The sequence below is a fragment of the Lonchura striata genome, chromosome 9, assembly GCF_046129695.1.
Source record: "Lonchura striata isolate bLonStr1 chromosome 9, bLonStr1.mat, whole genome shotgun sequence".
Lineage (NCBI taxonomy): Eukaryota > Metazoa > Chordata > Aves > Passeriformes > Estrildidae > Lonchura > Lonchura striata.
This window is the reverse complement of record NC_134611.1, coordinates 4,016,141-4,160,319: the sequence shown is the minus strand read 5'-3', so window position 1 is coordinate 4,160,319 and position 144,179 is coordinate 4,016,141. Positions and strand designations below refer to the sequence as shown.

At 40.1% G+C, this 144,179-nt stretch overlaps 4 protein-coding genes and 1 non-coding gene across 8 annotated transcripts; 4 read left to right on the top strand and 1 right to left on the bottom strand.

Moving 5' to 3' along the window:
- The first annotated feature begins 23,257 nt into the window (after positions 1–23,257).
- On the top strand, positions 23,258–34,131 carry LHX8 (LIM homeobox 8). Of its 2 annotated transcripts, none has more exons than XM_021542575.3 (8): positions 23,258–23,424; positions 23,648–23,806; positions 26,499–26,620; positions 28,143–28,363; positions 28,892–28,995; positions 31,481–31,576; positions 32,627–32,810; positions 33,531–34,131. In XM_021542575.3, exons 1-8 carry the CDS (start codon positions 23,344–23,346, stop codon positions 33,605–33,607), a joined length of 1,044 nt encoding a protein of 347 aa, XP_021398250.1. In that variant the 5' UTR covers positions 23,258–23,343; the 3' UTR covers positions 33,608–34,131. The 2 variants fall into 2 exon arrangements, with proteins under 2 accessions (XP_021398250.1, XP_021398251.1); XM_021542576.3 differs by having other exon boundaries at positions 23,260–23,323.
- A 5,502-nt stretch (positions 34,132–39,633) lies between these two features.
- Positions 39,634–106,953, bottom strand: SLC44A5 (solute carrier family 44 member 5). 3 transcript variants are annotated; one of them, XM_021542586.3, is made up of 22 exons: positions 106,726–106,953; positions 78,285–78,333; positions 76,764–76,837; positions 74,865–74,949; positions 70,818–70,902; positions 68,335–68,463; positions 67,460–67,520; positions 65,725–65,848; positions 64,757–64,840; positions 62,084–62,196; positions 61,526–61,657; positions 58,672–58,771; positions 55,813–55,905; positions 54,784–54,871; positions 52,912–53,174; positions 51,738–51,832; positions 51,252–51,355; positions 49,947–50,020; positions 48,031–48,101; positions 46,855–46,943; positions 46,188–46,272; positions 39,634–44,615 (listed from the first exon to the last, which is right to left on the bottom strand). In XM_021542586.3, exons 1-22 carry the CDS (start codon positions 106,760–106,762, stop codon positions 44,503–44,505), a joined length of 2,148 nt encoding a protein of 715 aa, XP_021398261.1. In that variant the 5' UTR covers positions 106,763–106,953; the 3' UTR covers positions 39,634–44,502. The 3 variants fall into 3 exon arrangements, with proteins under 3 accessions (XP_021398261.1, XP_021398263.1, XP_021398262.1); XM_021542588.3 differs by having other exon boundaries at positions 52,912–53,069; XM_021542587.3 differs by lacking the exon at positions 106,726–106,953 and adding an exon at positions 82,603–82,713.
- A 7,007-nt stretch (positions 106,954–113,960) lies between these two features.
- On the top strand, positions 113,961–128,218 carry ACADM (acyl-CoA dehydrogenase medium chain). The gene is made up of 12 exons (XM_021542585.3): positions 113,961–114,251; positions 116,759–116,858; positions 117,633–117,730; positions 117,852–117,921; positions 119,852–119,952; positions 120,042–120,122; positions 120,932–121,062; positions 122,151–122,259; positions 123,053–123,193; positions 123,279–123,374; positions 124,082–124,330; positions 127,926–128,218. Exons 1-12 carry the CDS (start codon positions 114,228–114,230, stop codon positions 127,995–127,997), a joined length of 1,272 nt encoding a protein of 423 aa, XP_021398260.1. The 5' UTR covers positions 113,961–114,227; the 3' UTR covers positions 127,998–128,218.
- Positions 128,219–130,272: 2,054 nt separating this feature from the next.
- RABGGTB (Rab geranylgeranyltransferase subunit beta) lies at positions 130,273–142,416 on the top strand. Its single transcript, XM_021542584.3, has 9 exons — positions 130,273–130,357; positions 130,811–130,918; positions 131,916–132,113; positions 134,369–134,474; positions 135,876–135,928; positions 136,056–136,166; positions 139,212–139,337; positions 140,134–140,283; positions 142,168–142,416. Exons 1-9 carry the CDS (start codon positions 130,355–130,357, stop codon positions 142,306–142,308), a joined length of 996 nt encoding a protein of 331 aa, XP_021398259.1. The 5' UTR covers positions 130,273–130,354; the 3' UTR covers positions 142,309–142,416.
- LOC116183929 (small nucleolar RNA SNORD45) lies at positions 131,085–131,160 on the top strand. Its single transcript, XR_004148640.2, has one exon. It is a non-coding gene; the product is annotated as a small nucleolar RNA SNORD45 (small nucleolar RNA).
- Positions 142,417–144,179: the final 1,763 nt, after the last annotated feature.

The following is a 144,179-nucleotide window of genomic DNA, read 5'->3' as shown; positions in this document are numbered from 1 at the left end:
TTATTAAAGGATGTCACTTTAGCCAGCTATCAGGCCACACTTCCATAGTCACACTTAACCACATATATTGCACATACTCATTTTCTCCTGAGCTTTAAGGAAGTACACAGCATGTGTGTGTGGATACTCTCACTTTGAGTGAAACCACGTTATTTATACAGACCCTCAAATGCTAAGCTTAAATGTTGGCATTCACAAAGTTCTACTGTGAACCCAATTTAAACAAAACAGATTTACAATGTATGCTCTACAAGAAAGAATTTTTCTAGCAAATTCTGGGATTAGTCTAAAGGAAGTGTGAGACAATAAGTTTTACCACTTTAATAAACATGTTATTCCCTGGAGAAATAAAAAAAAAAAAAAAAAAAAAAAAAAGAAAAAAAGAGAGGTGTCATTGTGGTCTGCATGCCAGATTGTTTCTGTGCTTCTGCCCTGTTACTCCATCTCGCTGTTGCCACTGTGTTTACTGCAATAAATGAGCAGCTCTTCTGCCCCTCTCTGCAGCCGAATGCTGTCTCCCGCTGGTTTCAGCAGGTCCCACAGGGGCAGCAGCCACAGGATCGCCCGGGAGAACAGCAGGTGCTGCTTGGCAGGGACAGCTGACCCGAGGGGCTGCCCATAGGGTGCCCCACACGCAGCCAGCACAGCCCAGGACACACGGAGCAGCGAGCGGCCCAGCCCTCCCGCTGGCACTGCCAATGCCAGGGCCAGCTCGGGCAGCTGCCCCTGCCGTGTGCCATGGCTCAGCAGGGCGCTGGGCCAGGGCTCAGAGCCAGGATGGGCTCCCAGCACCCCTGCACACCAGACAGGGCTTGACAGCAGCGCAGGAACAGCTGCCACAGACAGAGCCCCCAAGCCCTGCACATTCCTGCCTCTCCTCACCTGCTTCCCTTTGATACAAGTGCATGCAGGCTGGTTCCCTTGGAGTCAGGTAGAAGCTCAAGAATTCTTTCTTTCCCTCTGTAATTTCACCCACAGTTACCCAGGGATTCAAGCTGTATAAATATTGACAAAGAAATATACATAACAAAAATATTTGTAATTTCTGTTTCACTCAGCACTGAAATTTTGCTTCAGGACACGAGGTCCCTGTTTCAGTGAATCTGCTCATTAGTAGACAAAACAAACAAGGATTAGAAGATCTGTTTTTTAAACAGGATCAGTGATGCACGCCCTGATTTAGAAACCGTCCCACTGACACCAAGGCCCAAGGAGTCCATTAGCAGAGCACAGTCCCTGCCCTGGGGGAGCAGCCAGTGCCCAGCTCCCTGCTCTAGACAGCACTGCACTGGAGGAACTGATGGCTCTGCTGACTGTATGAAGCTTGGTGGGAGCTTATTGCGGCAGATGCAGGGTAATAAAGGCCTTCCTAAGTATGTTATTCTGACTCTATTTAAGCAAAAAGCCATTTTTCCTGGCCTGTCCTTCCTAGGAGATTCTACACAGACTGGAGTATGAGTAAATATTGAAATGCACACCGGGATTCTCAGCACAACACCAGAGCAGCACCATTCCCAACCCAGCCAGAGGAATTTCACTGCTAACAGTACAACATATCGAAGAAGCACAGCGCCCAAGTCAGAGTAACTGGAGCCCTAAGCAAGATGACAGTCTCAGCCCACAACGGGCAGCAGCCAAAACGAGAGCAGGTACAGCCAAAGAGCTGTGATCCCCAGTGCCTGCCACTCCTTTCCCATCAATGCCATTCCAGTTCACCAGGAACCTGGTGGGCAAAGCTGGCAGCAGACTGAGGCTCCTATTCTTAACAGCCTCAAACAGCATTTTGGTTTACTGAGTCAGTTCTGTACCATAAAGAAAATAAGGGAAGACATGCTGTATTTGTATGAGTGGCTCAATTCCTATGCCATCCAGGCAAAAGAGGAGCCCATGTTATTTCTGTCATTAGTTATAATTAGAGAACTCTAATCAACCCCCTGCCTGCCTCAGTACTCAAGTGCTTGAATCTGCAATTTTACTTGTGTTCTTCATTAAGCAGAGGGAAAAAGGAAAAGAAATTCATTCATGAAATTTCCATCCATATCAAAGTCTTTTATTTTAGGATTTACTTCTAACTTATGTATCTTTAGACCTTTTAAACAGGAATACAGTCTCTTCCTCTACCATTCTCTTTCATGTAATATCTTTGTAATGTCTGTTAAAGAGCAGAGAATTCTCATTCCTCTGTAGAATGTAGGAGTTTGATGAAGAGATGAAGAAGAAGTATTAAGAGAACATAAAGATCCTTAGGACAACAGATGTATTTATTGCACATACTTTCTGGTGCAGAATGGCAAAATTACTTTAAAATCTTCAGCATCTTAATTCTCAGCTATTTCCAATAGATGGAGCTGATGACATAATTACTAGTGATTAAATTTCAACATTTATTAGTGAAGGATTTTAAAAGGCACAGGTTAGCAACATTAAGCCCAGAGTGAAATCTTCACCAGGACTGCCAAGATGCCATGACACCAAATTTCATTTCCACCTACTCCACTGTTTTGACACTGGGTGTCATAGATTTCACATGTTCCTGGATTTCAGAGATTCCTAAAGAGATTTATCACCAAAGACAGAGTGAAAAATAATCATCCTTTTACTCCATCATATGCTTGCTGAAAAAATACCATCTATGTGAGCTACATCAATCAAGGCTTCATTTAAGCCATGTCTTTCTCTTTTTTCACAAACAGAATCACATGCTACTAAGAGAGAGTCAAGGAGACCAAGCCACCTGAGCCTGACACATGAACATTTGCAGGACATTGAGACAAAAGACTTACACAGCAGATTTCAGACACCAAACTGATCAAGGTATGTAAAAGTAGATGAAAAACTACACAAAACTTCTGCTTTAGAAAGGACCACTCAGCTGCTGACTGCAAGAGTCACCGATCTGTAGCAAGACCTGCTAGCCAAATATCTGAGGGGAATACTTTTTTCCCCAGAAACCCAGGACAGTTTACTCAGAATTTGGCCTCAGACACAGCTAATTTCCTATATACTTTAAGAAAGTAGTAAAATTTAATTAAAATTTCATGCTGCCTTCTGGAGAAGAAAAGTCGTCTGAACCTAGAGTAGGCAGAAACTCAGAGTAGAGCATGTCCTAATAAATACCCATGTACAAAACATGTGGCCAAACTGCCAGCCCTGAAATCCCCTCAGCATGCTATGAACTCCAGCAGTCATCAGGCCAAGACTTACTGGGCACTTGGATTCAAGGAGCTCAGTGTTACCAAGGATGCAATCAAGAACCTTTCCATAGTCTTTCCGGACTGGAATCAGAAAGGGTGACACCACATATCAGCAACAGCCTCACCCTCTTTCTGGAAAAAAAATCTGCTGTGTTCACATCTAGCTTGGGTCTGCACTTCCCTTACCTGAAGTTGCATGGTTTTGCTTAGCTATAGCCAAAGCCCTGATTCTTCCTCAAAATTTCCAAAAGCCTGTTCCATTTGATGGGAAAGTGTCTAGGTATCAAGCAGGTACAAATGTATGACCAATGGTATGTTTTTCAAAAGGCACCTGGTAGAACCTGAAACAGCAGGCAAAGAAAAATGTTTTTAGCATTGGCCATCTCCTGAATTTCACCCACATATGAAATGGAAAATGTTCTCTCTGCAAAGCTAGTCAGGAAAAAACAAACCCAGATTTCGGCTCTGTTTTTTAACAAATCAGGTTAAACCTCTGGGAAATCCAAACCTCCTATAAGGACAAGGACAGTTTTACACAGTACTTACATTTGTCAGAAATGCTGAAAGTCTTAAGTTTAGCCTTAAGGATAGACATTTTATTTTATTCACACTGAAACAAAGGGATGATAAGAAGTACCACCCAAGTCAGGAATAAACACAAGCACACAAAGTCAGGATTATCTGAGAATCTTTAAAATGCAGATGGAGCTTGGAGACAGCCCACTTCAGAGACTAAATTTTAAACTTCTAATAAGTTAAAAAAAATGTTGTATGTTAGTGTTCAAATTTAAAATGAATGGGTGCATACTGGTGTTTATGAGGATGCAATAAAGAAATGGTAGATTAGAGAAAAGGTTAATAAGGAATTATCTGATTACAAATGTAACTAATGTAAAGAGTACATCAAAAGAAAACAGGAAACAATTCCAGTCTGTGACACATTTTGATTTAAAAACAGCTGATTCCAGAAAAAACTCAACCTGATTCAGTTAATTACCAAAGGAGGAAAGAAAAGTTGTCTTTTCAGGAAATCCTTAGCATTACTTTACTGAAACTTGACAAAGGACTGACAATGAAACATTTGATGAAGATGTTGTGGTGGGAGATTCAGCAGAGTTCAAGCCTCAGTAGTCTGGAATTAAGATCAAAAGTCTGCCTCCAAATACTGCTACTATCCTCAGTTTCATAAAACCTGTGGAATTTATCATGGCCTTAGATGCAGCAATGGAAAGAATATTTTCCTGTGTAAACATATTTGGACAGAGTTCAGAAAACTGCCAAACACAGGTTTTTCTGGGACTGGGCTTAAGGTTAAAACCAAAGTCAAAAAATGTACTAAAAAACTTCCTTGTTTAATTCAAAACAGCCATGACATGTGAGAGCAGAAAGCAGTAGTCCAAACAACATTATTAATGAAACAGAGTTGTATATCTGAAGACAGTGAAAATATGGGGAAAATACATGTCACAACAGGGAGCTGCTGCTTCCCTAAAACACTCCTTCAGAGAATTTCCCCTTGCTTTTCAGGCAGTCCGTTTCTTTCATGCAAGAAAGAGACAAGCTCGCCAAGTGTCAGAGCAGGCAGCGCTGTTCTGGACACACAGCATGGCCTGGGCAAAATATCGCAGGAAGGGAGTGTGGGAGCGCATGGAACTTCAGGCTGGAAATGCTGGAGGGCAGAGAGAGGGCTGCTGGCACGTGCTTCCAAACTCCTCCTAGCCTGCTACTTCCAACAGCTGTCCAGAGAAGCCATTTTCTGTAGCAAGGAAACACTACTGACCAAGTAGAAACACCACTTACCCATTCAGGGGAAAACAATCTGCCCTTTTGTTGGGAACCATAAAAATAAGTGCAATGAGAACAAAGAAGGCAGTCACACATCATGTCTGACACAAAGCCCTAATCCATCACCATCACTTGGGGTTTGTCTGTCTCCAACCTGCAGCCACTTCTCAGCGTGGCATCTTGGCCTCCCACAGGCAGCATGGGTAGCCAATGCCTTTCTGCAGGGTGTACAGGTGCCAGGAGGTGCTCTGAGAATGCCACCCGTGCCAGGAGGTGCTGGGAGCTGAAGCTGGGACTTGCAGGCTGTTGGTGACCCTGCGCTGCAGGGCGCGGCTCCTCCCAGGCCATGCGGGGACCGGGGGCAGCTGCATTGCCCCACGGACAGGAGTCCACCCTTGCCCCAGCGGTACCCCCCCATGACTGCGCCTGCTGCAGAGAGTGGGATGTGCCTACCACACAGGGAAGGGATGAAGTTTTAGCTTTGGGTCAGAGGAAGCCTTTGCCACCTCCAGTTAGCCCCACACTCCCAATTGCTCCTGTGCTCCTCAACGCTCGGACTGGCCAGATGATCGTGTCATGCGAGCAGCAGACTGCACAGATGTCAGATGTCACGCTCTATCTGATGAAGAGGTCTCTGCCTCAGGCTGTTTATATATAACCTACCAGAATTTCCTGCTGCATGATGAAATAATTAGGGGGCCCTCATGCAGGGAACAATGTTGTAAGTAGGTTGCAGAGGCATTACACATACAAAAAGAAAATTCTAAGCATTTTCTTTATCTGTGATACAATCTTCTAGGACTCCTTATATACCAGCTTGTATAATTCAACTTGTTTGTAATATTTCTTTTAATGTTCTTCATACAGATGCTAAATGAAGGCTTCAAAAAGTTCAGCAGCAGTCTTTCCTTTATGCTCAGATTACACAGTGGGATTAACAGCATGAGAAAACCAGAAAAAAAAAGAGATTTATTTGTTTGTTTTAAAGCAAGATTGCTTTTTGCATCTTAGGTTGGTGAATTCTAAACTGCAGATAGCTTAATAGAAGCTGATCCTGTCATCAGACTCTCATTTTGTGGCTCTCTATTTTTTCTAATCAGTTCTCTATTTTTTCTAATCAGTTTTAATTTACAACTGGTTTTATCCATAAAGAGATCACCTATATGCCCATCAACGCTCCATGTTCTGATTCATCTCAGCTCAGTTGCCTCCCAGCTCACTACACTGCAAAACCAGCTGGATCATATCCTCAGCTGCAGTCTGGACCAGCTTCCTTCTGATTGTCAAACTTTCAAGTAAAACTTAGGAACCTGAGGTTTTAAACCTCCCATGTCCTAAACACATCCAAGACTGGGCAATTCTGCTGGCTGGCAGCAGAGGAGAAGCCAGCCCAGGAGGGAGGTTGGCACAAAGGTCTGTCCAGAAGCACCCCCAAAGTGGAGACCCCTGCAGCCACTCAGCCCTGCCAGGGCTGTGCCAGAGCCCTCGCCCTCTGCTCTGTGGTCCAGAGCTGAGATCGCCAGGAACTGCTGGCAGTGAACGTGGCCAGCTGGACACACTGGGTCCTCTAAAACCTCCTGGGATCTCACAAAGCCAGTTTTAATGAGGTCAGCACATTTGAGGGAAAGCTGGAAGTCATCTTAGGGGAGAAAGTTTGTTGAATATTTGGCATTGGGGTAGGCTGCCCAGAGAGACTGTGAAGATACTCATTGTCATTTGTTTTGAGAGGACAAAAATATTAAATAGATCTCATGGTTCAGATTAAGAAAAGTAATTAATATCCATTTTCAGATTGGGTGTGTAACTCATAGCCAGCCACCTAGCCTGGATTTTAACTCTCTCATCTGGGGGAAGCATGAATAAGTAATAAACGTGTCATTAAATTATCAAAAAATATGTCCAGAGAGTTAATCAAAATGGGGTATTCTCAGAGAAGTGCAGTAGGAAACAAGGATATGTTGAATAAATACGTATACATGATAAATGAGTAAGTCAGATTTTCTTGTAAATTCCTCATATCACAAGTCATTAAATAATTTTGATTGGAAGGAACCTTAGAAGATGATCTCTGGACTTCAGTGCAGGGACACTTTGAAAGCAGATCAGGTTTGAATGTCTCCAAAGATGGCAGCAGCCACTACACTATTTACCTTCACTGCTCAGTCTTTCCAACAGAGCACCTGTGTCAACCTCTGTGACCCACAGTTAGAGGAAACGTCAGCAATAAACCAAACAAGAGGTAAACACACATCCTCATTAACAACCATCATAAGCTGCTGAGCAGCCAGCCCCTGTGTGAGGGAACCAGAGGGGCACACTGAGAGCACCTCAGCCTCTCAGCAAGTGGCTCTGGGGGACTTGGCTGCTACCACAGCAACCATGCTGGACCCCAGTGTAGAACAAACCAGGATGAGCCATGTCACCTTTCTACTTCTTACACACCCTCAAACAATGCATCAAGACATACCAAAAATCTTTTCAGAGTTCAGAATCAACCTATCTCCCAAACTGCTCAAACAGTTGCCATAAGTCTATCACATTTACTTTGCTTAATTCAAATGACCCCAAATAATCGGAAATAAGATAACAGGTAACCAAAACATGTAGAAGAGTTTTCAATGTGGTGATCATCTATATTTTCATGGTTAAGAAAACTAGATCCATGTTTTTATTAGAACACAGTATAGAAAAGAAAATGACATTTCCCAAATATCAAAAAGTATATATGTCATTGTTCTACAGATATATAATATAATTCAATTTATAAATTATCATTGCCTTCCTATGACTACTTAGCACTTCAGCTGTCTTCCTTTACCCATCTACCTCTCCAAATGAATTCTGTCTTTCACTAAGCAACAGTTCAGGCACAATAAACCGATATTTGTTTGAGTGTGCTATCCCTACAGGTATCAGTTCACATTAACACTTCTGAAGTTAGGTTTGTATATAGCACAGTTTACAGCACTACCAAGGTAATCAATTTTAAATGTTGAAATAAAACAACATTTTTTAAATCTTAGTTCTCCATTCAGCTCAGTAATTAATAGCTTCATTAACTATATCAAGACACTCATTTTTTCACCACCATTAAAATCATACAAGTCCTGAACATCAGTGGAGGCTCTGGGTGGGGGCACATGGGAGGTAGGAATGCATCTCATACCAAGAGCAGCAGCATTCTTCCTCCTCTGGACCAGACAGCAATGTATTCCACTGTGCTGCTATTCAGCCACTGCCAGCTCATTTTAAGTTCCTTATTCTCAGTGCATATTCAAGAAAGAATAAAAAGGCCATAAGAGAAGGAAATTTTTGCTGCTCATGTATTTGAAGACTACAACCATAACAGACATCAAGCCACCTATCATCAAGGCCAGGACACCCTCGACAGTAGTCATTCCTCTCTGTAAGGAAAAATCAGCAATGATATGTGATGATGGAAGGCATTGCCTTCCTCAAGGGCCAATTTAGCACAGCGGGAGAAAAGTAGCTCAGGCAATATGCATCTCAAAGCAGAAAGAAAAATTAAGGCAGGAAGAGGAAGACTGGCTCTTTGGAAAGAAGAGTAAAGGATGAAAGCAGTAGCACTAACTGTGGGAAGGATAACCACGAAAAGGGCAGCAGATAAAGTGGAGAAAATTTAGTCCTTGGAGATTTTCAGTGTATAGGATACCTGGACTGAGAAAACTGGGGCATCACAAGCAGGGTTGGAGCTTAGACAAGTGCAAGTTTACAAGAACAGCTGTTTCTTTGTTCAGCTGCTTTCTACCAAAAAGTAAAAATCCTTTTAGAAGCCAATACCTGCATGTCAGGTATATTGCAGCAGACTTGCAGAGCTGTGGCTCTCACTGAGCACTGACTTTATCACTCAAATGTGAATGCCTTGCTAGGGTGAATAAACAGGAGCTGCTTCTGGCCCAGCATGTTTGTCCCCAAACCCAGCCCAGATGAGGCTGTCTCCCTGGTTGTCCATCCACCCTTCTGACCCGTGTTTGGTGCAACCTCTTCCACACAGGGCAACCTCTTTCTTGCCAAGGCAGAGTTCTGAAGGTGGTGCCCAGCTAACAAGAGCATGCTCACACCACAGCACCCGTGTGTATCCACAGCACCACGTGCTGCTGGGGTGGCACCGTGCTAGCAGACCCCAATCCTCTAGGACCCCAGGCAAGTCATTAATCTCCCTACACCTCTGTTTCTACCTCTATTAAATTTTACTGACTTACCTTACATAGATGAGAAGAATTATTAAAATAGCATATTAAAAGTTGTGTCCCTTCACTGCTGTCTGCTGCCAAACCCATGGAACTGTATCATAAACAATTTACAAGCCATATTAGTGCCTGTTATTTGAATAAAGTATTTGTTGAATGAGCATTATCTTTTGACCTCTAATTTGTAACATCAAGTTACAACTTCTGCTTAAATGTGCATCGTAAACAAAAACTCAGTAGTGGTAGGGTAAAGGAGCAACAAAGCCTTGTACAAATTAAATATGATCATTTGAAGTTGATGTATGTAACACAAAATTTTTCACCTATTGTGATCTCTCCTTCAACCAAAAAATTTCATAAACTGAAAGTTTTTCCAAGTTTCTGTGGATTTAGGCGGTCCATTTGAAAATGGACTTCCACCTGTCCTGTAGGCAAAGGACACAGAACAGAGACAAGTCCATTTTTCCAGTCTCACAGGAAATTTTGTCTTGGTGGTCCACTAAATTCCATATATTGAGGGACAATACTGAAATATTTTCAGTGTGAAGAGTACTCTAGTCTAGGGCAAACATTAACTCCCTTGCTGTCTGTCCCCATGATTTTTGTGATCAATTATATATATCCTCATCTTAGTTTTAAGCTATTCTTAGTTTATTTCATTTGCGACATTTCTAAGCCCTTTTCTGATAATCATTTTATTCCCGTCTTCATTTTGTTTGGCAACAGCTGAACTGGCAGCAAGCCCAAAGCCTGGTAAATGACAAATCACTACCAGATGAAACTGTGAGTTTTACACAGAGCATGTCCTCTAGCCATGGAATACTTTTGAGGCCTAATAAAAATTACCAAACTGACTGAGAAGCCAAGTTCAAGCTTTACATGAAGGCCTGCCACTAACAAAAAAACAGAATAATTCTCCAAGCAGTGAAACTAGTGATTGGGCTAATGAAGCCCCTGCAAAGCTGAAGAACCAGAAGCAGAGATAGAAATGCAAATCCTTAGCAGGGCCCCCAGGCAGGGTTTTTCACTTGCTGCCTCACATGAGAAGGAAAGACCCTCTGTTCCCCGAGAAAGAAGGCAGTCACAAACCAAAATGATCCACAAGAAGCTCTAATCCCCCTCCCACCCTCCATGTCTGAGTTGCAGCTCTGTGCCAGGTTACCTCCCTGCGGAGCAGCTCAGCACTGAGCCAACACGGGCACAGAGAGATCCCCAGCAATCCAGCACTTGGGCCAGAGAGGAAAGCAACACTGGACAGAATTACTGCTGTTAATGTATGACAAATCCTTCCCTGCAGACTGTATCCCCTCAGAGAGTCAGCAAAGTGGACTGAAGTTAGGATTGGGAAACAGGATGTTTCTCCTGGGTACCCTTCAAGCAGGCCAATACTGTCTTTTTCCCAGGAGTCCTCCCTGCAGTCTTGCAAACCCAGCACTGAAGCCACAAGGCACAGAATGTGAATGCTTTCCTCAACCTCATTTCATCCTTCCCAGGTTGACACCACAGGACATCACCTTTTGTTACCCAAAATTACCAGACAAGAACTGAGGAAAGCCACCTTGAAAAAATGTTTCCCTGTCTTTTGCTGGGTAGATGTTTTTAGTCAAGGGTTTGGCACTCACGGTACCCTTACAGGTCATGTAGAGGGGATCACTGCTTACTCTAGTTGTATAGACACAGAGGCCTGAATTTCTGTCAGTAGTAATTTTGCAGTAGATATAGAATGGTACAGTGGATGTAAACAACACTGTTCTGAGTCACATAACATAGACTGGATAGCACCTGGCTGTAGACATAGCCAAAAGATGCAAAGTGAAGCCAAGTCCTGAACACCCCTGAGGTGCACCCTTCCCAAATTGTCATAATGGATGATATATCCATGCAATTAATGTTGCAAAGTAACATCAGAGGGGAGGGAAAACACTCAGTAAAAAGCGTTGTTTGGCTATAATCCTGTGTACCTGGATGTCACACGACAACACAAATTCCCCATAGCCTCTCCCCTGGGCTCCCATGGAAAAGGCCCCTGCTGCACCCAGCTGTAAAACCTTGGCAGTACCCACGGCCCCCAAGAACACAGGCCAGGGGACCCCAGCACTGCCGCTGCAGAAAGCTGGAAGGTGAAGGTGAGAGGAGCCTCAAAGGGTTAAGTCCAGACAATACTTTCCTGTCCTGGGGGCATCAGACACAGTCTGGGAGAGGCCTGTCAGCCTTCATTGGCCACAGGTAATGGTATAGGGTAATTTCTCCTGATAATGTCACTGGAAGAGGAAATCCTGCAGACTAAACTCATTAAAGTCTGAGGGGAGCACTGTGAGGGGCTCTTTCTGCAGGAAGAAGCACTGTAGCCTGGGTTTGTCTGAATGGGAGAGCATCTCTTTCAGCGTATGGTTGGAAAGCTCTCAGGGATTTCAAATACCCTTCTTTGGCTATGTCAGTCTTAAAGTCCAAGTTTCCACTTTGAAGTCAAAACACATCCTTCCTTTCAAAATGCAGCCCCCCAGGGGGAAACAAAAATACCAAAGGGAGATGGTAGATTGGTGTCAAGAGCCAGTAATTTAGAGACATTTGCATGACTGTCATTCATTTGCACTCTTATATCAAGCAAGCAAATAAATAAGATACTGTATTGCTGTGAGTACTTGTTCCAGAGGCTGTTAAGGCTTTGAATCAAGACTGATAATGCCTTGAGCTGCTGAAGAGCAGCATCATCTGCCAAAAAAAAGCACTGTTATCCCTGCAAGGCACCTGAGGTATACACAGGATTCAGCACCTATCTCTCCCCTCCTCTGTGCTTCCTCAGGTCTGTACCAAATCCCTTGTGGAACAGGCAGGAGGGGGCACCATGACACAGGGCTGTCCATGGGGTGAGAAGCCAGTGCCCACAGGGAACCCATGGCATGGGCAGCCCTGCCAGCCCTGCAGCCACCAGCTGTTTTGACCCCAACAGACTGCACACACTGGGTGTTCAACACTTTGGCCCACACCTGCTCTCTTACCTTGACGTGTTGACCTCCACATTGGCAACAGATTTGAGAAAATGTGAATTTCCTTCTCTTCTGAGAAGCACAGTGGGACAACTTATCTACTCAGCTCAAGAGAAAACTGCCCTTGACTTCAGAAGCAAGGCAGCCTGATCCCTGATCTTTTGTAGGAGAATATTTTGACAGTAACAGATGAAATTATCTAAAGCTAGAATGATACTGTTGGTATCTTAATCTGATAATCCCTCCAGAAGCAATTACCCTGAAAATATCTGATAAAATTTCTCACTGTGTGTCTCCACTGTGGCAGTGCAGGCACAGCCCAGCTGGCAGGCAGCTCTGACCTGGCCGTGCGCCGAGGCAGTGATGCCTGGGGACAGTGTCCTGCTCACAATCCTCTCCTGCATCGGCACAGCCATCCCACCCCTTCCTCCACAGCACAACTGGTTTCCACACCTCTTGAGAAACATGGGACTTGATACAGGCAAAATTCAGTTAACCGGTTGGAGAATTTCAGCTTCATCTCAACACAGAAAAAATAATTGTGACTTTCACCAGCACCAGTCAGAAAGTTTCTGATGGACAAGTACCTTAAAAATCAGATTGCCACAAGTGAAACAATTTAGGGAAGCAATCACTTTTACAGAATGTTAAGCTTCCTCCAGTATCCCATTTGTAGAGGAAGATATTATACCCCAAACTGCATCTATGATTCTTCCAATGCTTTCCTAAAATAATTGTTTTTATTTGGGAACTTAAATGGAAGGAGGCATACATATGCACTGCAAAATATATTTGAATCATCACTTCTATGCACTAAGCTGGTCTAATTCTGTTTCTTTCTTCATTCCTGACCATGGACTTGAAAGCCTTTTGCATCAGATCCAAGAGCTTGTACTTTCACCCAGATATTACCTCACACCTAAAATGAGAGAAAGAGCATTGTAAACAGACAAATCCTGCACCAATGTGACCCATGAGCACTCAGTATAGAAGGACAGTCCTTCAGGTGATCCTAAAGGAGGTGAGAGCTGTTCTCTCTGCTGGACCAAGCTGGAAGGAGACTCCTGGCACACCATGAGGTGTACCTGGCTAAAGACTGACACAAATCCCAAAGAATGCATTTTGTGGGAGCAGATGACCTCAACAGAGCTTCAAAATTATGAACTTTTTGTTGGCAGAAGGTGTTGAACTGTTCTCTGAAAGTAAGGCAGAAGGAATATCTTGCCTCATCCCCTGTGAGAAAATGAGAGATGTTGTGGCCAATGAAACCCCAAAGAGGCACTTGAAGAGCAAGCTGCCCTATCTTTACTACTCTTGGTATCAAAAGGCAACTGGCGCTTACACACAGTGAGTAAAAGCAAGTTCATTTGTCAAATCAAACTGGGGAAAACATACCTGGTTCTTAATTTTCTCTTACAGTAAAACCAGAGTTTCTACAAACCCTGAAAGACAGCAGATGTAGAAAGAAGGGATGCTTCAGCTGCACCAAGGAGAACTCTTTAGTGATATGAACTTCAGAGAAATGAGGACCCAGGAATGTACTTAATATGATTTATTAAAATTGACCTTGAAAATAAATTATATTTCTCTTATATACCTTATTTAAAACATGGGGTTTTTTCTACTCAAATAAAACTGTTTCTGTATTTGAGGTCTTAATTATATAATTAGTAACAACAACAAATTAAAAGGAATTAATCCCATTCTGATTTATTTTCCTTGCAGTGTTAAATAAGAGATACACAAAACACAATTAAGTAATTTTAAGTCTTCTCTTTAAATCCTAATCAGAAATTGCCACATCTAGATAAAGACAAACTGAAACAACAGCTCATTTGTTATGAGCTGAGAAGTGTGTAAGTGCACAGTCCCCACTGACTCCAAGATAAATACTTCCACTGCTCCTTAGTGTTTCTGGCTAAAAAGTTGCTCAACAATTTCAGTGCAAAAATTACTACACAGAATCTACTGCTTGGAATAATTAGTGCAAAAAAACCTTTAACTACAGTGTACAATATGCAGACAGATATTAGCCTGAGGATGGGGAAGGTCTGACACTTGCTAAAATAAAGACAGGAATGGTTTGTAGACTTGCTTTGATATCTCCCTTATGTTATGTACTGACATTTCTGCACACACCTCGCCCCCAGGCAGCCTGCTTTGTTCTTTTTTAAGCATCCAGATAGAACCCAGACTTATGTCTCTAGCTAAGGCTCACACACGGCCAGGGAAAGTTCAGACACGAGGCCCACAGACTCCATTTGAGGGTCCAAGCACTCTCTCAGCTGACAGCAGGCACAGAGATGTGAGCTGTGGTGAGCAGAGGCTGCGCAGCGGGGCTGGGGCACGGTGCCCGGCCCTGCCACAGCCAGGGCTGCTGGCTGCGCTCGCACGGGCACTGCCACAGCGCTGCAGCACCAGCAGGAACACGCGAAAGGTGTGTGCGCACGTCCCCGGTGCACTGGTGACACCTGAGCTGCTGGCAATGTCACTGCACCAGAGGATAGACCCTCGCATTTCTTCCCCACCCATATACCATATCACGGGCATGTGACAAGTAGAGGGCCAAGAGTTAATGGCCCTTTTTGGGTGTTCTAAATTAGCCCCCCTGTGCACACACAGAGACGCTAACTACCTGCCCACGGATGTACACATGTCCCATAAATGCCCATTGACATTCATGGGGTAAGTCCTCGCACAGAAGTTGGTAACCCTGGCACAAATCAGAAAATAAATACAACATGAAGCAGATGATTTGTTGGATGGTTCAGTTGCTCTCCCACCATTTTAATGCAGTTTGTGGGTCCTCTGTCTCATCTCATTTTTCTCCAAGTGGTGCCCAGACTTCTCCCCTGCATGGGTGGATGAACCTCTCCCCTGAAGATGGCAAATGTGACCCTGCACTCTTGGGCTGCTCCTAAAATCTGATGAGAGCCAGGGTTTGCAAGTGTGTGCAGCACAAATGAGAAGTTCAAGAAAGGAAATCAACATAGCTGTTGATTTTCAGGTAGCCTGAGCACCAGAGAGAAAGTTTGTTCCCCTGGAATGCACCAAAGATACAATACTAACCACAAATTCTCCACATGGCAAAAAACAGCATAAATTAAACACTGCAGACATAGCTCTTAACTATTCCCAGGGCAGCAGGCAATGAGGAAGGTACCTCATCTGTCAGTTTGGCAAGCATATCAGTGAACTGTTTCCCTCAAGAAGTGTTATCATAGACCACACCAATTACCCTCTTACTGCAGGGATGAGCCCTAACTAGTGCCTCTGTCTGCTCCAGTAAATGTATTTGTGGTTAGACAGGCACTGCACATTTGACATTTTCATTTCTCTGCTGCACCAATCAACAATCTTAACCTACATTCACTATTCATTCAATATGGGAAGGAGTCCTTCACTACACCAACACCTTCTCTGGTCTTTAGATGTAATTGCTGTCTGGTCAGACTCCATTCTTCTTGTATATATCATCTAGTCATACATACCATAGCTGAATAGGACATTCATGGCCTCTAGCACTGAATAGAATCCATATGTTCTCCTCTTGTATCCCTGCAGTGATTTAGCATTCTGAAATACTTCCTATAGGATCATTCATATCCCATTTTACACCAACATTCAGACATAAAGCAGCATCATGAGAACATAGGGAACAATCAAACACTAGTATGAAAATCCCTCAAAACACTGGTATGAACTGCAATGAAGACAGGATAAATGTAATTTCCATTTCTGAACTACGATTTTGTCTCACCAGAAAGTGCATGTTTCTGCAGTAAAAGTAGAAATATAGCAAGAAACATTGTAGAATATAAATAGTAAACAAGGAAGATAGGGGCCATGTCCCCCACTCTGCTTGCAGCCCCCCAGGAGGCAAAACCAGACAGACCCTGATGACCTTTGTCACAGCTGCTGCTCTGACAAGCACAAAGCTGGCAAGCATTCATGGGAGTTGTCTTTCCACTTGCCCTGGGCTCCATACACTGGGAGACTTTCAGTGGACAAGAGCATGGCAATGTAAGGGCTTCACTTTTGTGGAAGTGACAAAAAACGCTGAGCATGGACCCATTGCATACTTTGGTTTGTAAATCTGCCTCTCAGTGTCACCAGGGGCTGATTGAAGGGGATGTGTTTGGATATTTACAATAGACCAGTAGACTCTCTATTATAGCCTGTATAACCCTGATGGCAAGTAATTGTTTCACTGAATTCTAAGTTTTCTTTCATCCATCAAACTTTCTTTCCCTGAGACTTGATGAAATAATTCTTCTCCTGCTCAAGCACCAGCATTAGGATTGGTACCAAGGAATAGCAAAACATCAAACAATGTAGTGCTACTGCATACAAGCCTTTTTTTTAGGTAATCAGCCAGAGGTAACTCGTCTCAACAAGTGTTCCTTGTATATATCAAAACAAACAGTTGCTTTCAAAATTAGTGGTTCCTTCTGTCACTCTCTTGTCCTTCTACAATCTCAAGCTAAAGCAACAAACAGAAGATTATCTTAGATGACCAGTAAAAAACTCATTTTCTGTCAACTTTTGTTGTGGATTATAGAGTATCTAGAGTGCATAATGAGAGCACAGCATCTCCTGGGCCCCAAAAATGTGATGAGTAGTTTTGTGTAGACCAGTGGGGTGAACAAGACTGTGTTGTTAACATGCTGCTTAAGTAATCAGCCTCTTCAGTTACACCTTTTTTTTTATTTATTTATTTTTTTACATATGCTCAGTACAACTTATCCTTGATGTGCTTCAAAAGCAAAGATATGATAGCTGGGGTGCTGCTGACTGCAGCAGGAATAGGGCTGGATCCAGATTTCCATAATTATAACCAAGGTACCACAAAACAATGATTTTTTGCACAGCCACCATGTGCTCATAGATGAAAGATGTATTTAAAACCCTGACCAGTGTCTTTTTCTGTGTGAACAGGTTAATTAAACTCAGAAAACAGCTCAAACCAAGCAGGTTAACAGATGTAGTTGTGTTAAACTTAACACGACATTTTCCCCATTTTGTCACCTGCCCAAAAGCACTGGAATTCTTTCAGGCACTAAACTGAATAAAAGATATCTGAGCAAAAACATAAACTGTTCAGGTACTTCATTCTCCTGCAGATCAACATCACTCTGGCACCAGCTAAAATTTCCCCACTCAGTTCTGTGTCAGTCAAGAGTTAATGTTGTCATACCAGTTTAAAAATTATAAGCACCAAGAATAATAATGTTCCTCATTTCTACTTAGAACACCGCACTTCTTGCTACTTAAAACCTGCAGTCTCTGCACTTTCCAAATAAATGTATTTTATTTCAGAGTACTAAAGTAGCACTTTGTAAACAGCAGTTACATAACTGTAAATCTTGATTTACTTGTAGGCACATGCAAACATTTCATCAATTGCAGCCTGTGGCCAGCAAACAAGAATCTCGTTTCTGGAGGCTCTCTGTGGTTTTCAGACCTGGTATGAATGAATCACCTTTCTTTCGTTATCTCCCTTTCCAATTTGCCCATTTACTAAACAAAAGAGCTTAGCTCGCTAGTCCCAAATGTGCTCGATTTTTAACAGATATTTTCACTTTAATACAGACACAATACTGTATAAAGACGCAGTCACAAATTGGCTGGGGAAGAATTTGAAAGATGGATCTACCCTGAAACTCTGTTTTTTTCTCTGAAAAGCATTTGCTGTTCTGTGGGGAAGGAAGCTGTAATTCCTCACAATGGTGGCTGCCTGTGCCCCCTCGGCGGGGGCTGACACCCAGCAGCGTGCCTCGGAGCCCAAGGCAGCCTCCTCCGAGGCGACTTGCAGCCGGCGCTGCCCGGCTACCCCTCGTCTTTGCCAAATCCAGGGCCGGCTCGAGTCCCTCCTCTCGGGGACAATCGCCAGTGGGGCCAGGAGCAGGCTGCGGCCGGGTTTGTCCTCCCGGGCGCCGCGGCTGCCCGCCCGCTCTGCCCGGCACAGCCCAGGTGCGCATCGAGCCGCTCCCGCAACCGCGGCAGGTCCCGCACGCCGCGGAGATCGCGCTCAGCTGGACACACGGAGCGCGCCGCCGTCGGGCGCGACTCCGGACCCACCGGGAAAGGGTTCCGCAGGGAGGCTGGGAGAGTACAGGGCTTCCACAACACCTGCGCCGGCCCCGGAGCAGCCTCCCCCCCTTCCCCGGGCCGCGCGGTGTCCTGCGGGTCAAGCTGCAGAACGGGCAGACGGGTGGCACTGACCCCAGCCGGGTGCGGCTCCGGCGGAGGGACCCTCGGAACAGCTGGACAGCCTGCGAGGAGCAGAGATAACTCCTAGGGAAGCTCTCCTACTGCCGCACCCCTCGGGTGTTTCCCAAAGGCCGTCCGGGGAGGGCCTTCCGTACGGAGGACAGCCGAAGGAGCCGAAAACCTTCCGAGCCTACTGCGGCGCCCGGGCCCCGGCCTCCCTCGCACGGGCTATCCCTCCTGGCGGCCCGGGTCTCCTCCAGAGAGTGATTATTCATCGCATGAACAGAAGCGAAAGGAATAAGGCAGGCACACCCGATGTCTTTCGGGCCCTCACCGATACCCGGACGTCCTTACAATGTTGTGCCTGTGTATATATAAACAACCCGCCATGGTTTCCAGTTTGTCTTTGCCTTCCATTATGTTAGGGGCAAAATGCTTTTTCATAATCTGATCGCTGGCCTAATTTCCTCTGTCCCCAGCACTTTCCCTGAGTGACAGCATGACACAATTAGCATAGAGGCTTAAAAAGTCAACTTGTACATCAAGTGTTCACCGCGATTTCAGGAATGCAGGGATGCAACACTTGATTTGAACAGGCATGGCTTTCATCCAGATAGTATGTCCAGAGTGCAGCGACCAAGAGTTGAAATAAAAGAAGATCCACACTGGTATGTTGAAACTACTCCCTGCACTTCTGGTCGCAGTCAAGGGCCAGCGCTCTAAAAACATGCAGGGCTGCATCTCACTGATTCCTTTCTTGCTATCTGTCTCCCTGCCCCAGACCCCTCTTGAAGGGAAGGAAAAAAAAAAGTTTTAAAAAAATTTGGAAATTGCATCATGTTCTTGGTCTTGGTAGGGGAACCCCAGACTCAGGAATACAGTTTCCTTTTCTTGATCTTGCCACTCACGACTAAGCAACAGAGAACTCTAGGCTAGAAGAGCCGTGAACAAAAGCTACTGTCTGCAGCCCTGAAAGATCCTAGACCCGCAAACCGGAGACAGACAGCCCGACCCAAGGAAAGTGCATTGTATTGATTTGGTAAACGAGTGACTGGTAAGAGACTGGGTTCGTTTCCTTCCCGTTAAATCAGCCCAGAGTCAATTATTCAGGGCTAGTCCAAACCCTGCATCTTTTACCACTGGCTGGGATCAGTGGGAGTGCAAACTCACAGAGCAAGCCTGAGGGCGCTGGCTCGGTTCTTTCTTCCACAGCCCACAGAGGCTCCACAGCCCAAGACACGGTGATCTACAGATGAAAAACCTCTGGATACTTGCAGGTGTACAAACACCCAAGTAGTGCAAAGAGATGTTTGAGACAACAGAGGGGAGCTTCCGGGGAAGAGTCTTGTCCCGAGGGTTTCGGGCTTCCCTCTCTGAGCCGTCCCGCCTCTCCGAGTTCTCCTGCCAGCAGCTTCTGGGGGGACATGGGGCGGCGCTCCGCTCAGAGAACGGTGCTTCCCCACGGTCCCCCCAGTCCTGCGACGCGCCCGTCCCGCCGGCAGCGCGGAGGGACCCGCCGGGCGGGCGCTGGGATGCATGGCTCGGGCACCGACAGCGCCATGCCCAGCGGGACCGGCCGGGGCTGGGCACCCGGTTTACCGTGGCCCTGGCCTCGGTGCCCGTTTTTTGTAAGCTGACCACAGTGGCGGTATTAATTTCTTACAGAACTTGTTTTAACGGGAGAACCGATGTCGCTGAAGAAGACTCCAGGGAGAAGCACCCAGCTGCATGCACTTGCAGCACGGTGCAGTCTCTGATGAAGGAGTCCATGTGCCAACACCTCTCGTTAAAACAGCCCTAATTCTCCGCGTTCAGTATTTTCTTCGTGCTGTAGCGTATCGTCAAATATTTAAGAGATCTTTCCTATGTGCTATGTGGTCAGCGCAACCACTTACAAAGGACCTGGTATAACTCCTGAGAGAGGGGAAGCAGAACCAGATACAGACCCCGTCGGAGGGTTCCGCTGGAGTCCCTCGCTCTTCTCCACTCTCAGCCTCAGCAGGATCAGACCAGGGCCACCCTGCCCACCGCCGGCAGTTTCCCCTTCCCTCCCGTCTCTGCCGAGCCCGCGACGACCCGCCGAGGGGTCCTACCCGGCGCCCCAAAGGGGGACACATCCTCCGATGTGCACAGAGATGGTAGTGAAAGACCAGGGTGCGCAATAGTCGGGAATTCTCTAGAGCCTGCGGGTCTGCCCGTTTCCATCTCTTCAGAAAACGATACAGGAAATATTCACTAAAATACCGAGGGCGTGTAATTTAAGCTATGAAGTTTAGACTGGACTTCGGAGAGATGAGTGATAAAGGTGCACGGCCCAAAGTGTACCCCGGATAACCAAGCCCATATACTTCCCACGTCCTCCCCGTACACGTTATCGCGTTTCTGACCGCTTCTCAGAAATAACGCCTCGTTCCAATTAGCTCGGCAAAACCGCTCACCTCTTGAGAAGCCACTCCGGCCATAACAATAGCCCAGATCTGCTGACGGACTGTTCTCTGGGCGTGTTTTCCTCCTGACTCCCCGAACCTCCCGCGCCCCGGGCTGGCCGACCCAGTCTGCGACTCCGCGCAGCCATCGTAGAGGGCCCTGGGTGAGCCCCGCCAAGCACCGCACCCCGCAGCGCGTCCCCTGCCCCGCCTCTGCTGAGACCCTCGCGCTGCGCGGAGCTGCCCCGAAGCCTCGGGGCGGGCGGAGAGCCCGGGCGGCCAGTGCAGCCGCGCCCGCTCGTCACCTGGCGGAGCCGGCTCCGGACACGGTACGAAACATGGAGATCTCTCTCACGCTGGTTTTCCTCCGAACATCGCAGTATGAATTACCGCTGCTTGTAATCGCCGATCGCTGCGGGAAACAACGCGCAGACTGACTTTGTTGACTCCTACCGCTGTATTTCCAGAGAGAAAAGGCGCATAGGAAGGGGCTTGTTCCATAGAAATCTAACCTGCAGCCCTTCTCGGAGCGCGCACCAACCACATTAATTATCTCGTTGAAGGCGCAGGAAAAGCAAAGACGATCAACAGCCCTGACACTGCTCCCGGCCGTGCCCGATCCGCCGCGCCCGAGCTCACCACGGGCTCTCATCACGGTGGCCTGGCCCCGCCGCAACGCAGCCCTCGGAGCCCCCCGCCAGGTGCTCATTTTCTGTCGTGCTACCTGAGACAGACAACAGTTGTGCTGTCGTGCTTCTGTCGGTCACGGATGGGGAGATCCGCGTGGGGGGCAGGATGGGGGCTCGGCAGGATCCGCGCTGGTCCTGCTCCGAGCCGAACGCTCCGCTCCACCCCGCCGCGACCCGCGGGGCCGCCCGAGCACTCGGCCGCTGGCACCCCGACCTGCACTGCTGCGGACAGGGAGCAGAGCCCAAGGGGGACCCTGCTGCAGGGGCCTCTAGAGCGCGAGGTGCTGTTACCGGACGCTCTGTGGGGCCGCAGCCCGTCGCCTGCGGGGCGGGTGCTCGGGCTGGATCGGGGGCTGCATTTGGGTCGGAGTTTGAGCGAGCACACCCCGGGTCCTCGGGGGAGACGCCAGAAAGCCGACTCCGGGTCAGCACAGGTGTTGGTCAGGGCTGGGCCAGGGGCCGGCATTGTCCGTGGTCCCTGCCTGCGCCCGGTGCTCTGGACGCCGGGCCGGGCGTCAGTCGCGCTGCGCCGAGCCACGTCACGGCCATCGCAAACCCCAAAGCCCTGCTTGCCTCGCTGAGGCAGTGGTGTCAGGGACAGCGAACTGGATGTCAACGAGATTCTGCCCACGGTTAGATCGATTAAAACCGCTGGACGAACGAATAATTGATGGGACGTCCCGGCTGTACCGGGATTCGGCACAGCCGAGTTACGGTTCCGCAAGATCGGGTCCCAGAATTTGAAACAACGATCATCTTTTTTAGAGGGAGAACAGTACGGGGCTTATCCCTCCACACAGCTCCTCAAACGCAGAATTCCCTTTTATCAAATCCATCATGTTTATAAAAGTAGGGGCAATTCTCTCAGGTCACTTTACTGAGGCTCAACAGTACGTCCTGCATCCGTGGTGAGGCGAGGCTGAACCACAGAGGTGAGGGGAAATATGGAAACTAAACAACGAGTTTAATTAAAAGCAGCTGACTGGTTAAACATGTGGCTAGAAGCAAATACACGGTTATTTATCTCACCTGCAAAGGACAAGCTACTGCTTTATTCTCCTCTAATATTCCGAGAGCACCCCGATGGTTCTTGGTGTGAGGGAACTCTGCGGACAAAACTTGTGATCGTGGAGAAAGGGTGCCCGTAACCCACAACCTCTCTAAGGAGAGATGACGTCTGGTTCTGCAGGTAGTGAGGGCCAGTCGGCCTCCGCACCCTCTGTTCGCGGTGCCACCGGGACACCGGTGTTAATCAGCAGCAGCTGTGGGAGCTTGGAGCCGGAGGAGTGCTTCTACTGCTCAGGTCTTTCTATTTTAGCCAAATGAGAAAGGTTTTATTATGGGAGGTGCAAGCAGGAGGTGAGGTAGTGAGACAGATGGAGGAGCTGTGAGTTTAAACTACCGGATTCGCTTGGGGTTTGGGATTTAGGTGTGTGGGAAAATAGCTCACACTGGCTCTTGCTTTCCTCCGTGTTTGTTTTCTTCGCTGATAGGGAGATGTAACTGGAACGTGCGCTTAGACTGGGGTGGTGGGGGGAAGCTGTGGCAAAAGATTAAGAGAAGTGAGGGGGTTCTCAGGGGGGTTGTTTTTTCTTGTTGTTGATGTTAGGGGGGTTCCGTTCCTCCTCCCCTCACTAAATCCGCACGGGCTCGCTAGTGGAGATTACGGCCCCGCCGCGCTGGAAGGCGGGTTCTGTGCAGGAGGTGAGGCCAGCGGGGCAGGTCCACCCACTTGAAAACAAAACTTTTTCCTGCAGGCGCTGAGAGCAGAGACCGGCGCGGGGTCCCCGGAGCCGGCTCGCCGCCCGCCGGGGGCTGGTATGTGGTAGGGCAGGGCCATGTATTGGAAGAGTGACACGATGTTCGTCTGCAGGCTGGAGGACAAGGACTTGCCCGCGCTCGGGGGCCCGGCCGAGAAGGTGCGCGGGCGGGGGGGCGGCGCGGCTCGGGCGCCCGGCGCAGCCCGGCGGGTCTGGTGGCCTCGGCCGTGGCGCTCCCGCCGCGTCTCGCGGACACCGCGGCCGCCACCAGAGTCCTGGTGAGAGCTGGCGGGACCCACGGGCGTCGGTGGGCCAGACCGGGCCGGCGCGGAGCTCCTGAGCGTGGCGGGGTGCTGACCGTAGTCTCCCCGCGCTCCCGCAGGCCAGCCCCGCAGCAGCTGACGAAGACTCCTGCTCTTCCTCCGCTGCCCTGTCGCCCTCCTCATCGCCGCGGTCCATGGCCTCAGGCTCGGGCTGCGCCCCCGGCAAGTGCGTGTGCAGCAGCTGCGGCCTGGAGATTGTGGACAAGTACCTGCTCAAGGTAAGGGCGCCCGAGCCGGAGCCCACTTCGTCTGGTGACTTCCCCTGCCGCTGAAGCCGGGGGGCGGCCCGCTTAGGCAGAGCCTACCCGGGTCGCCGGTAGTGTTCGGAGAGCTTCGGGGAACCGGGCCCCGTGGGCTCCGAGGGTACAGCCCTACGGGTCGTCCTATCGCTACGGTTCAACCCTCCCCGGACAACGCGGAGCTGCCACGGACAAGGGAGTGCCGAGTCCCAGTGTGCTTGTTCGCGGTGTTGGGGCCAGAGAGGGGACCCTAGCTGCTGTCGGTGTTTCGGGTGACGCTGTTCGTGCTGAGCTGCGTGCTCCTGACGCACCGGGAGAAGCGGGAAAGAGAATGGAACGAGGGGTCCCGGCGGCGGCGCGACCAGCATTTTACTGAAGTAGGTCTGGGGGGAACGTCGTGAGTCTCAAAGCCAAAATTGCCTCTTGAGAAATGGCATAAGTTATTCCTGCAAAAGGTGATTAACGTATTTGAAGAAAACTAGCTGCGTGCGTGCAGAGCTGTTCTCTTGTCTTAGAAATCAGAACCGAGTAAGATAATTTAAAAACAAACAAAACCAAGTGGCTTTAAACATGAAGTGTTATTGCGGGGGGAGGGGTGAGGGGAAAGTTTGTTTGCCTTTTGTATTATAGCCGTTAAAATTATTCTAGGTCAGATTTTTGCCGACTTTCCTTTCAAATGTGAGAATTACGATCACTGCAGAAGACGGTTGATTCCATCAACTTTAAACAAAGTTGTATAGTTGCGAAGTGATAGCGGGTGACACCCCTGGAAGCACATATGTGGTGTTAATAAATCATCCGGTTAAGATCTTGGTTGAGCTGAGGAGGTTTAACGAAATTGCCTGTAGGGGCTAGTGTTCCCTTAAAATGGGGCTGGTGCAGGACCTGCCGCGCATCCCTGGTTCGGATGACCCCGTCCCCCTTGCAGTAGCCTGGGCTGGCGCAGAACAGGCGGGTGGACAAGGAACAAAACTGACTTGAACTCGATTTCAGTTCTGTTAGCTCCCGTGACGTTTTGGCAACTCATGTATAGTTTACTGATCACTGCTGACTCCTATCTGAACAGGATAACGGGACTTGGAGCAAAAGACCTCTAAATTATTTAGCCTTGAGTTTAAATTAGCTGTTACTGCTTCTTTTATAAGCAGAGAGGAATCGATGCCGATATGCTACTGTACAACAGCAGCACACCTTTCAACTTTATCCCTGTCAATTGACAAGTAAGAACACGGACAAATGACATTAAATGGGACAACCACGGAAGCTGCTGAGTCCCGTTCTTCAGAAGAGCATTGATCTCTGAAGAAGAGGTAGCTGGCTCTGAGTGGCTGGGATGTCAGCTCACGTTGCGCAGAGCTGCGTGCTGGGGCTTGGTGCGGACCTAGAGATGCCCAGGGAGCCTTGGCACAGCAGCACTGGCTGCAGGGCAGGCTCAGTCTGGCTCAGCGCTGCCCCTCCACTCTGCGGCCTTTCTGACAGATGGCTGCAGGGTGAGTTTGGTGACAGCTATTAACTACTATCAACAGCTTCGTATATTGGGGTGTCAACTTGTCAGCACGTGGGAAGGTGGCTGCCAACAAGGATAAGGGTTAGGAAAGCATTGGGCAAACTGCAATATTACAGCCTGAAGAATGACTGAAATGGGTGATCCCAGCGTGGGTGTCGGTGTCCATGCCTTGCCTCCTCTGAGGTTTGTCTGGCCATGCTCTGATGAAAGGCATATTCCAGATTACCTCAAATCTGCTTTTCCATAGGGAATATATGGGCTGATGAGAAATTGGCTCAGTGGGAAAAAAAAATCTAAACTTAAGCATTCTTTGGTTTTCAGAATTCCTCCTATACAGTATAGGATTATCTGGAGGGTTATTATTTAATTTTTGTGGTCACTGGGAGTATTTGGTTATCAAATGATTAATTTAGGTGATGCACAATGTCTGTGTAATTAATACTTCCTTTTATAGGAAATCAGAAATGAAAATAATTGCTCTCATTTTATTTATTTTATATGCCCCAAAATTATATGTACGTTTTCAAAAATGCTGATTTCTACCTCATTCCATTACTATGTTTAGTTCTGCTATGGACATATTAAAGAAATATTGAACTTGCTATTAAAACACCTGCTGCTGTTTTGAAACTCAGATGCCATTCACCAATTCTGCTTTAACAGAAATGTGACAAATGGAGGAGTGGTTCATGGTGTGTTTCTGTTTGACAGACCATTTTCCCCTTCAATACTCATGTTTTAAAATTTGAAAAATCTTGACAACATTCGGTTTTTGTTAGGAATTTATGAAGACTAGGAAATAGAAGTGTGTAAGTTAGTTGCTTCCCAAGGTCACAAAAGGCCAAAACTTGCTCTCTTAGTCTAGTGCTATGAGAAGAGAACTGGGCATGAAACACCTGCATAGAACTTGTATCTCTTGCTTCTGCTTCTACTGCTTTTAATTACAAACCCATGAAAGTTTATTCTGAAGACTCAAATCAAACTAGTTTACCTTCAATATACATGTAATTCTGTAGGGAAAATGTCTTTCATTCAAGATAATTCTTCTGTGAATCACGGTGCATAAAACTTTTGATCAATTCTGAAGAAAAAAAATTTGTATATATAAAATGCAATATTGGTAGTACAGGTATTGAGGGGTGGTTTTTTGTTGGGTTTTTGCAGGTAAATGACCTCTGCTGGCATGTGCGTTGCCTCTCATGCAGCGTTTGCAGAACATCCCTGGGAAGGCACACCAGCTGCTACATCAAAGATAAAGATATCTTCTGCAAACTTGATTATTTCAGGTATATCATCCAAGAATGTAATTTATCAGATAACTTTTTATACTTGCTTGTTGCTTTTCACTTCAGCCACAACTGAAATCCACTTGAGGCTCTTTCTTTTTCATTTACTAGGTTTATTTTTGGCAGTTTAAACTCTGACTTTTCTTGAGGAGAGACTTGGAGAACCCTATATATGTGTAATGTGACTGCTGCTCTCCAACCTGCCCTTCCCCTGTTGCACATAGCTGCTGTATTTATACCATCATTTACATTACATGCACCGAGGGGAAAAAATGTCAAGAGTCCCTACCACAGTGTGGTTGTAAAGCCATTGTACATGTAAAGAACCATCCTTGGATAATGCTGAGTGAGAATGCAATGTAAAATTGAAATTATCTGTTTGGAGTAGCGCTTCACTGGTGTGGGGCTTAAGGCATCACAAGGAGCTACATAATCAACCCAGAATAAATCTCATTATATTTAAAATAAGCTTTCAGCAGTTATACCTTTCTGAGATCAGTTTGATTTAGAATGTGACGGTTTCAAAATTATAGGCTAATCTTGCAAGGGAGAGAATATTATTTATGTTGGCAATGTAGTATCCAGGATGCAAAGTCCCTGATCCAGAAAGCAGCAAAAATTGCTGCTGTTAATTTTGATGCAATTGCTAGTACTTCTCTAGTTGATTGCTAGACCAAACTATTTCTGGGATTCTCAGCTGTGCAGTGAATAGATTGCACCCAGCTAGTCAAGTTTGACACAGAGTGGGAGGGGGCAAGCTGAATGCTGTAAACTTCTGAAAAAAACTAAATTTTGTGGACTTGAAAAAAATTTTGGTCTGCAAAGATCTTCGGGACAAATTCTTACCTAAATAATAAACATATTTTGGTGGCTACTTTCCTCTTCAAATATAAATTTTCTAGTGTAATAATGCAGACTTTTTAGTTTATTTAAAAATCATAATGTTATGTGAATTGAGGAAATAACTATGAAGATGCAGGTTTTCCCCTGTCTGCTGAAGATGCTGAAAGATTAGTAAAGGGATAATCTAGTTAAATATGTTAGTTCAGACTACCACTAGAGTAATGTGAAATGCATTTTAAAAATTGGAAGAATTTTGAACAGTCCACTATTTCCATCTTTCAGCTTTTGAAAAATAGAATTTTTAACAGTATGCTGTTTCCATCTTTCAGCTTTTAAGAGTAAAAATCTTTATAAAAGGAATGATGAGAAGCTATGAATTCATGTAGCAGTCAAAATGCTTCAGTTTTGCTCTTTGCCTTCTGAAAATACTAACCTCTGTATTTCAGTAGTGTCTTGCCTTAAGGTATTATATAGAAAATTGCTGGGGATTTTCTTTGGGGTAATTGGGGATTTTTTGGTTTTTTGTTGTTTTTGTTTGGTTTGGGTTTTTTTGCAGTGCCAATGCAGTCATGCCGTGGGCTCTAGCTGCGCTGCCACAACCCGCTCAGCTCTAATCCTGCCGGAGCTTGGCTTTGCCCGGGTGGGTGTCTCAGTCTCCCCGCTGCCGTTCTCGTTGCAGGCGCTACGGCACCCGCTGCTCCCGCTGCGGGCGGCACATCCACTCCACCGACTGGGTGCGGCGGGCTAAAGGGAACGTGTACCACCTGGCCTGCTTCGCGTGCTTCTCCTGCAAGAGACAGCTCTCCACTGGAGAGGAGTTTGCTTTGGTCGAGGAGAAAGTCCTTTGCAGAGTCCATTACGACTGCATGTTGGACAATTTGAAAAGAGAAGTTGAAAATGGTACCATGCTGCTTGCATTAAGATCTATGTTTGTGGTTCAGATTTAATTAAATTATTGGGGTTTACTTCATTTTCCATACTGGGAGATAATTGGCTGGTTTTACTAAGACTGGAAGTACAGGTACTTGAGTCAAAGTAATGGTAAATTATTTCACATTCAGGGGATTTTTGGTTTTGCTGCTTTGGATTAGGTTGGTGGGGTTGGTTTGTTTGTTTTTGGGGATTATTTATTTGGTTGTTGTTTTTTTAGTCTGCAGAACTTGTTTTGTATCTTAAAGAAAAGAAAGTAACAGCATATCCTGTTGATAAAATATCATGTTAGATTTATTTCTTCCCTTACTTGCAAGGGAACTGTTTCGGGCATAATGTTTTATGATGCTAGATCAATGGAGTTTTGAATAGATTTGGGTTTTTTTAAGCTGAAATTCAGTTGATCAACTGCTGCTCATTATTGCTGGAGAACAGTCTGACTTAAAACATCATTGTGAATGTTTAGAAGGCAGTGTTGTTTTCTTTTTAATGTTTCAGGAAATGGGATTAGTGTGGAAGGAGCATTACTAACAGAACAAGATGTTAATCATCCAAAACCAGCAAAAAGAGCTCGGACCAGCTTCACAGCAGATCAACTCCAGGTAGAGAATGTGCTAAAAAAGTGTGTAGCTCAGGGTAATGCAGGGTATGGATGCTGAACCAATATAAAATTTTATGCATACAGGGAGAAAGTTTATTAAATAGTTTAAAGCATTCAAGCTTTTCTATCAAGACACAGCATGTTTCTGGAAGTTTAACATGAAATAATACGCTTCAAGCTCTTTATTTCTCTGGAGGAAGGTCGGAATTCTGAAGAGTGTAAACAAAAGAGGTGGTTCTATTTTGATTGATGAAATCTATTTGATCAGGCATTTACACCACTAAGCATAATAAAAACAAAATCTTTTTTAGATTATGTAATGTGAAAAGTTGTACTAAAGATAGATACTCTGTGTGACTTCAAGACACTAATAGTATGGAAGTTGGAATTGTTGTAGTGCCAGTATCTCCCCCGCTTTCCGGGTTTCTTGTCTTTTTGTTGCCTTGACAAGAGTTTAACTCCTACTGAGACAGTCCAGAGCTATTTCAAAGTCTAGATAACCACTTAAATTGGCTTTCTAGGGAAAAACTCTAAGATAGGACCCCTGCCCCCAGTGAAAGAGGGGATCGTGAGACAAGATTTAGAGGTCTTAACCTGTAGTGAGAAGGAAGCTGTGACTTTCTACCTAATCCTGGCTGTACATTCTTGCCTTCAGTTTAACAGGTCTGTTAAATTTCTGGTCAAAATGTGGGTTTTGTTGGCCTGTCCTCTTATAGTCAAAGCAGTTGAGAAACTAATCTTGAGGTGTAATAACATGTGAAGTGTTAAAATGGTACTATAAAAACGGGCATGGAGCGGTTCAAAGATTGGGTTCCTATTAGAGTCATGACTGGAGCCAAGAAGTGGTGTTAACACAAAACAAGCACATAAGCAATAATCTAAACAGGTGCACAGGGCAAGGGCTCTAGACACTGAGCTTGAACTTCAGCAAAAGGGAACCACCCCCCCCTTCCCCCCCCCCCCCCCGTCAGAAACTGAAAGGGAGATAAGATCAGCCATTAAGATGAGAACTGTATTCAGGACTTCTTCCCAGCTGCAGTCATTGAAACTCCCATGTCCCTTCTTTTCCTGTTTGAAGTAGATTGTAACATTTTAAAGTAGATTGTAGCATATTTTAGCAAGTGTTTGAGGTGTTATGGCGTCTTGTTATTCAATGATACTTTCTATCTGCTTGCTGCACCTTTGCACCTATCCCTCGCGGCTGCTATAAGACCTTACTTCCAACACGAGAAGCAGTGGGATAAGTGCACTGTCAGAGTGGCAGCACGTAATTACCTCACAAAGTACTTGTAGAAAAGAATGTCCACACTTTTTTAATTGTTTTGTTCTTTAGCACCTTCCAGGACCTAAAAGGGCTCCAAGAGAGCTGGAGAGGCAGTTTGGACAAGGGCCTGGAGGGACAGGACAAGGAGGAATGACTTCCACTGCCAGAAGGCAGGGCTGGATGGGATATTGGGCAGGAATTGTTCCCTGGTAGGGTGGTCAGCCCTGGCACAGGTGTTCAGAGCAGCTGTGGCTGCCCCTGGATCCCTGGCAGTGCCCAAGACCAGGATGGACATTGGGGCTGGAGCAGCCTGGGACAGTGGGAGGTGTTCCTGCCATGGCATAGGGTTAGAACAAGGTGAGCTCTTAAGGTTCCTTCCAACCCAAACCAGTCTGTGATTCTATGAAAAATTGCAAAAGCAAAGCGTTTCTGAATGTGGAACGTAGTAGTCTGAATCTTCAAAGATGAAGCCAAGCAAAATTTGATGGGTCAAAATCCAAAAAAAACCAAAATAATGCTTTGAAATTACTAAAGATACCCTGCAGAAATCCATGAAGCCCTACTTTCATAAACAGGGCAAATCCTTAAAACCTATGAAAGTCTTCAGGATGCAGGCCAAATTGACATTTACTTCAGCAAAAAAAAAGGTGTAATTTATATCCTTAAGACAAGTGATGACTTCAATTTTCTGTCAAAAGATGAGTAACCAAGCTACCAGAATGGTTAGGTCAGCCACAATGGAGCCTCTGTTTCTGGGGTTGGTGAAAAGCAAAGGAAACACAGAAGATCAATTACTCCATATAACATAGGATGCTGATAGTGATTGACAAGTTCAGAGTGGTGGATCATGCTCTTTTTATGCTGTGGTCTGCTGCTATAGGTGTTTGTTGAGCATATTTGAGTTGCTTTGCAGTGAATTTTCTCCTACAGTTCTTTTAATGCAATCTTACAGAGGACTTCTTCCAGTTTTTACTACTGCCAAGCAGGATGGATTTCTCTAATTTCTGGTAAATGTCACAGCTCATTCAAGCATAGCATGGACTTGTACTTTGGCTTTGGGATTTTTTTTTAAATTTATTGGTTACTCTCTAAAGACTAGTGAGCACAAAAAAAAAAAAAAAAATCCTGAAGACAGGCAAGGAGTAGTACCTTAGTCTAAGAAGACTGTCTAATGTGGCTTTCAACACAAATGCTCCTGCAATCTCATATCTTGCCTTTTCAGGTTATGCAAGCACAGTTTGCTCAGGACAACAATCCAGATGCACAAACACTTCAGAAACTGGCAGAAAGAACAGGCTTGAGTAGGCGGGTTATACAGGTAACAGTGTGAAGTTTGACTCACAGTCTGGTACTCATCCATTGGAAATGCTCAAGTGCAATTTTCTTTGAGGTTATTCTAACATGGAAAAAGGTCCTAATCTCTTTTAACTTTGAACAACATCCTTAGTCAGGAATAGGTCTAGAACAAGCATCATAATGTGGAAAACTTGCTGTATTCCTCTTGCACTTTGTGTGGAGGGATTAAGTCTTCTAAGAAGAAACTTCTCAGCCTAAACAGTATAGAAATTGGCATTAAGTTATTCCAAATACATATTAGACTGTAGTAGTCTGTTCTTAAGACCCGCACTCTTTTTGAAAGCATCTGTGGTATGACATTAGGACAAGTGTATATCTAGTCATTTGTTCTAGAGAGCAGAGTTAAAATATATACCTATTCCAACAAAAACTGAAGCACAAACTTGGAATCCTTGCTCAAAGATGTGTCTCAGCAAGCACGTGGATGCATTTTTATATGTAAATGTGATTTTAAAAATATAATAAAAAATATATTTATATGTTAATATAAATAAAAATAAATTTTGAGCTGCCTTGGCTCATTCTAGTCTGGAAGATTGACAGAGTGCTTTTATAGAAATGAGGAATCCGGCTGCTGCAATCCTTAAAAAAAAAAAAAAAAAAAGGAATCTTGTGTTCTTTTCCATGTGGAAAGGCCAAGTGGGTATTGTATGTGAAAGATGCTTTGCTGTCAGTAGTTCTAGGCAGGGAGAAGACTCTGTCTGGGATATGCTGGGTGGTGTGGTCCTAGTAGAGTGGGGCTGCAGGTGATGTTGCTTGGCCTGGGGGGACACCAGCCCTGGGAGATCCCAGCCCCTTACTGTGCCAGTCCCTGTCCTTGGTGGCCTGCTGGGTACTGAAGACGCATTCCTGACTTGACCACACGTGTAGGTATTTCTCCATTTGGACTGTCAGCATCGTATCAAAGGCCAAATTAACTATGCAAACTCAGCTTAAGATAAGCTCCAAGGTTGTTGTTGTGCTAGTGTTGAATGCAATCTGTCAATGTGATGTATGTTTCCCTCTTTTTCAGGTGTGGTTTCAGAATTGCAGAGCACGCCATAAGAAACATGTTAGTCCTAATCATTCATCTACTGCTCCTGTCACAGCAGTTCAGCCCTCCAGGTTGTCTCCACCCATGTTAGAAGAAATGGCATACTCTGCATATGTACCCCAGGATGGGACTATGCTCACTGCTCTGCACAGCTACATGGATGGTAGGTATAACAGCTTTGCTGTTTTTCTCCTCATAAAAACATTATCAGCTGTAGCAAGAACTGTTCACCAAGTTCTGATTAAAGAAATCTAATGGATATATCAGTACTGTATTTGCTATCTACACCTTATTAAGAAAGAAGTAGTCCTTCACTGCAGTAGCATGGCTGAAGATCTGAGTATGAAGACCACTATTCGTGCTTCTTCTAGACTATTAAAACAAGAATAAGAAATTAAATACTATTTAAACATCTACTTCACATATTTTAATAATACTTAATTGTAATGAAAACTGTTTGCCACCTGCTCCCTGGCTTTTGTCCCATGGACTTGTGAGTATGCTCAATCCAGCAAATTTTCTGAGAGCTTAAGAGTAACACACAATGGGAGGGAGGGGGAGAGCCTGGTGGTCAAAAATGTTTCAGTTTTTGTTTGTCTTATGACCCAGCAAGTCAACAACTTTGGCTCCTATTTGTGATTAGGAGGGACTGTGAAGGTTTTGGGAGAACCAGGCTGAGCCGCATTTGTGGCCTGAGCTTGTTTTCCTCCAGCAGTGATGTTAAGGGTGGCCTGTGGGTGGAGGAATGCAGATGCTGGGTTAGAAAAAACACAACATGCTGCAGGGTTGGGACAATGAATTGTTACTACCCAGTGGATTTACTGACTTTTAATCTTTTGCTACTTTCAATGAAGTTGACTGGTAAATGTTTCTGTTTTTGTAGCTCATTCACCTACAGCTCTTGGACTTCAGCCTTTGCTACCCCATTCAATGACACAACTGCCACTAAGTCACACCTAATTCCTTTCCGTCAGGGATCTAAACTATTAAAGATGTAACCTTAAGTCATAGTGTATTGAAAATATCATTGGAAAGATATTAATGTTAAGTTTTTATTTAACACGCCAAGCATTTTCAAGAAAATTTTTGCCCAGGTATGTACGTCTATTTAGCCTGCAAGACACTTTTATGGATTCTGCATAAGTAACTATTACATTGTTTACAAGCCTTATTAAACACCTGTTTGTATTGTCTGGAAGTAGTCTGCTCTAGTTATGTGTGTGTTAATTTATTTGTCATCAAAAGAGCACTTTGCCTAAAAGAAAGGACTGACAATTGTGCAAAATGTTTACAATTCTTTGTGAAATTGTAGTTTATCATTAGTTTGTATTTGTAAGTTATTGGTAAAAGTATTACCTGTATTTGAGTTGTATACAACCTATATGTTAAAGCTTATTTCTGTGAGTTTACAAAAATAAATTTTAGTTGCAAATATTTTCAAAAAGAACTGAATAAAGTTTCTGCTGTAGCATGCCAAGCAAAAATGTTGCTGTGTCTATGGCTCAACTGTGATCATTTGTCAAGTGCTTAAATTGAATCTTCAATTTTAAGAGAAGGTCCCTGGTATACTGAGGAACATTACACTGAAGTCCTTCAGGAGGGCTCATATCTATTTCCAGTGATAGTAAAAATCATTTAATGGACTTCTATGGGTCTTGAAACACTCCAAATATATGCTATACAAGTGGGTACATGCAAAGCAGTGCTTTTCTGAGGATGCACACTTTGGGGGAAGGAAACTGGGGATGTGTAGGACAGATTTTAAACTGTGACTTGGCAAGTGGAGAACCTGAAGTTACATCTGCTTTAATGTTTTGAATCTTTCTTACTTCAGCTTTTGTTTTCTTCCATGTTTTTATCTTGTTATTTTTTTACACAGGACAACAAATAAGAGGCAATACTTGAACAGTCTGCTTTTTAAAAGTAAAATCTAGTTTGGCATTTTAACTGACCAATATCCAACTGCATATGAACAATGACTGGAATTCAGTCAAATGCACTACAGTCTGTGTTTAGAACTGTTAATGTACTAAGACTTACTAGCAGAGCATGTCTTGATACACTAATTTGATGCACAAAGGTTGCTACAAATTCAACAGATTTTTATCTTCAAAGACTAGTTTCCTTCAATGATTAAGACAGATCCCCCTTGCTCACTTAAACTTTATTTGCATCAGAAGGGTGTATGTGTCCATCTCCCTTTTTTTTCCTCTCCCAACTATGCATTAGTGTCTACTCTGTGAAATTCCTTAATGGTGCTGGTCAAACCATTTCAGTTAGGAAAAAGTAATGTTCTCTGCTGATGAGTTTTGTGAGCAGAACTTTGACAAGCTCTGAATTAATAAAGTTCTGTAAGTGACATGCTGGCAGTACTTTAAGTGCTACTCAAGATGTCTGAGTTAATCTAAGTAGCCAAAGCAATCTCCAGCGGTTTAAGGCTTTTATTATCCTGCCTTTTTAAAATCTTTTTTTCACAAAACACTCAAGATGGGGTCTGTAGTGGAACTTGACTGACCTTACATTTTATTTGAGCATGCATAACCTCTAATTTAAATGCCCTAGGTAGAATACTGAATTCCAGGTGCCATTTCCAATATCTAAGCTATTTCCATATATCTGCATGCTACCAAAGTACATGTATAGCAGTATACAAACTACTTTTTGTTCATTTGTCCAATATGCTGAAGTTTTACCAGTTAAATGCTAAATAATGTTAACATAAATTGTTAATAGATTAATATTATTAGGTTAATAATAGATGTTAACATAAATTGTTAATTTGAAATGCAACTTGGGCACTTGCACTGAGCCCCTTTAAGGAAAAGTAATTATTCTGTTTTATTTGAAGACTAGAGTAGCTTCAGGTTGCCTGAAACAAAAGCAAGTTTAAGCTTATTTATGAAACACCTCTTTCTGTTCAGTTCCAAAGTCAGAACATGATTCAAATACATGCGGGAGCAATTTTCCTGTTTCCCTATGAAAATGGGAAGCAGGAGCATTGATCTTTTGCTACTGTTGAGTGCATAAGCAGATATTTGTTTATTAAAAACCATGAGAGATATTTGTGGTTGGGGCAATGCAGAATGCATTGAAAATAGGAGACTGGGTTTTATGTCTTCCTTTGCCAGTGCCAGAGCTGTCAGCAGCTGGTGTTGGGCTGACAGTTTTTTTAAAACTGCCATACTGCAACCAATCCCCTTTCTGAATGATGTAACAGCTGCCATCACAAACTGCACCAATGTTATTTCCCAAATTAATCTCATGGGAGAAAGATGTCTCCTGCTCCAAGTCTCCCAAAACCAAAGGTTATTACCAAAATAAGGAAAACATAGGACAAGTAACAGTATACTAGAATATAAAAAATTACACATTTTCTTAGTTTAAAATTAGGCCATTACATGTTTAAGATAGCTACTCCATTAAAAAAAAATCACACAGGGAAGAGTTTGAGTTTTCTTTAATATAAGTTAGCAGGTCATTCAAGTAAATTAATCATAAAAATATAATTTAAATACTATGTAAGCTGCAATATGCTGAACACAGGAATCAGTAACAGCCACTTTTTTTTTACTATTTTGAGATAAAATCAGCAGAAATACTAGCACTCCTATAATATGGATACATTCAGCCAAAAGATGATATTAAGGTCAAAGAAGTGTATGTCTATGTTATGCATAGTTAAATGCATAAAAACATTACCTTTCAACATGCACTTTGATCTTCAGTGTCTCTGCAGGAATTTGTACAGGTGACTGGGTGGGCTGGGATGCTCAGACATGCACTCTGCTGATACAGTCAAATATGCCAGCACAGATTTATCACAACACCAGTTCAGAAAGAGTTGTCCCTGCAATACAAGGGCCACTAATATAAAACTCACAAAGAGTTTAACAACAATTTTTTTAAGCTCTGGTGACCCAGAACCACTACAGCTGACTGTTATACTTTGATTTGTTAATCTGTTTTGGGCCATTGTTAGTGTTATCAAAAAAGCAGCCCACTTGTGAGTTTAAACATACCAATGTCATGATTGTTCAAATTGTCAGTATTTCCGTAAGAAAGTTGAACTTTGTAAACTAAAACAAACAAACAAAAAATAAAATAAAAACTACAAAACCCTTATGACATTATCATTCGAAGGAAAATAAGTACAGACCCTTCTCCTGGGAGGACTGTCTTTTCCAAACTTAGCCTCTTTCATTAACAGGCTAAAATTAACTCTAAAATTAAAACAGATTGGCCAGAGAGCCCAGCCAAACCAACAGAAATGAGAACCTGGGACTTAATGAAATGAAAGTTGATTCAAGACAGGAAATTGAGTTGGTTAGATGTGTTGAAAATGATGGCAACCAGAAACTATGTTATGAAGCTCTGTATGAAACAATCCTTCCCTTCTTTAAACCATCTGCAGGTGCGTGGATTTGCAAAGGAACCTGCCAGGTTACTGCAGAAAATGCACCAAAAGCAACATTCATCTGCAAAGTCAAACCACAAAGATGGTACACATCAGACGCTGGCTGAGACAAAACCAGAAATATTTTCATCCCGTATTTATGACCGGGTCTGTTTGATTGTAACAGGCCAGTTACGTTCCCATTTCCTTCTTTACCAGAAATTTCAGTCAGACCATACTACTGCTGCACTGTTGCTGTGGCCCAGAGTAACTGCAGCACAATGACAGCTTGTGGTGCCAGAGCAGAGTGGGGCAGCCTCTTTTCCCCTCTTCCTGAGCAGCTGGCACCAGTGCCAGAGAAAGCACCTCCATGAGCAAGGTGCTCAGAACATAGGTGCTTCCCAAAAGAAGCCTACTGACTGAAAACGAGTAGCCGTGCTGCATTCCGTCAAGTGGTGACACGGGTCACTGGTCCACGTTCCAGGCCTGGGGAGACTTGCACCATATGACATTCCTCTGGGCTAACCAAAAAGAACAAACTGTGTAAAAGTAGGACCCTAGAAAAGACTAGAGAGCAGACTGCTGGTGCATGAGTAAAAGCTCCAGGTAGGCTTTGACTTAATCTGAATGTAGATTAAATTTCTATGGCATGTGGCCAACATTAGATTTATATGTAATGTGAATAGCAAGAGAACCATGTGAGATTAAAAAAACCCATCAGTCTGAAAACAAAGTTTAAAAGAGGCAAGAAAGCAATTTTGTTAGTAAACCTGACATTTTCTGAAGGAGGACAACATAACGAATAGCTGCAGTCAGTTCCAACAGGCTGCATGTGTTAACAGGCGATACTGATGTTAGTTCAAAAAATAAAAATGTCCAGGTTTTAATCAAAATAAAAACATACATATGAGACACATAGTAAAGGTCCTCTGTGCTCCAGAATCCTCTTAAAATTACTTTAATATTACAATTGTACCTTCCAGTGTCTGGGTACATTATGTTAGATTCTGCAAGTCTATACATGATCAGTTGAACTCAATATTCTATAACCTACACAATGCTTTACTGCTATTGTTACTTTCTGGCATAAAAAAAAAAAAAAGAGCATCAATGCTTTACAGAACAAAATGCATGCAGGTTTTTTTTGTCAAATTTGCATCAGATTAAATGTTGAAACAAAACCCCAAAACAAATAAAAGGGAAACAAATACGCTTTCATGGAGATTTACCATAGAACAATAGTGTCTTTTATCTCTTCCAAGCAACTGTAATGTACCTCTTCCCATGTGGCATGGCCTCAATAAGTCTAGCTGCTAACCTGTGCTCAGGGAACACCAATATTCCTCTAAAGAGCACTTTTGCTTGTTTACCTTTCACTGTCTAGTTTGGACTGAAGTGGACCACATCTAAACCTCCTAGGCTGTGTCATTCTCCTCTCCATAAGCATTTGCTTTCACAGAATCACAGAATATTCTGAGATGGAAGGGATCTTCAAAGATCATAAAATCCAACTCATAGGTGAAGAGCTCATACAGGGATTAAATGCACAACTTTGTCACAAGTTCCCTTTTCCAGCAGCTGCCTACCACCCCTTGTGGCACAGACCTGGGCTGAACAAGTACTGCTACTCATGGCCAGTGACTGGACAGCACAAACCAACCAGTCTCCCCACCAACACTGATAGCATTTAAGCCTTGCTAAAAAATAGCATCATATAGTATAAGCCTCATACACACTCGTTTTCCCTTAAATGATATATGCTGCAACTATGCGTACACACAGACTGTATCTGCATCTATTTGCTATTCAGCCACTGACTCCCAAACATACAGCTTTCCTTGCTAACTCGAAAACTTGCTTTGCTAATTTAAGGTCTTATTGCAGGGAATGCAGAATGCCAGAAGCAACTTCAGACAAGGCTCCCCACATATGGAATGACTTATAAGGCATACCTTAACCTTGAGTCCAAATTCTTCCTTTTTCCCAACTCCAAATAATTCCTCCACTGCTACATCTGCTGAAATCCATCCCCATCCCTCTAAACCTTTTGCACAGGGTTTGGTGACGGCCTTTTTCTTTTCCTATCCTCCAGAAAAACATATGCAACAGGCCCCTGACCAGATTGGGAGTAATCTACCACAGGTCATCTGCCTGTGATGCTGAGCCAACTCATGGTGTACAAAAAAGGTTTCTTCACTTCTCACAAAGACAGGGGAAAATATGACCGTGAGCCTCCTAAACTCCAAAAAAGATTTCTACCGAGTTCTATGGTATCATTTCAGCCATACTCTTTGCTTCATATAAGAACTCAATTCAGATAAAATCCAGTATGGTTCATTATTACATTGTTTTAAAAAAAATAAATTTAAAAATGCAACAAACAATCCTCCATCCTTTATAAATAAACCCCAGAATTCCCCTCCTACCAGGGGCAGCGGCAGTGGCCCCTCCCGGCCTCCTCTGCTCCCGCATGCCCTCAGCACCGAACGCGTCCCGCATCCCGCGCCCCGCTCCGCCCCCGCGCACCGGAGCCGCCCGCGGCCCGCCCCGTACAGCCCCGCGTAAGCCCGGCGCGGTGCAGAGCTACTCCGGCTTGTATCGAAATCTTTATTAGAACAATCCCCAAGAACTGTAAAACGGGGAAGTAACAATAGAATTAAGCACTTCCGTTATCAAAGATGTTTAAACAATAGGTTTCTATTTCTGCATAGCAGAAGCAACAGGATTTAGGGCTCAAATCATTGTGCTCGTGACAAAACAGTACAATCTTAAGAATCATATTAATGAAACCTACCTTTGATTTCTTAAACCTCAAAGAGCCATTTTAATGGCTTTAAAACTCATTATTTGGGACAAACGCATGTGGACATTTTGTAGCATAGAGTAACAGACAATTTTAATACTAATAGTACTAGTGTTACTTGAACATGAAGAAACACTCATTTACTAATTGTTTACAGTGCAGCACAAATTACAAATTACCCCAAAAATCATTGCCTGTATCAAAAGTTTAAAAATTTAGAACAATTTATAAAACAGTTCCAGAATAGAAATTATCAGTCTTGAAATGGAGAAGGAACTTTATGCTTATAAACACACAAATAAATGTATTACAGTAACATATATGTAATTTTTAGGTTTATTCCTTCTTTTGTAAGTAGCAAGAGCCCAGTTCTACCCACAGTACACAGGTACAATACACATGATCATTGTAAACAGAAAGCAGAATAGGCCCTACTCAGAAGTCCACTATACAACAAATTAAAGCTATTTTAAAAATCTACTGTATAAAAATGGAACAGTCTTGCATTGTTTTCATTTATTTGCAACACTATTGTCACATTTTCTCCCAGACCACACCATCAACTTTCATAATCTCTCAACAGCAACAGGGTGCTGCATCACACAGTGCAAACACATCTGACATCCTTACTACAGTTGATTTTTTGTTAGTCAATCTGAAACAAAGTGTTGGTTTTCTTCTCTAGCCTTTTCTGTTTTGTAGTCTACATGGTATAAATTAATTTCAAAATGTAAGTCAGGTAAAGTAACAGCCAGTAAGGCACTTTGTCTGCAAGGATACAGCTGTCCAGGCTGAGCAACTGGTCAAAGGGAGACATTCTGGGTTACTCAAAAACAGTCAGTTTATTCTTCATAACCACTTCTCTGACAGCCCATTTGTGGAAGAACGCTTACTGACAATTGAAGAATCAGCCTGACCATTGCATCCACCAAAATATTTTTCCTGTTCTACAGCAGAACATGCAATAGTAAAATATTTCATTAAATACTAACATTTGAAAGAATATTCAGCATCCTTGGATCACCCAAGAATCATCTGCTGAATACTGTTTGGAAAAAAAAAAAAACCCTCATCAGAAGAAATGATCCCATCTTCTTGTCTTTGTGTTTTGTTTCCATGGTGGTTTTTTTTCTTGTTTGGTTTGTTTTGATGGTTTTGTATTTATTTGTGTGGGGGGGTATGGTGTTTTTTTGTGGTTTTTCTTTTTTTCTTACAAAATTTGAAGGCTTGACATTAAAACTTTGGTATAAAACATGTAAATGAAAGCCACTCAGTAATATGCTTTAGTGAGATACAATGAATCCAAACCAAACTAAACAAACATGATCACATGGATGTGATAGCAGGTGTTTTCTACTGTCTTGGTTTCTACATTCTGCTTGTTGTGATCTTGAGAATGTTTTTTTTTCCTATTAATGTTAAAGGGTCTTTCTTCAGAAAGAAGAAAGCTTCTCCCAGGGGGAAGGTGCCTGGCATGAGCCTGACTCACAGCCCTGGCCCTGGCATGCCCTGGGCAGCTCAGGAGCCTGCTGGTTCTAGGCTCTCCCACGCCCTGCATCTGTCAGCACTGCCAGCACAGACCAGTGCTGCTGGTGGCACTGTGGGCACTGCACAACCAGCCCCGGCACGCTCAGCAGCAAAGCACGTGGCAAATTTTCCCTTCTTCCACTCTCTAAAGTGAAAAAGGAATTTTTAATTTTATACTAAAGCAAGCAGCAAAGTAAAAGTCCAAATCCAAAAATGTCAATATTAGTACCTCCTCTGTGGTGCACATCAGCAGACTCTGGCCCACAGGATTAATTAGGAACCATTATAATATGATAGTCTTGAAACATCTTAGGTGAACCTTTCCCAAGTAAATATTTATATTAATTTTACTTAATTATTAGCAATCTATTTCTAAAAAGCCAATTTTAATATTAAATAACTACTACTTACTGCATTTATTGATTGCAAAATCTACATGGTATTGCTTTGTATTTTCACAGTTCTCACAATTACATTGTAAGAAAATGGCTTTTAAATTTTCTTCTCAGAAAGGATGATCAGTTACATTCTAAATACTTTCACAAAATAGCGAAAGGAGCAAATTTATACATATATATAATTTTTACCATATATAAATAATAATACAATTTAAAACTTTCACTTTTAGAAATTCCTTTAGTAAATGCATAGGTTTGTTACAAAAGTTTTCTAATCAAATAACTGTATATTATTTCTATTATGTTTTATTCTTAGTAAACACTGTGGTTACATTCATATGATAAAAAAGCAAGCTATATTCAGAAATATGCTTTTTCAATTGAGCTCCCAGTAAGACACTCAAGTCCAGTAGAAATATAGATTATGTATTACAGTTTCTTTAGCTGAAAATTAATCAGTAGTATTAAAAGAAAAAAAAAAATCTTTAGAACATGGATTGTAATAAGACCAACAGCTTCTTTAATCACAGAATGGTTACACATACCCCCAAAAGTTACTGACTTAATTCTCAAAAAATATTAGAATCATGGGGGGATTTGTGTAATCCATACCATGCACATAATGAGAAAGGAATGATAATGATGATGATTGATGATGATAATGAAAAACTTCATCTCTCAGGAGTCCTTTTTTTCCCCAAAAGTGGGATTCTCAGTCCTTTCTAAAAGTCAAGTTTCCTCTAGGGTATCTCAGTGGGGGGGTTACCAAAATCTAAAGGTTCCTATAATCAGTAGCTACATTTGAAACCATATGCCTTTACTTTACATTATTTGAGTCCTAAACCGAACCCCTCATTTTTGCTTCAGCGAAAAGGGCTCCAGCAAGCATTGGACCAAAGAGAAAGCTTACAAGGATACTCCCACCTGCACCTCAGGCCACTGAATTTCAAGATCTAACCATGCCTACAGCTGCAAGGGTGGGGATGGTGGTTGCTTGTGCATCAACATGAGCCCAGACCCATGGCATCAAGGACAAAATTACTACCTTTGCAGTGATCACAGACATCACAAACCAGAGCTGTAAGTTAGAGAGCAAAATCCCATTGGGATGTAGATGGTCAGTAAACTTTCCCCAGAAACTTGCCTTCAAATCATCTGGAAAAGAATTTGCACTTCTTTTTGTGACACCAATGGATATCTAGGGTTAGAAAAGTATTTCCAGGTGCTAAACTCCTGTCACAGAACTGGCGAATGTATGGCCCATGCCACTCCTGGAAAGTGCTGGAATAACTTCTTCAATGCGTTGGAATCCATGAAAACTAGGGGCAGGCCTCAGTATGGCTGGGTCCTTGGCTCCCCCAGGAGACTAATAAATTAAAGTCTTTTTAGCTCCACCTTGGCAGTAACAGACTTGATAAACTCTCCAGTGTTAAAACTTATTCCATCAGCAGAGCTGCTACTTAATGGCAGTGACAGTTCCCCTACTGGGAGGGTTATAAACCACACCAAATGTTCTACCAACAGGTGTATTAATGACTTTGTCTAATGACTGGGCAAATTTAATAATCAAAAAGCAAACTAAATCTTTCAGAGCATCTCTCAGTAGTTGAATAATTCATCCTGCACCATGAGAAGATTTGAGTTCAATGTCCTAGTACCTTACTGTGTGAGCCACTGGGAGCACAGAGATGTGGCAGAAGTGCAGCCCTGGTGCTCTGCACCTGCACAGTCATTCCAATGGCTTGGCAGGAGCCCTTCTAAGCTGGGCAGAGGCAATGAAACTCTTTGTGCACACACACAGAGCAAAGACTTTCATTCAATAAAAAAAAGGACTGCATTTAGTTTCCCTTTTGGTGGAGCTCAACCTCCTTGTAACACAGAACGCATTCAGAGGCTTGTCAGGGATAGGGGGATATTAACACATGTGCATCTCTCTTAGACATCAGCTAAAAATTATACATTCACCATCTTGTACCAGATGAAAACCTCATTTGTGTGAACCACAAATCACTTCAGCTGCAGTGGGACCTTCTCTCAGTAACATTATCTTTTAAGCACAACTCGCAGAAAACTTCACTTTAAGCAGTATCAACTTAAGTATTTTCTGACTACCTTCTTTGGGATCTGCAGGGTACCATCATGTCTTAAAAGATGCAGTTGTAGATGTGATTAAAATATCACTACATTTTTCAGTGTAGGTAATCATTAATGCATGTATAATCACAGTTTAAATAGCTGTGAACCAGCTTGTACAAAAAAATACAATCATAGCACCATATTTACAAATTTAGTACCATCTCCTCATTTAACTAGAGTCTCAAACTATCTTTTTTATGGCTAATTAGGTTATATGTTAGTGCTTTCAAAAAATTGCCTGAATTTCTTTTACAAATATACACTTGTAAGAAACATTATCAAAACTGCTGTCACCTAAGGCAGCAACATGTATTACAAAAGTTATTAAAACATCATTATACACTTATAAAAGTTTCAAATTTACATTTTCCTTTTCATAGGCACTCTATAAACTAAAATGTGGCCTTGTTTTCACAGCTGTTAGTTTAAGCATTTAAACTAGTTAAATGTTACCAATGTTGCTCTTTTTTTATATATAAGCAAAAGGAAAAAAGAATCACCCATTAACCAGAAGCATAATTTACAGTTTTTACTTTTGCCTACTGTATACACGTTTTGCTTAAAAGTGACACTTTTTGATGTTGAGGTTTAGCATTCATTATCCTGCTGCCTTCTTAGGGCTTAGTTTCTTCTTCCCTAGAATTCGGTGGAGGCTAGCTGACATGAAGTAGGGTTTTGCTGTAGATCCATCATTTCTTTCCAGGTCTTCACCTGAATTTACAGAGCAAAACCAGTCAAAAAAGGAAACACACAGAGACACAAACAGAATTGAAAAAAGGAGAGAGCAATAGACTCAACATTAAAAGAAACTCAATCGAGATACTTTAGCTTTATTATTAAGTTGATGAAGGGCAGTATAACATTTCTATTTTCTTAGACCACAAGACATTTTACATGATGCAGAGACACAAACATCTTGCCATTTTTTAGTGATAGCAATATATCACTTTTATTCTCCAGATCTTTGGTTTGGCAGTATAGGTAGAAATTTTCAGAAACTCTCATTCCTTTACTAACCCTGGAATTTTGGAAATCTCTTGCTAGAAAACGTGTCACAAAGACAGCCATGGAGTTAAGCATTTTCTAAAACTGGACTATTTTTCACTGCCTAAGATAAAGTTCATTTGAAAACATGTTGCCGTGATTTAATAATATTCTATCTGATCTATTGTTCATTACTTAATGGGAGCATGGGAAGCAGAACAGAATATGAATTTAAAACAACAAGGCAGACATTACTTTTTTTTTGCCTACAGAAAAGTAGGAGTTGATTGTTATTAGTGCTATGTCTGCCTATGATCATGTTTGCTTAGACCCAAAGTCCATAAAATGAGATAAAAAGGATGCAGCTCTCAAATAAATACCCATTTTGAGGTTTCTAACTGATCTTGTTCCTGTGATTCTTTGGCAACCCAGTTTTTCAGAATCCCTGCTAACCTTAGTTTCTATGGAAGCAGGGTTAAAGTGAGTGTTTAAAGAATTAGTATTACCAAGTTTACCTCACTTCAGTAATACATAGTGCATATTTATGAAAGATCAAGTCTATGACTACTTCCCTTAGTATTATCAAATAATTTTCAAATTGCACGAACAATCACTACCATGTAACTAACTTCTACTTGTGTCCTGCCACATGGCAACATACCCGGACCTACCCGAATGGCTTGCATTATAGAAAAATACAGCACAATGGAAGGTACTACATGCTAAGGACATCTGCTTCTTATAATCATATCCTAATTCAAGAACAGCAGATTTCTTTTGCGATTTTAGTATTCTCTGACTGGACAGCCTGAACAATAGTCCCTTTGACAGGGCCTATGATTGTGTGCCATTGGAAGTCCAAGGGACAGTTAGCTTCAAGTGGTATTTCACAGAACCTTTGAGGTAATTCAGCATAATACTTTGTTCAGGGTTATTAAACTGAAGACAAAGTACCACTTATATACCAAAGAATGTATTTGTTACTGTCAAGATGCTTAAGCAAATCAATACTGTACAGGGCTCCTCATAAAGCACCCAGAAGCAAACTTAATAAAATCTAAGGAACATCTGAAAAACAAAAGCCAGACATTTCCATAAACCATAAAGCTACCTTAGACTTCTTAACGTAATTAAATTTGAATACTAAAGCATGGAAGACTGTATCACAGAGCCAATATGAAAAGAAGAAGCTGCTAATTTTTCATACAGTTTGCTAGTATGTCACCAGACTTCTGTAAGGAATAGATAAGGTGATTTTCTACTCCTCTTTCCATGACTCGCAGGTATTACTGTACTTACAAAAGCAGAGGAAAAGCGTGTCGACACACATTGCATAGACGCTGAAGAACCCATGTGCAACCAGGTAGGAGCCAATGATGACCGTCTACAAAAAACAAACCACAGTAAACCTCCAATTTCTTTCAGCATCATTGTGGTAATATTAACACAGGTCAGAAGCCTAGTCTGCTACAAAAATTTAGAAGAATTTAATGTCAGCTCTGTATTTCTTCGAAAGGTTGCTACTGCTGTGGACAGGCATCACAAGTTCAAAACACTGCATCCTAACACTTAGTAGCTTCCAGTTTTCTAACTGGAAATAGCTCCAAACTGGAGCTATTATTTCAACCTCTGAGGAGAATATATGCCAAGAATATTCTGAACTCCTTCAAGAACCACTCAGCTTAGAGATGTTCTGAAGTTTAAGAGGGGCCTACAAAAGGAGAGAGAGAGATGCATTGCAAATCCCTTCCATTAGAAGCCATATTTTGCTGATGATTCAGAGTCACTGCAGTGCCACTTCTGCCTGAAGGATCCCAAGGACTGGAGTGCAGCAGCTCAGTCCTCACTTGAGTGGATACTATGCCACTGAGATACTGACCAAAGAAGTTGTTACCAGACCATGCCCTGAGTAGTCTGAGCACCTCGAACTGCCCCAAGCATTCAGGAAATTAAATGGTTGCCTTACCAACAATGGTACCCAGTAGTAATTTAGCATTGGCACTTCCTGTGCAAAGACTGGTATTCTCTGTGTGAAGAAAAAGAATGCCAGAACACCTGCAAGAAGCACAGGCAATTAGTGATTCCCATGCTACCTCTGATTTCCCAGGATCTAAAGAATGGATAGGACAGACAACAGATCCAAGGCTGATTTCAACAGAAGTTTGTAAACAATATATTCTTCAATACTAATTATCTAACAGAAGAGGTATGTAAATTAATCAATTACCATAAAGATATGACTGGGCCCAGAAAGACTTTAATGAGTTGTTTTGTTTTACCATTCTACTGAATTTAACAGCAAAATTAATAAATACTGTAATTCTACAGTGATGACAAAATATATCAGCTCTTGGTACTAGTTTTACTTTTGATTAAAATATAATTAATTAGTTAACTTTGAAAGTATACAGAATGCAAAATATGGTTATTTGTAAAATAGTTTTTTGAAACTGCTGTTACAATTTGGAAAAAAACACAACAGAACACTGCCAACCTGAATTTCTGAAAGTGCTTCATTTAAAAAAATAGAAAAACACTTTTCTGTCACAGAAAACCATGAATAGTCTACTTGACGACTACTCTACTGAATAATCTACTTGATATCTACTGATAACTAAGAAAACCCTATAAGGATGCTAGAAATACCCTATTACTTTTACTATAGCTTATAGATATAAATGGGCTCAAATATAGCAGAGCTTCAGGTCCATTCCTGCAGACCTGTACCGCCACATTAGTAGGCAATTGTCTGTTACCAGGTGAATCTCATTTGCAATTTTGTTCAGTTCTTACAAAAGGAGAACTGACTGTGACTTATTGGACCTGAATTTGATTTGATTCAGCTATGATGCTGTGGCTGCAGAAGTCCTTGCACCAGCCACACATTCAAGACCTGTAAAAGCAATTATGGAAAAAAAGATATTGTCAATGCAAGCCAGGTGTTGGGCAGGGGCGAGAAAGGGGAAAAAATCCCAAGCTTTTAGATCAATCTAGCAAATCCTAGAAACACAGAAACAGATTTCCATATAGTCAGACCAATGAGAACCTCCAGCTGCTAACTAAGCATAAATTAATATGGCAGGTATGCTTGTGGGTACAAGAAAATAGAGCATATAATTTAGAAAACAAACAAACATCTTACCTACACCACCAGCGACAAGGATTTTCCCCAAAAATAAAAGGAAGTCTGTAACTTTGTCCAGAACTGCAACCCTGTTTAGCAAAGGATAAATGAAACATAATCATCACAAACCAGACATTAGTGTTATTTCTCCTTAAATCTATGGATAATTGCAAAACATGACCAGAAGCTGTCTTCTGCTGGTTTTACAGGCTGACAACACAGACAGGCAGTGCTGAGATGGTTGTTGCTACAGCATAATCTCAGGAGGCAAAGAAGCACTGAGCCTTTGTTGGGCAAGGCCTTAATGTAGCAATGCTGCTACAGGACTGACATGAAGACTGTTTATTCCTCAAGTTGGTTAAAATAAATCAACCAACCCAAAACTTCAAAATATTTTTATTTCAGCCTTACTTCTAGGGGCACAGATAAGCCAGGCCAGAATAGGAGAAGTACACATCAAAACAAAAAGCCATATTTATGTAGATTGCTGGCAGGCCTCCTTTTCACTTGGTCCTATCTGGCTATTTTTCATGACTCCATAATAGGCCAAATCTACAGTTTTAAGATAACATAGTACAACATGGAAGGCAGGAAACCTCAAAGCGGGAAGATAATCACAGATGAAAGGAGACAGAAAAGCTGACAGCTTTCTGACAGAAAATCTGCAGCTCTCATTGAAGCATGGCAGGGAGTTTCTGCTCAATGTTTTCTGCCAGTCTGTCTTATCAGAAACTGCAGATAAATAATAGGATGAAAAATGAACTTTGTGTCATCTATCTCTTGACAGCACTGAGGGCCATATTACCATTATGGATATGGGTACTGACCACTATGAAAAATAAATGCTAAAAACTACTAAAGAGACAAATCATCATTAACTTGTCAGAATTCAGATTTAGAAAATACCCAAGATAAAAACATCTTTATTTGAAACAACAGAATTATATGTCTAGCTCTTAACTATTATTCTTATTGATTAATAGCAAAACCATAAAGGGCAGAGAGGTGATATTCTGTAAGGAAATGAAGGCAGCTTCTCTTTTCTATTGCACAGGCATTACTCAGTATGGACATCAGTGTCCTCATATCAGCACAGGGTAACACAGTGAAGATATTCCATCTCCCAACTCCAGTCCTTTCCTCTTCTTTCTTAAGCGCCATTTCCATTTTCCTCTTTCAGCCTTCACCTCAATTTCCCTCCTCCTCCAGTCCTTCACTTAATGCTTTAAACCACCAAACCAGTTTTACTGAGTCTCTTGCTTGGTGATTAGATTGTGTTCTATTGCATCGATATGGCCTGCTCCTAAGTTATTCTCCCATTATGTTTTGATCTTAGAGTAGCAAAGGAGGAACCAGGAGCAATGAAGGAAAGTGCTGATGAGAACAGGGAGTTTCACAACACACTCAGTAGTGGAGAAAAGGGCCAGGAAGTTTCCAAGCATCAGAGGACATCTGGTTATGTTAAAGACAATATTTTTGAAAGTATTCTGTCTTCTTTACTTTCACTCTCCGACACCTCATAGGATTTCTGAATGAATCTGAGGACTTGGGTTTTTCTGCTTTCCCCTTCTCAGACCAAGTGGACCAAAGCTCAAAAAATAAACATATGGCAGATGATGAGCACCCCATTCCCATGTATCTGCAGATCTCCTCTCAGGGGCTCCATTTGTTTCTTGGAGGCACTATTACAATGTACTGGGTACTTAGGAATTTAACGGACCAATCACAACAAAATCATGTGATTGCATCAACCCTGCATAGGTTACTATACTGGCCAGCCTGCTGATACACACTGAGTGTGATAAGTGAGGGCCACATTTGAGGACAGAAGCAGCACTCAGTATTTGAAGAAGATATGGGAGAGGAAGGAAGTGTGCCCAGAGAGTGCAATAGTAAGAACTGACATTTCCAAGGACTGAGAGATAGTCCCTTACCTCACCACATTCCGCATGAGCAAAAAGAATGCTTCCTTTGCCGAGGTGCAGAAGTTTTTACCATATATAGCAATCTGTAAAATAATAATGGCTGTTAAATAATTTAAATAATTAGGATACCTTCTCATATGCCAGGATCTATCTGCATGTAATGCATAGTTCTCCCTAATATGTGGCCTTGGAACTCAGATGAACATAAAACACTTTCCTTAGTCACATCCTACTTCTCAATGTTTCCCATCAGCTGGGACAGAATATTATCCATCTTTGCCTTTCAAATCATCTGGTGATGAGCATGCCACCCCTTGTGATCTCACAGGTAGTAGACTAAGTACTTAGTTTGCCAAGCAGAGCAAAAAAGGCACTTGTTGAGAGATTCTTCTCCCTTTGCTAGTTACCTAAACTAGATTTACAGTCAGTGGAAAAGAATAGGCACTTGTAGAACTGAAGAGAGCTGACCCCTGTAGTTACCTCCTTGGACGTAATGCTGTTTTCCCTGAAGAAGAAATCTGCATAAAGTAAAGCAGCTGAAGTTATTCAGGAGCAAAACTATTTCTTCCTGGAATAGTGTCCACCAGTGTAAGATATACTAGAACAGCTCTCAGCTTAGACATTTTATGAACTGTAAAGAAGATTGTCATAAACGCTTCCTCTTCAAGATGACAAAAATTTGAAATATCCATTGCATCAACACAGGTTGTAATGGATCCACTACAGCCACCTCCTTTGAGACAAGAAGTGTGACTGTACCATTCAATCACTGAAATTGCTTCAAACCAGAACATCCTAGGCTGAACTCTGTGTATGTAAATTTATGTGAAGATTTCAATCTTCTCTTATCTGGAAGCTAAGAACATTTATTTGAGAGAAATATCACTACTTCTGCTAGTAGAATTTGTGCTTTTAACTTCCAGGTGGAAATACAGTCATCACATGCCTTCTGACCTCCTTATTCAAATATCGCCTTCAAACAGAAATGTCATCAACATGCAATATGGAATAAGGTAATACTCCTATTGAAATCAGGATATCAATTATTGAATTACAGGAACAGTTAGCCAGTTATTCCATCCCTTCCCACTTATTTTGGGGGTGAGGGTGATAGACAAAGGGAAAAAAAGAGGTTGAAATTAGAAGGGAAAAAAAATCTTACTTTTTTAAAGTAGAACCGCACACATGTACTGAAAACTCCCATAAATCCCATTATCAGCAGATTCAAGTACTGCTGGCTTCTGATGAACTAGTAGTGTCTAGGATATTTTAATGTCCTAGATAGGGGAGACAACATGGAGACATGGCACATACCATGATGTAGGCATTTCTGTTTATAAATTTTAAGAATTTTTCCAAACACCAGAAACAGCACTTGAGGCAGCAGAGTAGGAATCTAGTGAAGGAGTTCTGAGTACCTGAAAAGAGCAGGAGAGAGTACATCATACATAGAACTTATCAACAGTCTTCAGAATGTAGACAGCTATGCAGAAGAAGACTTTAAATTGTGATTTTTTAAAAATTTTTTTTATTTCTAGGTATGGACTCTTTCTCTCAACCAAATTTAACTCACTAGCTTTCAATTAGATCAGACTCATATCCCATCTGAACTTTGCATCAGGTTCCCAAGAACATTTACTCAGCTTGAGTAAATAAATACAAATTTACTGGCTTCAAAAGAAACTACAATGGATAATGTGGAATTAGTCTTTTTTCCTTGCTAAAAAACAGCTTGGGAAAGTAAGGAAGTAATTTAGCATGGAAGGTCTTAACAACTTGGGGCAAATTAATAAATCTCACCTTTCAGTTTGTGATCCAGGTATTCCAGTATTACTCTAATAAGCTGGACAATTGCAAGAATTAAGGCTCCAAATGCCAGCGAACCTGTATGATATCTAAAAACAAAATATTTGACTGTTATGTCACACATGTGCCTATGTACATAGGATATATGTATGCATATATGTATGTATATATACAAATAAAATCAGAAGTGAAGGAAGGTCCATCCATGGGAATTACATAAAACGAATGGACCTTCATCCTGATCCATGACAGAGGAACAGGATGGAGCCATTGGTGTTGTTGGTGTTTGTGAGTGCTGTGTCTGTCTCTCAGTCTGTATACACGTGTTGTGTACATGTATTTCACGTGTGTGTCTACTGAGAATACCTGCTCAGCATTACAATGGGTTGGACCTAGGAGCAGGGAGCTGCAGCAGCCTTGGTGCTGTAGGGCTACAGGATACAGCCTTCCCCTAATAACTACATCTTCCCAGTTGTGCTGGTTGGATGGACTAGAGTTAGTTTTTTTCTTAGTAGCTTGTCCTATGCTATGGTTTGGATTTCTGACCAGGACAATTGTGGTAACACACCAATGTTTTAGCCGTTGTTGAACAGCACTTGCACAGCACCAAGAACTGCTCTGCTCCTAACTCTGCCCCACTGATAAGTAGGTTGGGGGTGCATGAGGAGCTGGGAGGGAACATGGCCAGAACAGCTGACACCAACTGACCCCAGGGATACCTCACTCCATACTGTCCTATGCTCAGCAGTAACAGCAGAGATGGAAGAGGGGGTAAGAGGGGAGCATTTGAAGTTATGGAGTTTGTCCTTCCAAGACACTGCTATATATTAGGAAGCCCTGATATACTGGGGATGGCTGAACACATGCCTGCCTGTGGGAAATGGGGAACGAACTCCTTGCTATGCTTGTGCATGCAGCTTTCTTTTACCTATTAAACTGTCTTCATCTAAACCGACATGCTTTTGTATTTTCACCCTTCAGATTCTCTCCTCCACCCCACTGTGGGGGAGCAAGCAGGTGGCTGTGGTGGGGGCTTGACTGCCACCGAGATTAAACCATAATGCTGACTAATAATTTTCTTATGCTATTCTAAGATTGGCTTCCCTAGATGGAAAAAGAGCACTTGTCAGATACATGAAAAGGCTCGGTTCCATCTCCACAGTCTTACCGTATTGCTCGTCCAAATGAAGAGAAGAGCGGCCACAGTGGAATATCAGCTGGTTTTCGATAGGCCCAGTAGTAAGAGGCAAAGGCACCAGCAAGGGTACACTGACCCAGTGCAATTGCAAAGTTTACCAGCCAGAGAAAGACAAAGGCATTGGCTAACTGGAAGAAGAAGATGTACTTATGGTACAGGCTTTCTCCTCCATAAAAAGCAAAAGTACACTGAGCACCTGGGCACAATTTAGTCACATTGGTTGTGTTAAAAGTCTAAATAGAAAGAAAAATAAACAACACAATCATAAGCAATTAATTCTATATACACAGCCTCTGAAGTTTAGCAGATGTTCCATTACCTCATTCAAAACTGCAACACTAGGTAACCTGTTTACATATTTAAGGATTCATAATCAAGAATTTATGCAATCTTCTGCAAAGACTTAACTTCAAACTAAGTATTGGCTAACAGGGCTGTTCACCACATCCCTGAAACTTGAATAAATAAAATTTTAATTTCAGGAATTTACTTCTAACATATGTAAATGCTTCATTAAAGAAAATCTGCTCAATTAAAACAAAAAAAAAAAATTACTTGAAAACTAGAGGCCAAACTGGATGTTCAGGTAAATCGCCATGATTGAAATAAAAAAAAGGAGCTATACAATTTAACAGAAACTGTGGATGTGGTCAGAACTTAGCTTATGTATCTCAGACTGTTAAAAAAAGGAGTAATCTTAACATTGAATTACTTTTCCCTATTTCTAGTGTTAATTTCATATATTTGCTTGGTTTGGACATGAAATGAAACCAGATCAATTCTAATTCCCTTATTTTGTAGTGTTTAGACATCAGCAGGATATGCATCAGCACTATAATACAATGAAATTTAATGCATCAGTCTCTGCTCATTGCCTCTTGTCCCACTGCTGGGCCCCTAGAGCAGAGCCTGGTTCATGCTCTGACCCTCCCTGCACCCAGGGACACCCAGGGCTGAGCGCTCTCACTGGGCTCTCTCCAGGCTGAGCAGCCCCAGGTCCCTCAGCCTCTCCTGGGCACCGAGATGCTCCAGGCCCTTGCTCAGCTCCAGGAGCTCCTGGCCCTGCTGTGCTGAGGAGCCACAGCTGGACACAGCACCCAGAGGTGCCTCCAGGGCTGGGTGCAGGGGCAGGATCACCCCTAACCTGCTGCAAATGCTCTTCCTAAAGCACCTCTTTCCCCCCAGGACAAACTGCTGGCTCAGGGACAGCTTGTTGCCCACCAGAATCCCCAGGTCCCTCTCCATAGAGCTGCCCTCCAGCAGGTCACCTGCAGCCTGTGTTGGTATAAAGAGTTATTCTTCCCCTGGTGTACAACATTTGATAAATATTTCTAGTTTTTAGAAAATCCTTAAATTCAAACCCACAGCCAAGTAAAAAAAATTAACTGAAGGCAAAATTAAAAAAAAAAAACGAGACAAATAGTTTTGGAGCTTCATAAAGATAATTACTGTGCCAGAAGAAGCTAAGCTTCTGCTTCAAATCATGGCTAGTCCCTGAGCAACTTTGAGGAGCAGCTTTCAAAGTTTACCACTGCCTTTGGAAGACCAAAAAACAGACTCCTCACAAATTCAACAACATCTTTCCTATAAAATTTTGGTTTTGTCTCTTCCTTCCTCACCCGGTAAATTTGAATGCTAACATTTACAGGATAGTTTAACGGAAAAACTACTTTATGTCTGTAAATAAAAAAATGTTACCTGAACATTAGGTAATATTTTCAGATTTAACATAGGGACTCATTACTTAAAATATGCACATTTTTTACTATAAGTGCATTTAATAGTGATGAAGAAATATAGTTAGTACAGCTTTCAGTATAGGTAAATATTTGTTACACTTACCTCTGGGTCACAAGTCAGGTTTGCATACTTGCACAGTGTTTGATTAGCCATTACTTTATACACAGGTTCTCCTGATGTGGCCAGAAAACTGAATTAAATACTTTAAGGAACAATCACAGAACTGTGTTTTTTGAGCAACTTAGGATTCTGCAGTGGGTAACCACTAGCTCTAAAGAACTTGTGTAGATAACAGAAAAACTGCTCTTGCTCTGCAGAGATATAACTGAAGGGTTGACAGACATGACCAAGTACTCTCATTACTTAGAGAACTACTGCAAACTCATACCTGGAGCTGTAGTAACCCCTAACCAGAATGGGCAGGGGGCATAACATTGAAAAGCATCCCCATCTCTCCTCCATATCTATCTTTGACAAGGAAGATTATGCAGTAGTTCATGTATTTTGGCAGAAGTAGATACAGAGCATAAGGATGAATTAACACTGTCCTGAACAACAACAACTGACCCTCTTTGCATATGAAATAACAGCTGGTTTTGAATCAGCAGCTTTCCCCTTTTTTAATCCTTACCAAACCTTTGCTGTTGAGGAACAAACAGTGACTGCTGTTAGGCAACTCAGAGGAGATAGTGCACTATATATTCTCTCACTCCTTTCTCATATTTTTCTGAACAAAATACATACAGAACCCATTCCACCTCCAGTTAACTAAGAAACCATTAACACCAGGCCTACGGAGCACACAGCACATTAAAGACCATATTCACTCTTCACTGAGGGCCCTTTTCACCCCCTAGAGTTAACCTTATGCAGTACACAAGGCTTTGTATGATCCCGCTGCCTTGGCCTGAATTTTAGTCCATTTGTTTTTAAATTTTAATAAAATCACTGACTGTCTGGTTTGTGCATCACATGTAGATGTGCAGTGTGGAAGACCACATCCGAAAAGTAAGTGCTAATTTACCAAATAGCCTTCTTAATATTGGTTTAATTAACATGAAATAGCAGAAAATTATCTAGCCTTGCAGACCACAAGACCTCCTCCAGATTGGTACACAGACAGAAGGATACACAGCTGTCACAGCCCAGTAGGAAATACAAATTGCAATGAGTAAGAAGGTGACAATTGGGTAGAACAGTGTAGACATTATATAGCCGATTGCCCTATAAAAGAAACAAAATATATCAATAAGCTATAGCACAAAATATATCAATAAGCTATAGCAATTCCAGAAACTAGCCTTTTATCAGTCCTTTTCTAGCAATTTTACTTGGAGAACCTTGTTGACACTCATGGCATAACCTAGTAGTGGGATCTCGGAATACTGCAGGATTTTTTTTCTTATGTCTTCAAACCTTGACTTTATAAGTTCTACCATTCCGCTTTTATCAATGGTACTAGAGTGAACTTTATCCATTTGCCATATTCCAGCCTGTCTTCTACTTTCTCCTTCTTCATGATTACTTCAGAGATCCATCTCTTTCCAGGCCATTAACTGATTTCCATGACATCTTCTTGCCAACTGCTGCGGACATTACCATTTACGTCCTTATCCCACTCTGCCCATCCTGTGTTCTTCCTCCACTCCTACAAACCTGAAACTACCTTATTCTATTTTGTATTTTACAACTCTATTCCCAGCAACTTTCCTGCAGGGGCAGAGACAGACAACTTGTCTTTGCAATGCCAGGACAGACTGACACCTTCCTGCAACTATGTGACTTTCCTTGCACGTGTTGTACGTAAGTGGTGCTCACCTATGACTAATGGAAGGCAAAACAAATAATTACCTTTTCCTGTTGACAGCTTATAGAGCCTCTTTTAATATCAAGGCATACGTAGACTGATATTCTTCTGCTAGTTCTAGTGGCTAGAATGTGACTAGTGGCAGGAACTTGAGCATGCTAGCTCCCACCCTGCCAGGCACTCATTCTCTGGAAGTGGGAGTTGATACCAGCCCTCTTGGTAAACCTGGTGCTAATCCCAGAAGTGAACGTCTCCAGCTGGGTATCTCACTGGATGTGAATTCAGAAAGCATGTGCTTTGTTCACTGAAACTTACAGGCTGGCTCTTTTTATCACAAGCCTTTTTGTCTATTACTATTTCCTATGGTATTTCTCCTATGATTTAGGGCACCTCTGATGCTATTTGTTTTCCAGACAGCAAAAGGAGAAAAATTTACTCAGTTTCTAAAGGTAAAGTAGTAAATGCTGGGGAGAATGCAAGGAAACTGTAATGTGCAATCCAGAGGTTTTGAGCCAAACATCAATTGCTGTCTAAGCCCAGAGACAAAAAAGTCCATTATAAGTCACACAGGAGGACACAGCCTTCTGGTGTCTGAGAAATAATCACAACAAATTTGCTATGTTCAGCAGTTATTGGTAGGCCTCCTAGTTACTACTAAGACCATGCCCTATTATTCCAAAACACTAATTAACAACTGTTGTTCTAACTATGGATTTCAAGCCAATTATTGTCACCATAACTGTAATATTTTTGAAAATGTAGCTAAAAGGTATTGAAAAACATAGTTTGATTTCCAATCATTAGCACCTTATTTTTTATCTTCCTAAATATATGACCTGGTCTGTTAGGTTTACAATAATTACTACAGTGTTTCATCTCATCCATTATGCATGGGAGCACAAAGTCCATCTTTGAGTGACTTTTGCATGCTGCTGGAAAACTACAGAATGTTATTACTAATCAGCAAGAAGTTTATGAACTTTCTAAAATCCTTCCACCTGTCAAGGTTGTGAACAAAGGTTTTGAAAAATGTTAAAAGTGTTCCTGGATTTTAATGAATGGGAATTAAAGAGTATAATTTAGTGCTGCTTAAATTAATTACTATGCTCTAATTGCACAGTAGCATCAGACAGGAAACAGATACCTGGTTAAATGCAGAACATCAGTATTTTTTAATCCCATGACAAAAATCACAAATTGTGATTCCTGGGAACTACAGTGGCAATAAAGATGGCAGAATACCACAGGCAAGTGCATATAGATGAACTCAGAGCTCTAACACTACGTGCTCTGAGAACACAGGCTTGCTTTCAGGACCTATGACACCATAGTCTATTTGCAATTAAACCCAAGGCCTGACATTTTAAGTCCATTTAGCCTTTGTAATATTCCCAATTTAAAAAATCCAAACCAAACAAAAAACAAACAAAAAACCAAACCAAACAAAAAAATCCAACAAAAAACCCAAACAAAACAAACAATACCCATGAAGTGTTCGAAATGTGTATAACAGGAACTACTGTGAATAAGGTTTATGCAGATTTCAGGAAACCCACAACGAAGGGGTCCCTTAGGCCCTAAACTCTTATATCCTGCTTTGCTCTCTTCTTTACTCAAAGCTGAAAAGACTTATCTTAGACTGCACTCTCTTATGATGTCTGGTCACAGAAGTCTCTTTTTCTCTCTGCAGATTTATGCCTGTCCACACAGAAGTCCAACTGGACTCAGCTGAATCTCCTAGTCTTTCCTAAATAGAAGTCATAGCCAAAACAACACTAATCCTCTACCACTGGGACAATCCAATGACAGGGAAAAGTTGGCACTTACAGGTCCCAGGCTCCTATGAACAGTATACCACGCTTAGATTTTCTGCTGAGACACCTTTTTTGCACTAAAAGTATGTGGTAACATTAACAGTATATGTATTCTTAAAGCAAGAAGTGGAAAGATAAGAAATACCTTACCTTAAAACAGAAAACTATATTAAGCACAATCTCATCAAAAGATAACTGATATTCCTTGAATGACTCCCATTAATTCCTTGTTGAACCTGTTTCATTCAACAAATGCAGTGTTGTATTTCAAAACCCAGTTTTCTGCCCTTGGTAGTGCAAGATGGAGTTCAAGAAGAGTGTACTCTAGAGATCACTTAATAAAATTCAACATATATCAGACAAACATACCTACTACCTTCCTTCAACAGTGCAATAGCAATTCGAATACGATTTCTTAGGAAGATCAGCATCAGTATGATTATGACTTCAACACCACAAAGTATTATCACTGTAAATGAAGAAATGTAAATAAAGAAATTAGATTTATCAATAACCAAACCAGTAGGCTGCTTCTATAATTTTTTCCTTGTAATTTGAACTATTGTTCATGAACTCTGTAAAATTCTCTGCTTGAGCAGTTCTTTCTCCAACTGCACCTGCCAAACATCAATCCCATTTCTCAGGTTTTTAAGTCCCATTGAAAAAAAAATTTTATATGCTGCGAATTAGTCAGAATGTGTATGACCCTGATATTTATATTTTTAACAGAAAAATGGAACATATAATTATCAGAAAAAGGTAAAAATTTACTTCAATGTGACTGCAGCATCTAGCCTTAGATACAGTTCATCCTTTACAAATTGTACTTTCTATAAACAAGAATTTTGCTCATAATACAAGCCTTTGTTCATGCTATACTGTTGCTCATTTGTAGTATTTAGATACTAAAAAATAGGAGATTAAGAGTCAAATTTTTCATGGAGAGTGCATTTTTCTGACCTACATTGTTCTAAAATGTAGATGTACTAAAATTAAAAGGTTTGAGTATTAACCTGGCATGAGCTCCTTTTACCTCGTTTGAGTTAAAAGAAAAAAAAAAAAAGAGACTAAGATAGCACCATCCTGGTCAAATTACTTCCCCTTTCAGTTGTGTTGCTGGAATCATGCTCTGATGTTAGAGAGCTGAAAGCTCTTAGTTATAAGCAGTATTTTAATCATAACTCTGATTTCAGTAGAGTCTCCTTCTGTCTGATTTCTATTCATGTTGGTTCAAAACCTACTTCTGCAGTAGAAAGTAAGAAAATTCTGGGAACTTCACCTAGAGAAGACTGAGCCTTTAATGCCTGAAGCACACATCCTCCAATTATGAGACATATCCATATATTTTTGGTGCTTCAGATCATTAGACAACACTTAAACCAGCCTAATAGGGGCAGGTTGTTGTACACAGCAGGACCTCTGTCCCCCAGCTGAAACCAAGAAATTCTGTGGAAAGAGAGAAAGACAGAAGGGACAGTACCCTTAAGTATCTGAAAACTTATTTGAAGGTTTGCAAAGGAAGATGAGATTTGACTTTAAGTCCCACAGCTTAGACATTGTCTCAGAACATCAGACCCAACAGTCACAGATGATGTTGAATTGCAATCCCAGATATTATCCCTGGCAATAGAACTGCAGGGGCAAGTGACTACTGTGGTGCTAAGAGCCACAGACCTTGTTCAGAACAGATTTTGTTAAATACATTTCAGTGCCGTTTTCCCATGAAGGAATATATAAACAGGTTTCTTTAAAGTTGGTCTCATTCCAATCTGACTCTATTAGATTAATGCACTTGTCCAAAACATTGTGAAAAAGGCAAGCAATGTAAGTACATTATGAGTTCTAGACTAGGACTCCGACTATCATTTCTTCAAGGATATGTAACTAGTTACTTTGCTGGGTGATTTTGGAAAAGCAATTTAATTCCTGAGTACCGCAATTTACTCTTGTGAAAGTGACATCGAACACTAGGTAAAACACTGGCTGCTAAGAATCAGGCAGGGGAAGAGCCTGAAGAGTTACAGGGAAAAAAACACATAATGAAGTCCTATATTCTCTAGGGAGAGCCCACTAAAAAGCACCGACTCAACAATATATATAGAAGATGCCTCATAGGCTCAATGATCCAACACAGAAGTAAATGAAGACGTAAGAGACAGGAGATTTAAGCAGTAAGCTACTATTCTATTAATTTAGCTACCAATAGGGAAAGGCAGTGTTTCTGGTTACGATCCATTCACCATCAGTTAAAAATCTGTGTGTCTTCCAACAGAGCAGTAACAGGAGTGCAAGTAATATTCAACAGTTATTTCTTCTCTCTTCTGCTCCTCCTTTCTTGGGGGGAGAACATGTATGCTGCAGGTTGTCTTGTTCCAGTAGCATTTTGTTTAAAATGATTCATTCCACAGTCTTAGATCAGACTCCAAGAAAATTCAGTGACATAAGTGTAAATTGACAGGAGACCTCACTGTGGTCTTCAACATCCTCACAAGGGGCAATTAGAAAGGCAGGTACCGATCCCTTTGTTCTCATGACCAGTGACAGGACTCGAGGGAAGAGCTGGAGCTGGGTTGGGGGATTTAGGTGGGAGATCAGGAAAAGGTTCTTCCCCAAGAGTCAGGCACTGAACAGGCTCTCCGGGAACGGTCATGGCCCCAAGGCTGCCAGAGCTCAAGGAACATTTGGACAATACTCTCAGGCAGAGGGTGGGATTTTTGAAGTGTCCTGTGCAGGGCCAGGAGCTAGACTTGATTATCCTGATGGGTCCCTTCCAACTCAGCATATTTTATGAGTCTAAGACACAAAGAAGTGTAGTTATTAATAAGACTTATTAACCTCATTTCTGGGGCTCTCAAGGAGGGAGAAAAAATAATCTGAGAGAGAAAACTACCGTTCCTTGTGCAATTTCATCATGATGAACTTAATCATTGCCTTCTGCTTCCCCCATGATGAAGACTGAACATACTGGAAGTAGAATGCTCATAACGAAAGATTTTTTCATTCTTATCACTAGTGTGATTGCATTATCTCCCTTACAAATATACAAATACTAGTCTCCTTAAAAAAAGCATATTTTTACACAACACAGAAAAAAGGAAATCTTCTTTCTTCTCTGAGCAACATGAGTAGAGGAGGAGATTTAACAAGGCAGAATGTGTATTAAGACACTGACTGATTTTCCTGAACATCCATTAACAGATGCCAAATGTAAAAGGGCACTTACTAAATGCTAACCATGTTTGCCTCAGTTGCAGGTACACTTTGAAGTCTGTCTGGAATCCAATATCATAAACAGTGAGGTCAGATCCAGGTATTCCTTTGAGATGATCATACTCCCAGTAACAATGCCAGATGCCTTTTGAAAAACAATCAATAAAATAGGAGTGAGTCTGAAGAGTGCAAAAAAAAAAATAAAAAAAAAATCTTACAAGCCAAATGTTTTGCTTTTGTATAAGCCCGTCAGGTAAGCAAAACCCAAAAATGCATCACTGTGAGACTAGCCAATGATGATACCATATATATGGGAAAGAAATATCAGTACCAGTGATTACAGACTAAGCATACTGTGCATAGGTAATGCAGGTTACTACATCTGCTGTTAAGGATCAGCACAGCTGGATTCTTAACTGCATTTTGCTCCCATTTATGTCCTTCTCACTTAATTGTGCCTAAAACTAGGCATTAATTCACTCAATTGTACCATTTAATTGAAGCAACTACTGATTTTCCAGACTTAAGCAGTAAGAAAAAACAGTCTCAGAGGCTAGAAAATTACACCTACCATAACCTATAATTCCAATCACACCAAAGATGAAAATCCAGAAGAGAACACCAGCTGTGAACCTCAATAACACAAGGAACAGCAGACTCAGCAACATTGCAATGAACAGCCCACTAGAAAGTGAAGAAACAAAAACACAAAGAGTATAAGAATCTATTCACTTTCTTACATTCCTGTTATTCAAAATGAGGGTCATTTTATCTTTGTTAGGAAATACATTCTCATGGCTGTTATCTGCCATTACAAACAGCTTATATATGATGATCTCACAGGGCAGAACCTGAAATGCTTATGTGTACTAGGTTCTCAGGCTGGTTGAATGGGATTAATATAATACCTTTTTTGTCACTTACGCCAGCTGAAAAACTCACCACCTTTTTCAGGCCACAGTCTAATCTACAGTACAGAAAGTTAAACTGGAGAAATACCTATGTGTGGGGAAGCTGCTGGTTTATGTCTGCCACAAAAAATCCCTGCTTGCAAAGAAACAGTGTTAGTAAAACAACATTCTAGGAGCTTCCTAGGGAAAAAAAAAATTAAATTTAGGAGGAAAACCATCAGGAAGTTAGGAGGACATAATTTCTACTCATCACTGCTTCTACTAATCAGAAGGGGAAATGATCAGGGAACTATGATGCATAGGAAGGAAGAGTTAAGAGCCTTTCTATGGAGTCCCTAGGAAAGACATCTACAGTGCCTTCTCTTCATCAAGACAATAATGTAATGTAATGTAATGTAATGTAATGTAATGTAATGTAATGTAATATTTGTTTTCATTTCACTCCTAGAAAGCAAAAAATAGAAAAAAAATATTCAGAATGGAAAAAAATATTGCAAAAGGTTTTTTCACTCCTCAAGGCTTTCTAAACAATTATGAAGAAAGCAATATGAATATTAATCCCATCAAACAAATATCCAGCTCAGGTATTTCAAAGAACATTTCATGTCTTCTTATTTTTAGTAGGTGTTACATGCAAATTTTGTATTAGTAGAGACTCAAAGAATTTAAACCCCCTTCTTGTCTGTGTTCAGTAACTCTTCTTCTGAATGCTCCCAGCTTATTTAGCCAATAACCAAAGCTACAAAATGTGACAGCCTGATCATAAAAAAAAATCATATAAGCTTATTTAGTTAAACCTTTGTAAATTTGCCTTAAGTCCTACCTCTTTAATGGCTTCCTAGCCTGATGTACTTTCCCTTTCTGAATGATTTACTAAAATTTGGAATATATTCCTCAAGAAAAGTTGTAGTTTTGGAGCTCCATCTTGAAAGCAGTAAATTATTATTTCTTTATCTAAAGTTATCTTTAGTTATATATGAGTCCTAGTAACACCAAAACTGAGTACACTGTAGCAACTATCTTCAACAGACTAGCTCTCTTAAACTGAGGCTTGAAGCAGTAGTTCTGGGATATGCTAGAAAGACTACAGCAATTCCATATTTAAATTTTAATCCAGCCTCTCTTCAGTGTCAAGCCTTCACTGTCAAAAACGTCACACAAACTCTGGCACTTAAATATATTTGTCCAGAAATCATTTGATCTAGGCTATCATTTGGTGAAAAATGTGAAGAAAATTCTATCCAACTACTTTGAAGTGGCAACACTTCCTTACAAAAAATACCATAGCTGAAATGTGGAAACTTGCTTCAATATTTAGAATTTCTCTTCTAAACAGTGGTCAGCTCTCCGTCCAGTGTGTTCAGCAGCATCTTCTTTGAAAGAATCTGTACCACAAGCCTGATTTCAATAAAGAGATAGAGAGACCCAAGCTTGCTGAATGTCTGTGAGTTTCCTGCTACTAAATATTTGGAGTATCAGACTATGAGAAAGCTGTCTTTCCACCAGTGACTGAACAACTTTAAAAGCTGACAGCTTGTGTTTCTGAACTGACTAAATCTCCACATAATATTATCTAAAGTATGCATTAAATGCCATGGATTTGCATTCAGGATTGACTAATGTACGCTTAACATATGCATGTTAAAGGTTCTCACCTGACGACGACTACTGTTCCTGTTTAAATAGATCAACACACTGGTCCATCAAAACCAGTATTAATGGGCTAGGAATTCACAAATACTTACATATTTCCTTCAGCAAAGTAGCTACTTCTCTTGTTTCAGTGCTGGATTATAATTAATTGGTGATTAATTAATATTAATTTTAAGATGAAGTTACTACTGTTCAATAATTTTTGTTCTTGATGTTGCTTTGCCCACTGCATTGGATTTTAGAATTTATATTAAATTTAGGGATTATAATGGGTTTAACTGTATATTGCTTGCACGAATTTAGAAACTATCTGTTTTATATATGTATTAGTGACACTTGGCAACTGCATTGGCTTGAAAGTCAATTAAGATTTTTCAGTTTTGGAATTGCTACACACATGGGTGCTGCAACAGAACATTGCTCCTCCTGATTTTCTGACTGGCAGGACATTAAGAAGCTATTCCAGATCAACTGACACACTATGTATGTATACTGTACTATCTTTACCTCATCCACAGAACCATAAAAACCTTATTATGATGTGTGATGAAAGGAAATTACAGTTGCTCATTGAGTTTTAAAGTAGAATATGTACCAAAAACATACACGATCTATTTTTTTATTTCCTGCACATTCCAAAAGGAGTTTGGAAATACTAAAAGTATCAAAAAAACCCTTACATTAGAATCCAATACCAAGAAATGGCATAATCTTCAAAAATTTTCATTCCAACTGATCTTGCATCCAGGACATTATTGATGCCACTAAGAAAAGAAAAATAAAATAAAAGGTTGCTTCAGGTAGAAAAAGATAATTTACTTAAACAGCAAATATGATCAGTGAAAGAATTTGAAATATCTTTGGCAGTGATAAGAGTATACTACAATTTCTCAGCTCAAGTTCTGTCACCAAGTCAACATCAATCACAGTTACAGCAAAGAAAAAATCTGCATAAGAATGTCTCTGCAAGTCCTGAAAAAAAATAATTAAAAAAGCTTTATTGTCAGAATTGCTTATCATGTCACAAGACAAGTGTATACTATCAATATCTGCAATGTACCAAGGGACAAACAGTAGTGACTCTAGAACTGCTAACAGCCTAGAACCAGAAAACAGGCCAGTGAAGCAATTTCATGGAACTACTTTTCTATCCTGCAGAATGCTTGCCCATATAATTGTTTTCTGAAGAATAGCCAATACACTAGTTTTTACCAGAAGCAGGAGCACTGGGATGAGATGGGATGCCCAAAGTACTAGGCCAGCCCATGGTAGTGGAAAGGTCATCACAGAACAGCATAGCCAAGGCCATTCCTCTCTGGCCTGAGTCCTGCAGCACAAGGAGTGCATTTTGAACCTCATGTAACTTTCCTCGCAAAACTCATTTTTGCTTGGAAAACCAAGAATTATTTCAATGAATGATTGAGACCATCAGGCTTAAGCTTTTTTGCACTTTTTGCTCCTTTCTGCACACCGCAGTGCTGGATTTCCTTAATGGAACTTTGGAAGTGCTCAAGCACAGAGAGACCATTTACTACCAAGTCTTGCTTGGGTACCCTCAGTCATTTGCTACAATCAGATTCTGATTTTTTTTTCCACTTTTTCTGCAATCTCAGAATCCAACAAACACTGAAAAAGGGTAAAAACCTACTTTGCAGCTTCCCTGAGATCAGTTACATTTCTTGTTTTCCCTCTTCCATCTTTGAATGTAGTCTGATTTGCCACGGTCAACACACCATTCTTTGTGGAGAAGTCTGGGAAGCATCTCTTCAGAACTATTCAAAATATCAAAACAAAGCCTGTATATTACATTTCATGTCAAGCTCTACTTTTATAATGTGTGTTTTGCAACATATTTAAATAATTTCAGATTCACAGTCCATTGTATTTCAACCGATTATCTAGCAATATGTTGACTTTGACAAATCTTGGAAGAGCCATTGCATTCAAGATTATGATTTTTATGCTCTGAGGCTTTTTGTCTAAGCTCAGGCAGGGTGGGATCATAGATTTCAACTGGAGATTCTAGGTCCTACCAAATAACAACAGTACTATATGTAGGAGTTTAAGAATTTGTAATAAATTTGGAACTTACTCTCTCTGTCAGTATCTGGGCAGCTTAGCAAAACTGCAGCTTCTCAGATATGCCATTTTATGGTAATAATCAGACCAGCCCCCAGGGACAGATTCAACTTGACTGGTCATGAATCCTATTAACCCCAAAACAATATATAACAGCAAGTGTCATTTTCCTTATGTGCCAGGTGAGCTCCAGCACCAGCAACTATCACTAGATATTCTTGGAGATTATGCAATGGAAAAAAGACAGAAACAACTAGTTAGAGAGAAGGAAGAGGAGATTATAAAAAAGCGAGAAAAGGAGATGCTTGTATACTCATTTACTCTGCCCAGTTCTTTGCTGCAAAACGTCCTTGGTTTCATTGCAAAGAGAAGAGCATGTGAGTCCTTCAGAGGTGTACTTCACATAGCCATTTAGTGCTTTCCTTACCAGATTCCAACAAATACTGATGCCAGGGCTCAATATTCAGTCTGATGTACCTCCCCCAGCAATTACTCTGACTAAATGATTAAGCAACATATGTTAACATATCTTTTCTTCCCCCTGTAATCTTTGCACATTGATGTAGTCTAAAAGAAATCTTTGCAAATTATTTTATGTCTTTTGGGTCAGTACTTCAATTTTCATACAAATTCAGACTATGTTTTAAAAATTTAATCCATATCTTCTTCTTCTTTTAATGACCTGCTCCTGGTTTACATGATCCATACTTTAAAGTATGGCAAAAATAAATGGCAATTTCTTATTCCATAAGATTCTGGGTCAATACTACACTTGTACGGCTGAGATGAGCTCTGAGATAGTGGTTATCTACTCAGAAACACTTGCTGACGATAGTGACATTTTTTGCCCCTGAATTCCTCTGTATGTCCTGCATAGCCAGCATTGCACTGAAAAGGGAGCTGCATTGTAACTGGGCTGAAGTATCATGTGAACTTCAACACTTGGCCATATGATCCTTCCAACATTATTAGCATTTTCTTTATGCCAATGGCATCGCTTGCTCTTGTTTTGGAAGGCACAATTTCAGTTGAAGAGCTTTTGCTATCAGTGATGATTCAAGAGCAAAAAAAAAGCTCAGCTTAACCAGATCACATGCTGAATACTTCCAGATGACTGTTACAAAAAATATTAATAAATATTTCTATTTTCAAATTGAATTGATTTATACTTTAAAACTGAATGGATGTGAATGTCAGAAAAACATCTCCTAGTGATGGTACCGCAAAACACATTTCTGACTGGAATTGTGTTTTAATATGAATGCTCACAATCTAAAATGTGTATAAGAAGTAGAACCACTCACACGGCCTGCTTGGAATGATCATCGAAGGACAATCTTCATCACGTAGGACTTGAGTAACAGACTAAAAAGGGGAAAAATAGAAATGCTCAATAATGGCATAACAGTGTAACAAGTGTTATTGTTTTTCACCTAGTCTGAGGGAATGCCCCAAACTGGGCTTTGTAGCCTCCTCCCCAGATTTCACTGGTGGAGCTGCAAGATACATTGATATCTAAGTGAGAATCCAAACTGTCATTGTGATTTGGAAAAAGACTAATCTTTTCTTTTGACATAAAAGAAAACACCTTTGGATCAGCATCTAAGCCAGAACTGACTAGACAATTGTTCCTTGCCTACCCTTCACCTTTTCTGTTACAGAAAAGTAAGAATTTAACCCAATCAATATAGCTGAATTGCAAGATGTTTTAAAGATGGGAGAAATAATGCAGTACATTTGAGCGCAAAATCAGTTACACGAAGGACATATTAATTTTCTTAGCTATCTTTCCAAATAGCTATAGATGACTAAGGAGCCTCAAGAATTGGTTTGAGACAATTCATTCTACTGCTGTGGGGTACTTAAGTCCTAAATAATATTGCTTGCCACAGTACTGCAACTACATGAGTAGCTGCAGGTAGTCTTTTAAGCTAACAGCAATCTTTGGAAGAGTGGAGGTTTAGTGTGCATTCAAGACCTTCAGCCTGGATTAAACAACTGTCAAATCACATAAATGGGACATCTCCTTATATGTTGAAATCAGAATAATTCAAATCTTCAATGCAGCTTGTGGGAATTTAGGGTAACCACAAATTCCATCAGCAGCTCAGTAAAATCATGCATATTAAATACTGCTTGAAGAAAAAAAGTACTTTGTCATCTACAGATACATACACACCTTGCGAGGATTGTTAAAACCAGGTTTGCAGAATTGTCTGAAGTAATTCCACTGATCTGGTCTATATCTGTAGGAAGCCTGAACATCAATGTAGGTTGCAAACCTGTCTGGGCACTTTGAGACACAAAGCTGCAATAAAAGTAAAAAGTCAGTAAAGACACACTCTGGGTAGAGAATGGTAAGGAAAGTCGGTGTAATGAAACAGCAAGAAAAATGCCATTGCCTTCACTAATGTTTACAGCAGGATTCAGAAAAGTATGTTGTCCTTTTGATTCCCTAAATGAGTATGCCTAGAATTCTTTGATAGAAAACACTTTCAAAGCGTGAGCCCCTCTCTGTCTCTTCTTAGCTTCTACACATTCTGATAGGCAAGAAGAGCTTTCAGTCTGTTGAAAAGAGTATTAATTTTTTGGGCATCAAGAAAAAAACCTCTTAGGTCCTCCTCTACATCTATCAGCAGCAGTATATACGAGCAAGGTGGTGTGACAGTTACTTCCACAGGATATATGCAATTTCTTTCTACTAGCTGTATAAGGAGAACTTTATTTAAAGAAAGTCTCACTAAAATCCAAAGTCTTGGGTACTATTGTTCCATCCTTCTACACAACCTCTTCAGTCAATTACATCTCTACAAATACTGTCAAGTTAGGTGTAAATCACTCAAAAGTGACTTTTAACTGTGGACTAAGAATAGAGTTACAAAGCCAGGGGATGCCTATGTCAAGAATGATGCTCACATGACTCAAGGTACAGCTCTTATAAGCTAGATTTATATGAGAAATCAGGTGAGGACCGGGGTTTATTGAATGCATCGATTGAGAAGTTGTGATTTAGATTTAGAATATGGAGAAGTGGCTGTCCCGATAAACAGACTCTGAAGGTTCTGCTGGTCCCTGGAACCACACTAAGGACAGACATTCTGACTCCTCAACGTTAAGACTGTAAGGTGGTTTGAATTCCATCTTTACAGCAAGTTTCAGCCTTTCCTAGAAGGCAGCTTGTTTCCAAAGCTGTGCTATCCAAACACCCTTCGCAAAGCTCTGCTGTCCAAGTACCAGAGAGTCATCATGCACAAAAACTGACTTTCATGTCAAGGGCATTCCGTCATAAGTAATTCAATAAAAATAATTTTGGGAAGAGGCCTTGTACGAATCCTTAGAACATGGCAGATACTGCAAGAGGGTCTTTCTATATGAGTATTTCAGTCCTACGGACTACCCACAGGCCAAGGAAAAAAGAAAGAAGAGTTTTGTCCTTGCTGGGGCAACAGGTGACTAACAAGTACACACTTTATTATAAACTGTTTGCTAGCTATAAAACAGGCAGTGAAATGTGCTGTCTATGCATCCAGTGGACTGTAATAGCAGTTTTCACATCTAGTCTTATTCAAGTATTGAAGCTCTTCTCATATTCATTCTTCGGGGTGCTTTCTCCTGCTATTTATAGGTCAGGAATGAAGGACCCTGTTTGCAGTTCAAAAGAGGAATGATCAAAAAAAAATTTCTTCATCAAGATTTTTTGAAAAGACTAGTAATTTAACCACCCACAGTAACAAACAGCATTTAAAAAACAGCATTCTTAGTTTTGGAGTTGTTGCATATTTGAAAATGAACAAAATAATTACTCTGCTCCCAAAAACTCTCCTTCAACAAGTAGTTCACCCTATTTGATTCATGGCCATTGCCATCTTGACCACAGCACCAGTCAAATTCCACACAATGACCTCATATTTCTGAACAGACTGAACTGCTCTAGCAAAAGAGTCTAAAGACCGCAGGGTAACAGTGCCAATGTCTGCATGTGGACAGATGGAAATTCCTAAAGCAAATTTGCAGCTGATGGAGCAAATTTTCATTCTGACAGCAACTAGTCAGTGTTAAGAGGGTTCTTCCTCTTTCTTGTTGGAGATTTCTATGCTTTATGCTCAGGAATATTGTCTTGTAAGAAAGATCAGGAGGTTAATCTTAACCCACACAAATGCAGTGATTTGGTTTATTTCACAACTTCATGAGGAGCCATAGCACAACAAACAGAGTAAAAATTGTAACCTAAGGCAAGAACAAGCTTTCAAAATCTTCGGTTTTCAAAGAGCCATAGGCTCTAATCACACCCAGATACTCCTGTCACTAGCAATATACACAGTTTCTTGAACATGTCCAGCTTTGAAAACCTTAGGTATAAATCAGTAGTTTCTGCATGCACTGAATACTACTGGATAGCTGCCTGCAGTGAATTCATAAATAAAAATATGCTGCAATAAAGTCAATGAACTTTTCTGGTCTACTCCTATCCAAACTACACAACCTCATCCATTTCCATTTCATTTTTCGGACCATCACACACTACAGAGGGAGTGCTTGCTACAAGTCATTTATAAAACAAACGTATTTTAAAGGAAATGAACAACAATTTTTAAATTGAAACGTCTTATTTTTAAGCATCACGACTAAGATGCAGGGAAAATGTTTTATCTCTACACTCACCTGTGTTGTAGGGCACTGTAAGTTTATTAACACTACGGGGCTGGCACATTTCAGAATGTTGAAGTAAAACAAAATGGTCTTGTTCCTATGGAAATGGATATAAGATAATTGTCATCATAAACATAGGTGCTTATACAGTCTACCATTCCAAAATTTGTAGCACACATTGATATTTAAATTCTATTACTGTGAACATTCATATTGCAAACACAAGACAAAAAAATATCCCAAGTAGACCTTGAATGTTCCACATCAAGACATCTATGAAACCAGAACTATTTTCTCTAAAGAATGATAATTTTGACAAGCTTTTCTCCACAGCATGATTTGAAGCTGAAACAATCCATGTAGCTGTAGTCCTGCCTCAAGAGGGTGAGGTTTGTAAAATAACCCTGCAAAAACATCATAGTCTCTGTGCCACCAACATCCTGGGTATGCATGCAAACTCACCATCAGCAAATGCTTCACTGTAAAAGCTGCCTAGTTTTTGTTGATCAGAAGGTGGCACCAAAATCAATCTGAAGCTTTTTATGGCTGGAAACTAAAAGCAGTTGTCCAGAAAACAGAATATAATAGCATTTACTAAGAACACTGACAAGATTCCACTTCATATAAATAAGGTTCAGTCTGTCAGTCCCATTTGTTTAACATTTACTGGAATTTGGAGCCTTGTGGCAGCTGTCACTTATGTCTGGATTTGCTGGAAAATTAGGACCCCAAGATCTCTTGATTTTAAGACTTGAGTTTTGAGGACAGCAAAATGTGCTGTTAGCCTTCGCAATGTCAGAAAATTATCAGAAAGCTCTCGTGAAGAGAATATGGCAATAGACCTGCCCTTTTTAAACAAGACTTCAAAGCCACCTAGTCAGGGTTATGCCATGTCCCTGCATATGCACCCCAAGAAATGGTGCACATGTCCCCCTATGGACTATGGGGCTAACAAGGGCTACCAAGTTGATCAGAGAGATAGAGCACCTCTCCCATGAGGAATGGCTGACAGAATTGGGATTGTTCAGCCTGGAGAAGAGAAGGCTTCAGGGGTGTCCTAAATATGGCTTTCCCTGAAGGGAGCCTACAAAATCTTCAACCTGAAGGGAGTCTACAAAAAATATGGAGTTGCTATCTACAAAAAAATATAGAGTTGCTACTTACAAGGGCCTGGGGAGATAGGACAACAGGGAATACTTTTCCCACAGACAGAGAGTAGGTTCATATGGAATACTGGGAAGAAATTCTTGGCTGTGAGGGTGGTGAGGCCCTGATACAAGTTGCCCAGAGCAGCTGTGCCTGCCCATCCCTGGAAGTCTTCAAGGCCAGGCTGCACAGGGCAACCTGGTCTAGTGGAAGGTGTCCCTGGCCGTGGAATGAGAGTTGGAACGAGATGAGCTTTAAAGTCCATTCCAACTCAGACTATTCTATGCTTCTGTGATGCGTAAGAGACTCCACAAAGCAGTGTTTGAGCCCCCGCTGACCTTCACCAAGGCAATGCAGCACAGTGGGAGCTCTGTCTTGTCAGCAGGATGGCAGTATTAACAATGAAGGGTACCTGGATTAACAAGGCTGCCCCTCTTCTATCTGTCCTGCTTCAACATCAGTCCTGCCTCTACATCTCATTGTATCCCCCAGTCTGGGACATATCCTCTGTTCTCCCATCAGCATGTGACTCCCACCAATTGCTGAATAGGGCTATGCAATCAAAGCCATTATGTAGCAACACTGCACATTCAAACTCCTTATAAGATTGGGATTAACTCAACTGCCTGACATTTTTTACAAAGTTAACTTGTTTCCACTGAGGTAGATTCTGCTATGCACTGTTTAAGAAAAGATGCATCCTGGCAAAACTAATTCACTACCATTAGTTACTCTTTCTTTAAATTAGTAGAATACCATTTTGGACTGAAATATCATTTTTCAATAGTTTCTTGATGGTATTTATGATCTGTGAGCTGCTCAAAACCATTATTTTTTTTTCTTAGCCCACTTGCTGGTATTGACAACAGAAAATAAAGTTTATATGTAACACATGAAAACACCCACTGAGAATTAGGTCTGTATTCTGTATAATGAAACTGTGTTGTATTCCATTAGCACATTATGCTCTGCAGAATGCAAAACAAATTTAGAGATTACACTTCAACTAATGGACAGATTAAAAGAAGACATTAAGAGGTCTAACAGAGACTTTCACGATGATACAAAAAGAATTTATTTGACTGCACGGCATTCACTGGAGTTCATATGGGTTTTTGCACAAGCTGTGAGTGTTGGCTTTGTTTCTAACTTGCCTTTTCTACTCCTCAGTGAGATAGCTGAAAATACTTGTTACAAGGACAAGATTCAAAACATGAAGACTGTGATTACTTTCCAAGAAAAATGTCTCAGGCTAAATCCTTGGGGACTTCTGAATACCACAGCTCTGGGTTAGTCTTTCACACTGCTTACTTTGAGAAAATCTGAAAAACAATGGTATTGACAACAGCCTCACAAGTGCATCCTCAGTCCCACTCCAGGGACTAGAGGGACTCTTTCAGAGGGATATCCTGGCCTTCTGCCATAAACACTCTTGCTTTTCTAATAGGTTCTATTATGTGTCTTCTGATTTATATTTTTATTAGAATATCCTCAGTGTATCAAATAAATGCCAAAATGCAGTCTCAGCAGCTGTATTATTTTCCAGCAATCCTATATAGGGAGGGTCATTTGTAAATACAAACCAAAAACCACGGTGTAAGAAATAACTGAAGGGAAAACGAAAGTAACAAACAGAAAGATGGAATGGGAGTGAATGGTAAGATTCAGAGAGAAACACCTCTCTCCACATCACACAGGATATGGAAGCTGTGAGTCTGAGACTCCCAAAGCCATTTGTCCACTACTTCCTACTGGCAACAGAGGGGACAAGGACAAATTGGCAGTGAGGCGGGGAGTAGAGAAGCGGTGCAGTGAGGGGAACACAGACACACCACTACAACTTTTTCCTCCTTGTTTTCCCTCTTCAAGAAGTTTGACTCTCCCAACAATTGCTGTGAAGAATAGTCTGAGGGTGGAACAGGTTTTCTTTCACTAGCCTGTTTCCCTGTAAAAAAAAATTTTAGAGGATATATAGTCCTAGCTCTACTTCTGTTCCAGTCTCTATTTCCTGCTCCTCCCCTTCTGAACTGCCCTTTGGACAGTGGCTTCCTCATTTTTTTTCCACAGAAAACTAAATGGAGAAAGAAAGAAGCAGCAAAGAGTTGTTATCAAACTATAATATAGCATCCAGCTTCTTGACAGTGACAAGGGCATAAAGCATGACTAAAACTTACCTTTTTAAAGGAAGACGGTGAATGAAAAAGCAAACCTTTTTAAAAATTCTGTTTAGAATTTAACCCAGACACTTAGATTTTCAGAGAAACCATAGATGCAACATCTTTCTTCCCTGAGCAATTATTTTCATGTGTAAGTACTCTGTTGGTATCAACTAATTTAACTCTTACAATTCAAAATCCAAAATGACTGAAAAACCAAGACAAGTAAATAGAGCCACTTGGCTCTATTTACCTCCTGTTTATCCAAGGAGGATGTGGTTACAGCTGCCCATTTCCCAGACTACTCAATCTCCTCTCTACTGGTACAGAAAAAAAACCAAGAGCGTTTCACTATAGACTTTTCTGTTATTTGATGTTTGTTGAGAAAAACTATAGACCAGGCTACAATGCCTTAAGACTTCTCTTATTCCAAGGTGGATGAAGAATTACTCAACAGGTTATGAATTACCCAAACTTTGGCAACTAGAAGCTGTTCCAGCTAGTCACTCTATGCAACTGCTGACACAATCTTTAAGTTATATTGATACCTTACAAAAATATTCTCTAAATGACACAAACAAGTGCATTACAGTAATAATTTGGATCTGGATTTGCACTGGAGAACTAATACATTTCTGCATTTTATTTGGAATAAATACAGTAAGAATGTTACTGTCTCATGGACAGAGATTTGAAACCTCAGGTCTTGTTCACAGTGCATGAGTAAAAAAGGTATGTGAATGGATTTAATACTCACTCATTGAGGGTATCTCTCTGACCACAGAACTGCCCATAGCTGTCAGTTGGATAAATCACTTTCCTGGGGTCCCCATGCACCCAAGCTGCAAAACACACAATACTTCTTAAGATATTAGTCAAGTGTTCACAGTTAATGATTAAAATTAGCTATCATGAAAATGTATCACTTCTAAAGTACCATTATACTTTGACGATCAACACTAAAGAATACTGATTAGTAGATTCCCTAATGAAATACTAAAATGCAAAGCACAGTAAGTTGTACTAAGATATGGATTAAATTTTAAGAAAGCAATCCAATGCTCCAAGTCCCTTCCAGCCTGACCTTCAACACTTCCAGGGATGGGGCAGCCACAGCTTCTCTGGGCAACCAGGGCCAGGGCCTCACCACCCTCACAGGGAAAAATTTCTTCCTAATCTCTAACCTATCTCTGCCCTCTGTCAGTTTAGAAGCCATTTCCCCATGTCCTGTCACTCCTGTCCTTGTGCAGAGTCCCTCTCCAGCTCCCTTGGAAACCATTTAGGCACTGGAAGGAGCTCTGAAGTCTCTCAGAGCCTTCCCTTGTCCACACTGAACAGCCCCAACTTGTCAGCCTGCCTCCACAGCAGAGGTGCTCCAGTCCTCAGAGCACTTCTCTGGACTTGCTCCAAAATGTCAATGTCCTTTCTGTGCTGGGGGCCACAGAGCTGGATGCAGGAGTGCAGAAGGTGTCTGACAAGAGCAGAGCAGAATAGCAGAATCCCCTCCTTTGACCTGCTGGCCACACTTCTTTCAACACAGCCCAGAATACATTTAGCTTTTTGGGCTGTAAGTGTACATGGCTGGCTCACACCCAAACATCATCAATCCACATTGCCAATTCTTTCTCATCAGGGCTGCTCTCAACTCAAATTGTTTTTCTCTAGCTTCTGCTGCCTAAAATTTTCCATCACAGTTACTTTATGACTGCAAACTTTACAAACTGTCATTTTTTTGAACGCACTAAATTTTGAGGTGGTTTTTTTAATCAGTAAACACATGGCTTTGAACTTTCCCCAATTACCTGCAGAAAAGCAGCTCTTTGGTGAAAGACCTTGGGGCCCTGGGGGACAAGCTTTCCCTGAGCCAGCATTTTATCCTTAGGGCCTAGAGATTGATGGGATCCTGGGGTCCTCCAGGAAGAGCATTTTCAGCAGGCCAGGGAGGGATCCTGCCCCTCTGGCTTAGTCCTGTGAGGCACCTCTGGAGTGCTGTGTCCCTCTCTGGGCTCACCAGGACAAGAGGAACATGGAGCTTCCAGAGCAGGGTCAACAGAGGCTGTGGAGCTGAGGAAGAACCTGGAACATCTCCGTTCCCAGGAAAGGCTGAGGGAGCTGAGACTGTTCAGCCTGGAGAGGAGCCCCAGCTGAGAGGGGTCCTCAGCCCTGGCTGTCAGCATCTGCAGGGAGGGGGCAGAGCATGAACCAGGCTCTGCTCTGGAGCCCAGCAATGGCACCAGAGCAACGGGCAGGGACTGAACCCAGGAAGTTCCACCTGAACATGAGGAAGAACTTCCCTGTGCAGTGATTGTGCACTTGAACAGATTGCCCAGACAAGGTGTGGAGTCTCCTTCACAGGGGATATTCCAGAACCATCTGGACACAATCCTATGCCATATGCTCTGAGATGACTCTTCTGAGCAAGGATGTTGGACCAGATGACCCGCTGCGGTCCCTTCCAGCCCTACCCAGTCTGTGATTCTGTGAATTACAATAGATACAGAATGATAATTATTTGCTTCTACGAAAGGCATAACTTATTGATTGAAAAGCTTTGCACTAATATGAGCAAAAGGGACATTTCAATCTAAAATTTTAACATTCACAAAGCTGCTTCCCCTCTATATGAAAAGGCATTACTATACCTCTGTTTACTTACCTACAACTCCTAATGCAATGTAACCCAGAATGACAACTATGAAGATCACACAGCAAATAATGTCTGTGCAGCGCCTAGGGGCAAGAAGAAACTTTTTAAAAATAAGGTGTTTAATATGACCCTTCAAAACCACTGATTGTCATAAGGTATTTTAACATCTAAGTAAGATATCTACACCAGCACTTTGCAAAAGTTTTAGTCACAAACTCATGTTTGAGGCCTGTTTTTGCAGCAAGACCAGCAAATAAATGTGTATGCTTTTTTCTCTGTAGACAATGGAACATATTGACAAACAGATTTAAATATTGTTGAAACAAGTAATACCTTTCAACACTGAACCCATGAGTTTGTTTATCATACAAGTGATCGTATATGTGGCAAGACATACTACAGGACACCTGCCTCAGAATTAACTTTAGCATCTGCCATTCTTTCTGTTTTCCAATCTATGCTTCCTCTCACAGAGAAACATTTTTAACATAAAAGAGATAAAGTGAGCAGACTTTTTAAACAGCTGGAGAACTTGAAATGTGTTTCCAAGTGTGGACACTTTTATAGAGGGGAACAGCTTTATCATCTCACTGAAATAAACTTTTGGTGAGGTCAAGGTGGTACAGAATCCAGGATGAATAAGACAGTAACCTAAGATAGGACAACAGCTCAAAATTGAAGAAGCAATGCTAAAACAATGCTTCTCATTTTCCCAGCCTCCATTCAGTAGCAGTTCTGACACTGCTCAAGCTTGGCTTGATACACTGGCAATATCATAAAGATACTTCAAAAATTAGGATGAACTCCCTAAAGAAGTATTTCTATTTATTTCTAAAATTATTAGCTTTCAGAGAGGAAGAACTACATCCTGTATAGACAAGGATTGTGTGTGTGTGTGTGTGTGTGTTCAAATGATACTATGACAAGTCTGCAGTGTTCTCCTCTGTCATAAATTTTCTCCTGAGAACGGTAAAACTAGAATAACTTGTGATTCTCTAATTTGTTCTTCTCAGTAAGAGCAGTAAATGCTAGTTTAGAACTTAGCTCCATACATCTGGAAAAACACTGAAAATTTGCCCATGATTAGAAGTTCGACTTGATGATCTTGGGAGGTATTTTTCAATCTTAATGATTCTATTATTTCCTTAGATGCTTTCTGAGCAATTTCACTCTACTTGTAAACTAACAACCCTTCTAAGTGGTAACATGCTTTCATCTGCATTTCATAAAACTAAGTGAAGTCAAGCCAGACTGTTCTGGTAGGAGGCTCTGTCACAAAGAGGTGTATCAGAAACACTACACATGTTAGACAGCAGATACTAGCCACTGCAAGGCACACAGAGTTGGCATTCAAACTAAAAGGACTTAAGAGAATACAGCTTAATAATCCTTAGTAATCATCCATCCTCAAGAGTATTAAAGATGGTGGTCTGGAATTAGAAGACTTGCAGAATCAAATCCACAGGTTTTGCTAACAAAAAAATTTAACTCCTGTTTACAAAAAGGATTTAACAGAGTTATGATATTTACCTGTTATGAATAGGTCCTCTGAACTTTGGGTCAAACTTCCTTGGTTCACCTGCATTTAAAATAAAACAGTATAAAAGCATGTCCTTATTTAAAATAAAATCTTTTAACACCAGCCTTTGAAGAGCATCTTCCATATATTAATATTTAATCAGTTTTGTTAAAATCATTTCATATGGGCAATACCAGTAATTCACCAATAAAATTACCTAGGTTTTGTGTGAGATTAAAGCTTTTTTCCTTCTAACTTAAAAATATTGAGCACCTCACATTTACAACGTAATAAATTGACTTTAATGTACATCCTATGATTACGTCTATGCACAGGTTCACAACGTATTTGAGAGACAAGGATCATGCCTCCCAGTCACAGGCTAAGTGTGTCTCACAGCGAGTAAATGAACCCACCTTTCTGCAGTTACAGGCTAGGAATTTCTGATTTTTCTCCTGAATCATAGACTGTTAAAGGGTTACAAGGGACCTTAAATATAATCTAGTACCAATGCCTCCTGCCATGGACAGGGACACCTCCTCCCAGACCAGGCTGCTCAGAGCCCCATCCAACCTGCCCTTGAACACTGCAAGGGTTGAGGCAGCCAGAGCCTCCATGGGCAATCTGTTTTTCATGTGGCTATCCTGGTTAGCACAGTTCCAACTGATTTACTCTACATATTTAAAAAAAAACTATATTAAAAACAAACCAAATACTAATCCACTAACCTGCACTTCTAATGTGGACCCGAATAAGAGAAATTGAAGTATGATCTCACTTGGTAAAGAGCAATAAAAAATTATGGTCAAATTAAATTTTTTAAGTTTTGGCTACTGTATGAAGAGAAACAAGCAGCTTTTCATTCAGCAGACTAGAATTTTGATTTTTCTTTTTAAAGCTAGCTATTCAGATTTAGGGGACTTTTTCTTTAAAAAGTTCAGTGATTATGAAGATTTACTGAACAAAACTCTGTGCAATGAAAAATTACTCCTTCATTCAAATGCCAAAGCTACAATACAAATTACTCCTTCAGAGTGCTTTTTCACTGCTTTCTTAAGGATCTCCTTTTCTGAATATCCCTAGTATTACATGGTGCTACCAGCCAAAATTTCCTCCCCTGGGCCCCAAAGAAAAATATTTATTTTTGTAAATTAGAGAACAATTCAGCAACTTCTCAAAAGCAGATTTTGCTTATTAACTACATGCCAGACTTTGTTCTCGGTTTGTATCAGAAAAACCTTATCAAAATACACACATGCCAGTACAATAAACACAGCAGTTAATAAAATCCTATTTGCCCTTCATCTGAGGTATTCAGATCCACCTTAGCAACCTCTGGCAACAAAAATATCTTAACACAGAAGAGACTGAAAAATCAAAACTTTAGAGAAGAGATGTATGACAGCAATGCTGGCGAGTGGAAGAAGCTATGCTCTGATACATGGTCAGGAAAGCAAATGTACCATACACAATACCTAATGTTGGGCCAACACCTGTATATTGAATTAACTTTTTGAACAGAAATTTCTACTACAAAATAATTTACCACCAGAACAAAACCATATATAACACTACGCCCTATGGAGAAGTTCTAGCCTTAAGGCACACTGAAGTTGAACTTCTGTTCTTTGCTTATCCAGGACCTGTTGAGCACATGAGAACAGCCACACCAGATCAAACAAAAAAATTCACCAAACCCACACTCTGAATCTTATAAGGGGCCATGTGTGAGGAGGAATGAAACACCAAGGCAAACACTGTAGTATTTCCCCAACACTGATATTACATACACTTTCAACTGCATTTTTCTTAACTTAAAGTACTGACTTTGCATTGAATAGCTGTGAGTGAACTTCTTTTTCATTCATTGAAAAATTGAGATTCAAGGAATCTCTATTTACCTTGCATATACTTTAAAAATTTGCAATGCTCTACATCACAGAGCACTACAAGTTAATCAAACACTGAAGTACTACCTCCTTTTATCTATTTTAAGCTTGCAGTCAATCTGTTTATTACTATATTGTGTAACATGGCAGTATGCTATATTGACAAAAATGTTACAAATTATTATACTCAAATGTCCTAGTCTGCTCAAATGTTTCTCATACATAAGTAATTTCATAGTTTTGGTCATGCTTATGTTCCTTTCCTAACCCTTTACAGTGCTACTACAGATCACCAGAAAAGGGGGGACCAGAATGGCACAGGATATTCACCACATATATTGGACGCAATTTATATAACCCTATAATGACTCTTTCTATCTGACTTCAGTCTATTCCTAACAATTCTAACAGTCTACTTGCTTTTATGGGCAAACATTTTTACTGAGTCACCTGTTAAGGCTCTCAATTCTCACCCTTGAATTTTAGTAGTTAGCTCAATCCCACTACTGGAGGAGCCTATTCTCCAAATCTATTCAATGTTCTCCTTAAAAATTAGAACCATTAAGTAGAATGAACACTTCAAAATGGTGCAGGTGACAAGTGTTAAAATACTTCTGGAGATAGAAGTATGTATCAAAAAGAATTTTGATAAACAACTCTTCAAAGTGATTTTTGTAAAGTAACAAAAGTTGTAAAGACAAACTCTATCCAGGAATCCATACAGAACAACTGATTTCAAAAACACTGTTGAGAAGAATCCTAAAGGATTACAGCACTCTACAAAGAGAGAATGAATCAGTCAAGCAATGTCTTCAAAAACAGCACCACTCTTTCAAGACATGCTCTTTCAAGAGCATGATTGAAAAAGTCACTGTTCCTTGTGCTTGGGGACGTGTGAGGCCTCAAATGAATAACTGTTTCTAGATCATGGCACTAGAATTTCAGAAGATACAAACAAATTGGACAGAGTAGAGGGACTTATTACAAAGAAGATACTAGGAGGTTTACAGAAAGCAGTAAATGAATGCAACTTCAATGCCTGTGATTAAGCAAAGGAGCACAAAATAACAGTCTTCAATTACCATTCAAAATTTACAAAAATCAGTAGTTCTGTTTCCTCTACCAGTTAGATAAGCTAACCTCATTTGCAGCAAGGATGGTTTAGATTAGGCATTATGAAATCTTTTGGGACACAATTATATACTGAAACACACACTGGAATTTTCATCACATTTCATTTTTAAGAAAGGATTATACAAATATCACTTGGGAAGAGAACATGAAAACGTAACATCTCAGCACACAGACAGCCAAATGGATCTAATAAATAAGAGGATAAAAACAAAGCACTACAGAAAAGGAGCTCTAATTCAAATGGAGACTCTCATCTCCAACAAGAAGACAGATGCTGTGAAATAGAAGTAATAGCCACTAACAGCTATAAAATTATTGCAGTACTGCAAACTCCTTCCAAGAACTACTCCTCACCCCAGCAGTCTGTATGCTTATGGTGGCATGGTGTAGGGCAACATGGCTCAAACTACCTCCTCTATCACTGAGCTCTTGGTATAAATTCATTACAGAATATGGTAAGAAATAGTAACAACATTCTAAGTTCAAAACACACTAGAATTCACTGTCAGAAGTAATTTGGATCCCTGGAACACTCATTACAGCTGATCCCAACTGTGATCAGTTTCATGGAACAACAGAAAAAAAAAGCCATTCGTTTAATCTAATTTTTCTAACTTAATTCTAAATTAAATTCAAATTCCCTACTTTATTACTACTATTCTTTAAAAATTCAGAAGATTTTTGGGAGGTGAGGTGGGAATTATTTATGTTTCCAGTATCTACATTGCTCCTGGTAAAAGCAAACCGCTTCCCCAGCTATAAAAGCCCAAATATATTTAGAAAGCAAATTCCAAGTTTTAGGAGTTTGGTAGGCATAAGGAAAAAAGCAGTGGTGACAGGGGACTTACACCTTTTGCTAAGATTAAAAACTGGTATGATGTTAGTTCTTTACAGATGAGACATCTATTTTACAGTCTGCCTTACGAAACTTGTGTAAGTTGAAGTAAAATATCATTACTAGAAATAACTCACAAGGTATTTACAAATTCTGACTCCAAACAGCATATGAAGTTAATTGTTACACTTTATCACTGTAATAATTTTTTAAAAAGCAACTCTAAATTACTTACCTAAAATAAAAATCAACAATATACACATATAAAACTTACCTTTGATGTGCAATTTAAATATACTAGCAAATGGCATGCAGGAAAAAATTAGAATATTGCTAATAATTGAAGAAGTTACAGGAAACCATTTGAGTCTCTGCATTCACGCCCATTTAAGTCAATTGAAATAACACAGTTGAAATATATAAGATTTAGATCAGGTGTTTTGAATTGGTCTAAGAAAGCAAGTAAATTACCATGTTTTCCATAGTAGTTTTCTTCATCTCTATCCATGTTTCTGTACCTGGATCAGTTGAGTAAGCTGTTTGTGTGAGATACCAACTGTGTGCTTCTGTGTTGCTAGCTAGCACACTTTCCCCAGCAAGCAGAGATACACAAAAGTACTATTTAAATAGATTTAAAAATAAGGCTGATTGTCAAGGACTTCTCCAACCAGAACAGAAATTCTCAAAGTAGGCAGGCCTTTCTGTGAATAGAAAGTTATCAGTCAGTGCCTTGTCCACCTACCCAAGCCAGTCTGTACAAAGAGGAATGACTCTTATCAGCTTGTATTAACCTACACTGCACATGCAGAAAGGGAAACGGCTGCACCTGAATACCATTAGTAAATAAACATATGGAAGTCAGTATAATCGGAAAAAAAATCCTGATGATTTGCTAACTGAAAATGAGGTAAAACACTCTTGGCTACATTTCTGTAGCCTATGCTACTGTGACAGTAGATCATTTTTACATGCAACATCTTTCTTCCTCTATATATATGACTAGCACCCCAAAGTTCAAGTCATGTACGTCTGAAATGTAAACTGCCTGCTGTATACTGCATGTCCAATCTTGTCAAGTGGAAATCTATCTGCAGAAATAGTCAACATTCACTAAATTATTTCTTACTAGAATGTATTTTTTGTATTTCTGAACAGCACAAAACTGTGGAACAGAAGAGGTAAGAAGGTCTCAGCATTGTTACATTGATACTGTAATGTTTTTATAGTGAAAGGAAGTACAAGGCATTATACTCAGTATGTGAATCTGAAAGCCTGAGGCAATCTCTCCTTTAAAGCCACAAAGGAACAGAATCTACATGTGGTGATCTTGACCAGAATGAAATTTCCATTCTCTGTGGAATATGATGAAAACACCAGTTGTAGAATTTTGCAATGAGAAATGTGTACACTTGTATATCCACTCCTATGATAATGTACAAGACATGGCTGAACTACACACTGGAACGACAAAAACAATACTTTTAAGTCAGCCCTGTCACTGCATAGTAGGCAATGACAAAGAAGAATAATCTCATATGATGTTTAACCAATGATGCCTGTGATATGAAGTCAAAGCCCATTTTTTTATTGTAGAATTTAGCAGCAATGTTCCAAAGTTTACTGAATTAGATACTTAGTATAACCAGCATCAGGCAACCAAAGAAAAAGTAACACATTGAAGATATAGGCCAATCTCTTGCAAACTATTAACTGTTGACTGAACCCTGGTACTTAACTACCTCCCAAGACCTCCTGTCAGTCTTAGGCATATAGGAAAAAAAAAAGGAAATGCAGTGAGGCCAAATGACTGATTTTACTGTGTCCCCATTCAAGTTTGCACCTCTGTGAAAGGTTGCTTCACTAAATCTCAATATAGTAAAGGTAGAGAAGGCACTGAACAGACAGTTCACTGCACTGAACATGCATTTAGTCAGCAATATATTATTCAAGTCCAATAAAATGCTAATTTTGGTTTGATAACTATTAGATTATTCAGGTTTCTTCCCTGGTGTTTGGCCAACGATTACATGTGCCAGTGACTAGAATAGGTACATATTTTTAAGAGAATAGTGTCTTTATTAGCAAGCCATTGGATCTGCATGTGTAGGCACTGCTCCCCTCTACTGGAGCACATCAGTCAGTTCAAGTAATTCAAAATATTGCTAGAAAAGGCCTAAGCAACAGTAAGGCCTCCGTGTACTCAAGCTGCTAATTGAATGCTCAAAGATGCAAGTGCACAAGACAACAAACTGGGCTGCTAACAAATGCACAGGGCATAGTAGAATTGAAAGAGGTTCATCTCAGTTATGTTTCTCTAAAAAAAATCACATTAACCTTTTGATGCTTCTGCCCCTCTGTTCTCAGTAGGATTATAAAAAATCCCAACACAAGTTTATGAAAAACTGACCTATCCCTTTCAAGAAGCAGAAACTTCTTGAACATATATAAAAGCCTAAAACTTTCAAGGTTTACAGTCTCAATTTTGCAAAGAATCCAAATAAATACCTGAAATGTACTGCTGTTTAGTGGTAGTCAATTTAATTTTACTTAGAAGTTTTTTTTAAGGCAAACTTAAGGTACATTTTAAGCCCCATGCAATATTCCTTATGCAGACACAGACTAATAATCCTAGTAATGTAAAATAATACATTATTATTGTAAGACACACATGTGTTGAAGCAGTCTAATAAGTCAAAAGGTTGACATTAATACAAAAACAACTCTTTCAGTAAGTCTTGTACCTGGTTTACTGGCATACTGGGGCTTTTTTCTGCTATGAAAGATCATGTATAACATTTATTATAATATTTTGTGTTGCCTATAGGTAAAACCTTATAAAATAAGGGCCTTGTTACCCTTTTAAAATCATGGCTCAGGCCTGCTACTTTGACTAAGAAAGAAAGGACTATGGGAAAGTGACTCAGCTGAATTGGAGGTAGAAAAACAAGTTATGTAACTATTATGTGTTCACATCATGGTTAATAGTGGTTGGCTGGATTATGTTTGTTATGTTTTAAAACTATGTAACTGATAATGGGCTAAGTGCTTAAAAAGGCCCGTTTTTTGCAATGAAGTGACTCTCCTTTAAACCTGCCTAGAGAATCTGCGTCTCTTTGCTTCATACAATCATGCACACATAAATTGCAACTATCATAAAAACGCACATATGATTCCCCTCCCGTGTAATAAATCATACTAAATGGTAGCTGCCTTTGAAATATCTTTCATGTGCCAGTATAAGTTTCTGGACTGCCGTTATACTACTGATACTGACTCATGACTTGCAAAAAATGGAAGGGTGAAGAGGGAAGAGGTGTGGTAGATGAGACAAACAAGTCACCATCACTTAGGTGTCCTTTGCTTAACAAAGCTGCAAAGAAAGAGATGTCAACATGCACGTCAGTTTCCACCCACACTTAGTCCAAATTTCAGAAGTGACTGTCACTGACTTACAGTGAAGCTGAGGGCATTCAGCACTGCTCACAAGCTAAGTGCCACTGCTGCAAGTGTTACCAGAGGCCAGAATAAAAAGGAAGAGGGGGTAAAAAACACAACACAGTGAAAGGCAAGGGTTTAAGGTCTCAAGCAGACCAAATTACTGCGTACTATTTAGTTTTACCCATCATTCAGACTCCTTTGTTTCCCAAGAAGTCCAGAGCATGTGTACAACATAAAGAGAATTGTCCAGGAATCCTGAGAGATCAGTGACAGTTCGGTGGAGAAGACTGACCATTTTTCTACTGTGGCTAAAAAACAAAGCACTAAATCAAACTCTAAGAATAAAATTATTATCATTGCAGTCTCCTAATTAGCCATGTAGCTGAAAAAGTATGATGTATTCCATGTCATAGCCACAAGACAAAGTGAATGACAACACATCATACTCCCAGATGACTATCAGTCCAAAGATTGTGCAATACTTTTTCCTGATGGTGGCTGTACAATTAACATGCTGTCCATGTTCACTTAACATTAGAAAAAACATCACCAACATGATATAATCTCATGCCAAAGGTCCACATCTAACATTCTCCTAATATTAGTGACAGCACAGGCTATTAGGCTGGTATTGAAATATACCAGTTGTCAAAAATTACCTCAGAATGGGGACGGAAAATGCATGCAGTTAATGTATTACAAGCAAATTATCAAAGAACTGCAATTCTGCCATGAGATCAAAAACACCAATAGCTGGTAGAAGTTTTACAGTTTTCTGAACAACAAACAAAATATTCCCAGCAGTTTCACATACAGAGCTTCATTATAGTTTCCATTTCAATGTGCTTATTAGCTGTTCCCCAGATCCTTCTTTGGAGCTGAAATTGTCTGTTCTTTTTTTTTTTTCCAGCTTCCATTTCTTATTCTTGTTCTGGGGCTAATACAGCAACAAGCTGCATAGAATATCCAAGCAAAGATACAGCTACCAAGATACTTCTGAAATGGTATGATGTGTGGGAAGAGTACTTCTCTGTCAACTCAACTATTCTGCAAGACTTTTTTTTTCAAAGTGAGGTTGGGCCTAGGAGACTGGGTGAACTCTAGAACAAAGCAAGTTCTGTCTGTTATTTATGTTTGCTGTAACTGTTTTGTTAAATATTTCGTTTTCCCCACATTTTGATGTATTAATCCAGCTAGAAAGGGCTCTTGGTCTTGGAACACACTGTCACACTTTAGAAAAAACAGCACCTAAAATACAGTCTTGATGACGCTTTACCCAGAAAAAGGAGTGTTTTGAAATAATCAGATGCCTCCTACCAAGAATCAGAAAATGCCAGTTTTCTGTTTCTAGTCTGCTTTACTCCAGCTGATCTAGAATGACAGATGGCAGCTAACAATATTTTCTTCCAGCAGAGTCTCTAACCTCAAATGCTTTATACCACGACATATCATTGCAAACTTTCCTAGTTATTCTTATGCAGTAAAATGCTGCATGCAGATATGGTACCATATCATTAAAATAGCACTTTTATAATCCCAGGGGGAGGGCGCTAACTTCAGCATCTACCATTTATAATCACAATACAGCACTGTTGCTACTGGGAAAAGAAGTGCAACTATACACATTTTTTTACTTATAAAAATGCCAGGTGGATGAAACAAGAGCTGGATTATTCTGGACTTTGTGTACACCATCTATATGCCACTATTTTATTTGTACAAATGCATTCAATTACTTTGTAAGCAAGAGAACAGTCAGACTCACATCCTTATGAATAAACTAGTGTCTAATTCACAAAAGCCACGTTTAAACTGCAGTAATCAGAGCCTTGAGCACAATGCATAATTTTGACGATGTGTCTTTCTCTGTATACCAGGCCTTTTCTAAGAGCTGTGTATTAAACCAAGAATGGTCAATGGTTGCCTGTGTTTAATGAGCTGGCTTTTTTTTTTTTTTTTTTGAAAGCTAGATATCAAAATCCTAATGCAACATGCTAGTAAAATGTCCAATATAAAATGAAAATAGCCATCACATGTCTCCAATTGTTCCATAATTCCAAAATTTTTCAGTCAGTATTACTGACACAATTCTCAGAATGCTAAGATTTTATCCCTTCTCTCTCCTCCTCCCTGCACAGCCTTTTTAAAAATTTAAAAATGCAGCTTGTGTCTTGAAGACAATGAATTGCCAGATGTCCACATTTAAAGACAATTACCTCTGTTTTATCTCCCCTTATGGTTCTTCATGTCTCAGGGACTTTCTTCCTGGCATGCACTAGCCTGTTACTGATGTAGTACGGATGCATGACACTTCCACTTCAGCAGGAAGTGCCTGCTGAGCATGTTCAGAAACTGGCAAATTCACTTTTACAATTAGGATCCCACTTTTAAGAAGAACTGTATTCCTGCAAGTAAACACAGGAATTTGAACATAATCTTTACACAATTAAAGAATGTACTGAGTTGGAAGGGACCCTCCAACACCAAGTCCTACACAGCACCATCCTCAAGAGCCACGTGTCTGAGAGTATTGTCCAAATGTTTACTGAACTCTGTCAGGGTTGGTGCTGTGAACCGTTTCCTAATACCCACCCTAAACCTCTTGTAACACAACTTCAGGCCATTCCTTCAGGTCCTGTCACCTGAGAGAAAAGGGACCACAAATTTATGAAGTATGGTCTTACAAAGTAGCACAAGTCTCTGGGAAAACTGTCTCTACAATTCAGTGCCCAGCTTTCAGAAACTCTTAGCCCTATGGTCTTTGAGACTCTGGCATGGGAGCCGCACCCAGCTAGGCTGGCTAATTACTAGAGAAGACAGAAAACCATCCAGAAAATATCCCTACATAGCTTGGAGAATTAGTAAAATTTTAATCGGTTTCTTTAACAAGTCCCTGGAAGCCATTATTGTATGATAAGCTGTTGCAACACGTTTGCTGTGGGTGTCGCCACCATTCTCCTCGCATTCCATATCTGAAATAAAACCATTCTTTTGCTTCGAAAGATTGAAGAACTGGAAGCAGAGCAAGACATTTTCTGCCCTAATTCAGATCTACTCCTCAGGCATCGCCTTTTGGTGCACCTCTGAGTGAGAGAACTGCTCATGCCAAGGCCTATGAGATCTCTGTTTTGCGCCAGGCCTGGGCTCACACTGCCACGGGACGGCCCCCGGCAGCCGTCCCTGGAGAGACTCCTGAGCAGCGCCGAGGAGGCCTCGGCCAGCCCCGATGCCCGGCCACAGCTCGGCCGTGCCCTCGACACGCACAGACAGGGCCACTTCGCGCTCCTGCCCTAGGCCTCGGAGCCCCCCGGCCCTCCCCAGCCCTGACCACTCTGGCTGCAGCACCGGAGCCGCCCGGACCTCCCCAGCCCTGACCGCTCTGGCCGCAGCACCGGCCCGGCCTCAGCTCTGCCAACCCCGGGTTCGCCCCGGCATTCTGAGCACTGTACAAGTGGCCCTGCCTGCCAGCCCAACCCTGGCACTGGTGGGCCAGCTCCCAAGGCAAACCTTGATCTGGCAGCAGAATGGTTCATAGAGAGTGACTAATTATTTTTTCTTAAAGAACAATGAAACAGAAGTTCAAGCATATTTAACACCAGTAAAACGTTTTCCATCAAAAGAATATTCGCCACAACAGCTGAAGAGTTGTTTCACCCAAGCATTACTGAATACCAATGGATCATGCCTGCAGAGCAGTGTCTGCTAAATTACACTACATAAAGCTGGACAATTTAACATATGACATGTTGATCATTCAAGTTATTTCCAAAGCTAGAAAATGTCTTATTTTGCCTTTACAAAGGGCATTCATTGAAGCAAGCACCCACAGTTTTACTGAACATCCCACTGGCCAAATGTGTGACCAACTTTTGCACTTGGTTACTAGTATTCTTTATGATACTAGAATACAGAAAGAAAACCATTGAGATGGGGATTTGGTGAGTCATGACTATTGCTGTTTAACAGAGGTTAAACTTTATGTTTATTTAACATTGTACATAAAATGCATTATTATGAATGCCTGTCTTTCTGTATAGTCTCTGTACAGCATACTGTCTGGTATAATGAACAAAGCACCAGCTCTCCCTGGCTCTTTCTGAACCATTAGATATGCAGTGACAATTAAGAGTTTGTAAGGCTACATTAATTAGATGCAATAGGCAGGCAGGCACATTTTCACTTATTTTGCCTTCATTTATGAGACTTCTGCCACTTACTGTAGCCTTAGCACTGTCGTCTTAGCCACTCTGTAGTCTTAGCAGTGTTAACAATGGCTCTGTGTCTGGAATAGTGAATATATTCTCTAAATTACAGTACAGGCAGATGCAATTTAATAATATATTTGAGCAAATATAGCTGCTTAGAAAGGGTCAGAAGTCACCCTTTATTCCAAGTTTTTTCACCTATTAATAACAGACTTCTACTGTATTCTCTATTTTGTCTTCATAAAAGAAAATAGTCTAGAATCAAGAGCTTGACTTTACAAAAAGCCTACTGTGTTCTTAGATAAAAGAAGACAACTGTGACTACCTATGTCTTCTGTTTCTATAGACTTCTAAAGGAACAACATATTATGCTAAGTCAGTCTGCATCCTTTGAGCCAGGTTCAGTTCCTAGGACTGTTAGCAAATAAATAATCCACTATTAGTTACAAGTTTTTATTCCTCAAAGGAACTTGTTGGCATTTCCACGATACACAATTAATCAGAGATTTTTATACACTAATGCAGAAAATAATGTCTCCATACATTTCATTATTAGGTGTTACAACAAAGAAGTTATAATTTGAATGGTGTTGAATAATTTTGGATGTAAGAGGACTAAGTCTTGAAAATTTCACATTAGGTAGATTATCTGTAAAAACTGATACACAGTGACTCCTCAACCTGTACACAGACTGACTTGCAATGCTACTGTACCAAGTGCTGTGTATTATGAGAAAAAACTTTCTAGGAAACAACCCATTTCTTATAGAAGCAGGTGTCAAAGTTAGTGTCTGAAGCTGGCTCAGATTCCACCTCCATTTCAACAGAAAAATATATGATAGGCTCATTGTATAAGACTAGGTTCATTATAAAGCATTTGAAGATTTTCCATTTTGTGATGGGTAACCTAAACCTAATGTGGAACTTGTCTTCTGTTGCTGTTGGTGTATCAATTTAGAACAAAACAACTGAGAAGTATAATCCTAGATGTAAATCCACAGACACAGTGGCATAAATAACAGTCCTGAATGCTCAGTCTAGACTGAAATTATTATAGGACTAAAGCCCGTATATATGAATCATTAGATGTGTAGAATTAATGAAGACCTGACCACAAAAGATAAAATCCTCTGGGAATGCCTCTTGTTGTTCAAAAGAAAGGGTACTCAGTGATAACCCAGCCTAGTATCTGCTTCATGATAGGAATGGGCCATGGGCCTTCCTTGCATCTTAACAAGTGTTCAGGATTCAAAAGCTGGGCATTTGGTTAAATACAGATGCTGGATCAGAGCCTCACTGTTTTCTAAGAGGGAGGAGATATTCTTACAGAATATCTCACAGCAGCTCCAGAATACGACTCGTTATACATAAACAACATTAAAAGTAATTCCAGCTGCTGGAGGGAGAGAGAGGAAGGAAGGAGAGAATCACAGCCTACTGTAGATACAAACATTTAATGTGAATGTTTAACACATGAATATTTAACACGCTGACAAGTAACTTGTGTAGAGGAAACATCTCAAAGGCAAATCAAAACAAAAAAATAGGAGGCAAAATAAGATTTTGGGGATTTGGGGAGATTCTCAGAATATGTATTAATCTTAGCAACACCAAGAAAGATTTTAAGAGAGTTGTGAAAAAATTAGAGAAGATGGAAGCCGTAAGAATAAGAATTTGATTTACTCTGATGAAAGATCAGAAAATTCCTTCCCAGTCTCAGAAGTAGAACAAGTCTCGCCTCCTTACAAAAAGTCACAAAGTCTTACAAAACCTAAGCAGTTTACAGTCATAGACTCAGCTTTATGCACTGCAGATGTACCTTAACATCTTGACAATAACAGTAAGCAATAAAATCATAATGTATATAAAAACTTGCTGACTGGAATTTCTGGTACTATCTTCTCAGATAAAAATGCTTAATGTTAGGTCCAGATGCCTAGAAGTTAATATCTGGTTTAATCTCCAACTCATTCCTAGAAATTGATGTCTTATATTTGGTAAATATTAATAATAATGTAAATTGTAACTGGAAATTAGTTTCTGCTTTTATATGTGACAAGGTTGTAATATCCTGTGAAATTTGTGAAATTATGAACTGGAAGCAAAGTAAATTTTGAAAATTGAGCTTTTAGCATTACAGTTTTATTGCTGAATCAACTCCATTGCTTTTTTCTTAGGGTCATCTGGCACTCAAAAGTTTCATCAAGAAATAGTACACTACTAATAAACAACAAATACATTGTTATTATTGCTGTTATTGTTGTTACATGTCCCCATTAAAACTACAATTTTTTAAGTGGTACACATTATCACCCTATAACTTGGGTGTTACACTTTTCTCTGCAATGTATGAAGCCAGTTGCTAGTACACAAATATCGAAGAGGTGGACTGAAAACATGTAAGCTTAACATTCAGCTATGAAGGTGCTGCTAACATGCTTTACTACATGGAATTTATAGCAGTAAGGTTTCTCTGGCTAGTAATGAAGAATTCTACTGTCTTTCCCAATGGTATTCTAAGCAAATGCCCTCAGGACACATGTACCTGGAGCCAGTGCAGGTCACAGCACTTTTTTTATGCCTTTAAATACTGTGCCTAAACTACGACTGAGACTACAGAAAGCATTACCACAGGACACCTAATCTCACCTCTTGAGACCTTGAGGGAATTGCACATGAACAGAAATGTTACGGCCTGCGGTCTGAATTTGCCTTCTCCAATGAGCCACCACACCATAGTATTAATTCAGATGAATCTCTGGTTGATGCAAACAAAAGATATTGCAAAACTAAAGTGTCAGGGTGTAGAGGGAAGATTTCACAGTACATGCTTGTACCCTACATTTTCCTATGTTCCATTAATCCACCCATCTCTTTAAAGAATGGAAAGTGAGGAGAAAGACATTATAGCTGTACTACATGATGTATAAATGCAAAATAATGTGAATTTATTATCAGCACTCACTATATATTCCAGATCTCTGGAGAAGCTAAAACACCTCAAACTATAACTAGCAATTTTGCAACAATTTTATTTTACCTACTTGTTTCCATGTGTGGTCTGTTAGCATACACATACATAGATTTTAAATTTCAATTGGAAGGATTTTTTTCACTATGACTCTAAAATGCAAGATTTTAACACTCCAAGGTGACATGTGTCCACATGTTATTGCATAATAACACTTTTTGACACCTGTACTTAGCTAGCAGGCTACATACATCCTTTCCAGTTGAGCAGAAGTGACTGTTCTGAGAGCAATCCCTTCATAATAGGGACATCTTCATGGAATTCTTCTGGCTAAAAAATAAGAACATGTTCAAGGATTTGTAAGTGCTATTTCCATTATCTGTGACCTCCAATGTTCCAGGTCCTGTAATCTGTTTCCTTCTGTTCTGTCAAGGTCCTCCAACACTCATTTCCTAGTTCACATGCTTAAGTAATTCTCCATCCTGAATCCCAAATTATTCTCCCTTCTCTTCCTAACTGCATTTTTATTACCATTCTGCTGCCATATATGAAATGAGACTGCTCCTGAATGACAGGTTTCCATTCTGTTCACCCTTAGAGATAAAAATGTTTTATACATTTCTAATGTGAAGAGCTGGTTCAAAATCAAAAGGCCATCTAAGAAGGTCCATAAAATAAAGGGACTGCTGCATTATAAAACTGCTTTCTATACCTGAATAAAATCACTAATTAAATATCTCAGTGAGCAGTAGCATTTGTCTAGTCTCCTCTGAAATGGTGTCATTCACACTGCACCATCACCCATTAAAACAAAATCAGCTCTTCATGTCCCCTAAAACATTTTGCCAGTCAAGAATCAATCTGTTTGGAAGCCTGTCACAGAAAACAACTGTGAAGAGTGAAATCAACATTCCAACAGTATTGTAAATTATAAGGTAACCAGAAACTAATTTGAAAAAAGAGAGATGTTTTGTAGAAACAACCGTGTGTTGACAGAGAGATTAATAAAAGGAATGTCAAAAAAAGACTTTTGATATTACAAGAAGAAGAATACTCATTTTGATATACATTCCTGCATTATAATTCAGCATTATGAATTTGAAAGTTGAGATTCTAAATCTTGCAAATCTTTTTCCACTTGCTCAATTAAAGACAGGTATCTGTATGGGTTCCACAGGAAAGGGCCCAGGTTAAGTCTTTCCTGTAAGTCGAATGAGACTTGAACTAGTCTGAAATAATAGTTCAGAAACTCCATCTTTCTCTACTGCTTCTAAATTGTATCTTCTCATTTGTTTTTTTATAAGACAGATGGAGTACTTAAAGAGCAACCTAAATTTGTGTGGCAATTATTACAGAATTCAAAGAAAAGCTGCAAATATATTCATTAAAAATAGCAAGAAATGTTGAATTTCTGTCATGCTTTAAGCAGCAGACCTCATGCTAGAGAAACTGATGTCAAAGATAAGAATCAGAAGTTTTTTGACTGCCCTTTTACTATTTTCTGGAAGGTTTTCTCTACTCTAGTAACCCAGTTTGGACTCGCCTAAGGTAAAGAGAGTGACCTATAAACTGAAAGAGGGGCATAAAAAAGAAGGAAAAGAAGGAAAAGAAGCAGATGTATGGGATCCTATTACAAGCAAACCACATGGACAGTAATATAAAAGTTGATATCACTATCAGTAAGCCAAGAGGAAAACAGGACTGGTTGACAGGTACACTTGCCTGGTGGGAGAAGCTTGGTTTCCAATCTCAGAGTACTGATTTCATGTTAAAGAGCTCTCAAAGAAAAACAAAACAAATTAATAAACAAAAATTCACACAAAACCCCAAACAAACAAAAAACAAGAACAAGAAAACAAAACCATCTTATTTAGGACTTTCCTTGGCCTCTTAGACAGAGCATCCTCATACAGGAACCATTCTGTTGAGATTTTTACAGCATTGGGCTCTTCTGAATGTTTGCCTATTCAGACTCCTCAGTCACTTAAACAAGACATGTTATTGCTAATATGTGGTCTGTGCAATAGCAATGTTTCTTTTTTTTTATGAGTGCTGCTTCCAGGATGGCAGGATTGTGGGGTCTTTTTTGTTTGGTGCTGGTTTTTTGGTTGGTTGGGTATTAAAATAGGGGTAATCAAATGTTTCAGAAAGCTAATGTTTTTGACTTCCCATACTTCCTTTCCCTGTCAATGTAGCAATAGCAATATTTGTTCTTCAGCTTAAAAGACAATACCAGCTGTCTGTGATTAATGGGTCTTGATTAATGATTAAGTGGAATAAAACAATCCTCTGGAGGGAGAAAAAAGGAAGGAATGAAGAAAATAGAATGGAAAGTAAGTGGAAATGGAAACAATCAGGAAGCAGGGAAAACAGGAACAAGATGATGCAGAAGGGTAAGCTGAAAAACAGTCTGTAACATAAGTGCAAGAGAGTTTATAAGACTGATCAGGTATCCAGGAACAGCAGTAAATTATCCATATATCCTTTACTGAAGACAGGTCCACTACAAGTTGTATTTAGTAGACAATCTAAAAGCATTAAGTTAAAATAGGACTTTGGTTATCCAGACAGCTGCAAAATTGAATAAACTCTTCAAAAAATCAATTTCTGAATCAAAAATTTTGATTAAAGCACAGCAACTTTGTAATTAAGAAGAATAAACTGAAAGAAGTTCAAATCCTAGCATGTTTTCAAGATACACTTCATATTATAACTTGCAAAGAGTTGTTTCTTGAATCTTAACCATCAGCAATAATTTAATGCACCTAAACATTTTCTAGGTAACAGTACACTCCCATCCATTGAATCCATTTAAGTCAAACTGTAGCTGTAGTAAACTATGCATAAATGAGAATTTGATAGTCACAATAAGTTATTACTTGATTTTGATTTCTGGATAATACATTAATGAAATTATTCCTGAATGGTAACAACAAAGACAGAACCCTAAAGATAATGAGCATGTACGGGTAAAATGCAGAATGAGATGACAGTACATATATATCCTGAATGCTTTAGGAAATGCAATAAGGAACTTGACCGAAAGAAAATTACCTGAAACAGAACCATATATTTTCCTATTATTAACAGAAAAAATGAAGGTTAACAAATGTTTTTCTTCTTGGAGTACCTTTTGTGAGAGATCTCAATCACTAAACAATCAAAACTTCTATAAAAACTGAAAGCATTAACATGGATTAAATGGGACAAGTTGGGAATACTCGGACACAGAAGACTGACTTTCTAGTCTCACATGCCAGAAGGCTGTTCCACATTGATATTCTATTCTAAGGATGGAAGCCAATGTTTTTCAATCCCAGGCTCTTTTTTACATACCAGTAATTATCCTCAGTCTCTCTTCCTGCTTCACTACAGGCTAGGAAAAGAAGTAAAAAAATGCTTGACTTGTAGATTACTGTCTTAAAAATCTGAAAATTAAATCAGTTTGCCAGTGACTCTACAGTCTTGCAAAACACTTTTAACTATGTGTTTGCTGAATATTTTATGCCAACACATGGTCCCTGTTTCCCTCTCTGTGATTCAGATACCTACCCTGCTAAGGCCTACTCTGTTAAGCAACTTGTGCTGGAATACTGAAGCAGCTATGTGTCTTCACAGAACATATAAGAGCCATCATTCAGACTTAAAGAAAAAAAAAAAAGATGGCAGTGGATTGGCCCCCCATTCTTCAAATACTTCCCACCTACTAGAGAATTCAAACAAAAAAACTGTCCCACAGTGCACATTCCATCCTACTGGTATTGCCAGAATAGAAGTGTTTCAATTGTTTGGCACAGTGCATCACCAGGAATAAATACATCAAGCCAACTGGAGCTTGCATTAGGTATTAAGACCTATTCTTTCTGGGATACTCTGACATTTTGTCACAGTATCAATACAATTACATTTTCAATTGCTTTGAGTGCTACTGGGAAATGGTCCTGAAGCATGAACAACTTCTCACACATTCTGCAAGTCTCCCATCTTGAACAACACACAAGTATTTAAACCTAACAAACAAGAAGCTTCCTTTACCAAATAAAGGTAAGGTATTTCCTAATCTTTTTCTAATGTGATAGTACATGGCAACATTCTTCTTACTCATTACTTCCCAAGGAAGATTTTCTTATGGACAAAATATTTCTTTTATTATAGATTCAGCACATTAACTCAGCAGAAGATTTGGAAAAGATTTGCAAACAACTTTCAGCTGTATAGAAAATCTGCTGCAAAGTACTTTCTACCTAGTTCTATGAAAGCTGCAAAACAAATGAACAAAATCACCTCCAACAACTTCTTGATCAATGTTTATCACTACTGAGGTGTTGCCAAAAAAAAATGGCAGGTTTCCTTCAGGGGTCCATCATGCATTAAAGAGGATTCACAGCTGGAAGTCAAGTACAAACTCCTCCTGAGAGAAATCCTGTGTTCTAAATAAGATTATATTTTGGCAATTTGCAATTACCTTTAAAAAAAAGCTCCAATGGTGAAATACGCTGCAAATATAACAAAGAAAAAAGCTTCAGGTTTTTGCTCATATTTATTTTGATGTAGAATTTAAACCAACAGAGTGAGAATAGGAAGGAAAAATCATAAAATTCCTCTAAAACAGAGGACAACAATGAAGAAGTATGTGAGAAACTAAAACTGTATTTTGTAACAAGACAGACTGATAGAACAGAGAGAAAGACAGACAATAATGAAAGACAAAGCAGATACTCCAGATGCCAGATGCATAGATGATGTCAAAATTGATGCCTGTAATGACAACAGCTATAGTACAAGAACTTGACATCTATACTAATAGTTTGCATAAACTTTCTTTACCCCTGGATGGATGCAACCTCACAATTATTTAGAAGCATCTACATTAGTAACATTAGCAGCATTTGGTTGAGGGATTGTGTCAAATGGTCAGAAGGAAGCTGTGAGTAACCACTGTGTAACTTACCACAGCTTTTATCGTGCAGCCAAAGCAGCAGAGAAAGACAACATAATATGTAGCTGTCATCAAATGTAGACATAGCCCACATAATTTAATCTTCTAATAAAATATTTAGCTTTCATCTATCTTTGAAAAAGAAAACGTAAGGACATGGGTGAAAAGTAAACCAATCCGAGCTTACTCCATTTACTTCCCTATAAGTAGAAATATGTACAAGACCACAGCAAGGGAAAGCAAACACATATGGCTTTGCCCTTTACTACACTAATCATGACTGATATCAAAGTTAAAATGCCCTAACATTATCAGGAAAACATGTTTTAAGATAGTGCCCAGCTATCCCAAGGGTTTGCAAGTGCTCATCAGATCTGCGTGAGAGGATGAGCAGATCGAGGCCAGACAATGAAAGCTTGTTTGAAAGGTCAAAAAAAGCACAGCTACACAGACTACAGTCCCACACTTCCACAAGTGCTCCAGAAAGGCTCTTGGGGTCACATAGTGAGAACAGAAGCAAATTCCTCTTTCAGTTTCATTTATTATGCAGGCTACAAGCAGAATGTTGCCCATAAAAAGAATCTTTCCAAACGCAGAGCAGTCTGTATTACGGACCACTGTCATTCAGTTGCCTTTGTTTGGTTGGGCAACTACAACTTACTATTTCAAAGGCAAAATCAATACAGGCAAATTCAATACTTTAAAGCAAATACATTGCAGGGTGCCTTTTAAAGATAATTTTTGGTACAGACATAAAACTATGATACTTTGCCTTAAAGTATAACAGAAAATTATAAAACCTATTAGGACTACTCAAATCTAACTAACTTTAATTCCCACGTTGAGTACAATATTATCATTAACTGATCCACTAGCTGAACTGACCCAACAGCTTAAAACAAGTCAAAAAACAGGTGACCAAAAATTCATTAATTGACCATCTACATCCCCCAGGAGTCACTCTATGGAGAAAAAAAATAAACACTTCCCCACACTGTTCCTTTACCATGCCATCCTTTCTTACTATATTTTTCTTATACTTTTGAGGGAGACAGAACATAAATAAACAACATTTGTAGGTTTTTTCATATATCTTATTTTGGCAGTGGTTGCAGTGTACATAACAGGGAAGAGTCTTGGAAAAAAGCTCTTGGCAGTTGGGGGATTTATTTTTTTCTGCTTGCAGAGCCACATTTCCAGGTGTATTATACAACTCCATTGATTGTCATTGGCTCAGAATTCTAGTGCACTTGTTTATTTGTCTTCCACCTCCACTTACAGATTCACTTGATTTGGGGTTATTTTCACTTTGTTAAGAAACTTTCACTGATTTCCTATTCTGCTTGTATATCTGCTGTGTATCCCAAACCACTCATTCACTACCTACAGATTTTTGATTCCCTCAGTTGAAAGGAAAACCTTTCCTTATAAAAGGATTGGAAGAAAAAAGCCACGTTTCTGCTAGATGAGCTCTCTTTATTATCCTCTCTATAATTCCAAATAAATTTCCAGACAGCTGCCAAGATCGTTGTTTTCCCTCAGACTGGAGGCCAAAATGGTGGCTAACCTCAAGCTTGTGGACTGGTGTTAGATGGCTCTTGCCACACTTAAGTCATTTGTGAAAAGCCTATCAGCATAAATTAGAAAGGATCAGCCCTGCATGAACTGCAAAACTAGAACTACTATATAATGTAACATTATGTTACTTGCTTTCCAAATGAAATTATGTATTCCTAGTTATAATAATTCTGTTAATATATATGTACATATTTACTTAAATAAACACACATATATATGTATGTGTGAAAGAACTGCATTATCTCACAAATCCTACACAAACGTTTAAATTACTTATGGGGGTAAATATAAGAGTTCAAGAGTACTGATCACAGGGCACATCACTTCCCTGTTTATAACAGTTGCTAAGATGCTAGCACAGATATTGCATTGTACAGAAACCAACAAAAAGGCACATTCACAGATGCAGCTTATTGCCTTTTGTCTGCCAGAATAAAGCAACACAGCATAGGAATTATTTATCATTCTGCCAGGGGGCGGGTGGAATGTAAAAATAAATACTGTATTTTGCTGCACTTAGCTAGTTTTTAGCAACCTGATCATATCCAAGAAATTATGACTCTTATAGAAAAATATCAATGATGAAAAAACCCAGTTAATTTTAATGTAATATCCACTATAAATAATCTTATATAATAAATACCAGAGTTATTACTCCATATATGATTTATTTCAAAGTACACTGATTATAAAGGACACTTACTCAGCTACCAAATTTCACAGCACATCAGCTTGTACAAGTCTAGATGATCTGCATGCAACAGATACTCACTCTCTTCTATATACAATCAGCTGTGCAGAAGAGATAATTATGTGGCATCTCAGCCCACTCATGTTAGAGCTCCTCTTTCTGGTGAAACATACTCCTAAAGTACGAATGGGTTCCCACTCTTACCACATCAGAAGTACACACTAAATCACATATTTTAACAGATATCTACTGGTTCAAAGGAGGTACAAGCACCGGACTTCCTGCTGAAGAAATAACCCACCAAACATCTTTTGGGAACCTTAATCAGTGGTCTTGTTTAGGGAGAGGATAGCTTTAGGCAAAACTTCCTTTTCTTGGCAGATGTCAGAGGTCAATCAAAGGCATCATTCCAGGTTTTAGTAAAACAGAAGACCTTTTACCTCAAAGTGACTGCTTAACAGAGTACCTTCAAAGAGTACAGTCACTTGAGCAGCTCTCCTCAGCACAATACAGGAGGGAAAGGATGATTTCATTTATGTAGAATGAGGCTGTAAATATGCAAATATCCCTTAATTAGAAGGAAGAGTCAGATGTATCCCACCTCTGCCCATGAAAAGTTGCCCATAATTTCTACAGGCGTGTGGACAGCACTGAATTTCTACAGCAGCAGTAGACTCTGTGGGATTATCCCACAAGCAAGAAAGATTCCCTCCTGGCTACTTTTATTTCTGGGTGCTTATAGCATCCGAGCTGCTGCAAAGTACCACAGCAGATTAATGTGATAAAAAACTCTTGATGCTTCATATGGATTGCAGCTCTATTACTTGGAATGGCAGGTATGAAGCTATTTATATCTATCCATACCTGGAGAGAAGTGAATTCCAGAGACTGGAATTCCAGTATCATAAAAGCTTTGTACCAACAAATTTAGACTGACAATATGAAAAGGGAAAAAAAAAAAAAAAAAAAAAAAAAAAAGCAGAAGCATTCATATAAAGTTTAAGTTGCACAGGTCTTTTGTCCAAAATTATACTCAGTCACTGTAGGGATCTGTTGCCTAAGAATACTCATGATATCCAAGACATCCACTTAACTCTAACAGTCACCAGGCATTTATTTCCTGTCATTCTAGCAAAAATAAAGCACAGGTTTATTATAAACTTTTTCTCCCACAGTTATTTATTAGACTTGTCACCACTTTCCCACACCATCTTCATGGACTTTGAGTCCTGTGTATGACACCACCTCCCAAGTAAGCACTCACAGAAAATGAAGTTGAAAAGAAGTTTGAAAGGTTCCTCTGTTACTCTTCTTCCAGGATTTCTTGGGTACTTCTTCATTGTTTCCTCAATCTCTGACTGAAACACCTTCTCCAAAGTCCCAAATGATTCAGTACAACTTTCCCATATGGAAACCTAAACATCCAGGTTCACTTATATGTTGTACAATGCACAGCCATTTACATTTTCCTTACCTTCACTGTAACAAGGTGAGGTTGTTAACAAATTTGGGTATTTATCTTCCCTGTATTAAACAAATCAGAGTATTATTTCATAAAACACACCTTATTCCTAACCTAACAGGAAAGCTCTTATAGTCCTAAGTTAATGTAATTTACACTATCCTACTAGATCCATCTGTATTATTTTATTAGATTATTAGACAATAATATTATGTCAGACTCCCTAACATAATAACCAGATGTTAAGAAATCACATTAGCAGATTTTGTAAATCTGACTGCCTCTGAGCCACATACTAGCAACAGGAAACACAAATAAACACAGTTAAGCAACTGTGAATGTGACATTCCTTCACACTTCAGGGGTGAATGCAGAGCAAACAGATTTTCTCATATCCAAGTGAAGATCAGTTACCAAATTTACTAAATCGCCTCCACATTTCTGTGTTTAAGTGCAACAGCATTTTTTCTTCTGACTGGATGATTATGGCATATTTATTTTATTTTTGCTTATTACATAACAGTAACAACTAATTAACCTTTGCAGAATGACATATTTATGGCTCTAATATAAGGATACAGTGTAGAGAAATACAGGCCTAGTAGAACAGGAGAGACTTTGAGAAAAAGAAATGCAAGAGTGGAGTTGGGATGGTAGTAGAGAGAATTTTCCCTCAACTATGTATTAGTGTCCTGCTTGTTAAAAAATACAATTAAGTTTAATTAGTCAACAAGAAGTGTAGCTAATGAAACTCTTTCTAGATAATGTCCAGTGACAGTTATACATAACCCACTCAATAGCATATAACTATGTGTAACAGTTCCATTAATCTTCTTACTTACAGGTGTTCTGATTGTACTGTCCTTGCTCATGGCTGAGCCAATACCTTACTGCCAAGAATGGCTCTGTTTAAGTCAATAAACTAAAATATGTACAACACTCAAGTGCTAAAGGATAACAAATGTAGAACCTGGATACTTTCAGATACTCTAGAATCTTAACTGGACTTGAAAATGCAGTAATCAATTTGGCTCAAGAAATACAAAGAAGTGCTAGACCACTAGGTGTGGAAAAATTGTATTACCTAAATCCTACCAGTTTTATTGCCTATTCACTTACTGATCAAACCATCTCTGGTACGGAGTACTTTTCATATTTTCACAGAACCACAAAATGCTTTGGGTTGAAAGGGACCTTAAAGCCCATCTCATTCCAACCCTGTGCCATGGGAATGGACACCTTCCACTCAACCAGGTTACTCAGAGTCCTGTTCAACCTGGCCTTAGACACTTGCAGGGATGGCGCAGCCAGAGCTTCTCTGGGCAACCTGTTTCAGCACACAATCACACTTGGGATAAAAAATTTCTTCCTTACGTCCAACCAAAATCCTCTTTCAGTTAAAAAACATTGCCTCTTGTCCTATCAACAGAAATCTTGGAGGAAACAAAAAGGAAAAACAAAAAAAAAAGAGGGGTCAAAAATATATAATAAAATCTTTCTCACAAATCCCCTTTATACATATCAAAAAGCTGAACAATCTCAACTCTTTTGGCCTTTCCTCACAGGAGAGGTGCTCCAGCCCATTAACCATCTTTGTGGCCCTCCTATGGACCTGCTCCAAGATCCCTGCCTTACTTGTGTTGGGAATGCTGGAGACAGATGCAGTACCTTCAGGTGGGGTCTCACTGGAGTGGAGTAGAGAGGCAGAATTACTTCCCTCATCCTGGTGTACCACTTCTTTTCATGCAGCTCAGGACACAACTGGCTTTCTGGGTTGCAGATGCACATTGTCAGTCCACAGCCAAGTTTTCATCCACCAGTATCCCAAGTCCTTCTTCTGCAGCACTGCTCTCAAACCATTCATGCCCCAGCTTGCGCTGATAATGGGGATCACCTGACCCCGGTGTAGGACCTTGCACTTGGCCTTGCTTGGCTTTAAGCAGCTTGTGGATCCTCAAGCCTGTCATGCCCCCGTACTGAATGGCATCCCTTCCTTTTAGTGTATCAAATGAACCACTCACCTTGGTGTCATCTGCAGCTGTGCAGACCTGATCAAAATAAACTTGACCTCATTTATTTTGGTGACGTACATACTGAATAACACTAGTTTCAGTATGAACACAAATCATTACTGGTTCTCACTTGGATACTGAACTATTGACTGTAACTCTTGGGATAAGGATGCTGTGGAGGACATTACCACAGAACCAGACCAAAAATGAAGCAGCATGCTGAGAGAGAAAGTTTTCATTCAATAAGACCTGTCTGCAGTAAAAAACAACAGGGAACATATTACAATGTGTTTAAATCTCTTAAAATTCTGCCCAGCCTCTCAAGTTTATTCCACAGTGAATCGTTTTATATAAAACTAGGATGCTGGTAAAATCAGGTAGGTCTGAAGCTCTGTAACTAGGTTCAGCAGATCTACTCAAAGAGTAAATGATTAACCCACCTAAAACATGCACAGAAAAGCCTAGATTAAGTGGACCAAACTTACACAGAGAAGAAAGGTATAAGCCATCTGAATCTGCATTTCACTATTTCCAACACTTCTGAGTATATTAAAATATTTAAAAAGTGTTAAATTGAGTTTCATTTTTGTTATGAACCTATCCCACTGGTATAAAATTTGAACCTCAGAAGGCAAAATGAATTACATTCAAGGATTTACCAGCAGTAGCTCAGGAAGCTTTATCTGCAGTAGTGTTACAGCCAATAGCTTCCACATAGTACAACACTGCTGTGACTAAAATAGCCCTCAGTTCGAGGATGCCCTTCCTGCATGGTACTGGAGGAAATTAAGAATAGTAAATGCAGGCCAAGTGACAAGAATGACACCTTGATAGTGTCACAGTTCCTCAAAAGCTGTCCCAAATGAAACAGAACTTCCCCAGCTTGGAAATAGAATTCTTCTTAGGAGAAATCTAACATGATCACTTCACAGCAGTAACTAGGAAATCACAATTATAAACTCAAGTTTTGGTTGCATCCATTACTGGCAAAAAAAAAAAAAAAAAAAATCATGGGTAAGTAGTTCTTCCTAGAGAAGATCTAAAAAGATAGATATAAAAAAGCTAGATGAATATGAGTTGGAAATAATAAACTGGGCCTTCTCAATGTTTCTTAAAATAGTGATAAAATTTTTTGTTAAAGATGTCATCATCCCCTTTGGTCTTCAGTGTCCATTTGTAGCGTAAAACTGAACTGCAGTTCACTGCTACAGGAAATTGTTTATGGGAAAATCATTAATTCTACAATGAAGTAAAAATAATTTCAACATTCATTTCAACAGTCACATGAGAACATTTAATATTGCAGTCACATGAAAGAAAAGTACTGCTTCCCTTAAAAAATAAAATCCCACTCCTAAACCATGCACTTGACTAATCTCTTCTAAAGAATCAGACTGATGACACAAGTTAAAAAGCTTTGAGAAGTATTTGCCTTTGTCATCTATAAATGCTGTGAAGAATCCTTGAGATTCCAAGGAAAGAAGTTTAGGACATCTATTCCTCTGAAAAATATACCTGCAGGCTAATAAATAACTAGCTAGCTGCAGAAACAAAGACAAGAAAGTCAAGAGAATAACTGTTACAGCAACCTAATTTAAAAGGAAAACTACATTACATGTGCTCTATTTGAAAATGCTGCACTTTCCATTTTTATAGATCCTTAACATTATGGGCTCTAACAAGTGAAAGAACTTTGCTTCCCAACACAAGAGCAGAGTAAGTGCTCAAGATTTCTGCAAATGTAGTAGCACAATAAACATTTCCACTACTAATATCCATACACGTAAATGAACTAAAATGAAGTAAACACACTAATGAAACAGCTCAATTAGCAAAAATTCTACAATTCTTCAGAATGCTGCCTTCTTCCCTAAAGGTGAATATAAAGATTCATCCTTTCTTACGCATGTAACATGCTTTCAAAATGAAGTTAAAAATATTACTGTATTATGACAGTAAAACACTAGGTATCACTCATAATGACTTTACTAGAGAGTTCTTGCTTACAAATGGCAAATGAGGAAGCATACATAGCACTTATTGAACTCTATTCAAAAGCTATTTTTCCCTTCTTGAATAGCGTGTTCCTACTCTTCTTCCAGAATAATACTTCCACTCTTTCTGCCATCAGTGCTGAGTATCTATGATCCTAGGCCTACACACTCTCTGCAGTACTCTGCAAAACCATTTGAATTCCACAGAAGTAGAAAAGATTCTCTCATAAGTTAAATTATTTCATACTCACCAATTTTTATTTCACCTTAGCTTTGTGGCTTGTCTTCCCTCCCTAAACTTTTTTTTTCCATTTCCCTTTCCAAAGGAAGCCAAGCGGATTTTCGTTTAGTCAGATCAAGGTTCAGACCATGGCAGTGAATTAAAAACCCGATTTTTCCAAGGTGTAAACATGTCACACAGCATGCCTGTGGTACCGAGGCAAAGGCTGCTTTACCAAGACACGTTTATGCTTTTGCATAACGCGGCTCACTGCTGGAGGCCTTCGGGGCTCCTGGAGCAGCAGACCGGTCCTAAGGGGGTTTGCTTATTCTGCATGTTTGTTTTGCACGGAAATATCGCGCACACTGGAAGAAGAAATCAGCTCTCTACCAACACCTTCAAACAGGCGAAACAGCTTTGCAAACCCCGTGTCCCCCATCGCAAATACATCGCCTTCCAAGGATCAATGAAAGCGGAGCCCAAATACCCAGATTAAGTTCTGCCCCCGGTGACCTTCCCGCGGCGCCGGTTAGCAGGACGAGCGGGAAGCTCCCGCTGTAGGCGCCGCGACCCCCGGCAGCCCACAGGTGCCACCGCGCACCGGGTTCCAGCACCGCGCACCGCTCCGGGCACCCCACGGCCCCCGGCCCCGCACAGCGCTTCAGACATCCCGCACTCAGCCCGGCCCGGCCCGGCCCGGCGTGCGCACCTGCCGCCCGGCCCCTCTCTGCCCCAGAACGCGGACAAAGCGGCCACAACGCACCTGCTCCCGCGGCGAGGGCGGCGGCGGAAGCTCCAGGTCTGCCCGCCCCCATCTCTGCGCCCACCGGCTCTTTCCCTGAACCGACCGTCCTGCTTTGCTCCAGGCCAAGCCAGGTGGTCCGGCGTCCCGGGGTCTACCTCTGACACAGGGGACCCTGCGGCCACCGCGCCCCACATTTGCCAAGGGAAACAAACTCCGTCTGCCTCTGGCCGCCGCTGTCCGGCCGGGCGGATCCGCGCTGTGAGCAGGCCGGAGGGCAGTACAGGCGCCGGCAGCCCCCGCCCCAGCACCGGCGCTCGCCCCGTCGTGCCCCGCGCTCACCGTAGAGATGTGCGGAGGCTTCGCCCTTCCTCGCCATCGTCTCCCGGTGCCCTCCGCGCCAGCACTGTCGAGGCACAGCCAGGGGCCCGGCGCTTCGCCCCGCCGCTCAGCGCGTTCTTTGTTGCCGTGAAGGCATGAGAGGCGGCGGCGGCCGGGCAGCCTCCCGCTCCTCTCTGCCGCGGCCACCCGCAGCACCGCCCGCACCCCACGCCCACCCTCCCGTCCCGCCGGCTCCGCGGCGACGCCTGCGCCGACCCGCGGGGGCGGTGCCGGTGCCCGGGTCGCGAGGGGTGGGTGGTGCGGGCGGAGCGGCCGCGCCGAGGGCCGGCGCCCAGTGCTGGGACGGGTTGCGCGTCGCCAACTTCGCTTGGGCCCGGTGGCAACTTCGGCATCCGGGGAGAGCGGGGCCAGACCCGGCGGGGCCGTACCTGGCAGGGCGGTTTCCATCCTCCCGCACCCACCGCCGCTGGTTGCAGCCGGGTGCGCTGCCCGTCTGTGCCCGTGCCCTGCGCAGGGCCCGCAGGTGTTGCCGCTGGTGGGGAGCGGCCGGCCGGCCCTGAAGCCGCTCGCCGCCCGGGCGGAGCTGCTCCCTTGGCGGAGCTGTCCGTGCCGCCCGTGCTGAGCGCCGGGCCGGCCGGGCCGCCCTCGGGCAGCAGGCTCGTGCCCAGCAGACGGCACGGGCACCCGGGGCTGGAGGAGGGCGAAGCGCTCTTAGGTGCTCACGGACAGCCGTCCATCTGTCCGCGACGGGGGAATCGTGTTAGTCCTGGGTTGGGGCATGTTCATGATGAGAAATACGCATGTGTGGTCATAAACTTTCCTTCAGTTGACATCCTTCTCCATGCATTTTATCTGAATGGGACAAAGGCCACTTACGAGCAATTAGTCTGATTGCTGAGATTCTTTTACAGTCATGATAGCACAAATTATCACTACAGCAAAAGGCCACTATATATAGATGTCATGATGCTATTAGTTTGTTGTCACTAAATCCAAGACACAGAGTATTTTATAAGAGAAAATATTTTGAAATTACAGAAGTGCATCTCTCAGCCATTACTTGTATTTTCAGACATGAGCTTTGGAGGAAAAGTTACTTTCCAAGATGTGCAAATAAAGGTACCCTTTCAAAAATTGGCTTAAGACCTCAAAAGCACATGGCTCATTTATTTATGAGTAAATTAATGGCCTGAGATCATGGAAGTTGTTGCTCTGCTTGTATGAAAATGTAAACCAATTATCTGTGCATTAGTGAGTGTATGTGCCTCTTACATACATGGTCTGTGCATCATCAGGTCTTGTAGAGGTAGCTGCCTTGGCCAGTTTCAAGAAAACAAAATCAGGCATATTTATGACCTTATCCATCCTCCTAGAGGTCTTAGTTCAGGCCAATTGCTCCAATAATTACTGAATTTCACATTTCACATATGTCTGCTAGTAGTGGAAATAGTGGTGGGAGTCATTCCTCCTCCTCCCTCCTCCCCCCATATATTAAATTGTTAGAATTTATACTCTTACATAATATATTTTCAAATGAGTTCCTGCTTCCTTCAATCATGCCATTTTATCAGAATATTACCTGAGGTTTATGATTATGTGCACTACTCATTATGTGCTCTACAAATTTAATGAGAGTTTCTTCTTAACCTTGTCTCCCTATCCTCTAGGCCACTCACCTAGCCTAGCTACCCAAGATGCCTGTCTGTGTTCCGGGAAATGGACCCCAATACCTGATGTGGAAAAGGGTTGATGTACTTTGCTGTCTAAGAAGAAATTCTTATTTCATCTCAGTGATGCTGACTAGGAAAACAACTCAGACAATCTCACCTGCAGAAGAAAGATCTTCTTGTGTCAAAGACTGAGTCAAACATGAGAAAAGTGGCATAGGACTGCTTTGTAAGAAGGAAGGAGGTGTATTAATGTCTTCTGGCTCATTCTGATTAGGTACAGCAACCTAAAGGTAGCAGGGCATGACTGGATTTGATAGTCAGAGACTAAGTAGCAGGCTTGAGGAAGCTTCAGTTATTATTCTACAGCTCAGTGTTCTTCTGTTCCCCTTGTGCAGATGAATGTATCTCTATATAGCTGTATTGGTTTGGCATGGCCTTGTGGGTGCCTGGCATTGGGTCAGTGTCTAACCACAATAGCCTACCTTCAAGAATGAATATTGGAATCTCAACAATAAGAAACATATGTAATACAGGTCGTATAGCCTGTTCTACAAATAAATATGTAAGATATAAGTATCACATATTATATGCTGCATATATATATAATACATATAATACAGAGCATATACAATGTCTATATTGTGTCTATACTTTACAGTTTATATAATATAGTATTTATATCCTCCAGGAGAAGTAACTTTTTACTTGGTTCTGACTACCAGAACCAAGGAACAACTTAAATATGCACTAAAATAAAAGAGAAAACTTGCTAAAAAGAATACAAAAGGTTAGAATAGTGCTAAAAACTACAAGACAGCTATTCAGATAGATAGAAGGCTATGTAAGGAGACCTCTTTGAGACAAAGCAGATCATCTTTGCATATTCATGTTTCTCTGAAGGGCCTGACATATGGCAGAAGGAAGTCACCAGGGCTAGTTGGAATGAAAAGGGCAGTAGCTACTATCAAGGAGGAATATTCCTATGTTCCTATAACCTATCAAAATAGGGAACAGTTGTGTTCAGTAAATTATAAAGTATAACAAAATTTGGCATGTTAAGTGTGAAAGAACAGTAAGGCAGGCCAAAAAAGAGTTTGACCATTAATTTGGAAAAAAGTATGGATGCCAAAAATAATCTTTTGTCTAAAGGCCAAGAGAAGGAAGAGAATATGTAGAGTTAATAGGATAGGTTCCTTAAGTCTTCTATAGACTTGAAGGTGTTAAGCATTTTCACAATTTTTGAAAATGCTTTTGATGAAAATCCATAAAACTGCTGACCTTGTCTCTGAAAACTACAATAATGCAGACAGATTTGGAATATGTGATATATTAGAAAGTATAATTTTTGTAAAGTCAAGGCTCAGAGAACTACTGAAGACTTCCCAAGGAGCCAGAAGACATGAAAATGAGGGCATACAGCTAATTTTCAAGTTATTTGGATTTCTGAAAACATTCTACAAGGCTCCTCATGAAAAAAGTTTTAAATAAAATAAGCCACCATAGAGGGAAAAGTTCTTTAATGACTAAAAATTGTTAAAGGATGCTAGAAGGCATTTGTTAAAGAGTGCTAGCTGCATTTCTTGCAGCTCCAGGACCCTTCCTGTCCTGCCCCGCCATTGGAGCCCACGCTGGTGCCTGGGGACACAGGATCCCTGCCAGGCAGAATGACATGGCTGCTGTTGCCTTCCTGTTTGTGGTGCACAGTCCTCAACACCACCTACATGCAGGATTCACCCTCAGCTCCAGCCCAGAGCATAGGCAGCCATGTCCTCTCCTCCTCTTGGGCTGGCAGAGACAAAAGGTCACTAGTGTAGGCACACACAAGACTCCCTGGATGCCCAAGCACGTGCCCAAGCACATTCACCCGGTATCCCTAGCCAGATCCCAGCCTCCTTACCTGCTTCAGGAGTGCCTATTTCCAGGCTGGTTCAGCTTGATGCTTGCTGCAAACATACTGCACTCGCACATCCCATAGGCACTCCACACTCACAGATTGCCATGGATGACAGGATGGATCCCTGTCTGATGACCCAATGTCTCCTACGCATCGGCAAGTCCAGCTTGAAGTTTGCCAGGAAATGAGAAACACACACCCACTATGGAGAAGATAATGGCACCCTCAGCGTCCAGCACCATGCACACAAGCTGTGACATGTGGTCACGCTCCAGCTACTGGTGCTGAACCCCTCACTCACCTCACCCACAGCAGTCTCTCCCAGTAGAAGATTTTCACGACATGCACTCACTGTACCCACCTCAGCAGCTGGCAGCTAAGACCTCCAACCACTCCAGTAGCAGATGCTGAGACCTCCCTAACACCAGCACCACCAGTGGGCATCTTACATTCCCAGATATAACCTTGGTACCCAATCTACTCACAGAGGTCCCTCAGTAGTTGCCACTTCATCCTTATAACACACATACACATGGGAGAGTGAGACTGGGCTCAGTCAGACAAGTGTACCTACTGCCCTTTTTAACATTGACTGGTCCATTTAATGGTCCATTCTTTATTTTCTCCTCTGGTCCTCCAGATGCCCTTCCCCCACACATTCCTTCTTTAGTCTGAATAGCTCCACAGATCCATTTCCAACATTATGGACCCTCACATTTGCATCTTATCAGGTGCAAAGTCCCAGTTTGCCTGCAGTTTATTGAGAGGCGGTTTGTTTCTCATCTTTGTTACTATTATCTTTAACTGTTAAGTGTGTGTCTCCATATTTTGTTTATGGCTTTCCACCTTTTCTTGTTATCTCACTTGACAAGACCTTTGATCAGATAATCGTACTGAAATAAACATTCCTCATCAGCTAGTATGGCTGTCTGATTTGTGTGTCATCTCCAACTCTCTTACCATTTGTCAGTCAGGTCTCTGTCTTTCATGTTCTTCTTTATGGCTTCCTCAATTTCTGCACTGAAAAAGTTCATGACCAGATATCCTTAAAGAAGCACACATTTTCCTTTCACATAACCTTATGAAAAATATTTTATTTTTAAAATCTGAAGACTAATCAATTTTTTTTTTAATTGGTGGGGTCACCCATAGACTCTCAAAAGCTTGTATGTTGGGACTCTTGTTTCAGATATTCATCAAAGATTTAAAAAAGGAGATGAATCCTGAATTGGGAAAATTTGATGCCAGTAGTTATGGGGCAGAAAGAATTTCAGGTAAGACAAAGATGAACTTTGAGTTGACCATTACATCCCACATCCTGTTGATAACCAGATAGATAATACATGAAAATTTCTATTTTGGTGTTCAGAGGAATTTTTTAAAAAGGGTAACAGAAAATCATACAAAAAGACCACAGAAGTTATACTCTTATCCATTTGCAAGAACATGAGTGACTTTAGAATTCTGATTCTTTGACACAAAGCTACAGCATTGCAGAAAGTACTCAAAGATGATTATTCAGCTTGGAAAAGAAATTGCTCTGTAGATATCAACACCTTTTTTATCAAATCTTAGACTCAAAGAGGATGACTGCTGCAAAGATGTTATGTTTGAATGTGCCTGTTTGAATTCAAGTAGTAGGAACCACAAATGAATTTATTAGATGTCTGATTAAAAAGAAGCAACCTGAAGTGGTTCTTCACTAAGAAACTAAGCTGTGGTTCCCAACACATTCAAAAAGCAAACAGTCAGCTTAATGGAAGAGACATCTATGCAGCATTATTAAACACAAAGGCAATCCCTCCAGCTCAGGAAGCTTATAAATTGAAAAATTTTTGGACAGTAGAAAAAATTTAGAAAAAAAATTATAAAAATAGTCACTACATTATTGGTAAATGACCTGGAACCATTTCCTGACGATTCTTCATTGCACTACCATAAACTGGATACTATGCCAAATGGATCTTTGGTCTGACCTAGTACAAGTCTTGTTACTTCCATGGCAAAATGAGCTTCAGCTATTCATGTTGTAAAGAGCCTCATTGTTTATCACATGAATAATTAAGGAAAAATATTTGGTGTGTTTACATACAGTAGTTAAATAAAACACTTTCAAGACTTACAGCAGCTATGGATTTATGATTAAATAAGACTTAAAATTTGACATTAAGTACTGTTTGTGATATCCAGGAATTAAACAATCTAAAAATATACTTGAAAATATTTTAATTCAAGAATCACATTATCTTGATTTTAGATCATTTAGAGTTTTCTATAGAGACGCTTTCCTTTCTCTTTTTTTTTCCCAATAAATGTATGGTTTTAAAATCCATGAAAAAGCTGGGGAAAAACCCCTAACTGCTCACCCTGAGCCACCCAACTAAATCCCAAGACAAAATAAAAAAAATCACAAGAGCTCGCAACAGAAATTTAGAAAAAAATGTTGGGTTTAAGTTACTATTGTATCAGAGATCAAAGAAAAGCAAAACAGGTCATAATTCTACTAAGAAGAAGTTGCCCTGCTTGTTGCATTGCACTACATGAAAAATTATTCTGCTTTAGAGATCATGAATTCAGGACCTACACACTAAATTTTACTATGTTTGTTTAGTGCAGTAACTTCAGTAACTCTAAATACATAAATCACTGCAGAAAATTTCATTTGCTTTCCATTTCTAAAACGAAAGTTCGAAACAAATGGCAAAATCCTGTTTGTTGTTAATAATTTTAAAAACTTCAAACCTGTAAAACACTTTAAATGTAACACAAAATGCAGACTTTGAGTGCTGGTATTTTAAAGCCCCACCACAGCTTTACATTCCAAAGGTATGGTGTACTTGAAACATACAGAATCTTCAAAAATACTTAAGCAACATAGAGTTATAAATTATGTTTATGTCTTTTACTCCATTGCCCTTAAAGTACAGTAAAAAAAAAAATCTCCTGATACTAGAGTGAAAAACCAGCAGCCTATGCACTGAATCAAAGCTGCCTACATGTCTCCCCTAAGGTAATCACCTCCAACCAGAACAGTCTATATGAAGTCTATAAAACACTCCAATCTCCTTTCAGACAGTTGATAAATATGTCTGTAAATAACTTTTATATAGCTAGTTTTCTATCACACTGTTTCTTTGGTATTAACTACAAAATCAATACTCTCAACTGTCAGAAACAAAACAAGCAACTAAGAGCCAACATAAAAAGGCAATAATGACTCAAAAATATTTGTTGCATACTATTTTGTATTATTATACAAAATAAAATATTATTCAAAATCCAGCTTCCAGAAAAATACTTTGTTAATTCTGTTGAAATTTCACACCAAATAAGGAATTAACAGAAAAATCAATGGCTGCCATTTTTCTTGAAATCCTTGTTGTAATAAACCCCTAAATGTGAAACAATGAAACAGTACTATTCAAAAGCATATATTTTATGCATCACAGATCATTTCCAAATGCATTGTTTTTCCTTTAAAATACAACCGGAATTAAGAGCATTTATAAGCACATTTTATATAACTATCAACACAGTCACAACTCCCGTGTGCCAGGCCCAGTCATTTTCCAGTTCCTGCCACACCTCCAAAACATGAGTTTATGACTCCCTGAGGTGCAAATTACAGTCAAACTGCTTACACGTTTCAGTAAAGGCTTTTCTGCTAACAAGTGATTGGAACCAGCCCAGGACGCTCAGCAAACAGGCAGCAGACCGGGGCACAGACACTGCCCGTGTTCGGGCAGGACGAGCGGGCCGGGCCGGGCCGGGCCGGGCCGGCCACAGGCTCCTCCACAAGCGGAGAAGGAACAGGAACTCGCGGGAGGCTCCCCGCGGGCCCGAGCCCAGGGCTGCCCCGGCCGCCGCGCCAGGCGCCGCCCCGGCCGCTGAGCACCGCCCCGCAGGAGCTGCTGCGGCTGCCGCGCTCTCCCGCCGACATGGCTGCACTGAGGGCGACGCGGGTGAGCGGCCGGGGCGGGTGAACACTCGGGGACACAAGACCCGGGGAGAGGCACGGGACGGTATGGGACGGACCGGACCAGGCCGGAGCGGAGCGAGCCGAGGCGCTGCCGGTGCTAGCGGCCGGGGGAGCCCGGGCAGCAGAGAAGGGCCGCGGGTTCGCAGAGGGCGAAGGGCGGAAGAGGCAGGGCCAGCCCGCGTTCCGCCCGCCGTGACCGTCGGGGCGGCTGCCGGCACCGGGGTTGGAATCCACCCGCTGTGCTGCTTTTCCTGCCTCGCAGTATTACCCGAGTTTATGCCCGTAATCCTCACGGCTCGAATGGCTATTGCCGCTTGATGTTCTTCAGTGGAAATACTGCACAGCCCTGGGGTTCCTCTTGTGGCAAAGGCCGCGTCGTGCCAAGTATGTCTGGCACCTCTCCATTTAAGGGTGGAGACGGCTTCAAAACACCGGGGTTAGAGTTCAGGGTATTTTATTCAATGCATTTCCTTTAGCATACGTAGCTGTGATATCTATTAGCTACCTATGTTAATTTTCTAAAAATATGTGTGAAATATAATCGTTGGTTTTCTAAAATACAAACTTTCTACTGTAGTGAACCACCAATAACCTCACAGCTTCAAACTAGAAAATTAAAACTATTCAAAACACATTTAGCATGACACATGCCTTTTTCTGGATTCCCCATTTCCAGAGGTATTAATGAGTCTGAATTACTTGAATGGCCCTTCACAGCCTCCTAGCAGCAGTATTAGTTTACCCCAAATGTATGCAGCTTGGCCGCAGGTCCTAAGTGTTGCTGTAAGAGTGAGGGAAGTCAGTGAAAGAAGAAGTCTCCATCTGAAGTTGGCATCTTATGGATCAAAAGTAATGCTTTAGGCAAAGAAAGCCCACAGGGAGGAAATTACTATTTCAAGTTCAGCCTCCTGACATGTTACCCCAGCAACAAACTGCTCTTGATAATTCTTTTCCATTTTGCCCTGAGATACGTGAGGCAGAATCAAGGTTAGCGACCCTTAGCTTGTTGTTGTCCCAGCATTTCCTGTGACGTTCATCTTTTCAAACAGGTTCTATAGATCTTTTGCCATCAAGGTAATAAATAAATGCATCACTTTTGTGAGTAGCCTTGTCATACCCTTTTCCTGACAGCATATTCTTCCAGTGTTAGTTTTGCTACACTGATGGTCGTATTTGTAATTGTAATAGAGTTTATACAGTAGTGCAAAGAAATGCAGTTCTATCTGAACATCACTAGCAGTAGTTTGTCACTGAATCCAACTGTTCCTCAGAGTCAAGCAATGGGAAAGTTGACAAGTAGACAGATGGTCATCCAAATTCTTATGTGTAGCAAACCCTCATCCTTGTCATCTGATAGTCATGCAGCTTCCAGGTATGAGTTGTTTGTGGAGGTATTGTTGAGTTTTTCCAGAGTAATCTTCAGTGTTACCTTATATACTATACAACAGACATAATTTCACTGGTTTAAATTTTACAGCTTCTTTCATATAGGGTATCACTTGTAGCATTAGTTTGAATCCAGTACTTTTCCAAGTGTAGGCAAAACCTTTTGGTGGTAAAGCTATGCATTAGTCTATCAAGGGCTGCTCCTTAAAAAAAGAAAAGAATAAAATTTCAATCATTCGACTTTTTTTCAGCCTCGTCTTTTTTCCAGATAAAATAAAGTGTAAATAATTCTGAAGGATCAAGGTCTATCTAAATTTTTTGTGATGTTGTTTGGCTTTTAATATGAGAGGTAGCAGTAACAGAAAACTTAGCAAGGTCCTCTTTTGCAATGTCTATTGTTTTTAAAAACTTGAAATTAATAATATATTACCTACAGCAAAATGCAATCCTGGGGCTCTAAACTTAAAAAAGCAGAGAATGTATTTACAATTAAAAATAATAAATTTGTGGTAACTATTAGGAGGAAAAATAAACTTTAGATAGTCCGAGAGACTGCTGTCTCTCCTGTTGGAGGATAATAATAATCACCAAGTGTCAGTGGCAGCAGCTTATTAAAAGAAAGCAGAGATTAGTCTAGGACATTATCAAAATATTCTGATATATTGGCTAATTGGTAGGTTGTTATTAAAATCTTGCTAGATCTGCATGTAGGTAAGCATTGAGTAATAGGATATTCACTAGAGGGCCAGAAAATGAAGTTTGATGAGTGTGTGTATAAATGAAAGAAATACATATTGCTGTGTCTCTGTGACTTTAATAATTTTTAAATACTCAGTTGCACAATACTTAAAAGTGCATACAGCAGTTCACTCACCCTTGGTCCTGTTAAAGCCTGAGATTCCTGGTACAGGTGTTAGTTCATGTAAGTGTTGCTTGCCACAGGAGGCAAACGCAATGTAGCCAGTAATTCTTTTATCGCTGTAGTAATTGTATTATACTTACGGTTTCTAGAGAGGGAGTCTAAAGTTGTGCTGCAGATAGGTTAGTAGCTTTAGGAGGCTTGAGCTGTGAAGATCTTACACCTCATGTTCTTTTCCTCTTTAGCAAATGCTTCAAACCATCACAGGGCATGGATGGAGGTCCTATTCTAGTAAACCTGCACAAAACTTACATGTAGGCAAACCTGGAGCTGGCTTTAGCTTTGGTAAGTAGTACAGTTTTTGGAAGAAATGTAACAATAATAGGCAAATGTAGTTCACCATGATTTTAAAATTAAGGTGTTTGTTCTAAATATATTTCTAGTAAAAAAATGGTTTGAAAAACAAAGTAGCTTTATCCTCAGCTGAGGCAAGGCAGATATGCATGTAGTGTTCTTAAGATTTTTTCCTTTTTTTAACTCATGTCTATGATAAGTTTTTTTTTTTTATTGCCAAAGTGTCTTAGCTTTGAATACTTACCTCATATTGCTGTTTTCAATGTTACAGTACCTAAATGTAGTCATAGTTGAACTTGGTTATCAAGAAATGTAAAAAAATTAATTTATCTTCATCTTGGCATATTATATATAATATAATATGTACAAGCAAATTTAGAGTATCAGAGGTAGATGTTTGAAGTTGAAGAGTCAAGATCTTTGGGCAACCTCAGTCTTTTTATGCTTTTATTAGCACAACATTCTTTTTATTTCTTCTGGTAATACATTTTATGTTACATAGTCCTCTCTGCTTCATTTTCAATATTTTGTGGATAATTTCATCAGACATAAATAAGTGCATATAGGGGTTGATCAGAGAACAATGGAGGTTTTCTCCCAGGAGGAAGAGGAACTTGAACTTTTTTGCTTCCTGAAGAGCCCCAGATAGTGGTGGTTTGGGTTGTCCTGGAAGGATGCTCTTGTTTTCTTCTTTATCGCTGACAATTGACAAAGTAAAAGACAGAAGAGGATTTATGATCTTTTTCTCTTCCTTTTTAAAAATAGAACTTACTGATGAACAGAAAGAGTTTCAAGCTACTGCTCGTAAATTTGCTGTGGAGGAAATTATTCCTGTTGCTGCACAATATGACAAAACTGGAGAGGTAAATTCTACCACAGTGTAAGGGAAAAATTGGGATGAAACAGACTTTTATCTTAACCTGCATGAAATTTAAAGTTTTGGTTGTGATGAATCAGAAGGTGATTTTTCCATGTCTGTTTCAGTATCCTGTTCCACTTATAAAGCGAGCTTGGGAGCTTGGTCTTATGAATTCACACATACCGGAAAGCTGTGGTAAGTAAACATTCTTTTTAATCTGTAAAATGAAACAATGAAAAGACATTAGATGAGATTCTTATGTGTAATTATGGATTCTATACCGTCACATAAATAGTCGGTACTTGAATAATCTAAATTTAATCAGTAGGCAGGTTGACACACACAAGTGTGGTACTAGGTGTAGGTGTAATCAGGCGACAAATTAGGCAGATTATAGTTTAGTAATTTATGACCAAATTTTTCTACTGTGATTACAGCTGCTTAATGTTCCCCTGGTGCAGTGTCAGCTGATTAGGCAGAGAAATTAGAAGGTCATGTTTTGTTCTAGTCTCTGACACAGGCTGGAGCAATTGAAGAGTTTATCCCAGAAGGACAGTTTTTCAGTTTAGATAAAGTGCAGTACAACAGAATCCTGACTCATAAGATGTATGAGCAATACAGACAAACATGATATGCTAGGGAAGGGTTTTAGTGAAAGGAGCTCATGTCTCATAAAATCATTGAAGTTCTCTGAAGTGGCTAATAAATGTGTGAACAGGGAATAGAGAACTTCCAAAATAAGTTTTAAAAATCATCAGGTTTCCTACTGGCAAAATTAGCAGCACAGCCTTGCTAGGTCTTGTGCTATTTAGGATGTCTATAAATAAACTGAGAAGGGCGTAAATACAATGGTGATAGAGTTTGCTGATAATACTAAGTTATACTGATAATACTAAGTCATCTAGAAAAGATGATCTGGTTCAGAGAGCTGCAGGAAAAGGTCACAGAAGAGAGTGAGAGTTAAAATGGCAATGTGATTCCAAAAAGAAAAAGTGATACACATGTGAAGGGAAAGAATCAATCTGAACTTCACAGAGGAAAGCTATGCTGTGCACTAGATACTGCCTCTCAGAAAAGACATCTTTGGATCCCATGAACATGTGCATAATGCTCAGAAGTGGTCACAATTGAAAAAGCTAAGGTCAAGAGGGACTCTTAAGGAAATGAATGAAAAAGCAGAAGGCATAATTATGCTGCCTCCTGCATCCGAATTGCACTTGCCTTTTTAATTCATTATATAGTCAGACGCTTCCATTTCAAGAGAGTATTGGGGAAATGGAAAACATTTCTAAAAGAATGACAAAGAATATAGAAGTTTTATCTTCTGTGTGAGATGTAAATTCTATAGGAGAAATGACTAAAATGTCAGTGTCGAGAGAGTGTGAAAAGGGATTGATGGTTCACTGTCCCTTTTAATATAACTAGAAGGCATCAAATTATGTCATCAGATGCTAGATTCAAAACAAGTGAAAGGAGATGGTTCTGCAGTGTGGAGTTAATTTGCAATTTATTGCCCCTGTAGCATATAGGTGCTAAAATTTGACATAGGTTCAAAAAGACCAGATAAATTTATGTAACAGATGTCTGTCAGGGGTTGGCATAACAAAAATACCAAAGAGAACTATTTCTTTGACCGAGGAAGTCACCTTAAAGTTGAGGAAAATATTTTTGTGGTAGTTGTTAATGTACTTGTGTGTAGTGTTGGCCAGTTTCCCATGGTGTTGGCTTCTGTCAGACACAGATTACTACATTGCTTGTCTACTAATATGGACACTTTTTTGTTCCCAAATGCTTTTGGCTCAGGGGCCCTTTCTCTGCTTCCTAGGAACTCTTAATTCTTGAATGCACAGTAGTAAAATAATGTGAATGGTACATTCTTTGCCACTTTGTGCAAGTTGTCCCACATTAATCAAACAATAACTCTGGAAACATGATAGGTAATTTTCAAATTGCCTGTTACTCTTTTGATGAAGATTTATTTAAAAAGCTTGCGTGAGAATGCCTAACCAAACACAGTATACAATCAAGTGTATGTGGAATAATACATTATTATGTTATGTAAATCATTAGTAGTAATACATTATAATTTAAATCCCCTTGAGTAACTTAAATACTTCAACCATAGGTGGCCTTGGCCTTGGCAGTTTTGAAGCATGCCTTATTACAGAAGAGTTAGCTTACGGATGTACAGGGGTTCAAACCGCCATTGAAGCAAACTCCCTAGGGGTGAGTTCTGTCTTTTCTTACATCCCTTAAACTACAATCTCTGCTCTTGAAAGAGCCAGATTAATGGTCTAAATATTTTTTTTTTTCAGCAAATGCCAGTTATCATTGCGGGAAATGAGCATCAGCAGAAAAAATACTTAGGAAGAATGACAGAAGAACCAATGATGTGTGTAAGTATAACTGCTATACTGCAGAATGTTTCTAAATCACATTAATTGTATTACTCCTTTTTTTATTTTCCTCCTTTTTTGTGTGGTTTTTTTTTCCCCTGAACACTTACATGTACTCACAAATTAGCCCTGTTGGTCTTTATGTAAACAGGGACATTTAGTGAAAGCGAGTACCTAACGAGATACATCCAGTAACTAAAAAGAAGATATTACTTGGAAAATTATCCCCATCCTAAGTAACTTACCAAAAATTAATAGTTTTTATTTCCATTTCAAGAAGGGTTGTAGATGTTTAAGAAAAATATAGGATTTATGTAAAGAGACCCTCAACTTGGAGGGGAATGACACTCTATTTGTGATCTCAAATATTACATAAACAGTTACTTGTTACATAGAAAGAAGTAAAGATTCATGTGCAATGTAAATTTGCAACTAAGCCTCCTAAACTGAAGGACTCAGTGCTCCTATTTTCAGACTTTAAAGATCCTCAGCTTTCACATCAGAATTTTTGAATCCTGAGGAAGTAGTAACCTAAGGGTTACAGAATGTTTCTGTTTGATTAAAAGCCAATTTAATGTATTATTATGGATTTATAAATAAAATTAACACTTACTTGGCCAGGTGTTTGCAGGGAGGAGGGGGCTGTGTGTAGGGTTGTTTTGGGGTTTTATTGGGGAGTTTTGTTTATTTGGTGTTTGGATATTACTATGCAGTTCACTTAAACCTTCAACAACTAGTTTGATGCACATAATCTGCATTAATTTGTAGTTCACTAAAGATAAACTTTTTTGCATCTTAATTTCTTTTAGGCTTACTGTGTAACAGAGCCTGGAGCAGGCTCTGATGTGGCTGGTATAAAAACAAAGGCTGAGAAGAAAGGAGATGAATATATCATTAGTGGTCAGAAGATGTGGATCACAAATGGGGGGAAAGCAAACTGGTATGTTAACTGGTGTCATAGTTCTATGCTGTTTGGTAGTTTTACCCCAACCCTCCAACCTCAGTTAAATTCTTTAAAGACCTGTCCTTTAAAAACCTATCCTTAAGACACAAATCTGAATGTTTTCCGTGTTTCAGCAGACTACATTCTAATCTCTGCCCAATTTATGAGGCTAGCTATCAGGACAGCATAGACAAATGCAGTCTTGAGTGCTGTGCAAAGCCTGAAAAGAAAAATGACTGATGACATTATGACTCCACACTCAATAATACCCTCTTGAATCTTCCGGCTATCAAAATTAAATGTGATTCTACTAGAAACACCTCTTACTCCTAGTGAAGCTAGAAACACTGTTAGATTGTAGTGTTACTTTTTATTTTCTGAAAAGAAGACATTTTCTATCTGTCAAAGATCGCAGATATTGTCTGGAGCATGCTCTTATAATGTAAACTTCTTAAATCATGTCTTACATCACGCTGATTCACAACACAGAAATTTCCCTGAACTCAAGTGGAAGAAACTTTATATGCTTACCCAAAAACTAAATTTTCTAGTTATTTTCTTGTTGAAGGCAGACCTACTGAAGACAATCTGTAAGATTTCTTTTGGCCTTACTGAATACCATAGAAGTGATTTACAGCTGTTTAATAAGAGAAATACTTATTTAAAACTTATACTTGGAAAAATAAAATCAAGATCGTTGAAATCAGGTTATAACTTTTACATCCAAGAAAGTATGTCCTAAGCATTAACTTTTATGTACATGCAATGAATAGCTTTCTTTTGTCCTTTGTGGGAAGCTGTTAATATCATAAAGACTTACAATACATGGAAAAGGTAGGGTATATTTGCATGTTGTTCTGAGTAACTTTATGAAATCTTGAATCTTTGAAACCTCTATTCTCTTGATCTCTCTCCTTTTATTTTCAGGATGGGCAAGAAAGAAAGGTTGTTAACTCACGGAAAGAATTGGTATATGATAGAAATGCCTTAAAATGCTAAATAAACAAAAATGTTTAAAGTGCTAGATAAATATATTTTGTTAATTGTGAAGATAAACTGCATGCATCTACTTTATTTTACACTAGGTATTTTTTGCTAGCACGTACGAATCCAGATCCAAAAGCTCCTGCAAGCAAAGCCTTTACTGGATTCATTGTGGAAGCAGATAGCCCAGGGATCCAAGTTGGAAGAAAGGTGAAGATTGTATTTCCTGTTTGACAAGCCAGGAATTGTTGTTCTAAAAAAGACTTGCAGAACTGAGCAGTTTCATATGCTTATCTACAAACATCTTTTCATTTTCACAACACAGAGGAACAATTCGTAAAACATAATTTTAAAGCTATTGATTCAGAAAAGGAATTATTTAGAATGGTCTAAAGTAAGATGACGACTGCAGAGAGTCTTTGAGTACAACTGTATTGGCAGGTGCCAATAAATGAGAAGTAGTATGCCTTGAAAAAGTAAGAAGGAAGATGAACAATTTTGACAAAATACACACATAGCAAGTTTTAATTTTAGCTAGTACTGGACAGAGAAAAGGCCTTAGAGATACTGATGGTAGTTCTCTCTTTAAAAAAAAGTACTATTTTTAATTGTAAGTAAAACTGAATGCTGAACATTAGGCAAGAAATCCAAAAACTTGAAAAGTTCATTTATTTATTCACTTGTAGTATACCTGTACTTCCTGAATATTAGATTATTTTCTTTTTCCACTTGCATCTCAAAGACAGTTGAACTAGAAGAACATAAGACTGATTACAGTGACAGAACTCATTTTGTGTAAGGAGAAAGTAAGCTGCCCAGCCTAGACAAGTTAAGGGCATGCTGGTCTGCAAATACAAAACTAGTATTTGTCTTGCATGAGGTAATTTTTAGATTAAGTGTTTTGGGGAAGAAAAAATATGCTTTGAGTCAACAAAAGAATGAAAACATAATGTACCTTTGAATAATCCAAGTTAGTAGCACATGTGTAAATCTCCCACTTCAGGAAATGAATATGGGTCAACGTTGCTCAGATACAAGAGGCATTGTCTTTGAAGACGTGAGAGTCCCAAAAGAAAATGTATTGATAGCGGAAGGAGCTGGGTTTAAAATCGCAATGGGAGCTTTTGATAAGACCAGACCACCCGTAAGTATAAGAAAAAAATAGGTAAATAGGTTATAAAATATAGCAGCAATTTCTTATTTTTTATTCTGGTCTGTATTAAATTTAGGTGGCAGCTGGTGCTGTTGGATTAGCAAAAAGAGCCCTTGATGAAGCTACTAGATACGCTTTGGAGAGAAAAACCTTTGGGAAACCAATTGTTGAAGTAAGTGTGGGGGCAAACAATATCATAAAAGCTTATGTTTTCACATCAGATGTACTGTGACTGATTTTTCAAGATTATTCCCTGATATGTATATTTTCTTAGTTTTTATATGTTATACCTCTGCCATTTTGTGGTTTCCAAGTATATAGGTTGCACTGTAAGTAAACTTAGCTATGCGGTAACTTCAAGAATTTTTGGTAATTTATCAATGATAGTAGGAAAAGCAGAAAGAAAATTCTGCCCCAAAGCTCAGAACTTACATACCAACTGGGCATACTTAAGTCTTCAGTGCTAATAAAGAGGGATTTTCAGGAATTAAGAAAACATCTGAAGTATGTGAAACAAGATAAATACCATTAACACCAATAGAATACATTGTCCATCATGCTGCTTACCAGTTTTGAAAAAATATGAATAAAAAACAAGATAAATACTAATAACTTCATAGGGATGAAATACTGATGAAACAACTTCAACTGTTGTTTCAACAGTGTTTAATCCCTATGACTAAATGGATCTGGAAATCAAAAACTTAAAGAGGATAATTCAACATGCATATATGAGAGTGTGATGCATGTTCTGCATAACTTCTCTTGTACAACTTACTGAGTTTTTTGAGAAAAATCACTGTATTAAGGAGATTTTATCTTTTCTGCATGTCATAGAATTTTAAGCAGGCAGTATTAACCTAGTTTATTTCATCACAGCACCAAGCAGTGTCTTTCTTGCTTGCTGAAATGGCAATGAAAGTTGAACTCGCTAGGATGGCTTACCAGAGAGCTGCATGGGAAGTTGATGCCGGTCGCAGGAATACCTACTATGCTTCCATTGCAAAGGCATTTGCTGGTGACATTGCAAACCAAGTAGCTGCAGATGCAGTACAGATTTTTGGAGGAAATGGATTTAATACTGAATATCCTGTAGAAAAACTAATGAGAGATGCTAAAATCTACCAGGTAAGTAAAAGAGAATGTGCTAATGCATAGATTTTATATGGAATAAAGTAATGGCTACCTACTTCAAATCATGGTGTAATTATGTGATATTAAAAATAATTTTAGAATGAAAGCAGTAATCTTTCCATTTAAAGAAACAGTGATTCAAATCAGGAAATTTCTTCCATAATAAAGTCATTGCACTTGAAAAAAACTGAAATCACATAAGAGAAATAAATTGTATTGTGTGAGTTTTGGGCTTTTTTCCCCTCTAATGTGGTAACTTGTTGCAATCCTTGGATTCTCAGTTTTGAAGTCTTTGAACTCTTGGGAAAAAAATCTTGATAAAAATACCAATGCTAGCTTTGGTATTCTGTAAGTACAGGTGGTTTACATATCATACTCTTCTGGAAAATCTTTGGAGATGCAAAACTTTTGACCATCTGTCTTTAACCTGGATTGATGTGTGCTTATAGTTCAGCTGTCTTCTCAGCCTGAACACTAAAGCAGTTTCTTACCCCAACACCTTATGAGGGAAGAGGTGTTTTTTGTTTGGTTGGGGTTTTTGTTTTACTTTTCAATTAAACTTTCCTTTTGAAACTTTGGTATTACAAACTGCGTAGAATGCTGTGGCTGATGTATCAACAGTATTGAGTATCAAGGTGTTGTAGTTTAAACCTAGCTGGCAACTAAGTAGCCACATAAGGGAGCTGCTCACTGCCTTCTCCTCCCTGCTCCTGAGGGATGGTGGAGAGAATTGGAAAAAATGGTAAATCTCATGCATGGAAAATAGTTGAAATAAATTTAATAATAATAAGTTTAATAATTGACATAAAGTAAATTATAGTAATAAAAGAGAGAGGCAGATAGGAATAGAACCCAGGAAGAACAAGTGATGCACAATTAAGTTGTTCACCACCTGGTGAACAATGCCCACCCCATCCACCCACAGCAATCAGCACCCTCATGGTGAACTCCCCCTAAGTTTATACACTGGGCCTGACTCTCTGCCATGAAATGCTCCTTTGGCCATTCCAGGTTAGCACTCCTGGCCATGCTCCCTTCCAGCTTTTTGTGCACCTCCTCATTGGCAGATCACAGGAAACTGAAAGTCCTGGATTTACAATAAGCACTACAGAGCAAGAACTGAAACATGAACGTGTTACCAACACTGTTCTCACAAAACACAGCACTGGACCAGCTACTAGAAAAACTATTAACCCTATCCTAGCTGGCACCATGACATGTAAAATGTGTTGTATCAACAGAAGTGTGACACAATGTAGAGTGATTATCCATTCTTTTAACAAGACCTTTTTGTACTCATATTTAGCCCATAGTTCACTGTAATACTCAAGTTTTTTACTGCAGTGTTACTGTCAAGAAATTATTCCATGTCATGTTGTAATTAGTATATTAGCATATACTATGCTGCAATTCTTCATTCAGCAAGAATATTTTACTTGCATTTGGCAAAACCAGTAATCTTTATTGATATCTAACAGTACCAGTGACTAGATAAAACATACCAAAGTAGATGATACCAAGAAACGCACATAGACTATGACCTCTAATGATTGCTAACTATAACAGCTGTCAATCCAAGATTCTAGGCAGTTAATATTTGTCTTACAGCTGACTTCAAAATGCAAACTATTATTGCCACTAGCCAAGAATTAATTTTTCTCAGTTTAAGGAAAGACAACTGCTATGCTGTAATCTAAAGGTCCCTATAAATAACTTCACTTTCGTGAAAGAGGAAATGAATGACTCATTGAAATTTATGATTGAGATTTTTTTCTTGTCAGGTTGCATGCTGTTTTAGAGAATGATGGTGTGAGGGTTGAATCTCTGATTGACTGAGATTGATTTAACAAATTCCCATTATTACTTAGTTTTTTCATTACAGTGATCCAAATGCAAGGCTAAGTAGGCTTGTTTTTCTAATTAATCAGACTTAGTATTAAATTTTTTATGACTGTCAGTTCCATTTCATCCCCAATAAAATTCAGGAAAGGTTTTGTCTTGCAAATATTTTGTCCATGTCTCTTGATTATATCTTACACTTCACTGTGCTTTGCTGTATCATTGCTCAATTCCAGATGGTAGGTACTTTTGGCCATATGTTGCATGCAGAAATCTTGATTTTTCAAATTATCTTTCATATGTTTGGTCTTTTTTTGAATTACACAATCCTTTTATTGTGTTTACTGATAACATTTTTACATGTCCTTACTGTGTCCTAGTTTTGTCCAGCTACACATCTTGGCTACTTTGATAGAAACTCTTAGGTTTGGAAACTCTTAAATTTGGAAAACTTCCTTTCTTTAATTGTCAGAGAGTCTTGAAACTATTTCCATCAGCTTATAAATAAAATCTTTCCTGTAATTACTTAGTAAGATTGTGAGTTGTGATGTCTTTACACTTGATTTACATGGCTGTGTTCATCAGTAAGTGCAAATTTTAGTGCAATAGGAGCAGTTTGGTAGATTGCAGGAACAGCTTCTGAGGCCCTGACAGCTATGCTCTAAGCAGTTTGACGAGTCTGAGTTCATAGCAAACCTGTTTGGTCCCTTGGAATTTATGTCCCTGATAGGCATCCAACTGTTAGGGTCCAGGTGCAGGCTTGTACCATTATGGCTTTCCTAGGGATTGGTGAATGTTTAGTATAGAGAGAAAGCAGAGCTTCCATTTCAGTTGGTTTCAGAAGGCACCTAGTACTCACAAAACACAGTCTTCTCGGTGGACTGGATCAACATGGGGTAAGCAGCAGCAGAGAATTCACCCTGGGAATCAACAGCTTGTTCTGAACCAGAACACTAATGTGAACACAGGTTATAGCATTCTTATTTTTAAAATGCTTTTAAGGTTCCTGGAAAGATTATTCCTGTAAGTGAATTTGCATAATTTTCAGCAATTTGCCAAACAAAGTTCTGACAGAAGTGGGAGCTGAAACATTAAAGCCTCTAGACTATGTTGCCTCAGCCATTGCATTACATTGCAGTATGCCTGTGGAGCATATGTCCTCCTTTGGCATTAGAACTTCATAGGTGCTTTATTGTTTATTTTTGACTTTGCTACCAGCAAACAAACAGGACAGAGGGATGATGCAGGCTGTTTCTTCAAGAAAATGCAAGAATAAAGAAAACCACAAAGAAAACCGTGTGGGAGAGAGTACTAGTTAATAAGAAGCAATGGAAATAAATGGATCAAAGACAACATATGGTTATGACCTTGAAAGTCTAGTTAAAGAAAACGCTTAAGGACAAGTCATCTCTTCCCTTCTAACCATGATTTCAGATCCTACTTTGAAAAATCTAAATAATGTATTTTCTTCCTCAAATAAGAGGAATGTTGTAATCTGTTTTCATGAGAGCCCTACTGACTTTAGGTTAGGAGCACCTGAGAGAACAAGACTTTCTCAGTATCTTGTATGAGTTACATTTAATTTAGCCCACTGTAATTACTCTGGCACACTGGAATTTTCTCTGGTTTTTTTCTGTCTTCTGCACATCGTAATCCACATTGGATTAGTGCCATGGAGGTTGAAAAATGTATACCTGTTAAAACCTTTTTAAAAATCACCCAGTAACATTATTGCAATTCTCCTTTTCAGATTTATGAGGGAACTGCTCAGATTCAAAGGATGATCATAGCTCGTGAACATGTTGGCAAATTTAAGGCTTAAAGAAATATATAAAGTGTGTCTGGCACTGCTGTAGTCTTCTGTGTTCTTATGGAAGATTTTAGTGTGTTTCTCAATAGAATTAAAAAGGGATGAAAAAAAAAGCTTCAAAATATTTTTATTCTGTTCATTATTAAGCACTGATTCTGTTCTCAGTATAAAGTAAGATAGAGTGTAATTTTTGACAGTCAATGCTGCATTTAAATAAAAAATTTTTAAGAGAAGTGTGGTTAGTTTGTATTAATTTTGCTTGTCATATCACTTACACTGGACAACTAACCCAAAATACAATTTCTGAAGTAGGTTAATAGCTGTATTTCAGTTTCTCTATGCTCTTGCCCGAAGCAGCTGAAGAGCTATTCCAGCTGAGCAGCAGGAAGACCTGCATTGCTACCGTCTATGTGCATCTGTGCTGGGGATTTATATAGTAGTCAGCAGTATCAGTATCAGCTTGAGAGAGTCTGGCCTTTACACTCTGAAGCATGTACACATTAAACGAGGATGAATCACTTCAAGTGGTAATGACTTAATAATGATTTACAATATGTCTTTTATTTAAAATCCAGTATATTTAAACACAGAATCAAAGAGTATGCTGAGCTGGGAGGGAGCCACAAGGACCCTCAAGTCCAACTCCTGGCCTTGCACAAAAATCCCACTCTGTGCCCAAAAGCATGGTTCAAATGCTGCTTGAGTTCTGGCAGCCTTGGAGCTTGTGACCTGGCAAGCCTGTTCAGTGCCTGACCATACTATGGGGGAAAAACCTTCCTCTAATACCAAATGTAAACCTTCTGACTCAGCTCCAGCCATTCCTTCAGGTTCTGTCACTGAGCACTAGAGAGATGAAATCAGTGTCTGTCCCTCTTCCCCTCACAAGGAAGTTATAGACTGTGATTAGTCTCCTCTCTGACTCTTGTACAGGTTGAACAGACCAAGTGACCTCTGCCACTCCTCATACAGATTCCCCACAAGGCCCTTCACCATCTTGACTGCCCTCCTTTGTGTACTCTCTAATAGCTTAATGTCGTTCTTGTATATATAAACCTATTACTGCTTTCCATCAATGTATATACTTAGCTATGCTTGCAGCAAAAACAGCCAAGAAGAAGGCATTAGGATTTTTTTTTAACCTTGGATAGACTTTTCCTGGCAATGCTGGCAAAATTGACATTTCCTGGAGTTCTTAGACAAATTACTGGATACGTGAGGCTGTACTGAATCCAGTTCTAGGCTCCCCTGAATAAGAAAGAGGGGGACTTAAAGAAGGGAGTCTAGCACATGGCCACAAAAATATTAAGGGTCTGAAGCATCTGTCATGTGAGAAGAGGCTAACTTTTTAGCCTGGACAAGGGAAAGCTCAGATAATTTTATCTATGTGTATGAATACCTGATGGGACGCAATAAAGGGGAGGGAGCCAGCCTCATAGTACCCATTGACAGGAGGGATGTTATATGCTGGCAGAGGTGATGGAGTCTCCATTTGACTCTCAAAACTCAACAAGTAGTGTCTTGAACAACCTGCCTCTAGCTAAGCCTACTTGGTGTAGGTGGGTTGTGCTCCATGATTTCAAGAGATATCTTCAAACCTGAGTAATTCTAGTAAGTAATTTCCAATTTCACTCCAAAATGTCCTTGCTTCTGTCTGGTCTCTTTCATGTCTCATCTGAATTTACCGGATGGTTCTACTGCTGTCATCAGGTATAAGCTCTGCCTGCAATCCTTACTTCTTGGGTAAAATACCTGGAAAATCAGTTCTTTAAAGAAAGCAGTTAGTCTCTATAAATTACTGATTTTCCCCCAAAACCCATAATGCAACATCTTTAGTAAGTATTTGACATATGTAAGAAACAGACCTTATTTTTGACTGTCCTATGCAACACAGCATTATGTTTAGTACTACTTCTTTGATGTTCCTGCCTGGTATAGTTCAGGGGGAACATGTGCCAGCATCAAGAGTTGGTAATCATGAATAGAGTCACCCAAGACAATTTTAATGAAGAAGCAAGAGAAATGGTTTTGAGCAAAAGGACAGCTATCTTTACCCATTTTACCTGCGACTAAATTCTTGGATTTGCTTTTTCACAGACCTGAGGAAGGAAACCGAAGTTATTTCTAAACGCTGTCCTATTTGCTGTGATGGAAGAAAGTGCACAGCTGGAGCAGACTTTACCTGCCGCACGTCAGAAGGCAAAGGCGGCTGCCGGCCCCTTGAAGAGCACAGCGCGGAGCAGCGGCGCCGCTCGGCCCCGCCTTCCGCCTCGCCGCTTCGCCTCTTCCTGTGGGGCACGGCGAGGCCCCGCCGGCCGCCGCCTTCCGCCTTCCGCTTCGCCTCCTCGCCTCCTCCTGTGCGTGCGGAGAACATGGTGGGTCGGGGCTCCGTGCTGCGGCTCGTCTGGCGCGCGGCTGTACCGGCCTTGGAGGGGCGCGGGCCGCGCCGAGCCGGCTCGGGGCGGCTCTCGCCGCTCCAGCGGCCCCGGGAGCGCGCGGGCTCGGCCGGGCCGCGCGGAGTCGTGGGGGCGCGGGGCGGCACGGCCGGGCTCGGGGAAGGGCTCCTGCGTCCGGCACTTCAGGGTGTCCTTGGCGAATTGGTGTTACTTCTTAGCTTTATTGCAAGGTTTGGTTCGTAGCCTTTCCTGGGGAAGGGTTTAGCCAGGCTGAACAGTGATGGCGTGAGATGCGCAACCTGACCTAGGCTCAAAATAGGTAGAGGGATGTTTTTTTCCCGAAGTCACAGCCACCGGTGTTGGCTCATTTATACCAAGTTGCTAAAACGTTTTGATCTGACATTGCAACTGACTTCTTGATGCTTTTTACAGGGAACACCGCAAAAGGATGTTATAATAAAACCCGATGCCCCAAGCACATTACTTTCAGAAAAACATGCGGACTATATAGCTTCATACGGAACAAAGAAAGATGATTATGTACGTATCAGTTTGTTACAGTGCAGCTGTGGTTTTGTTAACAGTAATAACCTTTATTTATTGGCTCAGATTTAAGGGTTAGATGCATGTTAACTAGCTAATTGTTTTTTACCCTGCAATCCAAAGTGTAAAACAAAGGTGCCCTTGTTAATGTCTCTATGTCTGTGGTGACTTTTGTCATGTATTATCTGACTATAATTTTGAAGATTATTATTTTAGCTCTATAATTACTCTGAGACCTGAGAAACAGCCTACTAGCTTCTTTATCCACTAGAATGCACAAGTAGAGTTGCATTTGCATGTTACTCTTTTGATGGGACAACTTACATCTATTTTGCAATCATAAGTGGTTGGATGTAGTCCACAAAAATGGAATTCCACTTCCGGCAGTAAAAATTGTCAATAACTGCTTACATGAAGAAAAGTTGCGGTTACCTTTACTGTTCAGAAAAGCATGCCAAGCACTTGCTTTCAGTTGTAGTGCATGTAAAAAATAATGTTTGTGTAGTGCAGGTGATGTAATCAATGCAAGAGAATTCAATAAAAAATTTCACTCTCTAGTGCAACTTTAAATTGTAAGGGTTTTGGCACTTTGAAATAGACTTGTTATTATCTGAGACTAGTTAGGGTGGCAATTTGAGGGCTTCTTTGGATGTCAAGATATTAAGTCATCTGAAGTGAATTGGTGCCCAACTACTTGTTCGTGGCTAATTTGACATTGAGCTTGATGGTTTGAACTAGAAAAATACAGGGAGGAAGGGAGTATAGTACGTGTTGATATCTATATGTACATTTTCCCATATGTATGAGTATGTATATACACATGTGCGTGATGTACCGAATATCTCTGAGTGGCTGATGTGTAGTTGCTAAATGGTTGGAAAACGATTCACTAACTAGAAGCTAAGATATTTGTGGAAGTTAACTAATGTATTTTCATTGCGCTATATTGATGGTGTGCTCATCTGATCAAGAACTAAAATAATACACTATTTAGGAATACTGTATGTCGGAGTATTTGAGGATGAGTGGTGTGTACTGGGGACTGACAGCGATGGATCTCATGGGGCAGCTGCACCGAATGAACAAAGAAGAAATTCTGTCATTTATCAAATCGTGTCAACATGAGTGTGGTGGAATAAGTGCCAGCATAGGTCATGATCCTCATCTTCTGTATACCCTCAGTGCTGTCCAGGTAAAAGTAGAAGGGTAATTTTAGAAAAAAGTGTTTGTGATTAAGTTTTTATGATTGTAGATTTATGAACCAGTTACTGTTGGAGGCCCATGACAAAAATTATTTCAGTATCTTATTTAAAAAAAAAAAATAATCTAATGGACAAAACTGTAGGATTTAGCTGTGTCACTTTCCAAAAATTGTCCTATTTGGGAATGTTTTACCTTTAATGGTCAATTAATGGTTACAGCATTGTTGCCAGTTTTGTAAGTTATCTTGGAATCCTCCTTAGCTACAGGTTTTATTGGAGCATTTTATAGATAATTTTTTATTTTATAAATTATTCTTAGTGCACGCTGAGGTGACAGATATGTATGACCAGAACAAGAGCAAATTTTTTTTTTTTATATGAGTTTATTTGGGGTGTATAATTGAAAAAATTTACTAATCTGTTGAGCATTTAATTTATTTGGTGAATATGCTCCCCCTGATAAGAAATAACTCTCTATCTTATTTTTTTCACTGCAGCTGTCTCTGTTATAGACTTATTTTCTCACTATTGCTCATGCCTTTATTTTGTTCTGGTTTTTTGTTCTGCTGATGCAAACCATTGTGTGAAAAAGTACCAAAAAGGCTCAAACACTTCTGAACAATTGGCTTGATTGCTTGCAGTGAGTGTCTTTCATTCAATCTTCTGGATGAAGTATTTTAATGATATTACAAAAAGTAATAAAGCATTCTTTTTTAGGCAGAAACTATGCTGGATTTAAGATGGTGGGTTTGAACCCCTTAGGTAGGACAGGATGCTGTAATGTTGATCATTATTGCCACTTTAGCTCTAGAATTACTCTGAATACTGTGAGAACCAGGACACTAAAGTTTTTCCAGGCTGTGATGTCTGAACATTTCCAAACTGTCCAATCCAGCTCCTTTCACATATTCCAGTTCAGTATAAGGGAGGTATAATTCGAGGTTGTTACCTTACAAATTAGATATGTTAGTTCTTAAATATGTACTTGATATTACTAGGAGATATTTTCATGTTAACTAAATTGAGCTGTAGCTGTCCAAAGTGAAAAAGTGTTCAGAAATGCTGATGTAAAATTTTTTGTGGTAAACTTAACCAGCATATCTTAATGCGTATGCATGGTCTTAGTGAACGAACACCATTTGGTCCTGTCTACATATCTGGGATGTTTAAAGGGTCATACCATATGTTCTTATGATCACAGTTAATAGTAATTTGTTCAGATTTGCATTTAGGGTGCATGTTGTGATTATATATTTTCTGTTGGAGTTATATGTTCTTTTTTTTTTTTAATTTCCCATAAGACTTATATTTTATTTTACTTAAATTTTATTTAACAATTTAAAGATTCCAGCCAGCTAGATTTAAAGTCATAGTGTCCAGCGTTTTTCAGGATTGTTAATGTAACATTTCTTAGTTTCAGCTGGGGTTTTTTTTCCATTTTATGATATATAATAAATTCTTATTTACTCTCTCTACTGATTATGCAAAGTGTGAGTAAAAACATTAAGTCAGACAGGGCTCCGAAACAGTACTGTTGTTTTCACATTACATTGTGTCATACAAATTTGCTGCTTTAAATCAGTGGTGGTTTGGAGATTTGTATTCCCTACTATAACCTGTATTTTTCTTCCAGAATATATTCACTGTACAGTTGGTGTATAATCATATTGTTCAAAATTTTTTATTAAATTATTTCATTTTGGTTCTATTTGCTATGTTTAAAATTTTAATATATATAAAAATCTAATAATTTGAAATGAGTAATTGTTGACAAGTTTGCACTGTAAGTGGAATTAGTAACTAGCAGGTTAACATACACATATCCATGTAGTCACAGTGCAAAACCACAAATTGGTACATCTAAGGTGTCATTGTCCCATTACAATATTAACTATAATCAAATGTCTGTTCTACATATTGCTAACATAAAATAAATAAACCTGGTTATGCTTTTGAAAGAAGACCTCAACACTTTGAAAGTAACAGAGCATGAAAGAATTCAGTTTGAATTGTTTGTATCTCCGTTTGAGAATGTCCTAAAGATTTTAGACAAAAATAACCTACAGTGCAGAGATTAACTACTAAAGTGAAAAAAACCTTTACTTTAATAAGCCTTACCAAATAGCATTCAGAGTTAATTAAATCAAGTCTTTTATAAATCTATTATTTCTTTTTGTTAAGAAATAAATTTTTAAAATTTTTGCTCCACTTTGATTGTTACTGTGTCCTTTTTTCCCCCCCCCAGATTCTTATCTTATATGATAGTCTCCATGTAGTTGATGTAAATAAAATTGTTGAATATATTCAGAGCTTGCAGAAAGAAGATGGATCATTTGCTGGAGACGAATGGGGTAATTTTTACATCTCTTAAATATAGTGTCTAGGTTGACTTGTTTAAGTCTGTAGACTTAAGTTCCCTTGGATGGTCTTTTTGCACATGTATTATATGTGAACACTTTTCTGAGTCATGAAAAAGAAGGGTTTGTGAAGGACAGAATTATATTTCATTCCTTTCATAAATATTCTCTACTTCAGTTCCATTCTTGTATTAAAAATAAAGTGTCTTGAAGAAGAAAACTTTTGGGTGTTTTTAACTTAACATTACTTTGAAATACTAGATACACTGTTTCATAAGGAGCATTTTATACTTGTTATTTGATGGTAGTTAGTAATGACCTATATCCCTGTCAAATGTGAAAGGATTTTTCACTACGTGGGAGTGAGAAAGACTGAGTTTGTACTCATGAACTTCTCTTAATACTGATTTTGTTTCTGCATATATATTCTTCATGAACAAACACAACATTTTTAAGCTGTGGCATAAATATTTAGTCACTCTAAAAGTATTTATCACCATGGGAGACCTAAATTTTAGGAAAATCTATTGCATATCACTCTTGTTCAGGTAAAATTCAGCAACTGAGATCTTAGCAGTATATGTATGCTACTGTGAAGATAGATGGTGTGCTGTGTGCTATATTGGTTCATAGTTTGCTGTGCCCTTTTCGTTGAAGTATTCTGAGAGGTGCAGCTGAAGGAGTGTGATCCCTGATGTAGGACAGAGCAGCAGATGTTTGGTTTATATGTTTCAGCTTGTGAATTTCTTATGAACAGAAGTCTTGCAAAAGTTCAACCAAGAAACACAATGTTTGCAGCTCAGTTAAATTGTAAATTGTGACTTCAAGTATTAATTGCCTGGAGTTGGTGCTACTAGAGTTATATTGGACTTGACAAGCAAGTATTCTGTTATAGATGTAGGCGCTTTGGTTTTTCTTCCAGGTACAAATATGCAATAGAAGCCTTGTAACTTTAATTAGATATCCCCTAAAACAAGATGGCTGGATTTAAGGCAGAATAAGAGTTGTCTGATTATTTTTGCATTATTTCCATTGCTCTCCAATTATCTGTAGAGCACTACAGATAAACTCTAAAATTAAACAGTTGTTTGTGAATTACCACTTGCTGAATTGATTTGGATATATAGCTGTCCAGTTCTAAATGAGTTGTTGACTTTTATGAACAGTAGAACATACAGATCACTTAAATAGTAATGTATATTTTCTAAATTACCAGGAGAATAATTGGTAAGCTGGAAAATTAAACTGTATGGGAGGATTTTTTTTTAGCTGATTTTTTTTTTTTTTATGTAGAACCTAGGATTTTAACATTTTGTTCCATATTTTCAGTAGTGATTTAAATGTATGTTTGTAGAAAAAATAATCTGCTTTCATTCCGTATCCCCCACATTATAGGAGAAATAGATACAAGGTTCTCTTTCTGTGCTGCAGCAACTCTTGCACTTCTGGTAAGTCCTAAACCATCACTTGCACAAGTAGAGAATCAGTTGTTACTGCTCTTTGGTACTGCTGAGGTGTCTGCAGAAGATCAGCTTGGTAGAATGTCAAGTGCATTAGTTATTTTCTGACTTGCAGGGAAAGCTGGATGCAATTGATGTGGAAAAAGCAGTAGAATTCGTTTTGTCCTGTATGAACTTTGATGGAGGATTTGGTTGTAGACCAGGTTCCGAATCACATGCAGGACAGGTGAGTTTATCTTTATATGGAAATACTTTAAATTAGCAAGCATCACATACTGCCTATAAATGTTTCTTAACAACTTGTATCAGTGATGACAATGGATGTACCTCTTGTTTCTCAAATGCCTGATTCTAGTATTCTAGTTAAAATAAATGAACGGATACATAACCTAATCTGGGAAGGCAAGTCAAGACTTGAAAGTTTAGGTAGGAAGAAAGACTGTAGCAGAACAGCTTTTAGGACTACATTTGAGTCTTCACATAGTGATTTTGTAATTGCTAGCATGAGGATTTTTAGATAAATTGAAATGGATATCAATGGAGACGATGAACAAGATTTATCAATGTTTCTGACACAGGTCATAATGAGACGTAAAGGTCAATTGTATAGTCGAGATTTATCAGCCAATGAACCCAAATAAAAACAAGACATGAATCGTGTCAAGAATTACTTAATTTTTTGAGGAAAGTCAGTTTTTAGATGACATACCTAAGCTAGTAATATGAATATTTATCAGCTAGAATCACTAGTCTTACACACTGTTATTGCTAACAGTGAATTCTGAAAAAAGCTCAGTAAAATGTACTTGAGAAGAAAATGCAGTCGTATAAATAAAAAAAAAAACCAGCGTTCTCCTGAGGAATACAATCTAAATAACTTCTTTCATCAGGAAATTTACATTATAGAAATAATTAAAAATTTAAATTTACCTTTCCTAATTTTTTTTCTTTTCGTGGAAATGTTTAGTGCATTTAACCTGAATGTGTGAAAAAAATCAACTTTAAATGCTGTTGCAGTTACCTGTTTATTTTGCATAATTATGGTAAGTAATGCCATAGCTAGGATTCACCTCATCACAGGAAAATAGTAGAGGCATTTTGTTGACAAGTGTTGGGTTTCCTGCCCCTTCTTTGTTTAAAATCAAGGAAAAAAGTTAAATCTGTTACATGTACTTACCTTATAGTTTTAATGTACAGTAGCATTGCCCATATAGTCTAAATGGCTGGACCATGATGTAGTGTTCAAGGAAGTTAGTTCAGTAGCTGAACCTACTCTGTTTGCAGCTGGCATTTCCTGTGAGGATTCAATCTGTTGTGCTTATTCACATGCTCCTTAAAAAGCTCTCTCTTTCACCTCCATGGAAGTTCAGTAGTTTTCTGGGAATGTTGGCAAACCTGATCTCCTTTTATGACCAGGTGACCTGCCTAGTAGATGAGAGAAAGGCAGTGGATATGTCTACCCAGACTTGAGTAAAGCTTTTGACATGCTTTCTCACAGAATTCTCCTGGAGAGGCGGCAGCCCATGTCTTGGACAAGTGCAGTCTTGGCTGCATGGCCAGACCCAGAGAGTAGTGGGGAATGATGTTAAATCCAGTTGGTGAAGGGTCACAATTGGGAATCTCCAGGGCTCAGTTTTGGGGTCAGTCCTATTTGATATCCTCATCAGTGGTCTGGACAAAGGAATCATGTGCATGCTCAGTAAGGTCACAGGAAGGACCAGTTTGTGTGGGAGTTTTGATTCTTGGCAGAAGGCTCTTCAAAGCCTGGATCCACGGGCCAAGGCCAGCTGTGTGACGTCCAACAAGGCCAAGTGCCGACTCCTGCACTTGTGTCACAACAACCCTGTGGAATTCTCCAGATTTGGGGAAGAGTGGCTGAAAAGGTGCCCAGCAGGAAAGGACCTAGGGGTGCTGGCCAGCAGGAGCTGAATATCAGCCCAGGTGGGCAAGAAGGCCATTGGCACCTGTACCAGCCACAGGGTGGTCACTGGACCAGGGCAGTTGCTGTCCCTTGTGCTGGCACTGCTGGGGCACCTCCAATCCTGAGGGCAGTTTTGGGCCCATCACTTCCAAAAGGATATTATGGTGCTGGAGTATGTCTAGAGAAGGGTGATAGAGCTGGGGAAGGGTATGGAATATAACATAACAGCTGTGCCTGTGAGGAGCAGCTGAGGATATTGGAGTGTTTAGTTCTGAGAAAGAGACTACCTGAAAGGAGGCTGTGGCAAGCTGGGGGTCTGTCTCTTCTCCCAGTCAGTTAGTGACAGGACAAGTGAAAATGACCTTTAAGTTGCACTGCAGGAGATTCAGATTGCATGTTAGGAAGAATTTCTTCACTGCAGGAGTGGTTAAGCACTGGAATAGACTCCCTAGGAAAGTAGTGGAGTATCCATCTCTGGAAGTGTTCAAAAAACGAGTAGATGTGGCACTTCCTGATAATAGTATAGTGTTATTTGATGGTATTAAGTTAAAGGTTGGACTTGATGATTTTAGAGGTCTTTTCCAGCCTTAATGATTCCATGATTCTTGGCTTTTTGTGCTTCGCTGCTTTCTTAATGACTGCATGAAATGTGACCAAAGTATGCTGTTGCACTGTAAATGTTATTGCCCAGGCAAAAACTATTAATTTAAAAATTAATATTAAAAGGGGATTAAATTAAAATTAATAAAATTAATTGTATTAATTAGTTTAATTAATTTTATTTATTTAGGCGATTAATAAAATTAAAAGGCAATTAATCAATACAGGCATATTACATGGCACTTCGAAAGTAAGTGTGACATAACTGAACACGCAGGGAATTGCCAAGACAGTTAATGATCCAAGTTAGCCTGTTTTTGTTAGGGAGTTCATTTTTTGTTTACTGTTTGCAAGTGTTAGGGTAAAAGGCAGGTACAGGAACAAACCATACACTGTATGCAAAATTTTCTGCAGGCTGGATATGATCTTTATATCTTGAGAGTCTGTGTTTTTAAAATATAATTGTATGGCTCTCTCAGATCTCCTAGGATCATTTTCCAAACCTTGCAGTAGTGTCTTATATTAGTGAACTATTATGAATTGTACTACTGGTACTTTTTTACAAAAGGAACTATAACAATAACATGGTTTTATGAAGGAAAAGTCTTTGAAACTAGAAGTTGAAATGTGTGTGAGCTTATTTTGCATTGTTTACATGACTGTATTTCTGCTTTGAGATCTTCCTGCATTTAGTCTGCTAAACTATATTTAGTTATTAAATATACAAAAAATTTATGTCTGTAATTTTAGATCTATTGTTGCACAGGATTTCTGGCTATAACAGACCAGTTGCATCAAATAAATGTTGACTTGCTGGGTTGGTGGCTTTGTGAACGTCAGTTACCTTCTGGGGGTCTCAATGGACGACCAGAGAAGGTATCGTGTTGCTTCTTTTCTTTGTTCAAAATCTCCATTGAGATGGAGAATGCTTTTTCTGAAGCTGAACTACTGCAAAATGTCATGATTTCTATAAAACATTTAGTAAACCTTTCAGCGAAGTCAGGCCTTGTCCTGATTCTTTCTTTTGTTACTAACACCTGTCATGCAGTCCTTAGCTTGACTTTGTTTGAGTCCTCAGTATAGCAAAGTACACATACTGAAGGATGTCTTGCTTATCACTTGAACCATTATCCTATTAAACTGGGTCTTTAATATTTTCTTACTTGGGGAATGATCTTTTCTATATGATTTGTATAAAAATTACGGTTCTGCTGGATGTAAATCCTGTGTGTCATAGTGTTCCACATCACACTAGAGATTTGTGTAACCTAGAAAAATCTCTGGCAAATAGATAGTCAACCAACAGATTCCCCTGCTTCCTCCCTTGCACCCAAAATACAAATAGTTGATATGAACTTCTTTGTATTTCCTCTTGAAAGAAGTGCTGTGGTTTGTCAGCCTCTCTCACAGAAGATGAAGTCTTTAAAAATCACATCTTGTGGTCTTGTTTCTTGAAGACGTTTGAAAAAGATACTTTCCCTTCCTGAAAACAGAAGTCCACTGTAAAGAGACGCTATCAAGAAATTCTTTTACTCCAAAGACACTCTTAAGTGTTGTGTCTCCACAAGAGTATTATGATAGTGCACCTGATAATGTGCAGAATTGCCAGTAAAATTTGCAGTGTTATGTTTGAAACCCAAGCAAATATTTAATCTTCCTCTCTGCTTGCCAGTTACCTGATGTATGTTACTCGTGGTGGGTGCTAGCATCTTTGAAGATGATTGGTAGGATACAGTGGATTGACAGAGAGAAACTGCGCTGCTTTATTTTGGCATGCCAGGATGAGGAGACTGGAGGATTTGCTGACAGACCGGGAGATATGGTGAGATTTTTTCTAAACAAAATACACATGAAAATTTCAACTCGAGATTTCAACTTTTGTTTGAGAGTAACTCTATTCATGGTTCAGGTAGGTTTTGCAGAGGCTGCAGTTTACTCTGAAGGAAGAATAGGGAAGAGTTGCCATTGAAGGCGTACTTGGGGAGTGCATTCTTTACAACACACAGGTATCCCCCAGTGAAGTCTGTTGCCATTCCTTACAAAATCTGGTTTGGTCCCCCATAACACACGCAACACAAACCATTTCTCACAAGACCATTTGGAAGATCTGTCTAAAAACACTCTATTTGGTGGTGGGTTTTCCAGTGCATGTATGGGTACTTTGGGTTTATTATTTTGTTTTGTGAAATGATCTGCAAGCTAAAGTCTGGTGTAGGTTAAATGGTCTTCAGCTCTCTTGTTGTTTTGTCTGATCTAATTAAATAATGAATTTTTATTTAGAATCCCTATACACTAACTTTCATTCTTTGCTAGCCCAGCCACTGAATGAGTCTTGTAGTTGACATTTGTCTAGCTGAGGAAGAAGCTTTTGAGATAACATCATCAAGAGGCTGGTGCTATGAATTTTTTGCTTGTTGAGAGAGAAGTTACGATTTAGCTGGTCTGTTCTCTTTGATTTCAAGTGGAACTAATTAATATTGTCCCAGTGAAATGGCAGATAAAGTTTTTATCTTTCAAGAATGCTGCACAGATAAAATATGAAGTGTTGTGAGACTTCATTCCTGTTGAACACTTGGCTTATTTTTAATGGTCTGGAAAGGTATTATCTGTTTTTATTGCAGCTGCCCATATCTGCTCCCTTCTCCACAAATGCATTCAAAAATAAAGTAACTTTATTTTTTTGCAAGCAGCTGCTTTATTCCCAGTTGGGGGAGAAATCTGTTAACGCCAATCTGTCATTTAGAAAGTGTTTTTGTGTTCTTAAAATAGGAAGAGTTCTGAGTTTCTAAGGAGCTTATGGGAAGACCTTTTCTGTTTTCAGAATTCTTGAAGAAAAGCCCGGAACTTGAAGTCTAAATGCTTTTCTAGCTTTGAGTAATGAAATATATGCATCTTCTTGGAAGAGCAACTCTGAAGAGGCTTTTCTCTATATCTAAGGAGAGCACCTTTGGGACAGCTTTTCTATGTTACATTAGCAGTAATTTAATATTATTCTTACCTGTCTTTGATTGCTGAAGTGTAGAAAATTCTACTTCTGTAGAAATGTTGACTTCCTGGTTTTTGCTTTATTCCTGTAGAAACTCAGTCCTAACAGACCTTGTTTTGGGGTATTTTGTGTTTGGGTTGTTAATTCATTTGTTTGGGGGCGGGGGGGAGGGGAGAGAGGGGTGGTGGTCTTAGGAGTAGACGTTTGGGGGGGTTTTGGTTTTATTTATAGCTGTGGGAGGTTTTCTGACATAATAGGTTGCTGCCTCTCTCTCAAGGTTTTACAGCACAGCTCTGTATTTGGAAACCAATAAAGAGCATTATGATATTTCTGAAGAACAAATGGGGAATTTATGGAAGTGGTACCTGTAGATGATCCGGTTTACTTTTAAAATGTTAATTATCTTTGCTTCTACCACCCTGTGATATTGCATGCTAATAGACAAATGTGAGTGCTTTCTATCTCAGAGATGAAAATTGTCTTAGCAGCAAATAGACAAGCATGCCTGAGTAAATCATCGTATTGTAAATACCTGCTATGGAAATTTCTTGCCTGTCAGGTCATGTTAGCACAAATGAAAGTGTATTTAGTTGTATTGTCTTTCCCAGAGAAGCTGTGGAGATTCTAATTTCTCTTGCTGGCAAATGAAAATTTCATTTCATACAAGTGAAAAACAAATCGACTTTTGGAAACAGACACAAGCTTTCTTTTTTCTTCCAGGTGGATCCATTTCACACCTTATTTGGTATTGCTGGACTATCTTTATTAGGAGAAGAACAAATCAAGGCCGTCAATCCTGTCTTTTGTATGCCAGAAGATGTCCTTCGAAGAATAAATGTACAGCCTGAGCTTGTAAGCTAGGTCTCATAAGAGACAAAAGATTTTTATGACCAATTGCTTTGGTTTTACTGATTTATAATCTCATCTGTGAAACTGTCAGCATATACTTCTTTCAGATGTGTTTACATTATGGAAGTAAAGCAGTAGCTTTGCTGTGGACTTTGTCACTTCATAAATTGTTTCAGAACAGGCTGGTTCTCATAACCTGAGTGTAACATGTTATTTGGTTGTATTCTAAGATGTGTAGAAACATTTCAATTCTGTATCTAAATGTATGGGCCTTGGCTTTTTTTTTTTAAATATAAGATTCAAATTAGAGCTTGACAGTGTGAATGCTTAACTTTTCTATTCCTGTAATATCAACCATGCTAGTACTGGTCTTCATACAGGCATCTTTTGATGGTGGATCATGCAGAGCACTTTAAAAAACCAAACCAAACAAACCAATAAAATCCTACCTAAGCCACACACTTAATACAACACACGTATTTAATTATTCCTCTTCACATTTGCCATCACTTTTCTCTGCTGAGAAACAGCTGCTTCTTTTCACAGTAATTGATACCAGTAATACCATAATTATGGTTCTTCTAAATATGCAGATGTCTTCATTTAATGATGAGTCCCTTAGACAAAATTCTACTGATACTTGAGATACAGCATACCTTGAGTATGTACAGTGAAAATTGCTAACATTAAACATTCTAGGGAAGGTCTCTGTTGGATGGTGACTTGTAATTGAACATAGAGTTGATTCTAAATCTGTTGCTGGGTTGAAATCCTGCTTTTGTAGCTTTTAAGACACTACTTGTCAACATTTGATTTTGGTGTAATTGAAAATAAAACTAGCTGTGGAAAATATTTGTTCTCTGAAGGGTGAAATCATCTTTGTCTTCATAGAAGTGCTAAAATTACCTCTTAATTTACACTCCACACATCCTAGCTGGGACTGAATGATATTCCACTTGTAATATATAGTAAAAGGTAATTGGGAAGGGGTAGAAGTGCGGGAGTTTGTAATTTTCCCTTCTTCCCCCATTCCCCCTTCCCCCTTCCCGCGCGTTCCCCCTCCCTCCCGTGGTCCTTTGTCCCATTCCTGCGTTCCCTTGACCTTCCCCCTCGCCACGCGGTCCGGTCCCTGCCCCGCCGCTTTTCCCCTCGCTGTCCCCGCGGTTTCCCTGCCCCTGTCCCCTGCCCTGTCCCATTGGCTGCGGCTCAGGTTCCCCCCGCCCCCGGCACGGGGTATAACCGACCCCCGGTCGCTGTCCCGGTGTCTCGGGGACACGCTCCCACAATAAACACGTGTCTGCACCCGAGTCCCGCGTCGCCATTTCGTCTGTTCCCGCGCTAGAACTGAGCCTCGCAGAGCCGAAGGGGAGAAAGCGGTGCCGCCTCTCTCCCCCTCCCGCTGTGTCCCGCCGGCGCCCGCCCGGAGTCGGTCGAGAACAGCAACAAGGAAGTCTTTAATAATCTCTGTACTTACATTTAAGTAAGGCCTAAAGTTGTTTCACCTGTACTTCACTCAGCAGAGATAGCCACACAAGATTTGACCTGCATAGTTTTCATACTAGCAGAACTATATATTGATGTGTAGTCATTTAAAATAAAAACTCAAACTCACTGAGTAGAATATGTTGGCTTATGCTACAATATTGGGAATTAATTTGATAATAGTAAAGACCACTCTAGCCATGACCAGTTTTTGAACCAATTTCAGTCACAGTAAAAAAGTGCCTTTTAGCACTTTTTAGTGCCTTTTTTAGCACTTCAGAAGCAAAGGCTTTACCTTGAGTACAGCAAAGCAGCCCAAAGTCCAGTTTGGCTGGAGCGAGTGTCTTAGCCACGACAGTCAAGTGAACGGTTGAGCTTTTTCTGTTCTTAAGGGTGTATTA

Coding starts and splice junctions, on each gene's coding strand:
- RABGGTB (XM_021542584.3), top strand. Junction 134,475..135,875: donor ATTTGCTGGAGACGAATGGG/GTAATTTTTACA, acceptor CCCACATTATAG/GAGAAATAGATACAAGGTTC. Junction 136,167..139,211: donor CCGAATCACATGCAGGACAG/GTGAGTTTATCT, acceptor CTGTAATTTTAG/ATCTATTGTTGCACAGGATT.
- SLC44A5 (XM_021542586.3), bottom strand. CDS start 106,762: ATGGCGAGGAAGGGCGAAGCCTCCGCACATCTCTACG. Junction 70,903..74,864: donor CAGAGAGATACCCTCAATGA/GTGAGTATTAAA, acceptor CCATTTCCATAG/GAACAAGACCATTTTGTTTT. Junction 54,872..55,812: donor TACTGGGCTGTGACAGCTGT/GTATCCTTCTGT, acceptor TATTTAATTCAG/TTTTCTGGCCACATCAGGAG.
- LHX8 (XM_021542575.3), top strand. CDS start 23,344: ATGTATTGGAAGAGTGACACGATGTTCGTCTGCAGGCTGGAGGACAAG. Junction 26,621..28,142: donor TGCAAACTTGATTATTTCAG/GTATATCATCCA, acceptor TTCTCGTTGCAG/GCGCTACGGCACCCGCTGCT. Junction 31,577..32,626: donor TGAGTAGGCGGGTTATACAG/GTAACAGTGTGA, acceptor CCTCTTTTTCAG/GTGTGGTTTCAGAATTGCAG.
- ACADM (XM_021542585.3), top strand. CDS start 114,228: ATGGCTGCACTGAGGGCGACGCGG. Junction 114,252..116,758: donor CTGCACTGAGGGCGACGCGG/GTGAGCGGCCGG, acceptor TTTCCTCTTTAG/CAAATGCTTCAAACCATCAC. Junction 122,260..123,052: donor GGATCCAAGTTGGAAGAAAG/GTGAAGATTGTA, acceptor CTCCCACTTCAG/GAAATGAATATGGGTCAACG.